The sequence below is a fragment of the Sciurus vulgaris genome, assembly GCF_902686455.1.
Source record: "Sciurus vulgaris genome assembly, chromosome: 8".
In the NCBI taxonomy this organism is placed as follows: domain Eukaryota; kingdom Metazoa; phylum Chordata; class Mammalia; order Rodentia; family Sciuridae; genus Sciurus; species Sciurus vulgaris.
In genome coordinates this window covers 75,952,292-76,096,470 of record NC_136468.1, presented here as the reverse complement: position 1 = coordinate 76,096,470, position 144,179 = coordinate 75,952,292, and the positions used below count along the sequence as shown (strand labels likewise).

Below are 144,179 nucleotides of genomic sequence, written 5' to 3'. Positions count from 1 at the left end.
CACTCTCTCTGATGCAAAGCAAGTTGCCATAGTGTGAGCAACCCTCAGGGGAGGCCGGTGGCAAGAATGAGGAAGGTCTCCATCCAACAGCCAACAGATAACTGGAGCCTGCCAACAAGAGTGTGAACAACACTGGAAGTAGATCTTCTACATGACACTGGAAGTACCAGCAAGAAACCCCGTGAGAGACCCTGGGTCAGAGGAACCAACTCAAGTGCCTTGTGTTAAGTAACTGTGCCTTGTTCTAAACTGCAAAGTTTTGTTATGTTGTTATGCAACCAGAGATGACTAATATGCCATTTAAGGTCATATAGACTGCTGTGATGATTTTTCTTTCATCTCTCTGGGTGAAATTAAAAAAAAAAAAAAAAAAAAAAACATTGGAAGACTCTAGAGAAGGAGTGATGAGTGCATGTTAAAGGATAGCTCTGTCACATCAGGCACAATTAAGGGGAATAAGGCAAAAATATCAAGAAGAGTTAAGAGGCTATTGCCCTAGTTGAAGTGTGAGATGATGGAGGCCTGAACTAGATGTAAGCAGGGGAAGTGATGAGAATTGGTCAGAATCTGATACACTGGAAGGAAAAGCCAAGAGGATTCACCTCTGTAAGGTGTGATAATAAGGGAAAATTCAAGAAGGTCTCGATGTATCTGGCAAGATGAATCTGCCATCTGCAAAGAGGGGGAAAGCTATGAGAGAAGTAGGATCACAAGCGAAGGATATGAGGAGCCCAGTGTAGGGCCCGTTTAATACACATATTTGACATCCAAGTGAAGCTCCAAGTAATCGATGGAATGTATGAGTCAAGTGATCAGGGAAGAGGTTCCAACTGCAAATATAGAGTTTAAGAATATTCAGAATAGAGGTGGTATCTAAAGCCTTCAGTCTGGATAAGACCATTGAGAGTTCAGTAACAACAGAAAAGGGAAGAGCTTTTAAATACTAAACCAGGAATTTGGCTGATGACCCAAGAAGTAGGAACCTGAGAAGCAGCAGACTGTAAGGAAATAAAAAGTCCAGGAAAGTGCATGTCCTGGAAATCAGTAAGTTGAGTTGAGAACATCTATTCTGCCAAGTGCTGCTGGCAGGCCATATGCAATAAGGACTGAGAACAGACCTTTGGTTTTAGCAACATGGAAATCCTTGGTGGTCATGATATGAGGGTTTTGGGGAGGGTTGGAGTGAACTGAATAAGTAGAGAGAAATGTTTGAAAGTATAGCAAAAATTTGATGGAGTCTTGCTGTAAAAGAGGAAGGGAAAAAAGTGATAGCTTGAGGAATAAGTGAGGTTGATAGAAGCTTTTTTAAACTGGGAAAAATAACAGGAGGTTTGCATGCTGATAATTCATTTAAAGAATATAAATAGTTGCCAGAAAATGAAGCAAAAATTGGAAGTAGGAAATCATTTTTAAAAATGCACTAATTTCAAGGAAGAAACTAGTCTGTCATAATTATTTTTTAACCTAAAAGAACAGATTTTTAAAATTCTACCCTGAGTATAGAGTGAAGAAAATAATGCAAGGAGGAATACAACATGAGAAAGCAATAAATCTCTTTATTTCAAGATCTCTCTCTCTCTCCACCCCACCCTCTGTATTTTTAAATTTACTAATGAAATATTCGTGTTTTTTATTATTGAGAAAGAAATAAAATTAGAGTTCCTGATTCATAATTTGTGCAACTTATATTATTTTTCCCTTTCTGTAAACTTTTCCACAATCATGAGGCAGTACATAGCATTTATTTCCTCTATAGCAATAGGGTTATGGAATGAGTAAGAACCACCTGAATAATGGGTGAACAGGGAATGTCTCCCCCTTACAATGTCCAGAAAATGATTTAGTAGGTTGGGATAGTGTCAAGGAATTTGCCTTCTTTATAAGTATTCCTAGATGATTCTGATTAGTCATGAATGAGCCTAATGAAAACTCAATAGAGCTAGAAATATTGATTTAGGTCTTTGAGATTATGAGATGCTGGGTGACTTGCTATAATGCTGGCAAGAATGTGGACTATAGTGAAATTGAAGAAGGCCCCCAGCTTCTCCAGACTTGGGCTATGCTACTGGATTAAAATATAAGCATATTTTATGTGTTAGTTAATTGTTTCTTTGATTCATTCCATATCTGCTATGAATACCAAAAAAAGATTAATTTAAACTAATCTTAAGTAAGATTACAGAATTATTAATGGATCTTCATTTTGGAGTCTATGCCTAAATGACTGGGCAATGTCTTCACCAATAGGAGTTTTAAAACAATTTATAACACTATAAATATTTGCTCTTAGGAAGCAAAGTTTTAGCAGTGCTAAGTAGCCAACTCTCAAATATTTAAAACAACTTATCCATTATACAGATTACCCAAATTCCTTCTTTCCTTTTAATTTTATATTCTATACAGTTTAACAGTCAGTCCACCAGAGAGCAAAATGATTAAAAGGCAAAAAGGTAAACAAAATGCCCATGATCAAAAATCCCTTTTGCTTTATATGTTTTCAGGGCAGCAAATAGTTGGCCTTGAAGAAATAACATACTTTAGTGATGTTTTAGTCAGCTTTTTCACTGCTGCGACTTAAAGACCCTACCAGAACAACTGCAGAGAAGGAAAAGCTTATTTGGGGGCTCACAGTTTCAGAGGTCTCAATCTATAAACAGCCAGCTCCATTCCTCAGGGCTTGAGGTGAGACAGAACATCATGGCAGAAGAGTGTGTTGGAGAGAAGCAGCTCACATCATGATAAGTCAGCAGGGAGAGAGAGAGATCACCACTTGTCAGGTACAGATATATAGCCCAAAGTCATGCCCTCAATGCCACACCTCCTCCAACCACATACCACCTGCCTTCAGTTACCACTCAATTAATCCCGTCAGGTGATTAATTCACTGATTAGGTTAAGACTCTAGTCACCCAGTCATTTCTTCTCTAAACCTTCTTGCATTGTTTCACACATGAGCTTTTGGGAGACACCTTATATCCAAACCATAACAAGTGACAAATATATGGCCATTTGGGTCATACTGACAGGGTAGGTGACCTACGTAAATATGAACACCAGCAAATGAGCCATACTTAAGACTTGTGAAAAATAGACACGCAAGTGTGAATTTGTACATCGTTGCCAGGTACAAAGGAACAAAACAAGGAATTTGTCAACATCCATTTGGGGAGAAGTGTGTTAGAAACAAAATGTTAGACAGTGCTTGTCTTCTAAGAGTTTACAGTTTAGAAAGACAACTGTACAACTACCATATGATTTGCTGAGTGCTATAAGAGAACAATGCACATGACTGAACACTTCGGAAAGTAACACAGTTTATTCTAAGGCAATGGTTAGGAAAACTCCCTGGGGCAGGTGATGCCTGGGCTGTACATGAGAAGAGTTGTTCAGAATGGAGGTAGAGTTGGGGTGGAATTTAGACAGAAGATGTGCAAAGGGTCGAGGTGCGTGTACTGCATAAGAAGAAATGAAACTAGGAAGTTTGAACTAACAGTTGAGGAAAGACAGGACCAGATCAAAGATGGGTCTCTTCTGCAAAGCCCAGTAGTTTAAAGTTTATCCTAAAAGCCTTAAGAGGTCAGGAAACTACGGAACTTTGCACCAGACTTGGCTGCCTACAATCAGACTTACTTTAAACAGTACAGTTTTTACAGAGGAAACTTGAGTTATTATTTAAAGTAATCAGAAAAATAAAAATCATAAAATCCAGTTTCTTCCCTGATAATGAAAAAAACTGATGCACAGAATACTCCAGATGGCATAACACCTTAGGAAGCAAAGAAGGAATTTCACTTTAGACATTCTGGCTGCAGAGTTCCTGTACATGATCATCACTTTATGATCAAGATAATACAGGATTTAGAATGGAAGCGTAGCTCAGAAGTAGAGAATGGCAAGGCCCTGGGTTTGAATCCCAGCCTCATAAAAGGAAGGAAGGAAGGAAGGAAGGAAGGAAGGAAGGAAGGAAGGAAGGAAGGAAGGGAGGGAGGGAGGGAGGGAGGGAGGGAGGGAGGGAGGGAGGGAGGGAGGGAGGGAGGAAAGAAGGAAGGAAGGAAGGAAAGGTAAACTATGATTTGAAGTGCATGGCATGGGATGTCCAAGTGACAGTCTGTCAAAGAGATGTTAATATCTGTGATGGGACAAACACCAGAAAAAATTCCAATTGCCTTTCTGTTGTGTGTGTTGTGAGCAGACACAGTAAAATTTGGAAGAGGTAGAAGAGCATAGTGTATACTGAGGTTTTTAAAGATTTTTGAACATGTCTTCTGTTTGTCTTATTCAAAGCTACTGTCCAATTTTCATCCCAAAATAGATGTCATAAAGGCAATAGACTCTCCTAAGATCCTTCAAGCCAAATGACCCTACGCTGTGTGTTACCCTCAAATACCATATAGTCTTTATAACTTAGTGAATGAATGCTGGTACCAATAACTTGGGAATACACTTCTACAAGGTTTGATGTCGGTGGCAAGTCCATTAGAGTGGAAATAAAACTTTGGCAATGCCTTGGAAAATAATCTATTCCCTTAATTTTCATCTGTGTCATTTTCTAAAATATAGGGAATCATACTTCTTGTTCCCTTTTAATTTTAAAAACATACTATATTTATATTTGAAAATAAAAAAATTCATATACACAAAACTTTTATAAAGGAAAATTTCTACTCTTCTTATAACCAAGGGATAACCACTGTTAAAATTTCTACATATTTCCTTCAAGATATGTGTGTTTGTGAATAGTTTAAAATTATATTCACATACACATGAAAATGTTGGCAAGTTGAATAAACAGAATTGAGTCAACATTGCTAGCATTCTAAATGGTTACAGAATATTCTACAACATAATTTTGATATAATTGATCAAATAAATCCTCAACTCTTGCCAGTTTAGTCAGGTCTAATTTTTCCATGTTCAAAAATATGCTAAATTTCTCTACATACATGTCTGCACATTCGTCCAGTGCTTTTCAAAATATGAATTCTTATAAATTTTATTTTTGTTCCCGCTGTAGTTTAAATCTGGAATGTCCCTCAAAGGCCCATGAGTTAAAGGATTGCTCCCCCAGTGCTATCTTTAAGAAGTAAGTCCTAGTTATGATACCTTTAAGAAGTAAGGCCTAGTTTTTTACATCACTGGAGGCATTTCCTTGAAGACGATAGTGGAATAATGCCGGCCCACCTTCTTCCCTCTCTTTCGACTTCCTGAGGTGAGGAGCTTTGCTCCAGCACATAATCCTGCCATGATGCACTGTGCTGCCACAGGCCATGAGCAACAGAGCTAATTGATCATGAACAGAAACTTCCCAAACTGTGAGCCAAATAAACCTTTCTTATTTTAAAATTGATTTATTTCAGGTTATTTGTGACAATAATGGGAAACTAGCACAACTCTCTTTGTGTGTATTTTCAAAAATTTGATACATACTATGAAATTCTTTTATCAAATTTTTCAACCAGGTGATGATCACTATCGTTATATTTACTCTATTCAAACTTAATTTAAAAAAATAAAGTAGTATAATAATGGGAACTATTGATGTTTGATTTCCTAATACCAAATATTTAATTATGTTCCCTATTAATCAGCTGCTACTTCATCTCTTCTACTTCTAGTTATTATATACATAGTAAATTCTACTTTGATATCTACTTGTTCATTCCAATTAGAATTCTCAATTCTCATTCTCGTTTTACTCATTAATAGTGATATAAAATATATTTCAAATCATACCTCAAATACTCTTGATGGAATTTTGGGATATTGTCTTATTTGCTCAATTGTATAAGAAAAATTTAATTGGGCAAGGTGCAGTGGCCCGCATCTCTAATCTTAGAAACTCAGGAAGCTGAGGTAGGAAGATTACAAGTTTGAATTGAGCCTAGACAATTTAATAAGACTCCATCTCAAAATAAAAAGTAAATGTATCTCAGTGATAAAGTTTCCCTGGATTCAATTTCCAATACAAAAAAGAAAAAAAGAAAAGCTCAAAATTTGATTGGGACATTTATAGAAACTGTAGTAAACTTGTAGATCCAGTTGGAATAACTTGACATCTCTTCAATATTGACATTCTCATGTTATCCTTTCAAAATGCAGTTATTTTATAAAAGATACAAATTTTTGTAGTTTTTTATATATGTTCTATCCATTTGTACTCATATTTTATTGTTGTTATTAGAAATATAGTTCATTTATATTCAAACTATTTTTATTATATGTAAAACTGTTATTGATTTAGATATATTATTGTCCACTTCTTATATTTACACATTCATTTTAATCTGGATTTTTTTCCAATAAATAAACATGTTTAAATAAATAATTTTGGTATTCTGTCCTCAGTCTTCCATTTTTATAAAAATCTACCAAGTTGTCCTCACATTATTAGGCAATCAAAAAGTATGCACTGCTGGCAAGGTGGTGCATGCTTGTAATCCCAACTGCTAAGAAGGCTGAGGCAGGAGGATTGAAAGTCCAAAGCCAGGAGCTGCGGAGATAGCTCAGTTGGTAGAGTGCTTGCCTTGCAAGCACAAGACCCTGGGTTCGACCCCCAGCACCACCTGGAGTCAATTCCTAGTTCAAACAAACTACTGAAATATAAATCAGAGGACATATATGAAGGGTTAAATGTATCTTCTGTAAGGGCAAAACTTTAGCACTGAAATGAGTGATTCTTTGCAAGAATTTAAAGAAATTCTGTAAACCTTGCATGTGAAATATTTTTCAAATATCTATTCTTTATCACATACCAAACTTTCTGCTCATGGTAGCAAGTAGGCTTTTTATTTTTTTCTTTTTACTTTCTGAGTTACTAAGTTCCTTGAAGATATAAGAGGATACACAGCAAGATGAACTAAGTCATCATGTGAAGAAATGATCAGACTCATTGAATCCCTATGTGTTTAAATAAAACAGTGCCTTTTGCTTTGTTCAGATATTAGTTTTTCAGAGAATGGATTTTGGTGGCTTTAGAAATTCTGGTTCAAAGCAACAAAGCTAACTTTGAAGTAATTATGCATGGAGAATACTTTGTAGTAGGTAGCCTATCTACCAGTATGGGAAAAAAAAAAAAAAAATCTGGCCATTGTTTAAGTTAAAGATGGGTGATTTCATGTGAGTTCTTTATACTATCTTTTTATAATTTTATCTTCTTTTTATATGTCTGAACTTATCCATTATATTTTAAATGAGACAACCTTCCATGATACTGATATGACATGATATGCAAAATATATCAAGGTTAAAACCATGGTACAGAATATATGAACAGTGTGCTAATGCTAACCTTTAGCTTAAAACAACTGTATGGGGCACACATAATTTTATATATGTAAGAAAATGATTTGGAATAAAACTTAAGTCTTTGTGAGGTTCAAAAAAAAAAAAAAAAAAAAAAAAAAAAGAGGATACACAGCAAGCAGCAAGCTCCATACATCCATACACATGGAAAGGAAAGCAGAGAAATCAGTGCTCACTGGTCCGCCACATAGAGTTTAAGCATGGTATCTGGGAAGTATTTGATTTTGAACAAACTTCAAACAAAAGTTGAAGTAAACTCCAAAGGCCTGGAAAAAGAATAAGAACTTGAAATTGACTTGGACTACTAACTACAATATTAAAAGGAACTTTTCCAAACACTGTCATCTTACATCTGGGAGCAAAGGGAAAATGTGACTACATGAAAGAACACTGCTTGTAAGAAAGCAAATAAAAACGCAGTTTAATGTAACCACATACTGCCACCACTTTTTAGTCAGTCGTCATACTCAAGAAGAGTTGTTGTATTCGAAACTGGAGAATTATAAGAGATCTCAAATCTTAGTCCAAATCATGGAAATTTTGTGTATTTTTTCCCTAAGATTGGAGTGTGATACCTATTAATTATTCTGCTTTTAAGCCTGTTTCTCAAAGCAGAAAGGATTAATATCTGGAATAGGTTAATTGAACTTTGACTATAACCCATAATATATTTTACCTCATTTTTTTTTCCTGAAGGAAACATAAGCTACTACTGCTTTCAGTATTATAAGAAATGTAGGTAAATGAGTTGCCTTTTAATATTAAAAAAGTGCACTGATTTGGGCCAAGAGACAGTTGAAAAGAATAAAGTAAAATCTGACTTTTATCATGTTTTATTGTGGGCCATTCCTTTAGACAATTAATGCTTAAGCTTCAAGATCACAATTTTATTTTGAGATGTCAATTTTAAGACAGGGAGAAAAAAATGTTCAAGGCAATGATAATGTCCCACTTTAAAGTTCTTATGTTTTTGCTTAAATGGTTATAATAACACATGCTGTAGAAATTTTCTATATTTATTTTGGAATTACTGCTATGTGCATATGTATTATTCTTGGTAGGATGGGCATCTTCATATCTAGGGCATCCCACTATGATGTCTGATTATGTTCCAGCTGGTCTTTCTCTACTTAGGAATGAAATTTTTACTGGAGTAAATTTAATCAGGCAATCTTGTTAAATGTGGCACTGGTCCCAATCAGTTGAAACTTTTGAAAAGAGAAAGAACAAGAGGAGAGACAAAAGTTAGTTTTTAATATCATGAATTTCTCCAATGTGACTTCTGAAGTTGGATAATCTTTGGTTCACATCCTGAATTTATTCTTTACTAGCTCTATGATTTCAAAGTGCTCTTTAATCCATCCAATTCTTGATTTTTGGTAAGTTGGAAAATAATATTAATAGACACATCTTAGGTTTACTATGAAGATAAAATGAGATAATGTGTGCATGCATTCATTTAATCAAGAATCTGGTAAATGAGAAGTGGGCAATAAATGTATTCTTTTATTATTACTGTTATGTTCCCTACCCAGTGTTGGAAGAGTGATTTGCAGACTACCTACTTCTTTTTACTCAAGGTATGTATTAATATATAGATTCATGGATCTCTCAGAATACCTACTGTTTCAAGATTTGTAAGAGCAAATCACAGAAATCTTTATTTCATTAGAAAATTCTTATGCACATAAATATTTCAAGACTATTACTCAACCACCTTTTTTTGTCGTTGTTTGGTACTGGGGATTTAACCCAGGACACTTTACCACTGAGCTACACCCCTGGCCTTTCTAATTTTTTGAGACAGAGCTTCAATAAGTTTCCAAGGCTACCCTCAAACTTGCAATCCTCCTGTTTCAACCTCCTAAATCTCTGGGATTATAGGCCTGCATCATGACACCTGGCTTTAATTTCATTTTGAAAATGCTGGGTTTTTTTAATAATATAGCAATAGTATAAAGCTTCTTTGTGTAAAGGTCTCATATTATCTCATCAAAATGCTGCCTTCCTGAAAGAAAACAAATGTACATTGCTGTGGTTTCTGTTTAAAATGCCCATGACCTGCTAGGGAGATGCTGGGGAGTGATATGGGCCATAATATTGTTATGTCATCTGCATGTACAAATATGTAGCAACAAATCCCATCAGTATGTACAACTATGATACGTGAATTTAAAAAGTGCGGAAAATAAATTAAATGCCCACGGCCACTTCCATGCAAATCTGTTTCTATTCTAGAGTTGTCTTCTCTTGAGTTTCACTCATCTCTTTTTCCCCCCCTGCATACTACCAATTAGAGCTTTTTAAAACACTCATTGGATACTCATCTTTGGAATCATTTTCTGCATGAAAAGTTCTGAGCTCCGGAACATAGAAACCAAAATCCTCAACAAACATGACCCCTACCTCTCTTTTCAGCCTTATCTCTATCCTACCTTGATACAGAACACTCCACTAAAAGAGAAAAATGCAGCATTTTAAGTAATTCATTCTGTCCTATTTCCATGCCCTTCTTCCTATCAATAAATGGCCTTAAGTTTCTTTCTATTGAAATCATGTTCCAAGATCCAGTTCATGAGCCATCTTTTCCTAAGAGTGTTTCCTAATCTCTACAACTGGAGATTATACTCTTTTAAGTTCTTAGTTTATAATACTCTAATGACAATTTTTCTTTCTGTATCAATATACCCCCATTAGGTACTTAATTTCATATAGCAAAGAACACATTACATCTGTCTCTTGTGCTCCCTTACAGTGGCATAATTCTGAACTCAAGATGTCCCAAAATAACCCTTCAATGAATAATGATAGTAACATGTAATTTACCATAATGATTCTCTAAAGACACTCAACTTATAAAAAAAAAATAACTTGTCTTTTTGCACTTTCAGTTACTTTTGGAACAAAAAGATATTCTTGCTTTATTGAATGTACATGGGCTTTAATAGTCACCTTACCCAGTACTATCAATACAATTGAAAACCCGAGAACCACAATGACTTGGCCAGATGATATGATTAAGATTGACACTGGGTTCAGAAGTATGTTGGATTAATTCTCTGGCAAAATGACTTATTTCATCATCAATTAGTGTTCCTTTTTTCTTTTGTGCAGGTTTGCAACAATGCTTTATAATCAACAATCAGTTTTAGTGGTATGCAAGAAGCATCCACCCTCATGCTTGAAACAGGTTGACTGTGGTTCATCTGAACAATGTTGGGTTCTTCTTCAGGTTGCAACCCAGAAGACTTCAGGTTGCAACCCAGAAGACTTAGCCACAGACCAAAAAGAAGTTAGGTTTTATTTACATGTGTTCTGGGGTCCACACGAAAATTGTACAAACTACCTGAGGCCTGCTTTTATCTTAACTTACAATTAGAGCTCAAAGAGTAGATTGAACTGTCACATTATCATCTTTGTCCCATTTCATTGACCAAAGGAAATAATATGCAAAACTACCATAATTGCTTCTAGTGGAAGAAATTCCAAAGCCCCATAACAAAGCACATGGAAGCATCAGAAAGATGTGAAAACTTGAGAACTAGATCTACCTACCTTGTGTGTCTCTAAAGTTACTTTCTACTTTGTATATATCTATATTAATATTTTAAAATGAATGTATTTCAAAATAGTTTATTTCTAAAAATAAAACTGTAAGTATTCCTTTTTATAACAAGTGCAACTTGTTTTCAGAGTAAGTGAAATCAAACATGTAGAAATGTTTATTTTCCATGTGCCCATTATAAAAGTAAAAAATATGTATAGACAATTTGACTTCATATTTGACAAAATGTATCCATAACTGTTTATGCTAACTATTTTTTACTACTCATAGTTGTCCTAGTGTGAGAGCTTACAATAATTTCTTTTCCAGTAGAAACTGAAATCAGTAAAATTATGTTTAAAATATTAATGGTTTGGAGTTTGTTTCCTGCTTGTGTCAAACAGAAGAATGAAAAGGTGTGATTTTTAGTCTAATGAGAGAATTCACAAGTAAATGACTTAAGTTCTGAATTTTTAAGTCACCTTATTTGACTTCAATATATGTTACCAAAAATTGTAGACTCAAATAAATTCTACTTTAAAGAAGACTTCACAGAGCACATTTACATAAATACATTCAGGGATATTTTGCACATTTTCCATGGGGAAAATGACACAGTTAAACAAAATACTCAACATTTAATAATTTTACCAAATCATTGCCTCCTTGCAGGATTGCTTTTAATCTAAATAAAAGTTTATGTAAAACTACATTACTGGGACATATTGTGCAATCTTACTTTAGAAAGCTTGCCACTTTATCATGATACTTAATAAAATCTACAATTATGCAATTAGCCATAATTTTTGTTAAAAATACTGGAATAGTCAAATCCTTAAATTTCTTTTAAGCCCGTTTGATAAAAACATGGAACAGTGTTAAAACAAAGTAATATGGAGAATTTAGAGCTCTAGTAACTATTTTATAAGGTTTTTTTTTTCCTCGTAAATTAACATGAAACTGAACCAGAAACAGTGACACAAACCTGTAATCATAGCAACTCTGAAGGCCGAGACAGGAGGATTGCAAGTTTGAGGCAAACATGAGAAAATTAGAGAGGTCCTCTGCAATTTAGTGAGATCCTACCTCAAAATAAAAAAAAGAAATTAAAAAAAAACGCAGCTGGGGATGTAGCTCAGTGGTAAAACTCCCCTGGGTTTAATTCCCAGTACCAAAAAAAAAAAAAAAGAAAAAAAAAAACAAAAAAAAAAAACCAAGAGATAATTAGCATGAAACTAATTATCATTGTATAATAGTTAAACCTAAAAGCTTGAGAGCGAAAATTCAAATTAAAAAAAAATCTTTCCAAGTGTGTTATTCTAAAAAATATTAAAAGATTAAACACGGAATTTTCTTATTAGTCTGGTTGGATTGGCATCAAAAATCCTTCCTGGAACAGTAATGTACACCTGTAATTCCAGGTACTCAGGAAGCTGAGACAGGAGGATGACCAAGCTTGAGGATAGATTCAGCATCTTAGTGAGACTCTATCTCAAAAGTAAAACAGCACCAGAAACAAACAAGCAGAGAAAAATAAACAAAAATTTTAGCCCAGTGTTATGGTTTAAACATGAGGTGTCCCAATAAAGCTCCCATTAACGTAGGAATAATCAGAGGTGAAAATATCAGATTATGGGAGCTGCAACCTAATGAGTCCATCCTAATTTGAATGGACTGACTGAATGGTAACTGTTGCCAGGGGAGACAGGGCTAGAGGAGGACATGCATCACTGGGATTGTGCCCTGGAAGGGTGCATATTTCCTGTGGGCCCTTTCCCTGCCCCTGCTTCCTAACACTCCCTGCTCCCCATGAGCTGGGCAGCTTTCCTCTGCTGGGCCCATCCCCCATGATGTGCTGCTTCATCTTAGGCCCAAAGCAATGGTGTGAGCAATCTATGAACTGAACCTCTGAAACTATGAACCCCTAATAAACTTTTCCTTCTCCAAATTGTTCTTGTCAGATATTTTGGTCACAGTGATGAAAGAGTTAACTGAAACACCCCATTTTATAATGAATTTCATGTTATAATAGGACTAATAATTTTGAGTTTCACTTATACTACACACAATCTAGTAAATACTGGTTCTTTTTTTTTTTTTTTTTTTCTCCCCAAGAAAATATCCACTAAATCCTCCCAGGTAACTAAGTATATGATGATAGCAAAGAGGATGTCCATTGCTCTATTCTGGTCCTTAATTTAGTTTTCTACAAAATGGAAGAATTAGTACAGAACCACTTCCAGCATCCTTTCTCTGATTCTCTCGTATTAGGATATCGTAGTAGTAGAGACTTGACTTTAGCCATTATTTTTACACATTGATATTCACAATGACGAAAATTCAAGGGGTGCAGTGGTGCATGCCTATAGTCTCAGCTACTGGGAAGGAAGAGGTGAGAGGTTATCTTGAGTCCAGAAGTTCAGCTCAGCCTGGATGACATAACAAGACCCAGTCTCAAAAAAAAAAAAAACAAAAGAAAACAAATATTCATGATGCATATGAAGGGATAATGGATTGAGATATTAATTTATATTTTGTTTTCACTGCTATGAAAGGCTCAGAAAAAAATAAAACTCTTTGTATTTTTATGTTTGTCTTCTCCTCCTTCCACATTCTAAAACGCTTTTGTTTTCAAAAGCCTCAGCTTATTGAGAAGTTATGCTGGAGTTTGAAAAGAGAAGCAGAGAAATAAGGAAAGTGCAGGGGGTGGGAAGCATCAAAGAAGAGAAAGAAGATTAACCAACTGGGAAGGAGATCAAGATCTTCTGGGCCATTTATGCCCCATCCTTACTGAAACACCAGGGTGTGAAAGAATTTGCAGGAGTCCAGTTGACTGCATGGGACTTTTAGGAAAATTAATCTTGAAAAACTTAACAAAGATTTTTTGACTGGCATTTACTTCCTTCTAGAGGAAGTGGATTTGTATATTGAGCATGTCACTATAGTCCCAACTGACTGAGGCACCAAGACCTTCTCCAATTTTCCAACCATCCTATGAAATTACTGAGTTCTTACACTCAAATCCCTAGATAGATGAATGGATGCTGCCAACATGACTTGGCTTTTAATTGTTGTTGTACTTCGCAGGTGAAATAAAATGCTGTCTTTTATCTATTATTATTAATATTATTATTATTAGGTACTGAGGACTGAACCCAGAATTTCTCTACCACTGAGCTGCATTCCCAGCCCCCTCCCCTTTTATTTTTTATTTTGATACTGGGTCTCACTAAATTGACTAGGGTGGTGGCCTCAACTTTCAATTCCTACTGCAGTTTCCTGAATCACTAGGATTACAGGCATAGGCCACTATGCCAGTGATATGGTTTAGATACGAAGTGTCTCCCCAAAGTTCATGTGTGAGATAATGCAAGAATTTTCAGAGATGAAGTGATCAGATTAAGAGAACTGTAACATAATCAGGAGATTGATTAATCTGATACAGATTAACTGAGGGGTAACTGTAGGCAAGTATGGCAAGATTGGAGGAGATAGGTCACCAGGTCCATGCCTTTCGGGTTTATCTTTTGTCCCTGGGAAAGGAAGCTCTGTTTCTGCTTTATGATTGATATGTCCTGAGTTTCTTTCCTCCACCATGATGTTCTGCCTCACTTTGGGCCTAGAACTATGGAGTTGGCCAACAATGGACTAAGATCTCTGAAACCTTGAGCCAAAATAACATTTGCTGCTCTATGTTGTTCTTGTCAGGTATTTTGGTCGTGTGACAAAAAAAAAAAAAAAAAGCTAATGAAAACACCAACCCAGCATTTATTTTATTATTATGTTAGTTCTATATTTTTGAAAAGTTCATGGTTCCCAAACCTGAGTGAACTGATTAACTATTCAAGAACATCAAATCTCTACGAAGAACTCTCCTGAAATTCAAGCGATTTCTCCATTTTCCTGAGTGGGCTTATTGGGACTATAGATACCTAATAGACTGTTAGGGCATTCTAGAAGAAAAACAAAAAAGGAGATGGAGAAAAACAAAACCAAAAACAAGACAGTAAGAAAGAGATGGCCTGCCCACTACCTTTTCAGATAATATTAATTGATACCAACTTACTATCATTTTTATTATAAACTTTTTAAAAAATGGTGATCTTGAATCACAGTTATTAGCAGTCATAGTGTTAAACTCCCTCAAAATTGCTGTTTTCCTTTGTTCTAATATTTACACAAGTATTTCACAAACTATGATCCCCTACAGTCTTAGTCCTACAAGATGCTCTGCCAGAGGGGAAATCTGTTAGATGTGTTTTGAAAGCTTAGTTTACTCTGTCTCCAGCCTCACCCTCCCGCCCTGCCCTCATCTCCTGGAAGCAAACTGTAGGTCACCAAACCACCTACAGTGATTCACAGGGACATTTGCATACTAAAGGCTCTCATAAATGCAAGAAGGCTGCTTTTCTTTTTTTAATTGGTTTAGTTGTTTTAAACCCAGCATTACTTAAACTCAAATTTTTATGACGACTTTTTGTTTTGTTTGTCTTTTCCAGATAAATCCCTTAAAGTCCTTCCCTCAAGACACACTTTGGGAAACTGTTCTGTTTATTGTGTAACCACAGTTGTTCAGACTATACATTGGAGAATGTTTGAAATCAGACCTGAGCAGTTATCCATCAGTGCTTCCCTTGCTGACTCTTCACTTTGAATCCAATTTTTTTTCTTTCTTTCTTTTTTTTTTTTTTTTTAATCATCTCCTCTGCTGCAAAACTAGTGCTGCTGTAGCAGTTTTGTTCAAAAGATCCAGTAAGAAGTTTCATGCGGTGTATGATTTGCCTACTGCACAGCCTACCAGAGACCGGAACTCCGGTAAGTGTCTTTTTCCAGTTTTCCTCTACTCCCCACATTTTACAAATGAACATTTAAAAATCAAAACAGAAAATTCTTTTTTGAAAAAAGAAGCCTCTCCTATCCAAATTTTTATAAATTCCTAGAAATGGTCTAACATTTCTTGGGGTAGTGAGCTTCTTGTTAATACCATAACTATTGAAACATAATTTTACATAAGGCTAATTGCAAAGCAGACCAATTTTTAGAACAAATGTCCTTGAAAATGTCTCTAATTTTCTTTTAATTTGTACAGATTCACTTGTATTTCTTACTTATTCATGCAAAATTCACATTGACATCACTTAATTCTAAACTAAATTAGGTAATGTAAGTTATGAAAGCAGAATCACTGAAGAGTCGTAAGAATATTGTGTTGATATCATCTTTCCACAATCTCAGTGTGAAACTGAGGAGGGACTATAGGTGTGACTGAATGGTAAAATGCTTAGTTTAGCAAACCCCATGACCTAGGTTTCATTCCTAGCACCACTAAATATATAAATAAATAAAACTGAAGGAGATGGAGTGGACTCAGTGTACAGCTAAACATGGATGAAACAGAGGCTGTGACACATGCTTGTAATCCCAGTGGCTGGGGAGGTTGAGGCCGGAGAATTAAGAGTTCAAATCAAGCTTCAGCAATTTATCAAGGCCCTAAGCTACTCAGAGAGACCCTGTCTCTAAATAAAATATTTTTTAAAAGGGGTGGGGATGTGGTTTACTGGTAGCGCCCCTAGGATCAATTCCTGGTACAAAAAAAAAAAAAAAAAAAAAAATTGTTGCCATGAAAACACAAATGAAGCAAAGCAAAATTTTATGTTTTCTCATGGATAGTCTGAAACAGAATTTAGAGGATGAAGTTATAGAGTCCATCTTGCCTTGAACAAGCTAAATCCTATGATGAAAATAAAGCAGATCATGTGACTGAATTAGGGTTGTTAAACGAACAAAATTTCACCAAACTGAATTTAAAAAATCTAACTATTTTTTATTGTTGATTTATGAACTAGGCTGCATCCAGACTACAAAGTAGAAAGGAGTTCCAATGAGCTAAGTGAAATGGGTGAGTTTTACTGGCAGAAGCCATAAAAGAGAGCTGAAGAAAGGAATAAATAGCAGACTGATTATCTTCCTTATGGGAATGTAAGAAATATTTTGTTGAATTATCCCAATATTTTGAAATATCCCAATATTTTGTGGGATTTGGTTATCTTCTCTCCCAGTTTCTCAGAAGGTCAGATCTTATGAGTAAACAACTTGAGTTTTCTTTGCTGATGTGGAACCTTACTGTAAGTGATTCCATTTTGCTTCTATTGTATTTTCTTTTGCAGGGGAACTAAGCCAGGTCATGGAAGAGCCCTCTGAAGAGGTGTTTGCTGTTTTGTGTCTCTACTTTTAGTTTATGATCTTTTCTTGGTGGGGGATATTCTTTACCATGCATTCCTAATTTAACACAATGTCTGCACATGGATAGTGATGAATGCCCAATGGAGAATTTCATATAAGAAAATAAGTTTAAACCTCAGCATAATGGATTTAGTTTAATTTTAACTGAACAAGTCTTCAGCTTAAGATGCCAAATCCCTAAGTGATATTGTACCTTGAAGTTCTGGATTAGCTTAACTTTTAGCAGTTTTAAAAATAAAGTGTATTTATTTATTAGTTCTTTCAACAAATAGTCATTGGATGGCTACTACTAGGCAAACATTCTGTTATGTGATGGGGATACAATTTCCAATAAGATAAAGTTCCTCTGACTGGGAATTTTAGGTCTAATAATATAAATTGTTTTATACAAATAAGGACAGCATATAGATTTATTCAGAGTGTGATGGATTAGACGTATTGAAAAGAAAAAAGGTCTTGCAGTCAGTTCCCAAGATGGCCACCAATGATCCAGCCCCCTGGTGTTCCTCCCTTCTGTTGCCCCCCTCTTACAGTAGAGAAAAGTAGATCTGTGTGATCAATAGCATATGATAGAAGCGATATACATTACTTCCAAGACAAGATGGTGAAAGGTTGTGACCTTGTTCTTGGTCTTTCTCTTTGAACTTTACTGGGGAGGCCATGTGGTCAGCAACATTATGGAGGAACCCACCTGTCAAGAAACTGAGGTATATGGTCAAAGGTCAACAAGAAACGGAGATCTGATGAATACCACAAGTGAGCTTGGAAGCTGATATCCCAGCTCCAGATGACTCAGCCCTTGTCAACAGCTTGACTCTTAGCTCAAGAGAAACAGTATGATGGAAACACCCAACTAAGTTGCTCCAGGATTCTTGAGTCACATAAACTAATCAGTGTAGACTGATTTAAGATGCTAACATTTTGGATACCTTGTAATTCAGTGACAGATGACAAACAAAGGTCTTTTAGTGCAGATATAATCTGGATGTTTTGACCAGATATTAAAGGCTTAAGTAAGATTGGCAAGATCTTCTAAAGTTAAGCTCTGTGTGTTGGAAAATAAAAGTAGTTATATCATTGATAACAAAGTAGATGAGCTATTGATGCCTCTTCCTGTTATAAGGTTGAATTATCTGAATCCAAGCACTCATATAACCCATTATGTCAGTTAGGAGTCAAATGACAAGAGCTATTTATAATAAATGCCATGGCCTTTTCCTCTATTTTAACTGATAACACTTATTATTTTAAGAATTCTGAGTAGATTCCAGTAGGAATGGGTGTGACAACCTGTATGTAAAGCAAAGAATGTCTTTGTTTAGACTCTAAATGAAAGAATATTTTTAGGTCCCATCCATACATATACCTGAAGCAGTGGAATTCTGCTTCTTGGATGCCTTTCTGATAATGCTGCTTTCCTTATTGACTCAAATGATGTCAAAAGTGTCACATACAAACCTTTCCTAAGAAAGTTTAGATCCCCCTTGATAAATAACTTATTTCTGGGTGAATCATATTGCTCCTGAATGTATTTGATAAACCAATGAGCACTGATGTTATTTGACACAATTGAAGCAGGGAATAATTTCAATTTACAATCTAGTGAATCAAGAACAAAATCCTGGGTTTTATTTAGAATGTGTCATACAGATACAAAAGAGATTTGTAGCTTTCTTTGATGTGCTCACTTGAAATGCCTGTAGTCAAACGGCTATTTTTAAACTTGAGAAGAAATCCAGGACAAAAGGAACACTTTAAATATAAAAGGGAATTCAAGAAGATCACAAAGAAGTGAAATCACTATTACAAAGTTCAAAGACACATTGTTCTTCAAATATCAAGAAGCTGACTTAAATATCATTGGTGACCCTTATTCAGAGGAGACTTTCTAGGGTTTAAGGAAGTGATGGACACAAGGCCATTCTTTTTGCCCCCTTTTAGAAACTGCTTGGTTTTGGACTACTATTATGTTTTACTTTCTTGAGATGAAGTCTCCTGTTGTGCTAGACTTTTGAACTCAGTAAGGAGATCTTAACTGCAAGATAATGGGTATGCTGTGACAGGCATCAAGTCAGCTGACCACCAGAGAACAGGGAGAGGACTCTGATGTGTCAATCTCATGTCTGAGCAGCAGACAATAGCTTGTCTGCATTGGCACCTATATGGATGGGAAGCCAGGGAATTCTTTTAATCATGGGCAGGGCATCAGGCCTGTTTCAAGGACAGTCCTAAAAGTTATCTCGAATGTCCCATGGATAGATCTCAATGGCATCAGACAAATGTAGGCTGACCTAGAAAGGACATATCTACTGTCATATGTTATAAAGAAGATCTAAATGCATAGAAATGGTAACTTTTATAGATAATCAACTCTGCTTACATGAATTAGTTCATTTCCTCCTGGCAGCAATTTTGGAAAATAGGCTTTATATCCATTATACAGATGTGAAAACTGACACTCAGATGAAATAATCTGACCTGTATGAGAGCCAGAATTCAAATCCACGATTGTCTTAGGCCATTTCTCATTTCACTACCACAATGGTTTTTAGTTTGTTTTTGCTTTTTCTTATTTTTATTTTACTAAGTTCAATATGGTCATTGATTAAAAATATGAAAATGGGGGGATTTATTTTATAGGCAATTGCAAGAACATCTAGTATAAACACTGCATTTAATAAATAATACAAAAGAAAGGTCACATTAATATAAACAATGATTCTGAATTATATACTTCAGATATTTTGCAGTTGGTCACATAAATATCACAGCCTCAGAAATCACAAAGAATGTGTTTCTGTGCCAAAAAAGAGGAAGAGCAGAAATAAATAAATCTGTACATTAGAGAAATACATTTAGTTCAATGTAACTTTTAAGATTTTTTTTCGGTAATAATTTTAACAGAAAAATATCTTCTTTTTATTTTTCCAGCTTTATTGAGGTGTGAATAACAAATAAAATAGTATTTATTTAATTTATATAATAAGATGTTTTAATATATATGTACATTGTGAAATAATTATCACAATCTACCACCTCACTTAGTTACCGTTTGTGTGTTGGGGTGGGGCAGTGAGAGCACTTACCTACTCTCAGGAACAAGAACAAATTTTTATCTAAAAGTTATTTGAACTCAGATTTTCCTGTATTTTTTAGTTCAGTAACTTCTTGCTTTTGTGTTTATTTTCAGAACAGTCACTGCCACACAGTGCCGAGGTTGATAGTTGAAATTTGTTTATATTTTAAAGGCAGATAGTTTATAAGCTTGCTGCCCATTCATTTATTAATCCATCTGACAACATGCACAAACACCTTCTATGTGCCTGTGACTAAAAACACAGGATTTCATGGAATTTATTAGATGGAAAGAATTAATGAACATCTACATAGAATATAGATCAATGGACAAATACCAGCTTTGAGAGTTTTTCTAAGTCTAATTTGGAGTTGAAAACTAGAAAAACAAGCTTATTCCAGGAAGAACTCACAGGGCAGGTACTTTGGGAAGTCAGTCTAGAAATATTATTTCTCCTACTGTTTAATATACATAAAAGGTTAACTTTATTGTTAGTACTTTAAATCTTTCTAAATCAAATTGTAACTCAGGAGAATAAAATTCTTTTTCTATAATGGACTTTTGCAACCCTTTTTTGTCTTATTACTAACCTGTCTTTTACATTTGAAGAAAGCACAGTAAACTCATTGGCATTTCTCACTGATGTCCAGAAAACAATCACAAGAAGCAGTGATTGGTGAAAGTCTGTTGAGATTTTACTGTTTAAAGTTACCAACTCAGCAACATCGTCTAAAACAAAAAACAAAAAACAAAAAAACTTGCAAATGATTCCTTTTCTAAAGGATTCGTGCTTTGGTTCTTGCTTATTAGTTATTTCAAACTTTATCACCAAAGATAATACCCATGGCTACCTACATGTATTGCTATTCCTTAAGAATTTCTGTTGCAGGCTGGGGTTGTGGCTCAGTGGCAGAGCGCTTGCCTAGCACAAGTGAGGCACTGGGTTTGATTGTCAGTACCACATATTAAAAAAAATAAATGAATAAAATAAAGGTCTATCAACATCTAAAAAAATAAAAAAAAAAAAGAATTTCTGTTGCTTTGCAAAACCAACTCTAATTTAAACTATTGATTTGTTCTTTCCCTTAGTGGGTTTTTTAAAAGTCTGACTATGATAAATGCATGTTTTAACAATCCAGTTCAAATACTAGAGGAAATAATTATCTATTGTTTCCTACCTCCAACCAGACCTACTAGTGGTAACTATAAGATGGAAGATGAATGGATATGTTTCCATGCCATTTTTTTTTTTTTGATAATAAAAAACCCAACATTTACAGGTATGTATAGTATCTATACAACGAAAATCAGTGTAGGTGTAATTATTCTCAGTGGTGATAATATTGTCCCCAAATATTGAATACTGGTTCTTAGAGGGGTGGATCTTAGATATTACAGTGGTCTGTGACTTTCCAAAGAATATAAGACATAAACAGGTGCACATTACAATTGCAGTATTATAATGTAATGGGAAGAAGGCAATTAGAAACAAAAATAAATGTCTAAACAAATTCCTTAGGAGATAGTAATGAAAAAAGTTTAAGAACATGTGTACTGTATATATAAGTTGACACACCCATGTTTATGTGCACAGGTTGTAGAATACTGCTTTCTTTTTCAGTTAACATGATACTTCAAATGTAAGTTGTGGGTGGCACATGTAAACAATTACAGAGGTCAGGTAGTAGCATAAATAAGACAAGCAAGCATTGAGGAAGAGTGAGGACCATGGTAAAATTGAGAGTGCATACCTCTTTAAAATGAATCATCAGCTCTTTTAAATCAACTCCTGCAGATGGTTGCCATGTGGGAATTTGGGCCCATTGTTATATTCCTCTGATTTCCCCAGCAGTACTGGAAGGCTGGATTTTTAAATGTGTAATTTTAATTTTAAATTTTAACAATTAATTCCCCATGAATATCAACAGCATGCGGGTCAAGCAAAATATGCTTGTACTAGCACACATTGTAGGCCTCTCAGGATTCTCCAAGGATTTTCCATTGAGAGATCGATCAATTGCAGCAAAATTTGCATCAGAAATTCAGTGTGACTTGTTGTTTGCACCCCAGCTCAAGCCTGCTGTATTAGAAATTCTCTGAATCCACTAAGGAATCTGATTTTTTTTTTTTTTTTGGGGGGGGGGTACTAGTGATTGAACCCATGGGCACTTTACCACTGACCTGCATTCCCAGCTTTTTTTATTTTTTAATTTGAGGAATCTCATTTTTTGACACAGTGTTTCTTATGTTATCCCAAGTTTGAGAACCATAGAAATAGCATACTTTTAGCAGGTACATAATCATAGTTGAATTCCAAAGATTGAGAAAGTACAAGACTTTTTAAAAATATTTTTTTATTGACAGATATTAAATTGCTTCTAGAATTTTCTTTCTATAAATACTTCATTAAATATCATGTATCACTGTTTTAATATTTGTGCTACAACAAATCAGGATTATTGGCTCTAATTATAGGATCTAATAGATATTATACATTTCAGGGTCTGAAATATTTAAGCTTACTTTTAAAAGATAAAAAAAATAAAATAAAATTACATTTCAACCAGAATATATGTGAGAACCCTTATCCTAATATCCATACTTCTGGATATTTGAAACCCTCCAACTTGATATCATAAAAATGTTCTCTATTTTTCAAATACTTGTTGTCCTGACTTCCAGTGTAGTTAAGAATTTTTTTTATCACATATTCATAAGTTACTTATATTTTCTGTACTTGAGGGAGTTTACAGATAGAGTGAGAGAAGGAATATCTTCTACAATGTCTTTCCTTGATACTTTTACCTTCTTCCTAGGTTCCACTGTCCTCCAAAATTCCTGCTTCCTTTCCCACAGAAAGTCTACTATCTGTCACCATTATGTTAGGGCTCTTTTTCCACTGGAATTATTTTAAATTGTTCATTTCCTTTGCCAATTTTGCTATTTAATAGTCTATATTTTTTCCTTATCTGTTTGCTGTAACCCTGTGCAAAGTAGGCTATCAAATTTTGCATTATATAGTATTGGAATAAAACAAATTATAAAAGTACTATTTACTTAATCTAATTTTGAGAAAATTCCATTTGCTTTAAATCATATTAACTCTTTTAAACAAACAGCACCATTTTAGTTTGCTTCTTAAACTGCTTTAAGAAATTCACTTTACATGTGTTCATTCACTTTCAGTATAATGCCATAAGTTAACTGCAGAAAAGCCACTAATGAATATTACTTTACCTCATGAAATAACAGCAAAGGAACTATAAAGATTTAAATAACTTTATACACAAGCTATTTAAAAGTTTTAAAACTTTCCAAACTAAAAACTGAACTTTTTCTGGGGAGGGGGTACTTTCTCTCAAGAGTTCTTATTTCAAAACCCAAATGGGATTTCAAAATACAAGTAAATAAATGTCAAAGCTTCTTGGCCTCTGCTCTGCCATTCTATGCCTGAAATCCTGCCAAAATGAAATTTTCCATTCAAGAAGGACTGGCATTTACTAAGCTGATTTTTAAAAGACAGTCTGAAATGTAGTGGAAACTTTGTGCAACTTTTGACATTCTTCTCTTGTGGATAGAACAGCTGCCTCTGTGGACATTTTCCACCACTGTAACATTTCCTAAAAAAGTTTCAGCCCTTCCAATGTCTTCAGCCACTAGGGTCTGTTCGCCACCCCACCCACCCGTCCCACACTCCCCTCCCCCACGTGCCCAGCATAGAAGATAAACAGCGCCAGAAGCTAGAGTTTTGCTAAGTATCAAGGCGCAGAAATGCTGAGAGAACATATCTCAAAATGTATCAAAGTAAAATAAATAAATAAATAAGTAAATAAATAAATAACAAAAACGAAGAGAAAGTGGAAGAGAGAACCAGCATGGTTCAACCTTTCGCTCTGAAGAGGAGTACATTTATCTAAATATGCTATGCTGTTTAAAACAGCTGTAGCGAGATGGTTGCTTATTCACATGAGAACATCATTTGCAGTTACTGGAAGGTCAGAGATGAGTCCTTTTAAAAAATTTAAAAGAGAAAATATGGAGTCGCTGCAAAACGTAGTAAAATCAGACTCTCAGCGCGCCGCTCCAGCTGCCACTGCACCCTAGGAAGGAAGGGGCGCCGGAGCTTACCCCGGCCTGTGAAGGGAGTGATGGGCTTTGGAAACGGAAACGAAAACTGTCAGCAAGCGAAAACCTCCAATATGCCTAAAAGAAGCTTTAAAAAATTGTGACTGTGGAATAAATCAAAGGTAGAAATGAAAATTACAGGGCGTTAAGTGAGCAAACGGAAATCTTCCTATAATCGATCTGTTGGCACTTTTATAACAACTTTATGAAGCAGCAAGCCAGTTCTAGTCCTTCCTTAAAGCCGTCTCCCCATTCTCAGTTCTCTTCTTTCTTTTTTGCGCAGCTTTTCGCGCACCCCGGAATTATCTCCGTGTGAGCCTTCCTTTAATTTCGAACTTATTTTTTTCTCCCAGATCCAAAGCTCCCCTTCCTCATCTAGTATTTGTTTCACGGACGGGGACAAAGAGGAGGTAAAGAGACATTAAAAAAAGTTTTGTGGTTTGGGAAACTTGGGCCTTTGTTGTGTCATTTCCCCTGCCCCGCCACGCCCCCAACCACGTGACCCAGAAAGGCCGGAATTTTGTGAATGGAACCGAAAGGTGGCTGAGGGGGCGGGATGGACTCCGCCCCCTTCCATAAGGCGGCCAATCTCCGAGCGGAGCGCTGCGGGGTCAGCAACAAACAACAATGGGATGGGAATTTACGGTTCGTTATTGGCTGCAGGAGAAGCTCGCGGGGGCTCTAAACTGAAGCTCCACCCTCTCCCGGTTACCCTGGATACCCGTCAGGCTCCGGCCTCAGAGGTCTTCAGAAACTTGCTCTGCTTACAGGGTCTTGGTTATCTTGGTAGTGCAGAGTGACGGGAAACCTTCCTTATTGTCCCGTCTACTAGTTGCACCCTAAGAAAGTACCCGAGAACTTCGCTATTCCAGCCTCCCGCCCCAGGCTGTGCCCGGGATCCCTCCTTTGCCGGGGTTAAAATGCAGTTCCCGCTCAAAATGCTTCTACCTGAGCGCGCTGTGAACTCTAGTTTCAGAGAGTGCACGGTGTGTGTCCTTGCTGTTCAATGCTATTAGTTATTTCCCCAGCAATAAGTGTTGGGTTTTGTTTGTTTTGACATAGATATTGTCTCTCCCCAATAGATCCTTAGTTGAGTCTTGTGCGCTCACACTCCACTTTAATGCGTCTCCAAAAGGTTCCATTTAAGGAAGAGAACTTTCAAATAGAAATTGAGAACTGCAGCACGCTTCCCAATAGGCAGAACGGCTGCCGGAAACATCGTTTGCTCACTAGCTCTGGTCACTACCAGGTTCACAAGTGAATTTAAACACCATCAAGTCCTTGGTCTCCCACCCCCTGTAGGACCGTGGCTTCTGAAGTGACGTTTTAGTCCTCCAAGCCCCATAGGAGAGTCAGGGAAAGTGACTTCAGAGATGCAGTTCTCACTTAACGTCCTAGTTATTGTCCTTGTAACTCGAGCTCTCTAACTACTCGCCCTCAACTCCTGGCTCTGTTTAAAAGCTCGAGAGGAAGTGAAAGCGTCAAGTACAGTAAGTGACACCCTTGGCTTTCGTGTATACATAACAAAAGCTCAGGAAACATGCGAGTCCCTAGGATATCCAAACCACCCTATCCGCTTGCAGTTCCTCCCCACCCCCACACTGGACTTGAAGTGTCTTTTCCCAATGTACACGTAGGGACAAATGTTATTTTTATACTTTTCCTCACCTAGATTGCAATGTAGTTCTCCCTCGCAGTATCGGAACCTCTCCTAATAAACAATTCCTCGATTTTATACCCTGATGCTTTCCTCAAAGATTCTTCCTTTTTTCTGTCCAATGAGCTAATTATAGTTATCATGGGTCTTTAAAAAATGGTTCGATAAGCAATGGTGAAGGCTAGTGTTGAAAAATGAGAAAAGAACTTGGGCCAACAAAAGCTTAGTGGGAATGAGGCAGAAAGCAAGGTGGGCTCCTTGTCAGGTCAAGAGTAGAAGGGTTGGAGATCGTGGTGGGGTGCGGGGGCGGGGAGGAGGCAGGGGCTTTGTGGATCGCTCTTCGGAGTATATACGTGAACCGCACAACAATGTTTAAGGAAATCAGCCCAACAGTGGACCAAACACACCAGTAATGAGAACTGGCGACTCGGTACACATGGTTTCAGTATCCCCAGGCGCCTTAACAATAAGCAGCGAGTTAGGAAGGAAGTCGATTTTCTCCGTTGCTTTCCCAGGGTGCGGAACCTGCGCCTGCGGGCAGAGAACTCGTTTGGGCAGAGGGGCGCAGTAGACCCGCGGGAAGGGGCCGCAAGTCTCCTGATTGACAGCCCGAAATCTGATCTTGTGAAAGAGACGCGGAGCCAATGGGAGGCAGCGATCCATCAGTTTGGATTGGAGGCCCCTGGAGGAGAAGTAGAGGAAAAACCACCGAATTGAGCTCTGTCAGAGTCGCTTTCGGCTTGCAAGGGGAAGTGCTGGGCAATAATTAATGTTTTTATTAAATTTGGAGGGAATTTTTTGCAGCCGTTCGCCTAGCGTGGCCTTCAGGTGGGTCTTTCCAACAACTTTTTATGTCTCTCCAGATAATTGCATGGTTGTGGGTTGCAAAAACTATCCTTATGAAAGAGGTGTCTCCGTCTCTTTAGTCCCGTTAGGTGCAAAGCAAGTCTCGCTGATCGCCATTGCTAGTTTTGCACACGTTTGCGAATCAGAGCTGCCCGGGGTACACCGATCGCGCAGGGAAACATCGAGAGTGTAAATAAATACATCGCCTCTTGTTCGGATTTTTGCTACTACCGAAAATATGTAAATTGTGAACTCTCTTGGCTCTCTTTGGATCCAGGTGAAGGAGGCGGTGTAAGGGAGGGTTATTTTTGTGAATGGGACTGTCGGAGGGTAATTAGCTATGCAAATTCAAGAGCTTCATTCATGATTTTTTTTTTAAGCCTAAAAGCCATCTTGTTCCCCTCTAGGTTGATAGAAGTCCAGATCCCGAGGAAATCTCCAGTTAAATGCTCAAAATATAAAATACTGAGCTAATATTTGCGAAGAGCAGCAGAATGGATGGATTTTATGACCAGCAAGTGCCTTACATGGTCACCAATGTGAGTGATCAGTTCGAAAGTTGCTGTTTATAAACTTGACTCCGACGGGGGGTGGGGAGAGGGAGAGAATGAGAAGGGAGGGGGCAGGGGGTTGGGATTGCAGATACTTTATCTGCTTTGTTGCCACTGTAGGGCGACTGTGCTTCTAGAAGCCCAATCTTCAAAATGAGCTTACCTTTCAGTGATTTGGATAAGGCATATTTTTATTTTTAAGACTCATTTTTCTGATTAAAGTGCCCAAGATGAGTGGAAGAGGAGATGGAGGGCAGCAGCAGCTGCTGCACTCAAAGTTTGTGGCTGGGTTTGTCTGCCACATTGAAAAGAATGAAGTTGAGACAAATGCTGACACTTTTTGTTTACATGGGCTGTTTTTGGTTTTTGTTATTATTTTTTTTTCTTCTCATTTTTCTCTCTCTCTTTTCCACTTCTCCACTCTTTTTTTCTTTTTGGGGGGAGGGACTGTGTGAGAGAGGATATAATTCACTGTATTTTAATCTAGTATTGATCCAGCCTAGAAACAATGTTAAGTGTTGTAGTTTAACGTTTCGTTGCTGAGATACCCAAAATATATATGACTGATAAACAGTAGTGTTAGGATCAGCCGTGGGAAGCAACTCTCCTATTGAATCCTCAGCATAAGCTTTCACTGTCAAATGAAGGCAGAAAATGAATATTAGAACTGATCCTGTGAACTTTTATTTTTTTCTATTCAAAGAGAGGATCCAGTAGACTTATGTTATGTATGCATGTATTTTTTGTGTGTGACATTTGAGGTTTACATTCTTTTAAAGGATTTTATCTTTCCCTTTGTAGAGTCAGCGTGGGAGAAATTGTAACGAGAAACCAACAAATGTCAGGAAAAGAAAATTCATAAACAGAGATCTGGCTCATGATTCAGAAGGTGAGGTTTGATTTTGAGCTGAATCCTCCCTCTTTACCTACACTCCACCTTCATAAAGAGGGGGAGCACTTATTCTTATCTTAAAAATAATAAACTTTGATATTACTCAATTATATGATGGTTTGCCCTGGGAGGTATTTTATGGTCCTGTCACAAACTAGTAAAAGAAGGAAATAAAAATTTAACAATGACATTTTTCTTTTAATCATTGTTTTGTGTTTGCTTTTGTCCATATGGCATATAACTAATTACATATTCTAAGATAACAATTTAACATATCCAACACAGTAGGAAAAAGTAAGCAGCTATGTATACTGCTTATGTTTTTCTTTCAACTTTATTATAAGTTCAACAATAAAAAGATTGTTTGATTTCCCATCTACTTTACACTAAACTAATACACTATTATCAAAATTTTCATAGGTGAGTTTGATGACTACATTGTGAAGTCATCAAATCCTGTTAATAGGCCTTAAAGTGCTCACTGAATCATACTTAAGGCCTAATTAATAATTATAATACTATTTGGGAAATTAGGTTGCAGGTTCTTTTTTATGAACTGTTGGTAGGAGATCAGTATATTATATATTATTTCAGCCATATGTATGCATTCATATTAAATTGAAGATACTTAGATTTATTTATCAAAGTACAGGTTGCAACTTAATTGGGTATACTGAATTCTGAAACTTCCTCAAATCTTCATACTTATTGGGTGTCCCTCTCCCCAATATGAGAGAATATACAGTTTTGGACTTGATAATAAACTGGTACCAGGGATTATCTCTCTTTAACTTTTATAAACCTATTAATGTAGAAATTTTACTTTAAAAACTAGTATGTGAAGTTGTAACTTTTAGTTTTGAGGCATTAAACCTGTAAACACAGTACTTTGAGAGTTACAAGTCCTGCTAACATCTTGTATATAAGATTCAGAAGACAGACAAAAAATGCTAGTCTTGCCAATCTTTTCACTACTCCTGTTTTAGCCAGAGTTGAGTATATTTAAGGAAGGTTTCTGTGAATAGAACACCTTCACCTCAGCCTTTTTTGTGAATTCTAACATTATGTGTGATTTTTGGTTTCGCTGAGCTACTTACTTATTAAGCTATTTGTTCAAAAAAAAAAAAAGGTAGGGGAGAGGTGGTTGATTATTATTTAGTAGATTAAAGAATTTCTTAAAGTCTTAATAGGCATCAAAAGTAGCAGGGTGATTGGGATAGTTAAGCTATAAATCCTATTCTATCCACTCTTTTTCCCTAAATTAAATTCATATTTAATGCCAATTTCATGACAAACAGTTTCATTTAATGAAGCCTAAAGATTTGCAAACCTTATTTTTATGTCTGTGACTTGTGTTTTAGAACTCTTTCAAGATCTAAGTCAATTACAGGAAACGTGGCTTGCAGAAGGTAAGGCAAAAAATTGCTTAAAAGTGGGGAAAAGCGGCTCTAGAAGGGGGGGAAAAAGTCCTGAACTTGCTGTCTTAATGTTCAGCCCAATTAATTGAGCTCTAAAAGAGCCACCTCATGTGTCATGCATACATTAGAGCCTCTGATGAGTTTGTCTTTGGGGACTCTGGGGCTGCGCTACCCAGTGTCATCACAAATTACCAGGAGAAATTGCTTCCAGCTCACAATCACATCTGCTTTTGGCAAGAACTAATGCACCAAGACTTCAAGTTCTAAGCCTCTGTTCAGATTTTAATTGCAATTGATCAGGTTTATATTATTGTACCTCGAGAGACCTCCTAGAGCCAGAACCCGGCTGGCTTGCTGTTTCCTTTAGAGCAGCGCATATCATTATTTGGTGTTCTGGTGGAGGACTTTTCTGATGGCAGAAATTAGTTTCTCTGGGTTCATCAGGACGGGATGCTTCAAGATTTAAGTGCAAGTGTCTTCTTTCCACCTTGCTCACAACACAGAACATTAGGTCTGTATCCAATACTTAGGAAATCTTGGGGTTTAAAAGCAACCTTTGGGGGAATTTGAGGATTTTAAATATGTTTTCTGTGTATTACTGTGCATGTGATGTTTATTGGAATTGACCTTTGCTATTTTGTCACTTTTATTAGAATTTACTTAATATGTAACAAGGAGACATTTAAAGGAATTTTGAATTTTTTTGATGAAGTTTAATGGTGCAATCTATTATATCTTTTGTTGTGTGCAACTTTATTTATAGGAACAATGAGGCATTGCTTTAGTAAGCTTTATCTGTCTTCAGAAATATCTGATATTGAGGGATTTTTGTTGGTAACTATGATTAGAAATTTTCTTTTTGGATTTGGTATAATCAATGTGAAATATTAATTTTGTGATTTGTTTTGTGGGTAACAAAATTACAGATATTTAACTTTTGAGTATAAACTGTGTTATGTTTTGATATTCAAAGGGAAATATGTAATTTTTGGAACAGATTTTTAAGATGGTTAACTGGGAAGAGGGTCTCTGAATGGAACCCAAGTGCTCTTGTGGCTATTTTGAGGCAGACTGATGTGTTTCATCCGGTGGTCTTGTATGCAGTTGATCAAGTTGCTGTTAGCATGTAAAATAAGTTTCTTTGTTTTGCTGATATTCTAGTTTTCCAAAGAGCTTTTGCAGTCTTTATGAATCTTTTAAGTTAAATGGCTTTCCTAATAGTCCTTTGAAAGGGTGATTGTATTTGTATGTTAATGAAAGGTAAGTATTAATGAAAGTTTCGGTCATAGTTAAAGGTCATTTTGCTTGTCCCTCTAAATGAAACTTATTGCAATACATTACTTATTATTGCAATGTAAACCATACATTCAAACATTACTTTTTATGAAAAAATTTCTGAGATCCTTGTGTTAACTTTCAGCTATTAGTTTTATGAAGTCGAAGATTTTGAGGACATTATATTTATGAGGGAATTTATTCACTTATCCAAAATATCTTAAAGTATTTATTTTAATTGTTGTGGAAGGTTTATTGGTTTTTAAGATGTTTAAATCTGATTGATTCCAAGTCAGTGCACTTGCTGGCAGATTTTGAATGTGCATAGCAACTCTGTTCCTGGAATTTTAAAATGTGGAACTGACAGACTCTTAACATTTTATAATCAGTTTCAGTACATTTTTTACTTTTGACTTGTTTGTGTCTTGTAACTCAGATAAGTGATTTGAATAATTTGTTTGAGCTTATTTTTTAAAAACTCTCTATGAAATATTCTTATTCACATTTGTTAACATATCTGTAAATCAAACCTGAAGATTTAACTTATATTAAATAAACCTAGAAAATGACTAATGTTTTGGGAGGAACATAGACTTTTTCTTAAAAATAATTCATAGGCTTAATTAAATTCAGGAATTAATCTTGAGTGTTTTATTGAATACCCAGGTGTGCTACTATTTACAAACTGGATAAGATTGCATTTTAGAATAATTTAAACATTTTCAAACAGTTTACATTAATTTATAGAGCAATGGTGTAAGCAAAAACTTTATAATGTAATTTAACAACATCTAATAGTGAAAAAAGTTGTTTTTATTGTTAGTTTCTATTCTTAGCAATTAAGTATGTTATTTTGCATTAATATTTTAACTGGACTCATCCACATCTTGAAAAATATTAGCTAAGAAGAGATGGTAAAATACCCTGGTTTATTTGTAGCTAGATTTGTCCATTTACCTCTTTTTGGACATCCAGAAATTAACATTGCTCCACTGGCATACTGCAAACCATTTATATCTTTCTTTTCATAATGCTCCACAGCCAAGAAAATGACCATGGAATTTTAAGGCATCTTGACCCTTAAAAAAAAAAAAAAATTGGCAAATAACCAAATTTCTCCCATGAGTTAGAATCCCACTGGGAAGTTAAACAGGTCTAAAAATCTTATTAGACATGAGAATCAGGTTAGTTGTACTGTGTCATATGATTATCATGTTTTTAAAAAATTATCAAACTCCCCGAAATATTTGAGAAATAATATATTTTAACATGTTTAATTTTTTTTTCTGGTAAAAAAATTTTATAAATTAGACTAAGTGCTTGCAATACATGGATTAGTCATGAGTAAATTATTATGGATTATAAAATGTGTTTTATGTGTAAGAGGAAATTGGGAAAGGTAAGGCAAGTCTATTGAGGATTTGAATGGAACTAGTATTTTTCAATTCAAAATATTCTTTAATTTGTCCCCCCATATTTGATTCCATAAAGGGATCTAAAATATGTGTGTTAAGAGTATAATGTCACACTAATATCACTTTCTAACACTGCAGTTTAAAGATTTTTAATATATACACCACAAGTTAAAATATTCATCTTATTCTGGAGTGAAAAGCTAGTATTTTCAATGACCATAGCAGCAATTAAAGCAAAAGCAAAACTCAGAGAATGTGCCTATTTTAAATTTTGCTACAGATGTTTCATGTTGTACTTTTACCATGTACAATTCTTTATTGATTCTTTGTCTTTCGAATTAGATTGCTATTGACAGAAAGGCAATTGCAATTATTTGATCCCATGAAATAATGAGTTCAACTATCAATCCTATCAACATCATGGTTAACTTCTTGTACTTAACCTGTTTGAAGTGCTTTAGTGACTAGTGTTCCAAAAAGTGGTACTTAAAGTGGAACCTCTTGTGTGTGGGGACAGAAATAGAAGGACGAAAAAACTGAGTTAAGGAAGGATTGTATTCTTCTTAACTTAAATTTATCACAGCTTACCTACAAACACAATAAAAAAAAAATACATTTCAGTAAATATCTAATGTAAATGCATAGTTACTTTTGACTTATTTTGTGTGAGTCTAGGAGTCTTGAGGTTCCATTTCATCAATAATATTGAGGAAAAAGTCAACAGGGGTTCACCGCCCTCTGGGTAAAGTGTTTTTCAATGGTGTACTAAGTCAAGTTTCATGCAGCTGCCACACTTTCAAAGTTTTATTTCCAAGAGCAACCTTTCTACTCCAAAGTTTATTATTATTTCTCGTAAATAAGCATTTTCCCCTTTTGCCTTGATGTGACCTTACAATAATTGTCAGATTATCTTAAAAGTAGATAATGACTTTTCCTTCAATTGCTTTCCAGACTGATGCTAAATTTATATTCAAAGTCATTTTATGATATTTCTTAATTAAATAATATGTGCTTTTTTTTTTTGTTCAAACATTCTTTTTTTTTGATATGGGCTCATTTGTTTTGTGCCTATGTTGCATAGAAATGAGTAAAACTTTTAAAATGACATTATTTTATGTGGTTTACACAAAACAGGAGTCAAGAACTAAGCATTAAAAAATTCATACAATTTCTTGAAATTCATATGGAGGTGGTGGTAGGGTGGCTATCACACCTTTATTTGTTGTAACAGGATATACTGTAATATATGAAAGACTTCTCAGTAAGACGATTTAAAGATAGCAGGTAAATTCATTTTATTTCTAAATATTCATGGAGATACGTAAATGGTTTTCATTTATGATCTATTACAAAAAGAAAGATTTGTTTTTCTTCTTTTTAAATAGAAAAATTGGATTTGCTGTTAGCAGAGTTTAATTTTTCCAGAGGATCCTGATAAATGTTAATGAAATATTACTGAACTTTTCTAGTTCAGTTACAAGAAATTGGTAATTTCTTGCATTTCAGAGAATAATTTTATTCCCTCTGACTTGTGTACAATCTTGTAATTAAAAATAATAATAATACCATCAGACTTCTGTGGCATTAGAAAAAATATTTAGTTTCAAATAACAACTAGTTGGCTCTTAGCTTCGCTTAAGTTTTCAAGTCAGTGCAGATCAATTTAGTAGGAGTTGAAGCTGATTTGAGACTGAAGAAAAGTAAAACTTACTCTTTTTTTTTTTTTTTTTTTTTTTTTTAAGAACATACACCAATAATGTATCAAGTACTAAAGGTGTTTTGGTCATGTGGAAATGGCCTGCTTTTTTTGTTTGTTGAATATGTTTATACTTCTGCATTAATTAATGTTTTTACATTGAAACAATCATTTTAATGTTAAAACCGGATGTGGTATAAAACTAGGCTTTTGGACTCATGATTATTTTGTTCCATGGCCCGAAGCTTCAATTTAGGATTAAAAGGAATTCACCGTGCAAAGGTCGATGTTCTTGTTGTTTTAGTTTTATTTAAAATAAAATACAATTTCCTTAAAGAAATTTGTTTCTAACCCTTTGATTCAAAGTGAAATGCTACAGAGTTCAGCAATTATCTGGGATAGTTTTACGATAAACAACTTGAATAGTAGGCAAGTGAAATAAGGTATTTCTTGAATGGTTTTTCTTTTCCTTTCTTTCCTTCTTTCCTTCCTACCACCCTTCCTTCTTTTCCTCTTTCTTTCCTTCTTTAGTTTTGTACATTTGCATTTCTGCAAAGAGTTTTCCTGTAAAGCACGATGGGTTAAATATATGGGTGTATGTATAAAGTTGTCATTTAAATGTGTTTCTTAATGGATCTGAGCTCTATTTGAGACAGAGCAATAAAATTGGTGTGTTTATATTTCAAGTTCAAGTTTACTTGCTTTAGCTCTCTGGAAGGGTGTGACATGAAAAGCTTGCGGTTGGGCCACATGGCTCATGCTGGACTGTGTTTTTGTGAATGGAGGCAGAACTCCAGTCCTGCCTGCTTGTCTTGAGGAATTGCTGAGGAGATCAGCTGTCTCATTCACGGGCAGAAAGAATGACTCATACATCTTCCGCCTTGTTTGGCTCCAGGTCATTGTTACAGTGGATAGAACTGGTTTTAATTAAATATTAACCCCTTTTATACTTGACATTTGCTTTATTTGTAATTTTTCTGTTTTTTTCCCCTAGTTTTAAAAGAAAACCCAACAGGCACCTACTTTGTGAGAATAACGGGGGTTTTACTTGCTTGCCTCTAACTTTGGAAAAATTTTAAATGCTCACCTTTTCTTAAGTAATGAATGTTATTTTATATAAGAGTTAAAGATAGGCATAAAATGAAGGCAAGTTACATTTAAAATTGCCCATCCCCAATGTAATATTAGTTAGAGAGGATACTAAAGTTAAAATTAAGCATTGATGATTCTCTGACATTTAGGTCATTATTAATATTTCTATGAAGTTCTCTCCCCCAATCTGTATTGTTATGCAGTAAAAAGAGAGAAAATTAAAGAACAACTTTGGATAATAATCTGAGTAAAGCAAGTAGCTGAGAGTGCAGATACTATCCTTTTAAAGCCCAGATCCTGGACTTGAGGGCAACTTGTCTTAATGTTAATGAACCGGTAGAGCTGCTCCATCTATTACCAATAAAATCTACATGCTTAATCTCCTTGAAAGCCTTTTATTTGTCTTTTGGTATATGTTTTTTCTTTCTCCTTTTTTCCTCTTTCCCTTCCTCTTTAATTACATAGTGCAGAGAAACATTTTCATTCCCCTAAGGTGATTCTTTCAAGTGTAGCTCATAATACTAGACAGTAGTGAAAAAAAAAAAATGTTTTTCACCCTTAGGTTGGTCTGTATTGTTAATTTTCAACTTTTGAGTTGGAATGGCTTGTAGCAAATTTCCAGGCAGCTGTAGTTTGCTCTTTCACAAAATTCTCGCGAATTAAAGAAAAAAGGAAATGTCTGATACCAGTGTGGCAATACTTTGTCATATTTTCCTTGCCCAGATCCAACTTGTGTTTTTAGTTAACTGCTTTCCTTGCACTCCAACTTGAAATTAGAGGTCTACTTAAGCCTTTGTCTATTTAAGTAGCATGCTTCTTCATTTGGTCTATTCAGTTTCTTAAGATTAGCTTCTGTGAAAATGTGAGTCATATGTTTTTTGTTAAAATTCTGTAATATGTTCAAGCATAAGTGTGAAGTATTTATTCAGTATGTAAAGAAGTTAGAACAGAAATAGCAGTTCTTATTCTTACTCTTTTTACGAATTGTTAGTATGCAGCTATTTTCTGTGTATTTGTGAAGTGTAACTTCTAGATTCTTTGGCCCTTGTGTGTTACCTTTTTGCCCCCATACATCCCAATTCACACCACACACCTGTCAGGCACTTTATTGCTGCTGCTGCTGCTGCTGCTGCTGCTGCTGCTGCTGCTGTGCTCACAGTGATTGTGTTATGGAGTTGGGACTTGGTCTTATGATACCAAGAAAAAAAAATTTAGCCTTTAGGACATTCATACCAGCATATTCAATTACAAATATACTTTTGTTACTCACCAGTTATTTTTAACTATTCCTGTAAAGTGATATTACATTTTTATTAGATTCTTATAAATGTGGCTTTTATAAAAAGCACAGTAATTGCTGTGGTTGATAATTTTGCACCTCAGTTGCTCTATCTGTTTAGTTAAGTTTGAAGGAAAAGCAAAATATGTGGACATCAGGGGAAAATGTACAGGATTTGATCCTCTACTTGCTACTATTTGTTGAAATTTATTTAAAACCCTTGTTTATTTATTTATTTATTTTTTAGTGCGAAGGCTTATTTTAAACTGTACTACACTACACTCATAATTTATAAATCTATGAGGAAAGTCACATTTCCTGCAATGTCAAAATTATGTTAATAGCTAACACAATTCTAATCTATGAAATTCAGTTGTTTTAATTTTTTTTAAATGATTTTTTTTTCTCTCTCCACTAGAATTCATTAGAAATAAGAATAGGCATGTAATGATTGTAGTACTTTTTGTTTGTGACTTGAAAGCAGAGGGTACATAGTGGAGGACTGAAAATAAAAAAGTAAGTATCTGAGTAGCTGGTATTGGGTAGAGACTTTTATTAATCCTTACAAAAACCCAGGTTATTGTTCTATACTGATGAGTAAAATGGAGTTTAAAGAGGCTAAATAACTTACCTAAAATTACACAGCTAGCAAGTCATAGACCTTAGAGTTGAAGTTTGCCTGACTTTAAAGCTTGGTTACATAATAATAACAGATATGGGTGGAAAGTGAAGAGAAAAAAATTCCTTTCAACCAGCTAATCAAATAGGTATCAGTGGAAACTTGGAGAGGTTCTTAGTTTGTTTGGTTTCATTTGGTATCAGGGGATGGTATGAATTTAATAAGGTAAAGTATTGGTGTGCAAGCATTTTTGGAAAACAATTGAAATGTCAAACCGCATATACTTCATAAATGGGCAAGACTCATTGGACTGTGATGTTTTTAATAATATAACATAAATTTATTCAGACAAATATTTGTTTTAGAAAAACACTATTAGATAGACTGAGGAAAACAAACCTTAAAAAGAATAACAATAGACAAATTGAGAAAAACAAACTTTAATTCTATGAATGTTAGATTCCTTTTATATAGAATATTTGATATTAAATTCCTCTTTGTATGGATTTTTTCTTAACCCATTCAGTAATTAACCTGAAACATTTTCAGTAGACACTGATTATTTATTTTAATTAGCATTCCCCATCCAGAATAAGCTCATTTTAAAAAAAGTAATTGACATCTGTTTTAATATGACTTGATGGGATAAAAAAGTTTCAATATTATATAATACTATACCAGCTAATCAGGCCATAGTTTAAGTTAATTACTATGATACTTCATTATGTGTTTGCCAAATTAAAAGTAACCTAACTTCCATTCCTGTAGTTGGTGTATGTGAGAGTGTGTATATTTGTGTGGAACTCCTCTTAGTAATATTCTGTCAGTTTGAAATAGGTTATTTCTGTGTCTGAATCAACTTTGATGATAGCAGTTTAGAAGTGAAAAAGTGGACTTTGTTTTGATTGCTGCTGAATATATTAAGTCCTTGCTAGTCAGTATTTTTCCTTTACTTAAAATAGGGAAGTCATCTGACATTTGAACTGATTAAATAGTGATATTCTTTTTATTAATGCTGAATAGTCTCCAGGAAAATATTTAGCATGAAAAGATGGCATTTGTTTTATTATTTTTAATTATTATTATGACTGTAATCACCAAAATGTATTACTTTTGTGTGTGACTCTAATGACAGTTCTTTCATTTTAAAACTTTATAGGAGGCTTTGGACAAATTTGGGTCAATGTTTTGAGGTACTAGAATTTGAACCAGGAGTGTGTTACGGCTGAGCTACATCCCCAGCTCTTTTCTAAACATTTTTATTTATTTTATTTTATTTTATTTTATTTTATTTTTGAGACAGAGTCTCACTAAGTTGGCCAGGTGGGCCTCAAACTTATGTTTCTCCTACCTTGGCCTCCAGAGTTCCTGGGTTTACAGGCATACACCACTGCACCCATATAGGGAAAACATTTTTAATTATGGCAGTCTTATTTGCAAGAAATGGAACATTCCAAAAGCAATAGTTTCGACATGTGCAGAGGGATGTGTGTGATACCTGTATATGACTTAAAAGAATCATGTGACTCATTTTGATGGGCAGCTTAAGCACTGGCAGTGGGTGACTTGAAATGCCTTTTGCTCCACTCTTGCAAAATGAAACCCTGAAGGAAATAGAAATCCTAGAGCTCCTTTTATTTTTTTGTCTCTTTTATTTCCATCTGGCAGGGTGAAATTCCGAGGGACTACACCTGCCACTTTCATATTTCTGACATATTTATGTTTCCTAGTTGACATCAATGAACCCTTCTGTTTCTCCTCCTAAGTAGTACTGTCAATGCCATTTTAAATAGGAGCTTATTGGCAAATAATAATAGATTTGTTCTCAGCCCAAAAAGACCATGTTTGACAGATCTGAGTTGACATTCCTTATGCCTTGGCAGTATTTCTCTTAATTTTTTTTTCTTCTTCTTCAGCTCAGGTACCTGACAATGATGAGCAGTTTGTGCCAGACTATCAGGCTGAAAGTTGTAAGTATAGTATGACTCATCTCTTGTATTTTTCATTGTCTGTCTTGTTTCCTTCTTTCATTCTTTCTCTTGGGTTGGTTTGCACATCTAGTATCTGTACTTGCATTGTGCCAGAGTCTTTTTAGCTTAGAGTCATGAGGTGATTTTATTGGAAAGGTTGTGACATCAGCAGAATCAATGAATGATCTGAGCAGAGCTTCAGTCGGCAAGGACAACTGATTTGTTTAAATAAATGGTTCTGTTCTCCATATTTAGTACTTGTCTTTGGAGAGGAAACAGGGTGTGATTCACGAATGTGCAAGTGTTTACTTCCATTTTGCCAATATGTTCACGAGGAAAAGTCTGGATGCTGACAGGAGGCAGTCAGAATTAAAATACATATGAGATTAGTTATTGTATAGCTTACAAAAGATTCTGGACCCAACGTTCATTGCATTCATAAATTGTCACCTGCTTTGATTTAATTTTTAGCCTGAAATTTCCTGCTTCCTGGTTGCAGGAACACAAATGAAAGAAACCATTGGCTTCTTTCAGGGTCCTTTCCATGTCCCTTTCCTTGAGAAAGCCTGAGGCGTGATTCATGAGGTGCTTGCCCTCCCTTAATTGCAGAGTGAGCATTTTACCTGTACTAACATAGTTGCCTTGAGGTTTATTACTGAAATTTATGCTTTGCCAGTCTACTAACAAACTGTACCTATTGACCTGAGAAGAAAATAGTTAGGAAAAAGTTGTACAATAGTTTCCTCTTGTCTGTGGGGAATACAATCCAAGATATTCTGTGGATTCCTTAAACTACTGACAGTACTGAACCCTGTACTGTGGTGTTTCAGAAATTAGCAAAAATGATAATAAAATAGAATAATTAAAACAATAAACTAGAGAGAAAGTTACTTCTAAATTACACGTTATTTCTGGAATTTTCTATCTAATATTTTTGAACTTTGGTGAATGGCAGATAACTAAAACTGTAGAAAGTGAAACTATATAAGGGGGGTTGACTGTAAATGCCATCTTGGTTTTGAAACTGGCCTAATGCATTTTTATTCTGTTGGTACCATTTATAGCTATGACTTGCTTCATTTTTTTCCCGATCATAGTAACTGACGCAATATCAACAGTAATATTAGAATACCTTTCAATCCAACTCACATTTTTATACCTTGGTATCACAAATACATACATTACTTCAAGTAACAGATGTTTGCTGGAAATGTTTTCAGCTTTAAATTTCCCAGGCATAGAGGGTTGTGAGATGCTTCTTTTAGATTTTCTCCCATGTTGCCTGTTTTAGGTCAGCTTGATTTAAAAAACATATTAAGGCGAAATATGTATAACCTAACAGCAATCATTTTAACCACTTTTAAGTGTACAGTTCAGGAGCATTAAGTACAGTCACATTGTTATGCTACCATCACCAATATTCATCTCCCTGACTTTTCCATCAGCCCAAACAGAAACTTCTACCCATAAAACAATAATCTCCCATTCTTCTACCTCTGCAGCCTCTGGTAACCATTGTTCTATAAGCTTTATTTTTGACATGAGAAGAGAATTTTGCATTCATTTTGATCTGAATGCAGGTATTTGACACATGATTTCAAGAAACATATTCATCAATGATATAGACCTGAATGAGAGACCCTTCAAAACATGTGCAAAAGGCCGATGGCTAGGGACAATAGCCAGGCAAGGTCTCCCCTTACTGATGAAAGCGCGGGAGGCAAACGGTGCTATTTCTAAGATTTCACTTCCTGTGAGGAATTTGCATTCTTCTTTCTAAAAGCTAACCCTGTCATCTGAGTCAAGGAATTAATCTCATTGAATCATTTCACATTTGAAGAAATCGGTAACAATTGCAATACAATACCAAATGTCAGAGTAAAATAAAATACCTAGAGGTGATTTTTTACTCCTTTTCTCATTTGACCTATTTTCAGCTTTTATCATTCTTGAGCATTTTGTTCCCTTGAACTCTCTTCTCTGGGTCAAAGTGATGTGTTTTTTTTTTTTTTTTTTTTCTTTCACTTTTTCCTCCTTTGATCACTTCTCACTCCTTTTATCTTCCTTCGCTCCTATTTGTGCATCTCTTCTTTCCCTGGGGTTCTGACCCCAAACATTTCCTTTTCCACTGTATCACAGTGCTGTCCCATAGAATGTTCCCTATTGATGGAAATTACAACTATGCTGCCCAGTATACAGTAGCCACTAACCACATTGGTCACCGAACACATGAAATGTGGCTAATAGAACCAAAGAAATCAATTTTTAATCTTAGCTAACTTTGATTACTTTAAATTTAGACATGTGTGGCTACTGGTTACTGTCCTGGTCAGCATAACCCCCAAGGGTGATGTCTGCCACATTGTTATTTTCAGCCTGGATCTCCCTTCTGAAGCTACTGGGACATTCTCACCTCATCCACTGCTAGGGTCTCTACAAATTAGAAAAAGGCAACACCTCTGGACTCATCCCTCGCTCTCAGTATGTGTTGGTTTAAAACACTATGTACACACCAACCATGGTCTTCATGTGATGCTCAGCAAGTCCAGTGTTGAAGTCATTATTTTTCCTGAGCAACATTTCTAAGTCTCGTTTACTTTAAGTTAATGGTTTTATTCTCCAAGCTGAAAAATCTGTGATTTCAACTCAGTCACCTCCAGTCCACAATTGCTAACCAAGTCATCAATTCTTCCTTTCAAAAACATCTTAATTCCACAACCTCTCCTCCATCCCTGTTTTGTTGCTTTAATTCACACCCACATTTGACTTTGACTGAAACTTCTGAATCAATCTTTTGATTGGTTTTTTTGCTTTTGCTTTTCTCCCTTCCTACCCTTTGCAGTGGCATTAGCACACAGCTGTCTGGCCTTGTTAATTTTCTCTTTAAACTTCCAGTAGGACAAAGTCCTAATTCTTTGACTACAGAAAATCGTCGTATAACCCAGGCCTCAGCTACCTTTTCTGTTTTGATTCTTGCTACTCCAGCACCCCACCCCTTCCCATTCTCAGCACTTCAATTCCAATTTTTTAAATTCTCCAAGCAGATTATTCCCTTTTCTGCCTCATTTTGCTTTAAAAGTTTTCACTTTTGCTTTGTGAGCTTTACGATTCTCCTGTACTGTACTCCGTGTAGACTTTACCTTGCTGAGTCTGTCTCAGGCTTTTCTTATTCTCCTCACTCTGCAGAGTTAGCTGGATTATACAGAATTTTGTGTCTTGTGATTATTGTGTTAGAATATGTTAGATACACGTCTGCCTTCCGTAAGAGTGAATTCCTTAAGGATTAGGACATGACAGATTCTACGTGCCCTACGTGTTATAGAATCACAGTAAGTAAAATTGTCATTCTTATGATCAACTTCTTAGAGATTATTTTCTCTTAAGTATTTTCAGAGATTTCATTACTCTCTTAAGGTAGAAACACTTGATCTTGTCTAAACAATATATATCATCTCAGTCTGGAAATACTTGTTAGAACAATGAAAGTTTAAGTTTTTTAGATTGATGTTTTATTTTACTTTAATGAATATCAACAGATTAACAAATGTGACTTTGGAACTTGTGAATAAGACAGAACTTTGAACAATATTAGAAGTGTGAAATAGTCTAATAAAATTGAGGCATATTTTATTTCTTGTCTGCTGACATTAAAAAAAAAAAAAACTTTTTCATATGATGCTGACCAACTAATTTGAATCCTACTAAGGAGAAAATAAGAAGAAAATGGTTGAAAAAGAAGAATAGCATTTGGATTAGATTGTAAGGAGGATTTCTGGATGGTGAAGCTTATCAAATATTGCAATTGGGAGTTAGATGGTCTTTCAAATGCCTTTTACAAATGTTTGGTTTATGTCTCTCTGGAGATGCTTAGGGGTCAGAGGGATCCTAAGTCTAGAAATAGGAAGAAACTTCATTCCTGCTGAGTGACCCCTCTATAAAGTGTATGGGGCTACTTTTTCAAATGTAAATAATTGAATTTCCTTACATATCTCAATGAAATAAGATGCTTCTATTTTCATTTATTGCTCTAGTCCTTGAGTAATTGAAGGCTAGCCAGATTAACAGTCTATCAGTAAAGATCATGTGTTTGATTGTAACGTGTTTGAATATATGTGGAAGAGTAGTGAAAAGATTTTTCAAAAATTGTGAAAAGGACATTGAACCATAACACTTAGGAACTTCCTACTAATTTTTTCTGAGCATTCCTTATTTTCTAATCTATCAATTAGAAATTTGGACTGTAATCATGTTATACTATAGCTTGCTAACTGTCAAAGGATGCTAAACTTTGAAAAAAGTATAAAAATTAGAAAAAAATAAACAACTTCCTACAGGTCCATGCCAGAAAACAAATAACATTTATTTGTTTGTGTTTTAGGGATACATTTTTTTTTCATAACTTAGTTAACTCTGCTGGTACACATCGAATTACTTTAAATACACTGGAAAAAAATGGAAGTATATCTCTTCCAAAAGGAGAATTTAGACTTGACATGGTGATGTACACCTACAGTTCCAGTAACTCTGAGGTAGAAGGATCACAAGTTTATGGCCAGTCTGAACAATTTAGGAAAACCTTGTCTCAAAATAAAAAACACAAAGCACTGGGGATGTAGCTCAGTGGTAGAGGAGCCCTGAATTCAATACCCATTACTAAATAAATAAATAAATAAACAGAAAGGACAACTCAGAGTATTGAAAACATAAGGTAGATGCAAATTTGTAAATAAACTGAAACTTTTATAAATCATGCTTTTAAATTTTACCTCAATAATCTTATAATTTAAATTACATGTTTTAAATTTACTTACATACTAATCTTTAAATCTAAACTTCATTTTATTCATTACAGAGTTAGGCGTTGTGTTTATAACTACCTCATTTCTCTTTGGTTACATTAGTTCATTTCAGTCTTCTCTACAGTGATAGCAATGAATGAAAACAGAAGCATCTTATTTCATTGAGGTATGTGAGGAAATTCAGTTATCACATGATAGATGGATATTCACCTTTACATTTCACAGCCTTCCAGAGTACTCCCATGAGGATAGCCAGGGTTATACAAAATTCCCAGCAGGGTAGATCCTTGACCATCTACTCCTTTCTGTTAACACTTGAGAAGATACATTGGAATGCAAGTCAATTGCAGTGATGACACTAAAGGAATAATAACCTTGACTCTTTTTAACTTATTTATAATAGTAAATATTTTCAAATTTTTATACTTAATACTTTTAGTAGAATAGTAACTAGTGTACCTTCCAAAAACAATCAAAACAAACCAATATATGGGAATTCAACTGATTAAAAGCAATTACATGGTGTTTCTTCAAGTAAGTAAAAGTCAGTTATACTTTGTTTTCTTAGGATTTTTTTTTTTTTTTTTTTTTTTTAGAATGGCACTTTGACTACTGAGAAATACCATAATAGATCCCAATTATAAATCTGCTGCTTTCTGTGGTTGATGGCGGTGGCACTGGGAATGGCACACAGAGCCTTGCCCTTGCTAAGCACATGCTCTAACACTGAGCTACACACCCAGCCCTTCAAATCTGCTTCTTAAAAAACTGAAATCCGATAGGTCTATGAAGACCCTGACTGAATAGTTTGTAAAATATCATTTGCTTAGGATTGGAAAGTTCCATCAATGATTTGTGTTCTTAATATTTTGCACACATACTGGGCTTTACCTTCCTGCCTTTTGTTACTTTCTGCACATACAGTGAGGTCTTTGTAAAAGTTTACTTTTCATTATAGTTTTGAAACCTTTCTTGTCTGATTAGATTTTTGGATATGATTAGCTAGGAAGACTTTGTTTTAATTTTTCACTTCTCTTACTACTTTTACCAGAGGAGAGCATCATATTCAAAAGAGTAGTGGTGTTTTCTGAGACTTGTTTATTTTTGTACTTCTTTATTTTCTGGACTGGGGATCAAACCTGGGCCTTGCACATGCTAGAAAAGTGCTCTACCACTGAATTACATCCCCAGTCCTTAAAAAAATTTTCTTTTTTTAAAAGACAAGGTCTCATTAAATTGTCCAGGCTGGATAGAGCTTGTGATCCTTGCTCTTCAGCTTTCTGTGTAGTGGGGTTTATAGGCAGGCACCCTCCCAATGCCCAGCTATATTTCTGAGATTTGAGACTATGAGATTGTTACTGTGTTCAGCTTTTTTCCTTTTCTAATTTCTGAGGGTCAACTAAATATGCCACTGAAGACAGATTTAAACTATCCACTTGAAGAATAAACAGTCCGATCCTTCCTTACTTGAGGTAGTATGCTTGAGATCTAAGTAATAGCTAGCTCTGGAAGAGTCTGTTCCTTTCTGTACTTTTGTTTTGTTGATAGTTTTTTAAAATTTTTCCTTTGTTTTGTTCTTTCTTACAGTTTAAATATTTTATTAGGGCGATATATTCATAGAATAAGAAAAAACACACACACACACACACACACACACACACACACACACACACACACACACACACACGAAGTCAGTCCTTGATTCTACAGGCTACTCTTCTTTGTAGAGACAAACATTTATTTTTTCCCTTTTAGTTGTCCCATGTTCTAAGTAACATGCTGGTACTGTAACTTCTAGATTTATCAACTTTAAATTCTATTTATTGCCCTATTAAACTAGTATTTTGGAAAGGTTTTAATTATTTGACTGACAGTACTCTGCTATGCAGTTCTACTTGCATCCAGTAGTCTTATTCACACCTAGTCATGAGTAAGAATCACTGGGGGAGCTTCTTCAAATGCAGATTGTATTTCCTGTCCTGTGAGAGTTTGATATTGTAGGTCTGGGAACTGGGCCTTGAATCGCTGAGGAGCTGATGATGACTCTGATGCAGGCCTTCTGTGGAACCTGAGGTTAGTCGCTGTGCCTACCCTCTTAGTGACTTAATTGCAGAATAATAAAGATGGCAGTGTCAAAGCTGATGGACCCTGCTTTTCATACAGCTGTACAATTTATTATATAACACATGCAATCAGCGTCTGAAAATTTTATGTAAGAAATACATTGTCATTTTATTGTTACATATGCTAAAGAATCAAAAATGAAATCTACATAAAAATTAAATTTTTAAAGCTTCTTACTTTTTGCCATCTTTGCTGGAGTCATGCATATTTTCTAATTCTGAAGATTATTTTCTAGTTATTTTCTCTTACTTTTAACTTTGAGAATCATCCCTGATTATAACTCTCTGTCATACTATAGCCAATTCTGATTTTCAAGCCTAATTAGTAAATTGTCAACTTCCCCAATGCAGGTTAGAGAGAACCAGGGCACTGGCGGTCCATCCTGCTCAGTATTTCTGGTAGGGATTCTTGTCATTAGATGGTCTATTCCATAGTGCAGGTGTGCCCTGGGTAGCCACTGTTTCCAGTAGGCAGACAGTGTAGTTTGGTATGTGTTTGTTTCATAAGGAATGCATTTTTCAAATTAGCATAGAAATCCAAAGGCAGGTAGGTGTTATCATGCGAGGAGTCTTATTTTAGGTCAACTTCTAGGAATCCATCAAATCCAATAGAAGAAACAAAATCTAAATGGCACACTGGGAACATTCCTTAACCTTTGTTCACTTAACTGAAAGTTGACAGAGAACTAAATCATCTCTTAGACCCAGGCCACATTATGATTCTACCATGCTTCTACATTCAAGTGGAAAAGGTAAAATCTAAATATGATTGTGTGCACACTTGAAATTAAAAGTGGACTTTAGGAAAAAACATAATGGGGGAATAAAGTGCAAGTAGAAACTACTTAGAAAGACTATAGCAGAAAATTGCCTTAATCTTAATTTTAATAAAGTATGCTATAGTTGATACTTCAAGATCTTTCTTTTTTTTGTTTGTTTTACCACTTCTTTTTTTTTTTTTGATACTGGAAATTGAAGAAAGGGATGCTTTATCACTAAACTACATACTCAGCCCTTTTTATTTTTTATTTTTTGAGTCAGGGTCTTGCTAAACTGCCAACGCTGACCTCAAACCTGGATCCTTCTGTCTCAGCCTCATAAGTCTCTGAAATTATAGGTGTGCATCACCATATCCAGTACCAGTTTGTTCTTGTTAAGGTAGATAGGTTAGACATTATTCCAAGGTTTAATCTAAAAAATGAAGCAAAATTAAAAGCTGTAAAACTAAGGCTTGCTGTTTCACCATAGCTAAAAGCTAAAACTTATATCTCAATCCAAGTCTTTAGGAATTTATCCTTAGATTCTTTGTTTTTAGTTTTGCCCTTCATGTAACAACACATCTTTTAAGTTGACTTCCAAAATATGCTCAAAGGAAGTATGTCAACAAATATTTTCCACTCAACCATGCCTATAATTAGTTACAAATTATTTTGAGAAAAGTAATCTGTGCCATCTTTGGTTGAAGTTCACTCAATATTAAGTACTTTCTTCTTCTTTTTTTAAATTTTGGTACAGGGATTGAACCCAGGATTGCTTAACCATTGAGCCACATGCATATGCTCAGTTCCCCCACCCCCTTTTAAAAATATTATTATTTAGAGACAGAGTTTCCATAAGTTGCTTAGGATCTTGCTAAGTAGCTGAGGTTGGCTTGGAACTTGTGATCTTCCTTCCTCAGCCTTCCAAGCGGCTGGGATTATAGGCATGCATGCCCCTCAAATAAATATATTCTTATGCAGTGACTGAACTTCTTAGGGTACAAGCCAAAGAATATTTGTTGGAAAATCTAGGTAAAGAATAGGGTGGAAAATAAATTATAGAATCAGATTTTGTAGTCTTCGTTCTAACATTTTAAATATATAGACATACACATATATAATGTGATGTGTATAAAAGCAAACACAACATTTACTAGTATTTGAAAGTAATATCAGTTATTAAAATAATTGTATTTTGGGGACAATTTCATAGATTACATAAATTTTATGAAATCAGATATAATGAGGAAATAATATGAGCTAAACTAATACATGTGGACCTTTATGCCATAATTGTATATTAAGTGTTTGCTGTGGGTTTTTATTTATAGCATTGTTTTTTTCCATTTTTTCTTTTATAATGATAAACATGTACTTAAAATTCACAATGCATATTTGCTTTTGTCTGTTTATTGAATTTTGTTCTAATGAGAGTTTCTGCTGTGTGTCACTAAGTAAAAATGTTGGTTTGATATTGTTGCTTTTTAAAAATCTAATGAATTATACACCAACAAGCTCTTCTTGCATTTGACTGTAGCTGAGGGTGGTGGTAACTGAAGAGCTCATTTACTGGCAATGTAACAGGAGTGGTTAGATTAAAATTCCTGTTTACACAATGTCTAATTAAGCTTTCAATAAAAAAAGATCTTTCTGTGAAATGATTATATATGTAATTTTTGATTATTTAAATCTAGTATTTAGGAAAGAAAGTTTTTCGCCATAGGTACAACATTAAGCTATCTGTTTCATAGTTAACTCTTAGTTATTGGCTTTATAATTCTGTTATGAGTGGTTTTGATATTCTGTAGAAAGGTTCAGTTGTGATGGTTCCTTTGTTTATCTCTTATATTAGGGATATATTGTATCCTCATTTCTGTTAGCAAAATTGGAATGATCGTATTGTTACAAATGAGACACATATCCATAATCTTCAATTTTATTATTTCAAAATGAATAAAAAATTTATTTAACAGTAAATCGTTGAAATGAAACAATTCTTACATCACCTATGAGATTTTAGCTTAACATTTGTTTATTGAGTACATATGTCTATACAGTTGCATCTTTATAGATGACTGATAGGTTTATAAAACTCTATTCAACAAATATGTTTTGAGTTCCTGTCATGTGTCTGGCTTTGTTCTACGCATCAAATGACACAGTGGTGAACTAACCAAAAAAACACATGAAAACACGAAAACATAAAAAACCTCTGCTATCACAGAGCTTATGTTCTTCTGCACGTGATAATGAAAGTTATATTCATCCCGAGCTAGGTGATATGAACTTGTATGAGAAGCAGTGTCTTTTCATAACCATTATGTATTCAAACTCTGATCCATTAAATTCTGCAGAAAATGTGCTTAGGTTTTGTTTCTTTCATATTAAGTTTACTTTTACAAAATGAACTCTGCCCAAAGGCGTGGCTGCTGTGGCCCAATGAATTGCCATCAGTGTCTAACCTATTTGGCTTATGCCAAATTCCTGTGATGAGTGACTAAAGCAAATTGTCTTGTATCTTTTTAAAAATTACATACTGTAATTTGTTATTATTGTTTTTTGTTTTTGTTTTGTTTTTTGTGGTGCTGGGAATCTAACCTAGGACCTTGCACTTGCTGGGCATGCACTTTATCAGTGTGCCACATTCCCAGCCCCATGTATCTAATGTTAATTATTAGTACATGAGGAATATTGCCCTATTCTACTAAAGATTTGTTCTTTAAGGTTCATTTCTAATGTTACTTATTCTTTGATTATCTTAGTCAAATTTAATGACCTCTGTGTGCCAATAAATGCTTTATATACACTTAATTTTACTCCTGTTTCAATGAGCTTGCAGAGGACAGGTCATGTCCTGCTTATCTTTGCGGGTTCATGTTGTAGGAATTCACTCGATATTGAATTGAACTGAATGAATAGCTTCCTGGGTACTTAGTGTTTTTGTTTTGTTTTGTTTTGTTTTGTTTTCCTGGTTACCGAAGATTGGACTCAGGACACTGGACCACTGAACCACAACCCCAGCCCTATTTTATTTAGAGTCAGGGTCTCACTGAGTTGCTTAGCACCTTACCTTTACTGATGCTGGGTTTGACCTTGAGATCCTCCTGCCTCAGCCTGCTGAGCTGCTGGAATTACAGGCATGTACCTCCGTGCATGGTGGTATTCAGCATTTTAAAAAACATATTAATGTACGGGAGGCTAGAGTTGTTTGAGATCTAATGGAAATATCTGCTTTGATTTTTTTTCCCTGTTTCATTTTTCTTTGAGGGATAAGGGAATCTCTTTGCACTCATGTAACATTAGAGCTAAACCTCAGTTACTAGATTAGGGCTCTCTAATAAATTTTATTTGATACTCCTCTCACAATATATTTCTCAGTACAAATACTGTTTAGCACAAATACTCTGAAATAACTTGGTATTGTTCTTAATTTATATAAAGGGAAATTGTGGGCATAAAATAATCAAATAACAAAGTCACATGGAGATGGAAGTTGCATAGCTCTGTCCCCAACTCGGTTGCTTTGTCCATGGAGATCTTCTTTCCCTGCTGACCAGTACTCAGACCACTGCTTCTGCACTACACTAAAAAAGTCTAAACAAAAACAAAAAGGACACGGTTGGGGCTGGGGGTGTGACTCAGTTGCAGAAGGCTTGTCTAGCATGCATGAGGCACTGGGTTCAATCCCAAGCAGTGTAACAACAAAAAAGATTTATAAAAAGTACACAGTTAACAAAGAATGATGTTCAAGCAGGACATTGATGGTACTTGAAAATCTTCTAATCAAGGCATGATAGATTAAGAGAGACCAAGAGAACCTTGTAGTAGAAAATTTTCCCAAGGAATATGTCCTGTGAACTCATGGGTTATAGCTGTGGGAAAATAAGTTGGGAGGACTTGGTATTTTAGAACTCCTCCATTTGTTATCTGGGCTATGGGGCTTGCATTTCTCTGCCTTATGGATTTTCTCTTGTTTATTCAAAATTTGAGAGATGTTTATGATGATACCATATATTCATATGTTGTCTCCGCACAGGATTTTATTTTTCAAATATTTCAGGCTTGACACATTTTTCTTGCTGGAGGAGAAGAACCATTTGGGCAATGGTGGCAGTTTTAGAAAAGTGGTGCTGGTAGTACTGGTAGCATTCGTGGAATTTCCAATGTAATCGTGAATATTCATGGAAATTCCGAGCTGCAGTTTGAAGAGACATAGTAAATTAATGATATCAACATTTTAAATTTAAAGATGAAATGCAGAAATTCAAAATGGCTGTTGGATTCTATTTGGTTTTAAAAGAAGAAAGATTTTATGCCCGTAGTTGTGTGTTGGGACAATAACAACTAAAACAATGAACAAAGACACTTCACTTTTTAGTGGCATTTTCTTTATCAAATTCTCTATTTGTCTTACTGGAATAAGACCACATTTATCACCTTTTTTTTTTTTTTAAGATACTTTTAAACTCTGCTAGTCACAAGCACAAAAACCTAATTGTTGGATGAAAGGATGAATTCGTTCAGTATATCTTTATGAGGCTTTTGTTTATCCACTTCATCGATTTTAGCATGTCTACACATAATTCTTAGTTGATTGTTAGATTTTTTACATTAATTATGATCAAGACCTATAAGCCCCCACAAAATTCTGAGTGCATTTTGTTTATAAATATATATCCCCCTTTCTCTATTTTTTCCCCTTAACTTTTCAACACTGACATTTAGTCCTAAAGTACCGGACGCCCTTCTTAAAATTCCTTCCCGCTGTAAACTTGCCAGGAAAAGTTCTGTCAAACACTGTCAAGGCCACAGAAGTCCGTTAAGAATGGCTCATTCCTAGCAAGATGTATGGATAGTATTGAAGTAAACCCTTCAGTAGTGTTAGCTTTTCCTTTGAAATGGCGGTCATGCTGTGAAATGAACTTTCACCGCTGTTTGAGGTTGTTTTTCTCTATCCCGATGGACACAACAGCCTTATTATGTTGATTTGATTTGACTCTCCAGTCTTTGGCACTGTGGCCAGAATGTCAGGTGATGCAGTGGTCTCAACTCCGGGTCTGCAGGGATAGTCAAGTAACTGGATGTCAGTGCTCTGTTTTTCTTGACATTTTTTTTTTCCTTCCTGAGAATGTCCCATTCTTATTTCTTTCCAGAATAATCAGACCCTATTTCCTTTTTGGAGAATTCAACTTTCATTCAGGGTTTTATTGCAGATTAAAGGCTGGTACATTAGAAGGTTATCAGCTAATCAATAACTGTCAGTCTTCCCATCTTGTGATAAAGCTATCCCATTGATCAAAGTGGAAATTTAGGTCCTTGGCTTTTAAGTGGCAGTTTCTGAAGGTTCAGATAATGTGCTTATGGGATGTATGGACCTATCTCTTCTGCGTATAGAGGCAGACATATGAATTTATATGTTTATGTAATGTACTCATAAACTGAACTACCTATACAAATGGCTCCATCTGAACTTTATGCAAAATACTGCATTCTCACTGTTCTTAAATTTTTGGTCAAATATATTCATCAGTATCTCCCCCACCCCCATATGTGTATACACACACACACACACACACAACAAAACAAAACAAAACACACACACCACATATGTACGCATACAGCCTTTTTCTGGTTAAGTCTGGTATTAAAATACCTCCTAAACTCATAATGTAAAATTTCAGTAATCATAAACATAGCAAAATTTACATGAATCTTATGATTACAAATTGAAAAAAATGTGCTTTTATTTCATATTATTATGTAGTTAAGTTGAATAAGATTTTTATTAAGATTTAGCATGTTTCTTTTGGCAAAATGCTTCTTGTCCTTTCAGTTGCATTCCTACTATGGCTTTCTCATAATGAAATCAAGTTAAGCCAATATACAGTCACAGTGCCAGGCCTTGTGTTAGGTGCTAGGAAATGAAAGATAAATGTAGTACTAACAGTAATATAAATCTCTGATATTTGTTTAGCATTTTAGAGTTCATAGACCATTTTCACATCCCATATCTCATTTGCTTCTCGAAACAACCCTGGGGTATAGGCAGAATGGACAAGGCTCATACACGTTTGGTGTGGTTCCCTAGTCTCCTAGGTAGTACATGGCAGAACCAGGACTCATCTCGTAACATTGTCTCTCATCTGCTTTTCAGCAAATTGTGCTAACCCTGTCTTCTATTGACTTGCTATGACTGTACAAATGAGTGAAATATGTATGAATATTTTTGCTACAGGCATATATACATTCATTTGTGTGCTTGGATAATGCAGTAAAGAAAACGTGGAAAACTATTTTTTATTACTTATAGGGTTCTTCTAATTTATAAAATAGTGTACAAAATAATACATAAATGAAAGCAAAAGTGAAGTAGGCAGCATCTTAATTTCCTTATTATTCTATGAAAATCTTCATCCTCTTACTTTGAATTATAGACATATAGTTAAGTCCTTTGTATACAGAGGTCTTGAGACTCAGGAATCCTGAATGTTTGCTTAACAAAATAGTCTCCCAAAAAAGAATCTCTGAATTCTGATTTGGACACTGTTTATCTCTGGACAATGTGTAATTAGGCCAGAAACATTTGCTAATATTGTCTAAAATTAATTTAACCTCACATTTGAACATCACATTTTGCCTTATACTACTTTAACAACAAATCCTTTTATGCTATTTATAGTATCAATGCTATAGACATTAAAGGCATGTACTATAAACAGGATGGGCATCATCCAGGGAACTGAGAACAGCACATCACATAAGAGCAGAACATTAGTCATTTGAGTTAAAATCTCTGCTGTTTACTAAGATGTGTGACCTTGTACAAGCATCTTAAAATCACTGGGCCTCAGTTTCCTCCTACATAAAACGGGAATAATATCATCTTCTCCTATTTGACCTGAATACTAAGTGAGGATGTATTTCTGTGTGTGTGTGTTTGTGTAACACTGTGTATGTTTTTATGAAATATATATATATAAATTCCAAGAAGACATATATAACCTTTTATTCTCTATATGCAGTATTTAAAACACACTATTCATATTATATCACAAGTACCTTCATATCTGATCAATTTACCTTTTTGTATTATATGTTAGTTTTGTTTGTTTCCATGCTTAGGAATTATATATGTATCTATCAAGTCTATACATATTATAAAATAGTAGCAAAAATAACTGCACATTTTTTGTTGATTTTGTTATGTATTTCAGGGCATATCTATGATGATATATTGTCAGCAGAACAAACTTAAAGTGTTACTGGTTCTAACTTACTGACACATTGACCATAGGCGTTCACAAACAGAAAGTTCAGGTAAAAACATGATAATACTTGTAATACAGACCCAGTGACAAGATCAGTTAGCATCTTCTATTTAAGATTATGGGTTATGAATTCTGGTTGATCAAGGACACGTTAATTTGTGGGTCTAGCAAAATTGCTTGCATCTTCAATGTTTTTGTTGATTTTGAAGTTGATGTATTCATTGAAAGAAAAAAAGTGTTGATTTTTCAATTAAGATGTAACCTTTTCAATGCAAAGCAATAATAATTATAGTGTTCATTCAGCCTGAAGAAAAAATTTCACTAGTTAAATAGCAATAATCAAGATGAGAACTACATTAGAAGGGTGCTAATTTTATGATCATCTCTATTTAAATAATAAAAATGAATCCACAGGACCCTTGCTGTAACCCTACTTTCAGTGAAGTGGTATTAAGCTTTATATGGGGCTCTCTTGAAGTCCATATTGAAAGAAATTACTGCTTAAATTGTGGATGACCAAAGATCATCCTTAGAAAACAATAAATCATTTATTAAGTAGTAGCAAGCTCCTACAGGACTAGATGTGTTTGACTCAAAGTATGTCCTAAGTATTAGTGCAGTCATTTTTTTTTTTTTTTAGTTGTCGATGGACCTTTATTTTATTTATTTATCTATATGCAGTGCTGAGGATTGAACTCAGCTTTTCCCACATGCCAGGCAAGCGCTCTACCACTGAACCACAACCCCAGTCCAGTGCAGTCATTCTTAACAGATTCTTATATTTTCCAGTTTCAAGGAAAATCAAAAACAATAAGAAAATAATATAGAATTGAAGTTTCACCAACTGGATTCTGCCTGCTAAATATATGAAAAAAAGATTCCAGTTTTCTCCTCCCCCTCCCTGCAGAGGGAAATATTAGCATCACAGAATTATTTAGCATTTCAGTAAAAAGTAGCTGTAAGCTTTGAAGACAACGTGTGACCTTTGGAGTTCAGCATGACTTGGTTCAAATCTTGGTTCTGTGATTTACCATTTTTGTGATTTTGAACTCATTACTTCTTTGAGCTTTGTGAGTAAAAGGTAAAAGTAAACAGGTTGATATGATGAGTAAAAGATAATTTTTCTCAAAATTTTAGCACATAGGTTGGTATTGAATAACTCAGTAGCTCTGTAGAAGTAAGGCAATATCAATATGTATTTAATATAGGTATCTTTTTGAGGTCAGAGAATTTTATAAGCTACATTAATAGTAATGAAGATTCAGAACAGTAATGTCAATACTATGGTTGAAAAGAATTTGAGACAATTGTATTTGATCGACCCAGCAATAAAAGAGTTTGACTTGTGATGTCATTCTTGCTACCACACACTGGTAGCATATCTGGCCTAGGTAGATGTAATTGCTCATTACAGATCTGCTTCGTTTCCACTGTGTTCCCCTACCCACTCAAAAGAGGAAGCACAGCAGACACAGCAACATATACATTGCACATTTGGAGCAGACCCTGCTAATTCTTCAGTTTGTCTGTTCAGTTGTCTGTGCACGGAACTCCAAGTATTTCCTTTAAATATTGTATCTGTTTCCCAATTGAATAACAACAAAAATGGTTCTAGAGAACCATTTATTCTAGAGAACAAATTGTATTTTAAAAATATGGTTTTAATTGGAGAGTCATCCTATTGTAAAATTTATATGGATGACTTCCATAGTTATAATGTCTAGATAAAGAGAAGTAATTATTTAAGTATTTATTTATCTGGAGTATAATTCTTCAACATTAAAATATGTAAAAACAACAACATGATTCCTACCTTCAGAAAGCATAATGACAAGTTTGGGGGCAGAAGGGAGACATAGGTTGGGAGCAGTTAAGACACAATAGAGTGGGGAGTTAACACAGCAGCTGGAGCTTGGCTCCAGTCCCCTGATTCCTACTTTTCAGCTGAGGGACGTTGGTGAGTCCCTTAATCTCTCAGTATTTCAGTTCTTCATTTTCCAAAAGGAATTGGAATAGTAAGGATACCGTATACGTGTAATAAAGATAAAGAAAGTCAGAGCATTCATAATTATTAGCACAATTGCTATTATATTAACAAATAAGCAGTACTACCTGACTGCAGATTAATGCTGTAGTCACTAAACTCTGTAGTTTCCCAATTGAACAGTTTGTAGTTGAACTGTTGATTCTTTTTTTAAGAGATCAATATAAATTGGGATAGTTGAGAAAGGCCTCATGGGAAAAAGAAACATGACCTGGAACTAGAAACTCAGTCTTATGAAATATTAGCAATGACATGGACCTAGAGCTTCCCCACCTGTTATCTCTATATTTGATGGGTAATGATTGCTGGTACTTGGATATTGCATATTGTGCATTAGGTCCTCCTCTAAGACATGATTGGAATTCACTGGAAGAACAAATAGGCCAACCTGGAAATTTCTCAGGATTAATTTAGATGTCACATTATTGGGGAAAATATAGTAGACAAAAAAGATTAAAGGAAACCCCAAGTAGTCTCATAGAGTTTTTTGTAAAAGTATTTTAGCATCCAGGTGCGATGATTCACATCTATAATTCTAGTGGCTCTGGAGGCTGAGGAAGGAGGATCTCAAATTCAAAGCCAGCCTCAACAACTTAGTGAGGCCCTAAGCAACTCTGCAAGACTTTGTCTCTAAATGAAGTATAAAAAAGGGCCGAGGATGTGGCTTAATGGTTAAGCTCCCTGGGTTCAATCCACGGTAACAAAGGGGGAAAAATATTTCAGCTTGTAGGTGCACTTGCATTTAACCATTTTTAAAACAAATACTAACTAAGTAATGAGCATACATTGTAAATTTTATAATTATGTCAGTGGAATCTAATGTGATAATTCAGTGAAATAGGCACTGGCTAAGAATTTATGCACTCATCATAAGGGAAGAAGAGAATACGGCTTTATCTGACTTAACTTTTATCCCTGTGCACGCCCTCAATTTACAAAGCGCCTATTTACTTCAAAGGGGTGAGGAGGAAAATGCAAACCGGGACTATTATGTTTGTGATCATACGATTGTTTTGCAGGTGGTACCCATGTGTTTTTCTAAAGCTCATCTTTTCTATTTGCACACTTGGAAGGAGAGCAGAGCGCTCTTTCATCTTCATATTTTTCTAGTTTCTTGGAACTATCAATTACAAAGAGGGCTGTATAAATCTTCTTTGTCTGTTTAAGAGCTAATATAAGCTGTTGAATCTATCAGGCGGCCACAGTATTTGACGCACCTAATAGCCACCTTACACCTGGAGTTACAGGAGATTCATTGGCAGAACTCTGCTCTAAAGAATTAGATTATGATTCAGAAAATAAAAGAGGAATATAAAAAAATCCATTTAACATGCAAGTCTCCTACATCATGCTCTGTTGCTAGATAACAGGGCTGTTTGTGGTCATTATCTGTCATCATCTTTGATCAGTAAATTACAGAAAAATGACTGTCCCTCTAATTAATCTGTGATCTGTAACAGGCATTATAACATCTATTCATTCAAATGAACTGATACCTGAGAGTCTCAAAAGATTAAATTTTAGTAGATGCTTTAGGTTGACATTGCAGTAAATGTAATTTTGACAATTAAAAAAGTGTAGTTGAATATTAGAATGCTTCAGTGTTTAGATATACCCCTGAAGCTTTTAAGTGAGGAGAGAGATTTAAGAAGAGAGATTCATTTATATTGGCCTTACCTAATTATCATATCTTAAAATTTAAAATCTCTCAAGGACTAGTACCTAATAAGTGAAATTCATGAAAATAAAATCAAATGCAAAAGTTATTTTTCAGCTAGTCTTCTGTACACTACAAATAACACAAAAACTTGCATTATGCAAGGATTAATATGATTTGATATGTACTTTGATGTTACCACAAAACACTCTGCCCAAGATAGAAAACAATTTGTAAAGTTGAAATATTATTGCCTCTGTGCTGTGATTTTCTGTTTCCAATACCACCTGTACATCACTGCTACCTAGTTATGCATTACATTTTATGTTTAATGTGGTAATCTAATTTCTTCTTATTTGCAGTTAGCAAGTCAAAGTAAAAAAATATACATTGGAATGTTGCTATGACACTATTGCTGTGGAGCCAAATTTAGTAGCAGGTGAGATGTGTTGGTTCCCATCAGATAGGACTTGGTTTCTGAAGGATCAGAATGATCTTTTATGGAGTTGTCCTGTGTGCAACATCAAGGGGTGGCTTGTGGGTAATAGGGAGGTTCTAGAGTTGATTTAAAAAAAAACAAAAACAAAAACAAAAACAGTAGGAATCCTATGAACTATCATCTGGGAAGTTACATCATCAACTCTATAACGTGAAATAAAATGTTAGGAATAATTTTCTACACATTTAAGAAGCCCTTCTGAGTTACTATAAATAGTGTTAAAATTAGGACATTTCTTAGGTTCCAAGTATATGCTTTAATGAATAGCTATGCTTTATTCTATTATGTATTCTCAGCTATTCTAATGATTGTATATCACTAGATCTCATCAACTAAGTCAAATCTTATTGTAACTGTATAAATGTGTCATAAATTGCCTGCAGGGTATTGAACTCAGATATAACAAGTTATATCTCCAGGTTTACTTTTCAATAACTGCTCTTTCTAAAGACTGTGAAAGCAGACAAAATAATATCTTAAACTCCTTGTGAAATAGTATAATAAGGTCCTGTTCATTTGTGATTTGTTAACTCCCTAGTGGGTAACAATGAAAATTAGAGGTGTGTTCTTGTAGAAAAAAGAAGTGAATGTGTAAGACACCAGAAATATTAGTTCCAAAAATGTTAATATAATTCTAAAATTCTTCATCCCTATCTTAGTTTTCTTGGAGTTATATCCTTTAGCCATTGAAATGTGATCTGTGTCATCACTGATTATTTACATCTCGTCCCTACAATACTTACAAAGTAAAATTAGGTCCTTACATAGGTATCTTATATGTTGTCTCGTTTATGTCATGGTCATGGTTGTGTGGTTGTGTCTTGCTGGTATTCTTTGTCAGTATTGGGCTTATTTGCTTCCTGTTTTGTGTGTGGAGGCTGGGCTTGTCAATGGAGATTTAAGGTTTATTTTTGTGGTACCACTCATGCCATAGGTGTTAACATTTATCATTAAGAAATAGCAAAATGGTTGGGAGCGGAGGCATACGCCTGTAATCCCAGACACTGAGGCAGGAGGATTGCAAGTTCAAAGCCAGCTTGAGCAACTTCGTGAGGTCCTAAGCAACTCAGTGAGACTGTGTCCCCCCCCAAAAAAAAAAAAAAAAAAAATTGAAAGGGCTAAGGATGTGGCTCAGTGGTTAAGTGCCCCTGAGTTCAATCCCTTCCCCCTTCTCCCACCAAAGGATAAAAAGTCTTGATTGACAGGGAAAAAGTACCTTCTCCATCACTCTGTGCTTTTATATTTCATACATCTCCCTTTCCCCTTGGGCAATTCTTAATATAGTAGAGTTAAATGAAAAGTATTCAAAATGGGTAAAATACTTTGGGTAAACATTGTTCTCTAAAGTGGTGATTCCTCATGGAAACTGCTCTAAGATACATTGAATTAAATATTACACAGCAGTTTAAAAGGACATTCCCAAATTTATTTTGGGATATAAATTATTTTAAAAAGTGCCAAATGAGTAGTTGGTTTAAATAAAATCTGTTTGCAGGATTTGCCCCAGCTAGCATTAACAGCTGTAACAATTGAGGCCAGGTGACAAATCATTTCTTTTTAAGAAGGTGTTTATTGTCAGGAAAATTGCAAAGTTTCCTTTGTAATTACTCTATCTTTGTTATTTTGGCAGCCTGTAAAATTTTATTGGCATTTACTGAAAGGTACTTTTTTTGGCCCTAGCCAGCTGGCTTTCTTTTTCAGGCAAACTTTCCTAGCTCTGGTATTGAGAATATATTTTCAGCTTTGATTGTCTACTGATGGGGTCTTTTTGAACAAGGAGCCAAGTGGCCAATGTCTGGATTGATCTCATTCTTATCTTCAGGATAGTGACATCAAATGCTATAGATGTCCTTCAACCATTTGAGGGTTGCTTCATACTTACCAGCATGTCGTTTTTGTGCTAAAATGGTCAATTTAAGATCATGCAAATTATAGACTCTTTTCACATCCAGGCTAAAAGAAAAGTATATGAAATTATGAATCAAAAGTGAGGTTTTGATAACTCCAAGGAAAATCAATTTTTCCAGCAGCAAAGGGTCAGCAAATTTAAATCAAAAGATCATTTCTAGGGGTTAAATATTAAAACAAGTAATATATAAACATTCAAGGAAATGGAACAATAGTAGAATTTTGCTAGACTTATGAGTGTGGTGTGTAGATTTGGAGTTTAAGGTGGTCTTCTCTCTACCTGGGCCATATACCTTATACCTTACTTCTGGATTTATGGAATCCTTGTCCAGATCATACTAATACATGTAGATGAATTCTAAAATCAGAATTGCACTGCTCTTGTTCTCAAGACCACAGCAATTGGGCTGGGGATATAGCTCAGTTGGTAGAATGCTTGCCTTGCAAGCGTGAGACCCTGGGTTCAATCCCCTGCCCCCCGCCCCCCCCCAAAAAAAAAAAAACACCACAGTAATGAATTATTTAAGCAAGTTTTGCATTACTAATTACTTACTTCATTGCTATTAAAATACTGCTGGAGAAAATGGTTATATTTTATTTTGTAAAAAATTTTTACTTGTCTACTTGTTCTTAGTAAAATTTACAAATCTTAGAAATTGCTTTTTGTACTCGTTATTCCAAGTGTTGACAGGCATATTAGTATTTGGCAGTGTTCTGTGGCAATGCAACATTATCTTGTTTTGCATATTAGTATGGCCTATAGTTAAATAATTAATGTAAAATTTTTGGTTGAACATTCTGTGTTTGTGATTTAATTAAAAGGAAACTTGAAGATCACATTCATTATTTATTACTTTTAGGTGAGGTATCTTTAGATGCAACTACCTGCGTCAATTATGATCTATTTATGTACTGCTTACTTTTTTGGAACATTGAATTTCATAGAACATATTTACCACATTTTTCTGAATTGTTGGTTAGAGAATTGTATAGATCATCTACAGAAGGTAGCACTCTGGAATTTGTTCTGGAATGCTGGGGGAGGCGGGGGATGCAGGATTGAAGGAAGCCCACCTTTCATGTGTTCTTCTGTGGGAAGAACCCATTTTCACGGCCACTCAGAAGCCAGGACAGAGCCCTGTTGGTGTCTGGATATTCTGCAGGCCCATCTGTCATAGCATTCCTCCGAACCTCTTCATGCTGGACTTAGAAACACTGGGAAGTGTTGGGATTGTCCAGCCCCAACCCAGCTAGGAATAATAGCAGATACTGCATAACTCTTTTCCAAATGCCTGTTATTCATTATTTGAAAGAAATTACCAGGCAGAGCAGTAATCTCTTTTTGGAACTTTGCAGGGTTTAAACAAGTATCCATATGAAGACAAAGATAATTTCAGTAGAAGAGGTCTTTTCCATATTCAAAAAGGTCCTAAACAGGAAGTTTATTAAACAGAACAGTTTTTGAAAGGTATAGATTTGGATGGGTATCTTGATTCAGGGACTTCATTTCAGTTTATTAGATCTGTTTCTCAAATAGCTGCAGCTTGTTCAGTTTTGTCACTGCCAGTTGGATATGAAGTACTGTATGTTTGGGCTCACTGTACAGAATTTGTTTCCAAAAAAAATGTGTCGTGCTGCTTTCCATCTACTGGACCAGTAGGGGTAGGAAGATCTGATCTGAAGCCAATGCAAAATGCAAAACTGATCGGATTTGGATTGTTTGTACATTAGGCCTTCCTTTGCCTGTTCTTACCCTTTTCCAGATGGAAGAACCAGTTTCCTCCCAGGGCACTTTTTCCTGGCAATTAGACTGAGAAGATGAGGATCATTTAGTACACTACTCTGAAGTGCCATTATATTAAGTTTGGACTTTAAAATTTAGAGGGATGGAATCAACACATTGTGTATTTGGTCTCTTTATTTTTCAATTAATGATGCTTTTAAAATTAGGAATGTAACTTTCTGGCTTTTGATTCTGCCTTTTGTTTTATTAATATAATAACATCTTACTTTCCAACATCAACTGAAAAGTAGGTGGTCCATGTAATCGAGTTTAAAGGAGACTCGAAACACCTTTTAGAGCATTGAGTGTTTTAAAATGTCAACCAGATTGCTTGCATATCTTTCTAATGTGCATTATGTACTTTTCCCTTTTAAATAGGGCATTTATACTTGAATTTATTCTTTCATGGTGATTGAGGGTCATTATCAAGTTGGTTGCTTCATAGGATACAGTGGGTACCCCTTCAGCTCTGTGCCTATTTTACCAAACAGCCTCAGGATTTTGTGCCCTTGGAATTCTTGTATCAGGTCATTGCCATTTTTCCTTACTGTTTTATATCAATAAGCAGGGACTTATACCCAGGCAGTACATTTTATTTTATTTAAAATGAATTTTAATTGTACAACATAATTATACATACTAGTGTGATTCATTGTTACACATTCATACATGCACACAATATGAAAATATAATTTGGTCAGTTTCCTTCCCCAATCTTCCCCCTTTCCTCCTAGGCAAGACAGTTTAGAATTACAAGGAAAGTTTACATAAGTCTTAATACCCTCATTCTGAAGATTAGGAACTGAAGTTCAGAGAGATTGTACAATTTTTCTTATGGTCACACAGCTAGTTGCATTTTGGGTAGGAACTAGGTAGAGATTATATGGCTCCCAATGGAGTGCTTATTTTATCATATCAGGCCATACTGTTTACCTTTTTCTTTTGTCAGGATATTCTTCCTTAACATATTTCTTCCTCGTATTTAATTTGTTTTTAAACTAATAATGTGTAGTGGACAGACTTGAAAGAAATTGAGAACAAGATGAAAAAGAAGAACAAGTGAAGTAACAACCTGAGGGTCCAGAAGCCTTATTTCTGTCATAAGTCGGTTTACTTTCTTGAGTCTCAATTTAGCTTCTGTTTGAGGAAGTACTTAGACTGACAATAGTAGTAAAGAGGTATGTTCTGAGGATGGACTACTTCTTGTGAGGTACTATTCTTTATGCTCATGTGTGTTACCTTATTAAATTCTCCCAGAAAACCCGTGAGGAAGGTCTGCAACCTAATATCACAGAGGAGGAAACTGTCGCATAGAAATTACTTAGTTTCCCAGAGGCTTTTGAGCTAGCAAGTAGTAAAGACAAGAATTGGTCTCCTTGTCTTGGCCACTCTGCCATCTGCTTCTAGGAAACCTACGTGTTCTTACTCAGCAATAGTGCCTGATGGTTCTGGATTTGAATAATGACACATCTCACATTATGAAGGACTCACTACAGGACTTTCATGTCGTGCTCATGTGATCCTGCCAGTAACTCCATGAGGCAGGTGCTCTCTCATCACATTTGAAAGATAAGGAAACAAGCACAGAGAGGTTCAGGGACTTGCCCTTGCCCAGTGCTCAGCTACTGAATCAAGTGGTAAGACTTGAAACCAGGCAGATATTAGTGTGTGCCAGCTTTGACATTATTTGTTATTACCTGAGAATATAAGCCACAAGTGTAACGTGAATTTCGTGATATTTATGATTACGGGCGATGAGTGCGTGAGAAAAAGAGGAGAGACTGTGTGTGTGAGTGCACGTTAATGACTTCTTAGCTCTGTGCTAGGTAAGGGGTAAGATACTCAGATGCCAAGAAGACAAGGGAGTTCTGTGAGTTTAGTGCAACTGGGAGAGGAGCTGTGGGGACAGTGGAGAATGCGGCAAGTAGGAAAACCCAGGTCCTGGCCAGAGGGACAGCTGATAATCGTCTCATTCAACTGCTGATCTCTTTTTCCAGCTGGAAAGTGGATTAGTGTTGCGGAATATTGTTTTTTGTTTGTTTGTTTTTCTCTGTAGAAGCTATTAGTTTGATTTTTAATCCAGAAGGTGATTTTGAAGTAGAGTTTAAATGATCACAACCTACTGAAATTATTAGGAACCACTCTGTGAATCCAAAAAAAAAAAAAAAAATTACAAATTACGACCTCTGATTTAGATCATTAGGATCTCAATGGTGGAAAAGTGACTTTTAGATGAGAGAGCTGAGCAAATCCTGACGTCTCCACTATTCTTTGAAGAGATGAAGGACTGACACAAACTCAGAACACATCCATTTTATTCTTTTAAGGTGTTAGAATGGTACTCTGCAATGGAGAGTTGAATTCGAAGTCTGCTCTTGAGAAATAGCTGCATCATGAGGCTGTGAGATCATCAGTGGGCTGTATTCTGCAGGCTGCAAAGAATCCTGGCTTCTTGTTCTGTTCCAAGTCCTTAGACACCTCATGCCAGATGGGGGCATGAGGTCCAGGGTCACCTTCATGACTTTATCTCTATCTCCTTTGCTATTTTTTATCTGCATTTTGTATATTGTCAAAATAACATCAGCAGGTGAACTAAGTGTGCAGTCTCTGTGGACTGATAGTACTCCTTTGAAAACTTTGTGTCGTCTTTCTTTAACTGTGCTGCTTAAAGAATCTTATTTAAGAAAAAATAAATATCAACTTGCTGTGCTAGGGTCTAAATTCCTGTCTCAGAAATATTATAAGTGAATATATTCCCAGATGCTGCGAATAATGGAAAATCATGAAAACTTGAATCAGGGTCCCTGTCCTTAAATGTGTTTCAGTTTGCATTTTGATAGCAGTTTAGAAATGTTATTGCTTGTTTTGTCACAGACATAATTCACATCTTTCTTCAGGCACTGTAAACAAGAGAAATGGTTTAATGGCCCCATAAAGGCACTCTGCTGATAGCTGAGATTAGACTCTTTAGTAATGGATGTCGGTGTGCCTGTGAGTGGTGTGTGTACATGGTGGAGAAGGGCGGGCTTGGAAGAGGTGAATGTACCGAGAACGAATCTTTGAGAGGCTCGGATGCAGCTCAAGTGCCCTCTGCTTTTCTGTATGTCTTGGAAGATGGATTTATAGAGCATGTGACACCATTGTCTTTATTTGTACACAAGCCTTCCCCTTTGCTTCTGGAATTTAACTGAGCACTAATTGAGGTCATTGCCATCCATTTATCACCTGAAATGGAAGTGATATTAACTTAAAGTGAATGCTTTTCATCTACTGAGTGTATTCCTAACTACATATATTTGTATAAAAGGCTGCATGCATTTTTCATGCCATATTTGTATCTGGTCTTAAATAATCTAATTTATGTACACCATTTACTTTTTTTGCTTTTACAGTTTTTTTTTTTTTTTTTCAATCACTGTTATAGCCAAGTGATTTTTTCCCCCAAGCACTTTAGCATCCATAGCATGATTTGTTTTGACTTTTTCAGTTATATTTTCTAGACAGGTGTAAAAAATTCTCCATGTTATAAGTCACCCTGGTCTAAGTACATGCTTTGAAATTTCTCAAAACTCATAAATTTGTAGTGTTTTAGAGCCTCAATTTTGTGTCATTTTTCATTAGCTAGTTTGTGTATGTCCCTGTAAATTGACGATGCTTTGGGTGTTGAGAGTTAGAGTAAACAAAGTATTAGTAGATTAAAATTAAGCATCCTTTGTTGACTGTCTTAACACTAGCAGTTTCCTTGGTTCCACTCATCCTCCTTTATTATTTTTTTCTCCTTTTTCATTATAGACCATATTCTGAAACAAGTGTTAACAAATGGTTCTCTATAGAAGGTCAGATTGTAAATATTTTAGGCTCTGTAGGTTATATGGTCACTGTCACGACTATTCTTTTCAGCCACTGTAGCGCAAAGGAGCCCTGGACTACACCCTGATGAATGGTTGGGAGAGTGTCCTTCTATAAGTTCACTTGCAAAAAATGCAGAGAAGCTGCAGGTAGCCCATGGGCCGAAATTTGCCAACCCCTTTTTCAGAACACGATCATATAGCACACTGTGCTAAATCAGTATTTTTTAACAGACCAGAAATATCAGCAGCGGGATAAGAAGCCTCCCATCAAGGTTCTATATTCTCAGCTAGGTTTCCTTCAAAAAGGGATTCAAAGACAGGGTTCTTTCTGTTTAGAGAATAATTAAAAATGTCACGCATTTCTTAAAAACCCAGAGTAATTGTTTTATATGCACAGAAATTGGTACTCTGTTTTCCTCTTAGGATAAGACTTAAGGAGGAAAGCAGAGTGAAAGGTCAACCAAGACAACTTGCTACCATATTTTCCTTAGCTGTCCATATATAGAAGGAGACCTTTTCTTCCCTTGTGACATTTCGGTTATCAGGGTGTAGGGGAAGCTTTAGATGTTGGATAGCAACATTTTTTCTTCAGTGGAATACAAGTAGTGTGAATTTTTAAATGTCTTTGGTCACAGTAATAAATTGAAAAAGGCAGAATGCCTAAAAGCAAGCATGAATGCTCCGAAAAGAGTTTTTGTTTAGATATGAGTGCCAAGAATATGTTAGTAAGGTCATGTATACAGATGTCTATATCACACACATGCATTAATCAGACTTAAAGAGCTCAGGTGAAGACAAATATGGTACTGGCTAGTATATTTATTAGGGAATTTTTTTAAAACCTAAATCGAGTTCGAAATGGACCCCATGGACTCTTATTGGTAAGGACTGTGTATTACTCTTCATCTTCATTCCATCTCTGGGACATAGTAGATGAATTGATTAGTGAATTAATTAAGGAGTGAATGAATAAAGAAACATCTAAAACAATGTTAAAGTGGGGCTCATGCATGAAAGAAGTTCTAAATGTGTATGTAAATACATTTGAATTATATGTTTGAAGTTTAAGAGTTGTAGCCAAAAGCCCAGAGCTCTAATTCTTTCCCTGTTATAATTTAGGTTTAAGGTCTTTAGTTAGACATTTTACTTAACTTCATTATGCTTGTGTTAGTCAGCTTTCTGAGTCTATGACAAAATACCTGAAAAAATCAACTTAAAAGGAAGAAAATTTATTTTAGCTAATGCTTTCAGAGTTTTCAGTTTGGGTTGTTTGACTTGTGACTTTGAACCTAAGGTGTTCAGTTTGACATGGTGGTGGATGACACCTCATTGTGGCCAAGAAGCAAAAGAGGGAAAGGAGAGATGTCAGATCTCATTATCCCCTTCAAGGGCACACCCCTGATGACCTAACTGTCTTCCAGGAGGCCCCACTTCCTAAAGGTTTCACCACCTCTCAGTGTTGCCATAGGCTGGCAACCACAACTTCATTTTCTGGGCATTTGGGGGACATTCCAGATCCAAACTATAGTAATGTCTGTTTAAACAATTTGCAAAGTGGGAACGATAATAAATGTTCTTGACTCAGATGACAGAATAAATATTTGACAATTCTTTGAAAACTGTAAAACATATAAACTTGTTTTTTAAAAAGTATTATAGCATTATTCTATTAGGAATCTAAACCACAGTTTGTTGTCAACACTTGAAGTTAAATGTATTATCTTTCTTAACATAACAAGTTATCAACACCTTTACCATAGAAGTATAAACAGAAACTTGGTTCATATATTTTTGCTATTCATTTTCTGGACAAACATTTGCTGGGAAGTTATAATAAACATGATCTGCTTTCAATTTAAGGATACAAATAATGCCTCAATGTCATGAATGTTCAGGAGATTATTTTCCTGGAGCAAATTTTAAATGCACTCTCTCCATCTATAGTTCAAGTATTCAAATGTGATTTTATATTATATCTACACTCAACCAATATACTAGCATTGTTGGTCTTGGAAAGCTAAGGGCAACTCTGCTCCAGTGGAATCATGACAAGATTGTGTCCCCTTTCTAAAATGTAGGTGGAAAAAAATGGAAGTGAGATGATGTCTCATAGTTCATAGTTCAAAAATGAAAGCAATTTACTAATTTAACAAACATTTAATGATGCATACCATAACCTCAAGTAAACTTATGAATTAAGAAGTGGTTACATTTATTTTGGAAGTGCATATTTTTAAGTCCTGGTATTTTCGAGCTCTTAAATTTAACCATTAGAAGAATTCAGTCATCATTAGTCAGCCTTAAGATGTGGTTTTAAAGGTCAAGCTTCCATCAAAGCAAAAAATGCAAGAAACATCTCTTGAGTGTTCTTTCTGCCTCTTCTCCCAAAGATCTGATTGTCTGGAGGAGTTGTGGATCATAAAAACTTGCATGAGAAATGTGTCTTCGGAATGCCTGAGAAACACTGTAAATTTCATAGATAAATTATAAAATATCTGAAGTCAGGGATAAAGATAATATCATTTTGAACTATCATCTCTTTGTAAATGAAATGAAGGAGTTAACTCACTTGATTTGATAGACTTGAAGAAGGAAAGATTCACTTTAATTAAAACTACAAACAATACAGATGCCTGTAGCTCTCTGTTCCAGACCCAGTAAGGACGGTACTGTAAGTGAAATGAAATGTACCTCGCAGCCTCAGCAGCAGGCTGGAGCCGTGTTCAGCACAAGTAATTTAATTAGTGTTGATCATGACTCCAGATGATGGTGATTTGATAAGGAATAATTTAGTACTTAACAGCCTTTTACATGCACCAACTCCATGTGGGAAGGTAAAGCAAATTGCACAAAATGAATGTGCTGCTTTCACTTGTGCCTGTGCCAATGAGCTGGAAAACCGCCTGTTAGCAGACGCTCAGGCTCTCAGCCCTGTGATGAAATACCCAACATGTTTCCAACCCAGCCCTCTCGGTGGGACTCTATAGACTACCCTTATTTCAGGATAAATATGAGGAATCATTTTTGTGTCCTAGGATCTCCAGGAAGCAGGAAAGTTAAGGTGAGGAAAATAAAGTAGCCCAAGATTCTTATGCAGAAAGTTGAAGATCCTTTTTCCCTCACATGCAGCAACTAAAAATAAAACAAACAAACAAAAAAACCCAAAAAACAATAATATCCTCACCATTCAGATTCACGGGATTACTTAATTGGCTTATGATTACAAAAAACAAAATCAGTTTTCAGGGCCAATAACGATTAAGAGGCCCACATACATCAAAGGTGCTATGAGGAGGAGGAGCCCTCAATTTCTAGAGTTGAAGAACTTATAAGGATCCTTGAGTGTTGGCATCTAAGAAAAAAAGACATTTTTAAAACTCTTTCCAAGTACCAGACCTATTTGAATGCAGTGTATACTGGATCCAGATGTTGCCAAGCATCAGGGCAGATTCAGGATCTGTCTAATTATGAGAATCACCTAGAAATTTTTATAACATGCAAAATCCGATACATTCAGCCTTAGTGAATCAGAATTTCTTGAGGATGGTGTATTAGTCTGCTGGGGCTACCATAACAAATTACCACATGCTTGGTGGTTTAAAAAGAAAAAAAAAATTGTCTCAGAGTTCTGGAGGCTAGTCAGAAATTAAAGTGTCAAGCAGGGTTCTGAATACTGGGAGGGAATTTGTTCCGTGCCTCTCCACTATCTTCTGGTGGTTGGCTGGCAATCTGGCCTTCCTTGGCTTATAGAAGCATTACCTTGACCTCTGCCTTCATCTTTGTTTGATGTTCTTTCTGTGTGCATGTCTCTATCCAAATTTGCCCCCCCCTTTTTTGTCATATTGAATTAGAGCACATCTTTGTGACTTCATCTTAATTTAACTAGTTTTCCAAATAAGGTCACATTGTAATCAACAGAAGGAATTTCTTTCTTTCTCAGTTTCATTTGCTTTTGAAATTTATATACTCTTGTGCTTGGTTTCTTCTACTTAGCTTCATGCCTGGGAGACCATATGTTTTGGATGCATTTGTAGTTAGTTTGTCCCTTGTTTTATCTGTATAATATTAATTACTTTGTATGGTTATGGCATGGTTGATTTATCATTCTCTCACTAATGGATATTTGAATTTTTTCAACTTTTGCTCTCATGAGTAAAGCTTCAAAACTTTCTTACTCATGTCTTTTGGTGAACATATGCACTCTGGTTTTTCAATATATACCCAAAGGTGTGATTTCTGGATCACAGGGTAGATTTATGCGGAGCTTTAGTAGATACTGCCAAAGTTTTCTAGAGTGGTTATATCAATTCATATTTTCAGCAGCATGTATAAACTTTTCCTTTACTTTATGTCATTACCCAAATTTGCTAATGTCAATCATTTATAGCTTAGCCATTTGAATGGGTCTGTAGTGATACCTTAATGTGGCTTTATTTGCAATTTACTGATGAGTCAAGATTTTGAATACATTTTCATTTTTCTTGTTTTTGTGGGCTTTCGTTTGGTTGTTCATTTTTCTGTTTTGCCATTTTTTTTTTCTTTTATGAACTGCTTGTTCAAGTCCTTTATCTATCTTAATGAGTAAATTGATTTGTAGCCATTATGTTAAATATGAATTCTTTGTCAGATCTTTCTATTGAAAACAACTTTTAGTTTGTGACTTACTTTGCATCGTTCTCATGGTGTCTTTTGATGGAAGAGAAATTCATAATTTTAGTGATGCCCTATTTGTTGATAGTCTTCTTTTATGGCTGGCGTTTTTTGAGTCCCGTTCACTAATTCTCTGTACTTCATGGCTCCGGACATTTTTAAATATATTAAATGTAATAGTCTCTGATGTATCTGGTATTTCGATAAAGATGATGAGTCTTGCATCATGCTATAGCTATCAACTCCTGAGTTCTTATCAATTTTTATCCATATAAATTAGATTTGAGATCTTGGGTGTATGCTTTTTTACTTCTCTGAATGCAAATTGAGTTCCTTATTTGTTACTACTGTTTTTTCTTAGGAAAATATAAAATGCAATAATTAGAATACAGAGAGCTAAAATTTGAATATATATATTTTGCAGTATATGTTCAAAGAAGTAATAAATAGTTGAAAAATATTTGTCAAAAAAGCAACACATTATGGCTTAATGTGTTACAAATGTTATATCATACAGCATTTATTATCCTAAGAAGTAGCATGCACACATACACATGTCTTACCTACATACACAGTAGACAGAATTTTCTTATAGAACACTACAAATATTCAGCATTTTTTTCATAAATTGAAAACTTTTTATAGTGGAAATTTAGGACTTAAATAAAGAGAACACAGTGAACCCCCATGTACTCATCATTCAGCTTTTCACATTTATCAACCTTTTTCTAATTTTATTAATTTAATTTGATTTATCTATTATATAATTTTTTATATTTTAAAGAAGATTTCAGGTATCTTTAATATCAAACTTTTTTGGTACAAGTATTACACCATTATCTCAACCAGCAAAACCAAAAATAGTATCTTGAACATCTAATACCCAATCTTTATTCAATTGTCCTATTTCAGAGTTGTTATTTTTTAATCAGCATACAAACAAGTGTTCATTGATTCTTGAGATTTTTAATTCTCTTCTATCTGAAGTTCAATAAATTTTAATGTTTTTCAACTGCTGAAGATTAAACCCTAGGCCTTATGAATGAAAGCATGCACTCAATCACTGAGCTATATTTCAGCCCCCAAATTATAACCTTCTGATTTGGTGAAACTAATGCATACGAACACCTTGGCAAATGGAGATATGTATATCTCCATATTATATATTATATATTATATATATTATATATGTACATTATATATATAATTTCTTTTTTTCTATTTCTTCTCTCTCTACCTTGAATAGTCATATTTAGCATGTGTCTGCACAGACATTACATTAAGAAAATATGTTGAAGCAGAATACCCAGTAAATTAGACAATGAATTTGTGTAAAATTTTCTTAGTTGTCAAATTTGTTTCCTACAGTGTTTTGGATGTCTTAAGTACAATTGAACACTCATCAAAACTACGTGCATATAAATACACAGTATTCATATTCCTGAAGCTTGATAGTGTTTGAAATCCAATTCTTATATATTGAAAATTACTTTTAAAATTGAAGTTAATTATTATAATGAAATAGTCAGGACTGAACCATGAACCACACCATTTCTGTTGACATTATCTTCCTTTAAAAAATTCATACTTAACATTTTTTGTTTAAATTCTAGTTTTTATAGACATTAAAGTAAATTTCTAGAAAGTTTCTCCTTAGTGTTGGTTAGTCAGATGAATGAGTATTGAACATTTTAAAAAAATTGCATTCTCTAGTCTGTTTTCACTTTTTAAAACCAGTTCCCATTTATACTAAAACTAATATTCTAATAAAATCTGTAATATGTATTTTTAAGTTTTATTTTGAAAAAAAATAATATGGCATTATTAATCATTGGTTTTAAAGTTATTAAATATATGTATTTCAAATATGCCATTTTTAAGTGTTCATGTTTTATTATTTCATATTTTTGTATTATGTTAAGTGAAGTGAATATTCATTAACCCTATATATACATTAAGTCATATGAAAAAGGAGGAAACATCAACTGATATATAATTATTTTATGGTAGATTACATGTGGCAAACAACTTTCACATATTTCTCAGATTTTATCTTCACAGTTCTGGTAAGTAGGTAGGCAGGTATTTTAATCTCTATCTTATAGATTACCAGTAGTCTTAAAGACGTTGAGTTTTTTACTTCAAGTATGATGAGTTGTCGCTGGACCTAAACCTGATTTTTTTTTGTCATAGTGTAGTTGCCATCTCATTAAACCATTACTTTTGATGAGTTAGAGATATTTTCTCTTCAATAATGCTCAAACTTTTATTTCAGTCTTCATTCTTGGTCAGTCAGTTATATTTTTGTCTGCTTTAGTCATTGGAATCATTCTGAAATGTTTTCAAAACCTTATTTCTGAGAAATGAGCTTTTGGCATTATTAATAAAGCTAAGCAAATTACAAGTGATTTGATTTACTATAAAGCGAGAAAATTCAGGCTTATATTTTGTTACACTATAACCACATAAAAGGAGTATACAGAGATTCTCCCGAATCTTTCCTGCTACTGAAATTCATTAAGTATAATTTTTCTAATATGTGTAAGTTATTAGGAATTGTTAATGACATTTTAAATGAGAGAAGCCAAAATATATTGATAACTTAATTCATAACTTCATTTAATTTTTGTGGATTGTTTTGTTTTGTTTTGTTTTCTTAGTGGCTTTTCATGGCCTACCATTGAAAATCAAGAAAGAACCCCACAGTCCATGTTCAGAACTCGGCTCTGCCTGCAGTCAAGAACAGCCCTTTAAATTCAGCTATGGAGAAAAGTGCCTGTACAATGTCAGGTAAATCAACCAAATTTATGCATATAGGATAGTGGTTCTTATTGAAACAAAAAGTCCAGAATAATATAAAATCTCAAGTCACATTTTATATCTTAAGTATGGAACACGCTAATTAGGTGGTACATTTAGCAGAACTCTAAAGAACCGTTTACCATACAATCACACACTTTCAAGAATCATTTTAAAGCAATCATTTTCATCCAAATCGTTAGTTGCTTTTCTCTGTAGTGATGCATCTTGGGTTTGAAAAGAGGGTCTTATTTGGCACAAGCAGCTTTTGAAAGTTCCCATTAGAAAGAGTGCATTATGCACTTTAGATGGGGAGTTTGTAGAAAAAAATGAATCATTTGGCAAGTCAGAGCAGTACATTAGTTATCTGACAGGCTTTGCAGATGATCTATACAGTGCGTTCATGGACAATTGCAATAAAACTAGAATTTTATAAGGCTTAGTAGAGGCTATTATCTATTAAAAAGCCAGTTGTTCTTCTGATGATAATAAAGGGTGGTGCAGTAAAAGTACATTGTTCATTTGTTAGAAAATTCGATAACATATATGTTCATTAAAAACTCTTCACAGTAAATTGCATGCTTTTATTTTCATATTGGCCTCTAATTGCATAAAGAAAAAAGTTGGCTCTGTCTATTGAATATTACTTTCAATTACATTAGAAAGTTAGTTCTTAAAATAAGTTGGTTTGGAAACATAAAAATCTTTTCAAATGTTTGCACTGTTTTGTAAGTACATCATTTCAACCTCATAATTCATTATGATACAAGGAATCTTCTGTTTCTTAATACATTTAAGACATATGTTCTTTGTATCCAAGATATATAATACTTGGATACTTAGATTTGTACTATGTCACAGCAACTGACTAGCAGCAGGTCTGATATTTTATTATTATTTGTTCTTACAAACATCTTTTATATCTGCTTTTCTAAGAGGTTTGCCAGACCCTAAATTATGGGTCAGTTCAGTTGAAACTTCAAAGCTTTTATAAAAAGATCTCTTGGAATGGCTATGAAAACATACTGAATTCAGATAAGATAATATTGATCAATCAGATTTTTATAGTTTAGTATTTTTTTTTTTGTTTACTCCATAAGGTGCTGTGTTTCCACAGCATAGCTATTTAAAATATTGAAGAATTTCCAATCAATGAAGCAGTTAGATGTAGAGTTGTCATTGCATTTCAGCATTGATCAGAATTGTGACTGAAATCACTACTGTTCTGTATGACATATCTTGTAGCCATAAACAGTAGAGAAATTGTCTGCGTATTTTGAGGCTTTTGGGGAGACTGGCAATTCTCCAGTGATATAAGGGATATACAATAAATTCTGTGTTCATGGGGAGGGGGTAATATCTCAAAACATAAAAGGTGTCATTTGTTTCTTTTTTCATGGAAATGAATTAGGTGAGCCATTTTATAAAAGTGGTTTTCATTCATAAATATTAGAAAAGAACAAGTAGAACCAATCCCAAGCTTCTTTGAGTACAGTAGACTTTGCTTGAAAGTTAGAGTAGCACACAATACTTCTGTAAAGCATTTTTGCACGCAGATATAATTCTGTTATATTGACGGAGGTGCAATAAATTATTATATGTCAGCTATTTTATAGAGTAGGAAAATTAGTTATATTATATTCCTGAAAGCCACACATAGGAAAGCAATTTAAATTCATAATACAAAATCAAGCTTACTCATTTTATTCTTCTGTAATTGTGAATAGAAGTTAGACTGATAGTGTGATTACTATTATTAACATTATTGTTCTTAATTATATTATTTTATACTCACTTATATTCCAAGAAATTTTAAAATTTTCAGAGATATTTTAATTTATCTTATTAATTTTTATTTCATATGTGAGGAAGTTAATATCATGGATCATTTATTTAATGTAAAAAAATTTAAAAGGCAAAAGCATTGTCTTAAACTTTCACCACAAATAAAGGCATAGCAAACAGTCTCCATCATATTAAGCTGATATTAGTTCTTTTTTGAAAATATAACATATGAAGAATTATAATTCAGAACTATTTAATGATTTAGAAAAGATCTATCAAACTTACTTGGAGGGATGGGCATGGGGGTGCATGGCTGTAAGCACAGGCATGAGAAGGATCATGCCTGTGGCTGTGGATCAGCCTGTAGGCTAAGGAGGATCATGAGTTCAAAGCCAGCCTCCACAACTTCGTGAGGCCTAAGCAACTGAGAGAGGTCTTGGCTCTAAATAAAATTTAAAAAGAGCTGGGGACATGGCTTAGTGGTTAAGAGCCCCTGGGTTTAATCCCTGGTACTAACAAACAAACAAAAATAGGTGGAAATAGTACCACTGCTCTTATTGATAGTGATATTTCTTATACTAAATTGTCTATATGTGTATTAAAATATACACATTACATGTATTTATGCCATGATAAGATTTTGTATTAATTATTCTATTTTCTCTTTAAAGGTGCGATGATTTTGAAGTTTACATGGTCTGGCATTAAAAACAAAAACAAAAACACCTAAAATTTTAACTTCATTATGACTAATGTATAAAGTATTTTTTCTTCCCTTGGATTGGAACTTTTTTTAAAAATTGCTCCAAAGAAACAAATGTTCTGTTTTCTTTTGTTCTCTGGGTAGTGCCTATGATCAGAAGCCACAAGTGGGAATGAGGCCCTCCAACCCCCCCACACCATCCAGTACTCCAGTGTCCCCACTACATCATGCATCTCCAAACTCAACTCACACTCCGAAACCTGACCGGGCCTTCCCAGCTCACCTCCCTCCATCGCAGTCCATACCAGATAGCAGCTACCCCATGGACCACAGGTAAACTGCAGATACCATTTTTCAAAAAAACGTTCTTAGCATTCCTGGAGGAAATTCCTGTTACCAATTCTGAAGCCCTATAGTAGTTCTAAGGTGAGCATATTAATTTTGCACATCTGTGCAAAATATATTTAGAAAGAGCTGCTCTATCTATACTTACAAATAATTTTTAAAGAAGGTCATTTATAAACATTCCTTTTATAAACATTTAAATTGGTTGCTAAAATGGAAAATTAATCTATATACTGACATTTGAACATTTTCCTTTTGCTTTGCTTGAATTAAATTGCTTCACTTAAACTTTAAATCAGATCATCCCATTTCTATGAGCATATGTGTGTACTTGTTCTGTAAAGTTAGGAGACTAATTTTAGTAGGTGGCTTATGGAATTAGGTTCTTTACCTTAGAGTGAATAGTTTAGCTATACATAGTTTTGCATAATATAGCTTACTTAGTTAAAAGCCTTTACCTTCCTTCCCAAGCGATGAATATTTAATGTCAGTAGACCCATGACCCTGCACACTGAGAATATACACTTAAAGAGACAGAGACTTACAAAGGAGCAAGGCAAGAACCAGAGCATGGAACTAGGGAGAATGCCTGAAGTCATATATTTCTTGACTTCTAGAGATGAAAAAATTCATATTTAAATAAAACATTGAAAGACTTTTGAGGTTCTGAGATACTGCCTTAATATGCTTAAAATAAAGGTTAATTATATGTAGCAAACCTCCTTCTTCCTTCGCTCTTGTACTTATATATAAACACTGGTGTCCTGGAGAATGTTCAATGATAGACTGTATGGGAGAAGAACAAAGACCTTATCTGTAGCATTTGCTGAGTAGATGATGTGGTGACTGCTTCATGGCTGACTATGAGCTAACACTGAGAGTCCTGAATGCTGAGGTGGAAAGAGATGTGAAGCAGCATATCATTTTATAGTAACTTTATTGTACACATACAGTAGCTGTAACTTCAGAGCATAGTTTATACTGAAATGTTGTAAAATGATTAGGAAGTAATGAGTTTTGAGTTTCTCTTGCCTTTGTTTGAATATGTGTTTTAATCGTGATGTTACATAATCTAATTCTTAATAATGACTGTGTTTAACAATTAGCTCAAAAAATTCCTGAACATTTAACCATAAGCCAGAGTCATAACTGGCTCTGACACACCACTATAAAAATAACTCAGCCTGAGGAATCCCCTAGATCAGCAGAGAACAGAAGATGTGCCACAGGCAACTTTCTGTGTATTTAAGAACAGCAGAATCTATTCTTTATAGCTTATTCTTTTTGATATAAAGGAATAAGGTGATAAACATTATTTCCAGTGTGAAGATAAGCCATATATTCTATACCATTGTTTCCATCACTAAGTCCCTTGTGCGTTAGTTACTGAACACTTCCTATCATCTTCTCACTCTGTGGACTTGAGACTTTGTAAGAGCAAAACGGCCTGTGCATCTGTGTAAACAGTTTTGTAAATACAGATGAAAGAATGCTTATTGCAGGGTGGGCCATTAAACAGATGCACATTGTGCAGGGCTAAAAGGAAAAAGGGTATGAACCACAAAAAAGCAACTTTTTTCCACTTCTGGTGACTTCCCAGAGTTCTCAATAACTGAGTCCCGCACACTTCAAACGGGAGTGCCAGAATTATAGACTATCACGGTCGCCCTTAGCGAAGACTAGTTATTTCTTCGGAAGATGACTGCTGAATAAGCAGTGTGGCTGTTTTTAGGTGACCTAACTTGAAATGCTTTCGCCAAATCCATTTTAATATCTCAACCCGAAGTCATATATTTGAGACTGAGAACAGCCGGCCGGAACTACAGAGGGAAGCTCAGGGTCTTTTCCCGCTGCCCCCAGCTGAGTTTTGAGGACAGGACCAGCTGGCCAATCCCAGGAAAATCTCTGAAGCCTTATGTTTCTGAGGAGGATTTCTTAGAGGGCTCTGGCCAACATATGACAGTCCCTTGGTTATAAATGGCAAATTTGCTCTGGGAACAGATCCTTTCCCCAGATAGCCCCCTCCAGCCAGGCACCCCACCTCACTCTGGAGTTGCTTTATGGCCAACTGGCCAGCACTCTGCTTCCTTTCCTCAGCCTCTCTCCACTCCTCGGGCCAGCCCTTTGGCACTTTTTCCTGAACCCACTGTGCAAGAGCCCTCTCTCTGTTTCTCAGTACTTTCCACCACTTACACCCTGCTCTTCTTTATCCAGGAGTTCATCAGCATGCTCTCCTTACCCATTAGCTTTCTTCCAGAAACTTCTTCATTCACTTTTCCTTTACCATTGGTCAGTGGCTCATGAGAAATGCACCGAAAGCACACAGCCGCCTAAGGAACATGAGTGTTTGATACATGTATGGTCCCAGCAAGGACCCACTGGAATCAGGTCAACTTGTAGGAGCAAATGACTTGATTCCCCACAAAGCTTTCAGCACAAGCATTATTAACTTCCTTTTAAGGCTTCACAAGCGAGCAAGTTTCCTATTTTATCTTCAAGTTACAATTTTCTGATTCACTCCTTGACAGTTCCTAATGATAATTTCTGTTTCTTTTTTTGGCTAATGAAATAAGCAAGAGAAGGGAAATGAATGCAGTGCCAGTCAGCCTAACTGTTTTGCAGTATCTGAGTTTCTAAGTTTATTTTCTGCAGGTGTAGGTGGAATTTCAGTGCTTTCCGTGGCAGCTAGCGAGCCTAGAGTTAAATCACAGGATGAAGTGTTCTTAGAAATGCTAAAGCAATTGCTTTGCCATTCTTAAGCTTTTACCTTATTTTCATTTAACATTACTGAAATTAAATGCTAACTTTCCAAATTAAAGTCTCAGGAATGCTTTTAGTTGTGGGGGGAGGTTAATGGGCTTATATTTGCTCATAGATATGTTTTATAGGTTATTTTTAAGCACTCCTGGGGCATTTTTAGAGCACTTTTAAATCTTTAATTAATCCACATCTTTGTGGTGGGTCAATGATATTATGGATGAGAAACACGGAACAGAACGATTATGTGATCAGCCAATTGTTACACAGCGTAACCAAGAATGAAGGAGCCCAGGACTCCCTTCCAGCCTCTGCCAAGGCCTCGGGACTTCCACATGACACACCAGTCCAACTTGCTCCAAATTGATGCACTACATGTTATCTGCATCTTTGGTGGTTAGCTTGTATATTTATGCTTATTTTTAATCAAACTGACGGCTTATTCAAAGCAAATTGAAAGCTGGTATATTCTGTGTTGCTATTTGATAGGAAAGAAATGGTCTTTTAAAAAAATGGGTTGGATTTAACTCCTCATACTACCAAGTTTAATATTAGTTAGCACATTGTTGAAGAATTAAAAATCCTGCCAATTTAAGAAGGAAATCATTGTTCTCTTGCTTCCTTAAAAACTAATGATCACAGGAGGAGAATGAATAAGTAGGTTTTTGTTTAGTTTGGTAATAGTTAAAAGACTGAAGATGCAGTCTGAGAACATATTCTCTTTTTCCTGTTTTCTTATATGTAGATAAGTGAAACCCTTTTCCTGTGGAAGGTATGTAAATGATCCATTTACATACATTTTAGCAGTTAGGGTCCAGATTTACTCAAAATAGTTCACTGTTCTCTACTCAAAATATACCTTTAACTTGATAATATACCAAAATCGTGCTACAAGGGATAGATTAGAAGGTGAACATAACTCATCGTATAATTAAAAGTCATAGTGCTCCTGACCTAGGAAGAGAAATCTAGTGTGCATTAAATGTTTACACTTCCAGTTGGTGGGTAATAGGTTCATTTGCTAAGCAATAAAAAATTGTACCAGTATTTCAAGGAATAGATTGTGTTACTACTTCATCCCTTCATCCAAAATACTCTTTTATTCCCCAGATTTCGCCGCCAGCTTTCTGAACCCTGTAATTCCTTTCCTCCTTTGCCGACGATGCCAAGGGAAGGACGTCCTATGTACCAACGCCAGATGTCTGAGCCAAACATCCCCTTCCCACCACAAGGCTTTAAGCAGGAGTACCACGACCCAGTATATGAACATAACACCATGGTTGGAGGTGCTGCCAGCCAAAGCTTTCCCCCTCCTCTGATGATTAAACAGGAACCCAGAGACTTTGCATATGATTCAGGTAGGCCAGTACTCTGATGGAATTACATGTAAAGTATCTTTTAACCTCCTTTGTCGATTTGGTTAGTGTTGTTGTCAAACTGGGTGGCTCCTGATCATTTTTAAGTGGGTTCTTTATGGTTTTATCCCTTATTTGAAACTTCCTCTTCATGTGCAGGGTTGGACTATCAAACCATTTTGACGTGAGCAGATGGTCAAAATAGTGTCCGGAAATGAAACCAGTTGAAAGAAAAGTGCAATTTATAAAATTATGCATATTCTGATTCCAAGAGAGTAATATTGTAATTTTTATTGATTCTATTTTTTTTTTCTCCTATTTTGTTACTGCCGTGCTATTTAAAAACAGTGTTCCCATAAAGTAATACTCTTCTGTACTGGACATTTATTGTTTATGACTTAAAAAATTATTGGTGTTGAAGATTCCAAGGGTCCATAAGTAAGAATTCTTACAGATTAGGACAGGAATAGAAAAACACAGATTTGTGTTACATTCATGGAATTTAGTTTTGTCTTAGTGAGCTAGAAAGTACTAAAAGTGTAGTCTATCAAGTAGGGAGAGGGTCTTTCTGAAACTGGAAAGGCTGAGATCAAAGAGGTCTTTATGGTTAGTGAATCAATACATACCTACCTTGCACTGGTCTGGGATGGAGGTGAACACAGTGAAAGATGTATGACAGGACCCTTAAGATCTATTTCAAATGTTAATACCAGTTTGCCAACATTTACTGGAGAGACTTTAGAAGAATTACTAAACTTATCTCTGCTGAATTTTTCCTGCTATAATCTGGGAAATCAGGACATCTGCTTTCTACACATCTCAGGTATTTTGAAATGATGCATGAAATATATGCTAGTGTTTATAAGAGTGGCACCACACACCTCTAAAATACTATTACTAATATTATTATAACCACAGTCAATAGATGGTTGTGGACATGGACATATTTCAGAACAGTGTAATTTTCTGGATTCAAAGATATGGACAGTCTTTTTGAAGGAATTATTGCTTCCTGAGTAATAATTCTGCTCAACTTTAATATCAGCTCTGTTCGAGGGGGGAAAAGAAAACTGTCTCTAGGTCTTGAGTTTCCAGCTTTCATAATGGTAACCTGCTTTCTTATGAACTGCCCTTAAATCTTGGCAAGAGGGAGACATGACTGAGAGGCTTTCTCCCCCAAGATCCTTTGATTTCATCCTTCCTCTGTGGCCAGCATGTTGGACAGACTGAAGGAGTTGGCCTCTCTGAAGCATGTCTGAACTAGAGGGCACATCAGCTCCTCAAGACCCACGAATATCCCTCCCAATCAACCCTGAGTCCTGTTCCAGGGCCTGAGCAGGTTCATTCAGATCTTGTTTCCTGAAGACAGGGCCCACTGCTCCTGTTTATCCCCTGAGGACCAAGAGGGTGGCCAAGGGTAGCTGCGTGTGAGGGGTTGAGGGTGGAGCTTAGATAACCGTAAGCTTGTGTATGAGTCTCCCACAGTGTGGTATAAGTAGGTGAAGGCATAGGAAGAGAAGCAAGATGGTGGTTGGGTCACTGTCTGAAACCTGGGCACGGGTGCTCTCTGTACCATCCTATGGCAGAGCTAATCTTAAGACATTTCTTTAAAATACTAAATTTGACCTGATCTTTCCATATTAATATTATTTTATATCTTCAAAGGTGGGGAGAAGAGGATGTATTTATCAGTTTGACTGGCTGATTTATAATTTTAAAAATTTAAATGTGGTATGAGGGCCTTTATTTGAATTTTTACCAGAGACTGTAATTTGGAATTTATCTTGAAATATCTCATAGTAATTTCAATTGGGATCCTTTTTATATCTATCCATGGATCTTCTTAATGAAATTCAGTGGATTTTATTATAGATAAAGTGTATTTCTATAAATTCCAATCCTGTTAACTGATTTATCCTTACTTCACAAACCGTATTTTAATTTGAAATATTTTTTTCATTTATCAATGCTTCAAGAAACTGCATGGAAATTACATGAATTAGCCTGAATAATCATTCTAAAGGAATTGTTTATCATAGCATTTAAAAGGCTTTTTGTGTGTTCTAGAAGTGTTTTTAATATGTATAATGCCAAAAAAATAATGCTGGAACGCCTTTCTTAATTGTGACTTGCTCAATATAAATCTTCTTGTTTTTATTTTACATACACAATTATGAGTTTTCAACTTTCATAAAGGTACCTGCTTTCTTATAAACTGCCCTTAGAACTTGGCAAGAGGGAGACATGACTGAGAGTCTCTCTCCCCTTAGTAGTATTGATCAGGTATTACTTTTTTTTAAAGAGATACAAATGAAATGGGAAAGAGATTTAAGGATTCTAATGAGGAAAAAATATAAGAGCTGGTGCTGAAGTAGTTTATTACATTATTTGTGGACCATACATCTTGTGAACTTCAGAGCTAGGCACTGTGTGATCTTCAGAAACACAGATTCTGTCACTCAAACTTTAAAAGCATGACCCATCCTCCCATTTCAAAGGTACATAGGGCATTTCTTCTAAGTGTGCCATATGCCATATATTACAAATAACTTGTAAACTTCTTTAATTTGGGAAACTATTCATGCTACTTTCTCCCCTTTTAGTTATATTTAAATTGCTGAAGTTTTATACCACCTTTGAATTTCAATGTTGAAAATAGAATTCAGTTTTTGTTTTATTTGAAAGGTTAAATGGTAAAGATGGAATTTTTGGATATGATTTAAAAGAAATGTAGTAACATTACGACCAGAGCCTATGAAAAATTTAATCTTTAAATATCACATGTATTTTCACTGTCCACCAAATTGCTGTCTCAGGTTGATACCTCTGTATTATATATTGCAATCAAAAAGTATGACCTCTAGATAATTTATTTTATTGTCATTGTTTTTTCATCCTTGCTGAGAGCATATATTTATAACTTTTTAGGACATCTACTGTATGTGTCACTGAATACCGCTTACTTTCTTTAACTATTGGTGTTGAACAGACAGCACATTAGGGAATATTTTACATTTAGTTTAGAAATGATGTGAAAAACATTTTCTAAGTCAGTAAACTCAGCATCTATGATCCAAAGGTTATCCTTTGAGAAGGCCTCTCAGATCCTTTATTGCCTAATTCAGTATATTATAAATGTAGTAACAATAAAAGATGCCTTGTAAGGGCAAAGGCAGCATGATTGTGCTTTAATAAAGCCTGACATTAATTATGACATGGGAAATGGAAGGTCTATTAGTTATAATTATAATTACAGGAATACAATTTCAAGTACTGAATATTTAAGATAAAAATTCAAAATATTATGTTACTAGAGTAGAAAATTTTCCTCAGGAGATGAGAAAAACACTTGGATCAGAAGACAGAGAGGATATAAAAATCGATATTTAAGAAGCCAGTTTGGTGAGCTAGTACAGTGTGATCATGATTGTATCTTGATATTGTATTAAAAATTCCTGTACAATTTATCTACTAATGTTGCTTTCCTTCCCTCCTCTAGCTTAATAGTGCTAAAGCAGTGCATAGGTTTTTTTGTTTGTCATTGATTGGACTTTTTCAAATCCAATATGATCTTTGTTTTCCTTTTTTGCTCTATGACCAAGTGACTGCCTAAAGAGTTGTACATGTCAGGTGATTCATTTGGAGTGGTTTATGCAGAGCCACATGCACAGTGTCTCATTTTCATAGTGTCTTGGGTATTCACCCATTTTCATACCCATGTCTGTGGTCTTGCAGGATCAAAATGCCCAATTAGGCAGATATATTTAATTAGAATTGTATGTGCCGATTGGTTGTGTTAACTTTTTGATAGCTTAGGGTAGTGTTTGAGGTGGTTGTGAGAACATGAAATACAATTTTAAGAAAATACCAGCATATAATATTCATATACTTTGATCAGGTAATTTACTCAGGAATTTTTATCTTAGAAGTAGTGAGGGATGCCCATCCAGTGAATGTTTGAGAGATACAGGAAAAAAAAAAAGAGTGAAATATTAATATTATAAGTATATAGTAGGCGAATGGTGAAACAAGTTAAGGCTACAACCGAAGATACATTACACAGCCATTAGAAGTCAGTTTTTAAAAATATTTAATAAAAGAGAACTATTGAATTAATTAAAAACAAAAACAAAAACAAAGTAAAGCACAGCTCATGAAAAATAAGACCTGATACAGAAGTACTGGGTGATGATGACAGTTGATTCTTATCTTTTGATTATTTACGAAATTCTTTCTGCTTCACTGCTCTCTTAATCAAACACAATAAGCCTTGGTTATTATTATTTTTTTTAATCATTGCACTTAGAGTTGGAAAAGTAGTCAAATTAATCACATTATTCCTATAAGTGAAAAGATGGCATTATATCGCCTTATATGTTGCAAGTCTAAATGAGTTTTCTATTAGTCTGGCTCCAGGACTGTCTTAGAGGAGGAAAGGAAAATTAATATGCTGCTTGGTGGGTATCATGATCAGCTGCCCACAGTGCTTGCTATCCCCCATTAGTACTGTGCTGTTGTACTTTTGAGGTGCATTGGGAATCTTACCCTCTAGGAGTTGGTTGGAGGGTAATACAGTAATATGATGTTTTTAGCCTTGAGGTCTATTCTGTTGCTCCCATTTGTTTAAAAGATGCTTCCCAGCCATGTAGTTGGAACGGTTTAATCAAAAAGTTGGAAATGAAGAGGGTGAAAAAAGAAATTTAGAGGCAAGAGGAAGGTTGCTGAAATAAGAAGATGGGGAACGTTGAGCTTGTGTAGAAGAAGAAATAGAAGTAGAATACAGGGGTGAACCTGACATATTTACTGCCGAAAATGTTTTTACATTTTTAATTGATTTTGTAGGGTCACTCCTGCTGCTACTAATTAGGCGTTTCGATTTGTAGGCGCAATGCTTATCAGTGGCAAATGTTAGCCCTGTTTTAATTGGAAAAATTGATGCAAATAGATGTTTGATAGAATTAGAAATAACTTTATATTCATGAAAGCCCTTGGAGATCACCTACTTCAAATTTCCTTTCCACACTCAAGTTTTACAGAAAAATAGCAGAGGCTCATCCAAGTGAAGTAGCTTACTGTCAGTCACACAGATTTTCTAATTCTTAGTTTAGTGCACAATTTGTGGTTTGTCTTTCAATGCAAGTTTTCAGAATAAGGGGGAATATTTTAGTTTGTTGCATACATTATTGATCATTTATCTGGATTAAATATTATTATTTTTTTTTACAATTCTTCAAGGCTCTCTATGTGAAGCAGGGATAAAGACATCTGCTTTAACTTCATAAAGTCAGGCTTTTCCCACTTTGGGGTGTTATATTTCATATTAGATGGTTCTCAAATTTTACTATTATTGTTAGGTGTTTATTGCTGTGTGGTAGGCAAATCCATGGTCTCAAATTACATAAATGGTTAAGATGCCTACTACTTTTATTTTTAAAATGTACCACAAGCATTGTTGAGAATTGAGAGTATCAAACAAGTGGCCTTTTATAAAAATTCTTCTGTTAAAGGGCAAATAATAATTATTTAAAAGATGACAAATTGGTGGTAAACCTAGCTATAATTCTTTGTATGAACATTGGTTTATATGGGTTTTCTTTCTGAAATTGACTCTTTCTTAAGATACTTGATAGCTTGATGGCTTTCAATTTAATTAGAACAGTGGGTTTCAAACTTTTGTCACCTGGATCCACTTTTGACAAGTAAGCTTATGAGGTACTCCTGTATTTAAAACAGATGTAAGGAAAGTTGGGAAGAATAGCATGTGCCTTTTTCATCCTTCATTTTAGTTCCATCCATTCTTCACCCCCATCAAGTATTCCATATACAAGTTTATCACTTTAGGACTTTGACAGTCAAAGGCCAGTAGAAATACTTTTAAATTTAAAGAATTATTATCTATCCTAAGCTTGTAGAAAAATTCTGTTTAGGCAGAGAAATGGTGAAATAAATACAAAAAAGAAAAGAAAAGAAAAAACTTATCCTATGTTAAATATGTTAAAACTGGAATATGTTTAACTTTCATCTGTCAAAACTGACAAATATATCTGGCGTTCATATGGGCATGAACCCGCACGATAATGAAAAGACTTAAATGCTCCTGGATTTCCAGCAAAACAGCAAAAAAGGAAGATTTTTATGTTGTAAATGTTATTCTGTTTTGCTGTGTTGGTGGATACTCATCCTAATCAAATAGTGGAAGAAGTAGTGAAGTCGTTCCTAACGCTGCCTCTAGTAAACACTGCTTGGGCTTCCCCTTGCCCAGTTTATAATGTGGTCATACCGTGAGAGTTACAAGATGGAATCGTTAATGGGAAGAACAGTGTGTTCATTTTCTGCATTTGTATACAAATATATTTGTGCTTCATATCTTTGGAGATGATTTGCCAGAACATCAATTCCCTGTCTAAACTTGCAAAAAGCTTTTTAAAAATAACAATTCAGAGGTCAAAATTACTTGGCACTTTATCTCTAAATTGTTACTATTATATTTGTTACCTCTAATAGGGTAGTGATATCTCAGAAATAAGTGTGACTTTAAAAAACAATTTCTTATTATTTATGTATATATATTTTAGGGAAATTGCCTTTCTACATATTTGTTACTAAATTTACTTATATCCTTTCTGAACAATTGGGACACATATAAGTAACCTAAAATATTGTCCCAGAAACACAAGGGATACAGTGATTATAATGGAAGCTGTTGAAAACTGCAGGTAAAGTTAGATGGGACACAGGAAGTAGGAAATAAGGTAACAGATATTTCCCCTGAACAACCCAGGCATCACAAACTAACAGTCTTCATTATTTACAAAATGGAAGGCCCACATCCATACTTCCCCCTTCTTGAACATGCACATGTCACTTGCACTTACAAGTCAGTGATTTCATATTGAAGAAATTATTTTTAATTTTATTTTTTTGAGGATACCAGGGATTGAACTCAAACACTGAGCCACATCCCCAACCCTATTTTGTATTTTATTTAGAGACAGGTCTCACTGAATTGCTTAGCACCTCGCCATTGCTGAGGCTGGCTTTGAACTTGTAATCCTCCTGTCAGCCTCCTGAGCCACTGGGATTACAGTTGTGCATCACCCCCCCACACACACACTGTTTTAGTTATTTAAAAAACCAAATCATGGTTGCATTCTTTTTAGATAAAGCAAGGGAGTAAGTGGGACAGTGTTTTCTGCTCATATTCCCTAAGAAGGATGGGGAAGTCCCAGGTTCTTTCCAATGCTTTTCTTCTCTTCTGAGCAAAGACAGGTGTACTTGGGCAAATTAATGGTCCACCTAACTGTAATTCTTGGTATGAACATTGGTTTATCTCCGTCTTCTTTCTCAAATTGACTCTTTTCTTTCTTAAAATACTTGATAGCTTGATGGCTTGGAATTTAATTAGAACAGTAACCTGCCTCGTCACAAAACCTGCATTGTTCTTACTGGTAAAAGGAAAGGCCTAAAATTATAAAAACCACAGTATCTAGAACTCTTAACACCTTGAACTATTCCAGATATTGCTCCTTGACCTTTGATGGGATTACATCCTGTTAAACTCATCCTAGTTTGAAAATATTTTAAGTCGCTAATGCATTGAGTGTACCTAACTTACCAAACATCATAGCCAAATAATGGTACACTGTAGCGTATAGGCTGTTTACCCTTGTGATTATGTGACTGATTGGAAGCTGTGACTTGATGCCATTGTCCAGCATCATGAGAGAGTATTATACAACCTGTCTCTAATCTGGGAAATGATCAAAATTATAAAGTTGAACCAATATAAGTTGGGGACAATCTGTAGTTTAGTATAAATACTGCTCCCGCTACTCCAACCAATCTATTACAAATATTATGTCAAGCCCCTAATAATTACAAGATTGTATTCCTTGTATTATGATCATCCGATTTTAAACATATTGAACAATGGAACTTACATAGCATAATCAAATGTTTTAAAATATGAAATATTGCATTTGAAAGTATTCAGATTTGTTTTGTTATTTTTATTTACATATCTTGGATCCATCTTAAAAAGTAATTCCTAAAAGAATACTGAATATTTCTTAAAGCCTTAAGGAAAATATGTTAATTAGGATTTAATAATTTAGTTTAGAGTATGTCTACTCTTCAATAGTTGTCTGTTCTATATTTTTTTTCTGGGAGGTGGGTTATAAACTATCTCCCCACATTCTTGTATCAAGTATTTCAGTTTGAGCTCCAAGATATGACCATAACATTATTCTCTATTGTTTTACTTGCCAGATGATTGAAATTCAGAGTAAAATATTAAATTATCATAATACCATATTAGACAAATCTTTATGGGCTTAAAACAAAAGACAGGGCCACTTCCATTTTTTTCCTTTTTCTTTCTGCAAGCATGGAAATGCACCGTTGTTTGTAACTATTTTCCTGTATGACTTCAGGTCACTAGAAGAGAGAAATATTTTCTTCCCTCCAGAGACAAGGCCCAACTTAAGAATGGCTGATAAGAACCTTTATATATTTAATTAACACTGTTCAGTTTATGACTGACTTTTCATAAATCATTCCCATAATTGCTCCTACATAACTTTTACTCCCTAAAAACTTTAGATATTTTTAAGCATTAGCATCTTTAGTAATTTCCAGTACAGGGAAGGTTATGGTTCCATGAGCTTTGACTTTTTGTACCTGGTATGTAACACTCCCAAAGGCTGAGCCTTGGACCTATTCCATTACAAAGCATCATTCGCTTAAGGCCACATTTTCTCCTGAAACACACCAGCTTATTTTTTTTACCTCCTAACTCTGAAACTATTGCTTAGAGAAATTCAAGTGGGGACTCACTTGGGAATTTTAAAGAATGAGCTATTGATCCTTTGGAAAATGTTAACATCCTATCTGTTTCTCTAACATCCAAAGATAATTTTCTTTTACTCTGCCTGTGATTTGTGGACTAGTAGATCACTTAATCTCTGATATTTTTAGGTGCTTCAATTGTGAAAAGTGACAGTGAGTCTTTCTAATTGATTTTGTTATTATAATAGGGGTCATGGGTTGACCCTACAATTTGACTTGGCTTTTTATTGCATGTCTTACGGATAGAAGTTTTTCTCATTCATTTGTGAGTTAAAATTGAAAACCTCCCAAACCAGTACTCTGGTCCACTACATCAGTTTTTCTAAGAAATACTTAAATATGCTCTAAATCTACAGTTACAGTAAGTGGCATTGGCTAGTGATTTGATTTGAGAATTGAGAGTACGGTCTGGATTTACTCTTTATGCATTAACACAGGTCAAATGGACAGGGACTGCATTTTAAGTCAGTAATGGAAGGCTGCAGGCTGTCCTAAACCAATCATATCAGTTTTACCCATGACTGATTGATCCCTAGGGGCAGAGCCCTGTAAGCATTCCTCCTACATGAATGGACTCTATAGAGCCTGGAGTTTCATTCATAAAATGGAGACTGAAAGGAAACACACACATGCACACACGCAGGCGCACACACACAGTCTCACTCCCTGGAATGTCCATTTATACAGAGCTGAGGATATAGTGTTCCATCAGCTGCTGCTTTTGCTAGTTGACTGGAAGTGAAGATTAATGCTCATTGGTCCTGCTTGCTTGTAACCCAACGCCATTATGGCCTTGCAGTGTTCCTAATGTATAGTGAATGAGAAGACAACATTCTCAAATCAGAAACATAAACAGGAACTGGTGGGTCTGAATTCCATTCAAATATGTCATTTCAGCCCCACTGTGTTTGTCTAACTTGGATTTTTCAGGCAGGAAAGGGGGAAGGGAGGGATAATCTGCTTGTTAGTTGTACTGGCTTGAAAAAAGGGAATTAGAAGGGGGTGGAGTATACTTTTATAGCACGTAATTTATAGTTTCTTTTTAAACAAAACAACCGGGACACTTAGGCCTAGAATTGCTTACTGTCAGTGGTGAAATGAGCACACAACAGTTTTTATAAGCAGGAGTGAGGTTTGAAATTAAATGAGACAGTTTAAGGATGCATGCTTGGATATTTCTATTTTTGTGAGTTTCATGGATATGAGCAAAAAAGGGAAGAAAATGTAACTTTTTAAAAAAAGTGTACGTTTGATATGTGTTTTTAGGTTATAATATTTTTATAAAATGTTTTATGCTTCAATATTTAAGTGAGTTAACTGTCTCATAGGTAAAAGGATGAGGGGGTTATTTTATTTCACAAGATATTTCCATCTAGAATTTGAATAGCTTGAAATAATTTTTAAGGACTCTTTCTCAGTTTTGATAGATACTTACTGTTTTCTCCCTCTGTGCATGTGGCTTGTGTGAGATTTCCTCTTAATTGTTTCTAATGCAGTCTGGAAATTTTTACAAGGATGGGTAATTCAAAGAGTAATATGAAAAGAATCAAAAAGCAAAACAAAATTGAAAGAATGACAAGCATGTGTCATTGTGATTTATTTATCTGTTCTCTGTGACTTAGGGAAAGTATGTTTGAACTCCTCGTTCTGGTGACTTCTTTTTAATGTATGGGTCTCTACAGTTATTGCATCATCTGCATGATCTGTTTTTTATTTATTCTTTGCATTGAAAAGTAAAACCACCCACTTTGTATGACATGGAAAATGTTCTAAATCCTGGGCCTGACATCTATTTCCTATTCCCATCATATGGAGCATGTCCTCAGTTTCCTTATTTATAAAAGGGAGTTAATAATTCACATCTCTTCATGTTTTTGGAGGATTAAATGTGGTTATGTTTGTAAAGTATCTGGCACATATTAAGGGCTCAAGAAACAATAAAGATTTTTTGTTGGCTGGGTTTATCTTGACTTATACAGATTTTTTAGAAGAGTACTGGTCCTTTAATAAGATGCCATTATAATCTCTAATAATTAAAAATGCACATTCATGTGGCTGGGGATATAGCTCAGTTGGTACAGTGCTTGCCTCGCATGCACAAGGCCCTGAATTCAATCCTCAGCACCACCAAAAAAGAAAAAAAAAAAAAAAAAAAAAAAAAGTTCATGGCTTGAGGATAAAACAAAGCAAGAGAATTTTCTTACACTGAAGCAATCATATTGTGTTAAGTTCAGACAGAAATTGTAGTGTTATACAATTTTGGAAAACAGCCATCCTGAACTTACTGGTAGTATTCATGTTCAAAGCAAACAGTGTAAATTATCTGAATGTTGTAGGGTGTCAAGGAGAGATGAAACCCAGAGGACAAAGCTGTCCATGATGTGTTTGTTCCTAATTGTATAGATTCTAACAGGGAACAACTGGGAATTGAAACTCAACATTAAATTCTCCGTGTCTTCAGAATTTTTGTGGTCCGTTGTTGCCACTAATGGCATCCTTCCTTATGCTTTCTTTTAAACCTTTGTTAATGGTCAGAGTATGATAATACATAATAAATACTAAATCACCATATACTTGTGTTTCCTATCACTTCAATGTCATTTTTAACTCCATCTTATTCAGACCATCACAGGCTTGTAAAACCTGTAAAATTCTGAGGCTAGTAAATCATGTAAATCAATCCTGTTTGAATTTGCACATTATTTTTGTGGGATACTGTCCAAAAAATTTACAGATGCTCACAAGGGAAAGTTGTGATTTTGTAGGTAAAATTCTATACTATTATTTGATGCTACTCAGCCTTTATGTTTCAAAAATATTTGAATTTGTTTAGCTACATTATGTACTTCTCCTTCCTTCATTTTACAGACACTATGATGGGCAAGTAAAGACTAACATAGTTCTCTGCCTTCAAAGTTCATTGCAAATAAATTTAATACATCTAAGTGATAGTGGAGAAATATCTCTGCAGATTTTATATTTTCTGTATTCACAGTTCACTGAAAACTCTAAAGAGAAAGTTCTCATTTAGGTGTGAATGAGGTCATACCAAATTCATCACTTCCTTCTTAAAACCATGTATCTTCCCTGTCCCCTTCAAGATGGACACATTGTATTCACAGAGTTTTGTGACTGACCACAAATAGGTCTCAGAAAACTTGAGTATTTGAACTGGAACTTATTTTGGAGTTAGTTACTTTTAGGTTTGTTCTACAACAGAGTGATATTATGGGCATAAAAAAGTCTTTGCCATTAGTGTCCTTTTTAGGAAAATTTATAAAATAATAGCTTTCTTGATTGATTATACCAAATCAATTTACGTGGCACATGTAAAAACAGAGGGAACTTGTAATGAGAATATTTCTGCATTTGCATTTAAATATATCTTCATAAGGCTTGTGTTACTTACGCAGAAAACTTTAAGGTTTTATATATGATCTGTGAGATTACCAGGAAATGAGAAGAAAATAAGAAACCAGTAAAGTACAAACTTGAAGAGAGAGAAAAATTGACAAGATAATGTCATGATATACATCTTTGTTAAATGAGATTGGTGTAATTTTTTCAAAACAAACTTTAATATTTCTTGAGGTAATAGATATATTTTTGGAAATTTGTTAAACAATAAAAATATAAAAAAACTTGTTGTCTCTTGTAGGTATGTATTGAACACACACAAAACCGTGAATACACTTTTTAAAATCAAGTACATGATAATTTCAAATGTACATTTTACGTAACACATTTTTTTTTTTTTTTTTTTTTTTTTTTTTGGCGTGCTGGGGATTGAACCCAGAGCCTTGTGCTTGTGAGGCAAGCACTCTACCAACGGAGCTATATCCCCAGCTCACACATTTTGGTTCTTGATATTTAATATGTCAAGTTTTCTCCCATCATTGGCACACAGTGAAGCAGTTTATGTGGACTTAATTTTGTCACATAATTACATAAGGAGTCAGTCCAGTATATAATCTAGCCATCTTTGCAACACACACTTACACAAAAGTAGAACCATATTAAAATACAACATCAAACTTTACTCCTATTTTCTGGAATTTCTCATTTACTTTAGGATATTTGAAAGCTTAAGTAAGTTATATACCGAATATTGCTACCGGAATTTAATAAGAAGCATCACATGAAAGAAAGTTGTTTCTTTCCCCTGTTTAGAGTTTATGATATGAAATAATCTCCCTTTTGCACACTGTTTGATAACAAAGAGATCAGTAACCTCTATAGAGAGATCTCAGACAATTGTGGCAAATCTTTTCTTTCTGCTCTGGCCTCATGTAGCTTTTAGAAACTTTAGGCAAATGATGCCCTAAAGGGGACTTTTCATTTTGTACACTGGGCAGCAAATATGCAAATCAGAGGAGTGCCCAGCAGTATAACATGTGCAAATTCAAAACTGTAAGTTGTGGTCAAAGCTTTGGTGAGGCTTCCCAGATCAGTATTATGTTTCCCAGCATAGCTTTAAAATGCAAGAGACAGAGAAAGCAACTTTTTTTTTTTTTTAAGTTTCTCGCCTGCATGTCTTAATTTGAAAATGACTTTAATAATATTACCGAAAGTGAAGTCTAACCAAATCTGGTAGTTTTGAGTGTGAATTTATTTTAATTCTTTTTAACCTGTACCTACATTAACTAATACATTAAAATGATGGCAGCCTTTGCTGCTTTGAATTTTTGGAGCATATTAGATCAGCTTTCATCATCATGAACCCATCTGTAACAAATTATAGGCAGTTTAATTTCTGTAAGCTGATTTGGTCAGTACTAATGGCATGTTATAGAGTTCTTTGATCCACCAGTTTCTAAATAACTAAAAAGCCTTGGTCCTGCATTTATTTTTCATAATTTAATTTATAAAAGGAATGTAAAACTTTTGAACCAATATTATTTGGAAACAAACATTAAGGGCTAATATTGTAAAAAAGAAGCTTGAAAGGTGTATCCTCAGATGTTTTAAAAAGTCTAATGACAGATTCTGGGTTAAACTTTATAAATCATAAATTTATTGTGAATGCCAAATCAGCATATTTTATTGTCATAGATTGATAGATTTGTGCAGAATATTTAGGAGTAACTGTTAATAAAAACCAAATCAGCCAGTTCATGTGCTTTAAGAACGTCAGTCAGGCTTGTGCTGCATGCTAATCCCAGTTACTCAGGAGGCTGAGGCAGGAGGATCACAAGTTTGGGGCTAACCCAAGCAACTTAGTGAGACCCTGCCTCAAAATAGTCAATAGAAAAGGCTGGGATTTACTTCAGTGGTAGAGCACCCCTGGGTTCAAATACTGTAAAAACCAACAAATGCACATCAAATTTAGATACAAAGGCAACTCATTTAGATATAAAATTATTCCTAGTTTGAAGTACTCCATGTACTTCACTCCATGTAGCTTCTTGTGAGGATCACATAAAACAGATTCTGTCATTAATAATAAGTACCATATGTTAAATTCTTACTGTGTACAGATACTGTGGGAAATGTTACACCTGATTTACCCCACATGGTCTTCTGAAGAACTACTATCAATATTAATATCCTCATTTTACAGTTGAGGAGATTAGGAATTGATGATGTCAAATAACTAACAAAATACCATGTACTACCCTGAAATGTCAGATGTGAGTTTCGGAATCAGATGTGTTAGATGACAAAGTGCTTCTTCGTAATCACTGTGTTACACTAGTGATCCTAAAATTATAATCCAGGGAACTAGGCATGGTGGCACACACCTGTAATCCCAGCAGTTTCCACTGAATTCAATCCCGGTACCCGCCCCCCCCCCCCCAAAAAAAAAAATTACAATTCAGGAATGCATAATAGGATGTGCAAATATGCTGTCATCTTATGCAAATATGCTGTCATCTTAACATTTTGTATAGGCTAGACTACAGCTTATTATTGTTGTTAAATTTTTGAAGTTTTACTCCATGAAAAAACAGAAGTGAATATATATGCAGTGCCTCCGTTCCTTACCACAAAACATTTGCCTTTGAAATGGCCACTTAGCCAGTTTGGATCTTAGTTGAGCATTTAGCAAAAGTTAAAAAATAATGCCAAACTTCGTCAGTTGGATTTTTTATTAGATAAGGTAGAAATGAAAGCAGCAGGCAATTTAATTAGCAGTAATTTTTCTGGGCAAGTCATTACTTTGATGAACTTCAGAGCAATGTTTATGGCTCCTAATTAACCATGTTAGTCATTTGATTGAATAATCACTTTGGAAATGTTTCTACAATTTGATTAGAGTCTGACCCACTCTGATAGTCATAAATTAACTGATATCACTTTAGGATAACATGACTTTAGTTACTTTATGGGAATAAGCCTCTTAGCCATATTTTTTCAGGCTTCCCTGGACCATAAAAAGGATACCGATTTAAGGATAGACTGGATTTAAACAACACTGGCCAAGTGTCTCAATTTTAAGAGCTAGATGTTAATTTCATTTACCCTAGGGTATAATAGCTAGTAGTAGGAATTGGCAAAAACACAATTATATTCTCATACATGAATTTTTTTTTCCCTAAATTGTTATTCATTTTTTTTTCTTTAGAATTTAGATCATAAAATAAGCCTTTGGAAATATAATGATTCTGATATAAGCCTTTTTATGTGGTCATCAGTTTATTATGAATTTTAGATCAGTATATTTTAAAAGTCATTGATGAATAGTTAGAATTTTTGAAGAATCTTACAGAATAAATAGAGAACAAATCAGCTATTTCAATAGATACATGAGTGTTACAGTGAAATTTTGCATCTTATCTTTGATGTCAAACGTCTACTTTTCTAGGATTATGTTAGTTTTGTATTATATTAGAACACTTCTGTAAGGTGTCCATCAGCTTTGAATAGCGGATTTCTCAGTAATGTTGCATTTCCTTTCTTCCTTCTTTTCTCCGCCTGTGGGAACTCAAGACTGCATTTAGTCACACTTACTGTAATAGAGTTTAGCCTATTCGTTTTCCTCTAGCCACCTCCAGAGTCAGCCAGCTGTTTTTACAGCCGTTTTCCAGGTGTGAGGCACTCAGTAAAAGTATTTTGTGGCAGGGTGTCAACATTGGTACAACAAAATGCTTGCCTCGGAGCAGCTGCAGAGCTGATGGCTGCCATTAACACTGTCCCTTCCAGCCCAACTGCTGCCAGCGACCTTATGCCCAGTAATATATCAGAATAACATGAAAAATTAATTTGAAGTGTTATTGGTTACAAAGTTGGGATAAAATGGATTGCTAAACTAGTTATCAACACAAAAGATCAACTATATTACTAACCTGTTATACATGCTGATGTCAGGACACAGGGTTAACACTGCCTGTGTAGAGTGAGAATTGTACACTATATAACACTTTATATAAAGAAGGTATATCATAATAAAATATTTGATAATGAGTTTTATAGTATCTTCAACTTGAAAGATATTAATTCCTTCATTATTTAAATGTTAATATGAATTGCCATTGTGATGTTTTTTACTAAAACCATATTACATAAACTTTTTTTCATGAGCAAAATCCCTCATCATGGTTGACATTCATCAGTAGACACCTCCCCCACGTCATCCATCACTAGACAAAATTTTTTTGAATATATTGAATTCAAAAATGGAACATTCCAGACAGAGGAAGAACTCCTCTGGGGTCAGAAAACCAGTATATATTATAACAACATGGTGTATAGCTGGATGGTTAGGAATAGATAAGGGTCTTTAGGTCCCAATTCCTTTAAACGTTTGTAATTAATTTTTCAGGGGTCATGTGTTTATCACAAGTGATGACAAGGAAGACTTTCTGTGTTAAGTAGTGCATTTTTCATATGCATTTTAATAATTGTATTTATATACATGTTGTTAAAAGAAAATTTTAGTAATGGATACAAATGATAGAAACGACCTGATCACATTTATACTTTCCTGCAGAACGTATAGTTGCTAAACACAGGTTTGTTGGAACTGAAACCTTTAAAAATTTGGTGAATTCCTGTTTAAGAAGAAGAAAATAAAACTGCAAACACAAATTAGGTACAAGGCCTCAAAAGGGACTCTTATTACTACTTCACCATTGGTCTACCTCTCTTTATGTGAGTGAACATCTATATTCAGAATCAAGGAACTTGGGGGAAACTAACTGATTTCAGGAATCACCGTACCCAATTCTTTGCTTAATAAAAATGTAGACACAAGCCAGGCACAGTGGCACACGCCTGTAACCCCAGAGGATCAGAAGGCTGAGGCGGAAGGATCGTGAGTTCAACGTCAGCCTCAGCAACTTATCGAAGCCCTAAGCAATTCAGCAAGACCCTATCTCTAAATAAAATATAAAATAAGGGTTAGGAATGTAGCTCAGTGGTTAAGCGCCCCTGGGTTCAATCCCCAATACCACCCCCCTAAAAAGAGAAAGTAACGTAGATACAAAATGGTTTGTGAAAATTTGTGTAGCTTAACTAATAATAAGAAAAATACTTGAATTTTAATCCTTTGTCTCTAATCTATAGTTATTTCTTTTTTCCCATATCTAAACTATTACACACTTTAAATTTGGAACCATCATTATGACCCAGGCTTAGTCATTAATCAAGTTTATTTTCTCAGAAATGCCCTGGTCATGTAGGCAAGGCTTCACACTTTCAGGGTAATACACATTTGCTATGAAGTTGCTTATTTCTGTTTTAGATTCTTAGTGACTTTTAACATGATCTATATTCTTAAGATGAAAGTTAGTCACCCTTTTCTATGGGGGGAAAATAGCAATCACCTTAAAAGTTTTAAGACATTTAACTTTTATTTTTTTCATAATTATTTCTTCCTGGTGTTCATGAAATAAACTTTGGGGGAATCATTTGTTGATTTTTGCTTTGCACACAGGCAGCCAGGTGATACATAAATGTATTTCCTAAGTGTCCTCAAAACATAACTCAGGACACTATTTGAAGAATATTATCCTCTTCATGTGGGGAAGCTGTTAGAACTGAACTCGAGCAAGACTGATTTTAGTAAATCTTGGAATTCATGAGCCCGTTCAAGTAAATCAGTGTTTACCATGATACATTCATTCTTCCATTTTGTGTGTGTGCCCCATTGGAAATGCTGACCACAAGTTGACACATTCTCCTCATGGGCACTTGTGCTAGTTTCTGTAACTTTCTGTTTGTCTGCACCCTGTCCATTGACAGCAGTGTCCTTGCAGCTCCAGACCCAGCTTTGACCAGTGTTTTTTCCTCTTTCAGAAGTGCCTAGCTGCCACTCCATTTACATGAGGCAAGAAGGCTTCCTGGCTCATCCCAGCAGAACAGAAGGTAAACCCTTACATCCTTGAAATTCTGTGTTAATATCATCAAAAATAATTGGACATTCCAAATATGGGATCATTTAATGAACCATTATATGCTTTGGAAAACTCATTTATGCTCCCTAAACCATTGTTTTAAAACGTTATCTTTTTAAAGTAAAAGGAAGATTTTTCCAGTCATGATAGCTTATGTTTGGTTGTTAACATGAATCATGTACATAGAAACAGCTGAAAAGTGGATTTCTATGTTTGTCTTTTTTGCCAGCAATCACATTCTTTTGAGCTAGAATGTGTGCTTTATAGATCAGCCCACCTTACTGCAATCTACTGAAATGTATCTTGGTGTAATATTCAGGTTTGCTTTTACAGACTTAAGTCATGCATCCGTTCCTGGAGTAAAACACAGTAGTTTTAAAGATCCTGGATTTTACAGTTAGACAAGTAATTGTTAAGAATGGGATTTCACATAAGAGGCCTAGAGGAGTTTTTATTAAAGATGTATTTTGTGGTAACCATGGTGGGAAAGCTTTACTCTAACAGACTTTGACATCTGCAAAGTAGTAGATAAAAGTGATTCCATCTGGCTATTATCCCCACTGAAGGATTTCTGAAAATATGTTCTTGACCTAAACAGTTTTTTCAGTAAAATGTCAATGCATTCTTTTAGATTAAATCTAATATTGGTTATTTTATTTAGATGATAGTAATGGAGGTTTAAAGGATAGAATAAAGTGGTAAATCCAAAATACTTGAGACCCAGAGTTTTTCAGAAATGAAATGTCATTATCATTGCTGATGTTACTATTACATAACCCCACAGAGGAATAAAACTGTAAACTATATGAAATTTCTTTTCTTCTTTTTTTATTTCTAATTGTGTGTATGTGTGTGTGTGTACTGGGATTGAACCCAGGGACACTTTACCACAGAGCCACATTTCCAGTCCTTTTTACTTTTAATCTTGAGACACAGTCTTACTAAATTGCTGAGACTGACCTGGAACTTGTGATCTTCCTGCCTCAGTCTCCTCAGTTGCTGGGATTACAGGCCTGCGCCTCCATGCACCACCATGCCCAGCTGAAATTTGTTCCTGGTAACTAAGGATAATGACAATTAGATTAAGGTCCACAGTCAAGAATATTTGGAAGAGAAAAATGATTATGGAAAGCTGCAATTTATTTTGCAATTTCTCTGTGGACTTAGTTATGTTACAGAAAAAATAAGTCCTTACCCAACTATCTTGGCTATTAAAGATGAGATAACCTACCTATATTTCTATGAGGAAGTAAAAGTGTGAAATAAATCTGTTCCAGGACAACAGGGTAATAATGTAAAGTAAATTCCTGTAATTCACTTTGATTTCCCTCTCTTCTCATTGAATAAGGAAACTAAAAAGAAACTGAAAAATGACATGATACATTATAAATCCTAGGTTTGCCAATATTTGTGTGACAATTAACTTATAAGTCACTGTGCTAGGCACCATTCTAAACTTGTATACCTTAAATCATTTAATCCTCACAACAACCTTGTAAGGTGGTAGATAGATGGTATTACTTTATTTCCGTTTTATAGCTGTGGAATCTGAGGTAAAGAAGCGAAATAAGATTGTCCAGGGTCAAAGAGCTGAAAAGTCATAGGATCATTTTCTACCACAATTTTTGTGTTAATGGTTATATTTCAAAGTGCTGATTAGCTCAATTTGTATTATGAATAAACGTATCCATTTCCCCCCACAGGGTGTATGTTTGAAAAGGGCCCCAGGCAGTTTTATGATGACACCTGTGTTGTGCCAGAGAAATTCGATGGTAGGTTTTTCACTGTGCTTCAAATTTTGACTTTTGTGAGAGGGAGTGGAGAGATCACCTTTCCCTCTTCTGAAAATAGTTGACATTGCTACTTAAAGATTTCTGTGCACTTCATTTGTCATACACTCAGTTCTAGTTAAACATGACTTATTACTAATTCTCTCTTCTACCCATTAAGAACCTTTTTTCTTTCTTCTATAAGGGAGTCCATTTTTGGAGAGATAGCCAAAGAGCATCATGCTTGCTGAGCTTTGTGTATGTGTAGATGAAGAGGGGTCTTTCCACTGCCCTGCTGAGCACATCCAGCTTGTTATTTGAGATTTATTGAAAGCTGATCCTGTAATTAACAAAGCAGGGCAGAAAGCATGCTACTGTGTATGCACTGAGGACTTAATGCAAGCCCTCCTCTCTTTTATTGTTCATGAAAAGATGCATTATGGAACACAGAAACAACATAACTGCCCATTTAGTTAGTGATTGTTAGCTCCTTTTTTTTTTCCCCCAAGGAAGATGCACATTACTAATGTAGCTTTGCTTTGTAATTGTTTAAAAGGGAGTTAGGAAAGCATCTTTTTAAATATCACTTGCTGTTGCAAAGGAAAGGTCTCATATTATGAGAGTGTCAGTTTAGATAGAATCTTCTTTTCTTGAAAAGGGAGGCAAAAGTCGGCATTTATGAGGAAGCTTGGGTAAATAGTGAACAGTTAATTCATTTAGTGGTTCTTCAGAGTGGTCTCCATATTTCCTGCTTTGATTGTTAAACAGGAAATGAGCAGGGGCCCTCTGATTAGCTGATTGCACAAACTTTGGGGATCATGGCTGTAATGACTTGGGAGCTCTCAGAGTTTTTAATTGTCATTATTTAAACAGCAAAGTACATGCTCAGATTGCTTTTCAATTCTAATTAGTTACTTGAAGACTATGTTCCCAAGCTTTTGCTCTTCATACTTTTATACTGTTGAGAAGGGACGTTAAGCCTTGGGAAAGTATGCTTCCTTTGCCTCCTTTAAAATTGCTAGATTTATTGAAAAGTCACAGAATTGAAATCCTAATGGGGGTCACTTTTTTGGCACTGAGGACTTAATGCAAGTACTCCTCACTTTTATTGTTCATGAAAAGATGCATTATGGAACACAGAAACAAACACTATTATAGATACTTTAAGCTTCATTTCATATGTGTGAACTGGTTATTTAGCTCCATTAGGAGAACATCACAATTCTTAAAATATAGCCAGCCTTTCTCTTCAGGCAAAGCTTAAAACCTTTACTTGTAGGAATGACCTTTGTCAGTTTCTATTGTTTATGGTGAGCTTCATAGTTTAAATAATGTTAAAATTAGTAAGAAGATGTGAGGAAGAAAAATATCTGAAAGCTATGGACAAGATTATGTTATAATTTTGCAGGCCAAAGTTACACTGATGTTTAGGGAACTGGCTGTCTTGATTATTTATTTCCTTTAAATACTCTTTATTCCTTTTAAACACTCTTCAGTTTTATACTAAGAAAACATTTTTGAAAGATAGTATGTGCCATGTAATGGAGAACAAGAAGAAAGAAAAACAAGGGATTATTTTTTTACTGTACATGGTCAGAGCAGTCAGTCACATTTATAGGCAGAAGTGCTATAGGAACTATAAAAATTTAACAGTGTTTCACTCTATCTGCATAGTTGTTTAGTTACCCCCATGAAAAAATTTATAAATCTCAGAAGGAAAAAACTAAGATAAATAAAACTGTCTTTGAAACCAATATGAAGATACATTCCTGTATTATCTAGTTAAGAACAAAACAACATAATGATTTTTAGCAACTAGGGAACTGAGTAAGTTTGTATTTTGGTTTCACTTTGTAAAGTGTTCTTTTTTGCAATTCTTTTAAGAGGTTTATTTCTTTCTACTGACCAAAGAAAAATTTTAGAAAGCTTGTTATTTGGTCTGTTTTAAAATTCACGCTAGTGTCAATAGATCCACTTGAATGTATTCTATCTGAATGTTTCTTTAGTGGAGAAGAAAACTTCATGCATTAACAATGATATACTCATTTGACCCTTACACACTCAGTCCCCAATGTGACCAATTCCACATATTTTGAGACAATTGACTGGAGATAGGAGTAAATAATCAATCAGTGGTTATGGCACTGTTTTCTTTTGCTAAACCAAGATAACTGGCCAGATTTATAGCAGAAGCATTATAGTGCTAACACCTTTATTGTTATTTACTAGATCTTTTTATACCATATCTGAATGCCAAATAAATATAACATAAAAAATTTTTCTTGCTTAAAAATAATTTTTTTCTACAGAAGTGGCTTATGCACATATTTTTAAATTGGTAAATTCGAATGAATGAAACACAAACGAGATTAACAAAAATGAGAGAGAATTTTTATTTGTTGCCAGGTGAGAAAGTGATAGCTCCTGTATGAAGGTATATGAAGGTGTGGAAGAAAGATGGTATGATGATAATCTAGTATGCTCTGAATTACTCAGGAGATTTTTCTAATTTATATAAAGTGCACATTACTTAACTGAAGAGTTTATGATTACATTTGCTTTGAAATATATGCATTAAAATTTTCAGTAGTTTGTCATGTGAAGGTCAATAAGGTATTTGCAAATTATAGTTTGCACAATTTAATTTGTACAAATAAAATGCCCTGAGCTTAAAATTGATTACTCCCTCCTCAATGCTGCTTAGAGAAGTAAGTAATAACATTAACAATAAAAGTGAATAAGTATGATTAGGTACTATGGTAATTATTATTGTTGTTGTTTTATTTTTGCTTATAGTGCTGGGGAATGAACCCAGGACTGCACACATGCTAGGCAAGCTCTCTACCCTGAAATTCATCCCAATCCCCGATACCATGGTTTTTAAAGAAATCAATCAAAAAAAAAAAAAAAAAGTCATACAAAACTTTTGTAAGCAAAGACATCCATGGATTTTTTTATGTAACTATTTATGTTAATCTTGAATATATTACATATGATTCTCTGTAAGTTTAGTACAGTTTGCTGGTTTAGTCAGCCACTTAACTATTTTAAATCTCTATATAATGGTAACATATTTCATAACTATGTTTAGACATTTTCTTCATTTATTTAATAAAAAGTTTATATAAATAGCATATTATTGATGCTAATGATAAACACTTAAATTTTTTTGATTTAGGGGATATCAAACAAGAGCCAGGAATGTATCGGGAAGGACCCACGTACCAACGGCGAGGATCACTTCAGCTCTGGCAGTTTTTGGTAGCTCTTCTGGATGACCCTTCAAATTCTCATTTCATTGCCTGGACTGGTAGAGGCATGGAATTTAAGCTAATTGAACCTGAAGAGGTTGGTTCAGAAAATTTTATTTAGGAAAATAAGATATGCTATAATGTAAAGGAGCTGATACATTTACATTTGATTAATATGCTAAACATGTACTTTTAAAACTCTGGCTTCTTTTTGAATTAGAAAGTGGGACAAAAAAGAATAATGTCAACTCTTAAAACTACTAATTTATTGCATGGTCTTTCCATTTGAATACTATCCTACAGAAAGTTGAAGAAAATAAAAAAGAACATAATTAGCATAGTTCTTTATTCTGGAAGGCAAGACTGGAGAAATCTCTAAAAGAGCATTTAATTTGGGGAAGGATGCAGGAGGTTTTATGGTCCTTAGGAAGGAGAGGAGATGTCTGCTGAGGCTCAACTAATTTTGGAGATGGAGGAATTGTTCTTTTGAATTAGCAGTCATTATTTGGACAGTCTGGATTTTGTCAAGAGGTTTGGAGAGGAACAGTTAAGGACCAAAGTCATGAGTAAGAGGAGGTGGGGGAAGAACAGCTGTGGGGGATGAAGACATGCAAGGGCCACAGTGGAAAATTCACGGACTTAAGACACAGACTTGATAGAGGTATTGTTTCCTTTTGAATATTAGTGTCATCTGTTTCAAGTCATCTGGACTGTGTGGACTCCATTGGAAGGTAGGGATAAAGTTTAAAATATTGCCACAGTATATAAGGGATTATTAAGATGAGACACTCTGGATAGAGATAATACACATATATGGAACACACTTTCAGCCAAGTGTTCAACTGTCCCTCAGCCCTGCCTCCTCACCCCACAATGCACGTACAAATCAAGTATTTCCGTAAAGAGTTACAAAGGGAGTAATTCCATGAAGAATTCCTCAAGTTAAAATTTTATTCCCCCAGGACTAGGTTTAGATACAAGGCTACCGTGGTTATCATAGCATAATCCATCAATAATATTTTGGACCTCCGTGGAAAGATGACTATTCAATGAAATTTTTGTCTCATTAAAAATATTTTCTGTGTTATTTTACAAATTGACTTTAGTTAATATCAGCCAAGAAAACCATGGAAGATTTTTGGCTGACATGCCTGTGACTGATTATATTGGCTACTGAATCTAAACACCTCAGCAAGTTGAAAAATTCAGTAAGAGTTAAAAATTTTTAGAACTCAAAGTGATTTGTTTCATAGACACTGTATATTCACAACCTGGCTGCTGGGTCCATACATCTTAAATGTTCTGTGTTCATTAACTGATATTTTGAGCATAATCAAATAATATGCCCTCTTTTGATGTTCAGAAGACAAAGTTACATAACTTAACAAGAGATGATTTATTGCAAGAATATTTTTAAAAGTAGGAAATAAGAGGAGCTCATTAGTACAATTGTATCCTACAATTTACATCAAAACACTAGTTACACTAGAGATTCAATTTGTAAGTATCTCCCTTCCCCCCCACCCCACACCTCAATAGCAGAAATGAAAATGTCCCTTTTTAGTGTGGGCTGTTTGGGTGTTTAAATTTTGTAATGTGTGTAAAGCTCAATTTGGCTGTCAAAGGAAATTAGCTGTTCTGTAGATGTACTTAAATGATGTAAGTGAAAGAACCACAAAAATGTGAAGTACGAACAAATTGAGACTAGAAATGCTTAACAAAGTAATTTGAAAGCCCTTTAACATGATAGGACTTTGTACTCTTCACTTCATGGAAGATGCTAATAATTGCTGTAAGACTTGATTCATGCTGCAACTGAGCCATCCAACAGGGATTTGTAGTAGTTAAACAGTTATTTCCCTCCACCTGTGATTAAAATAAACTGAGCAAAAATAGGGCTTTTTATTTTTGTCACATATTTGTTAAGATAAGGAACATTACTGAATTATGTCGGTAATTCTTGATACACTCAAAAGCATAAACATTCTGCAAGTGATTAAGTTCTTTATACAACAACTATTGACTTTTCTGATATTTGAGTTTGAATAGTAGAAGATTTGACCAGATGACCATTAAGTTCCATCAAATTCTGAGGTTCTGTGATTTTTTTTAAACACAGAGAAGAAATATAGTTACATCTGTTATGTACTATAAACCGACATTTGAACAACTTTTCTGTAGCAGACTCATGAAGTTAAAAAAAGAACTAGGTAATTCAGAGCCAGTAGACCATTTCCAAATGGTAACTATCTCAATAGGAATTGGGCAATAAGTACTGAATATTTCCTAAGGCTTTTGTTCAAAATGAAGTATTCTATTTCTGATTGCTGCATTGCTCACTGTTAGAATTGCTTCCATCAGGCAATGACTGTGAAGTCTTGTTGAAATTTCTTCTTTGTAACAGGTTTCTGAAACTTTTTTAGCCTGTGTGACCCATGGTTCCCCTCTACCCTTACATGGCAGCTCTCTCTGCATGTCTGCACAACTCAGGAAAGGTGTCTCCAAAACCATTATTGGAATGACTCGTGGCTTCTATTTCTTTCGTATTTCATCTAGACCTGTGCTGATTATCTGGTCAGTGTGTTTGGATAACTTTAACAAACACATAGTCTTTAATATCTCTTTTTGAGATATTTGGGATAATATGATATTATTTTCAAGTTAATCAGCAATCCTAGGTAATTGTTCCAGGAAAAAGTGTTATAATAATTAGTAAGGCATCTATAGGACTCAGTGTCATTATCAGTGTCTTTGGATAATATTCAAGGTTGTTGAGGACCAGGATGTCTAAGAACTGGGACCCAATTGTGATTTCCAGGTTTGCCGTTACATATTCAAGCAGGTCTTTTAAAAACAGTTGACTAATACTTGTTCTATTACTATTCTGTTTAATTCATGGAACAATAAGGGTGAATGCCACTACCATGTTTTGTTCTCCCCACTAATACCCTAAGTTTCTATTTGAATGAGTTTTATAAGGAAGTCCCTGGAAGTGTTGTGGCCACTTTCCCTCTCCATGTTGAAAATTATGCCTTAGCTCCAGGTGGTGCTGGATACAGTGGCAGTGGCTGGTCATATGTAGAGACTGAGTGGACTTCCTTAGTTGGTGGGTGGTCTGCCTGTCTTAGGAATTTTCTCTGTTCCCTGTTAATTTTAAGCTCCTTTCTTGTCGGCATCTGTAGGCCTATGTTTATGAATCATTGCTCTCAGCTTTGTAAAGATGTCACTAAAACAAGTCTAAGAATACATTGTATTGTTTTCTAAAATGTGGACTAGTACCCACAGTGCTGATAATTACCTGGCTTAAGAATCAAACTCTGTAAGACGAATAGTCTTTTGTGGTATTTAGAAAATCATGTTTATCTTGCCAGAGAGCTCTACAATGTCATCTTAAAGTTTGTTGTGAAATTTTATTTTCTGGGTGAATCCTGGTGAGGTTTTAGAAAAGAATCATTTATAAATGAATAAGTGTTCAGAAATTGTTCTTTAGTTTAAAGGGATAAGCATTTATTTTCATATCCCCTCAAGGTGTGCATTCTGTTCAGCTGCCATGTCTATTAAACATTCACTGGTGTTCATTGTTAAGTTTTTAAAAGATATTTTATTTAGAAAATGCTTTCATTACTTATCACCACTTCTCCCCACACCATTTCAGTATTGCTCAAAACCTTAACATTTAAATAAAGTTTATTTCTGGAAAACTAAGATGTATCTGCCACTGTGATTGTCAGCTTGGGTATGTAATCTTGTCCCTGTGATATCATCTCTCTCTACCCTGAAAAAGTATACTGATTCATGTGGCTAAAGTACATCTTCATTCAGAACATTCAAATCAGTGAGGGAGAAAAATAGGAAGGATAGGTATTTTTAAAAGAAAAGAAAAACAAACCCTGGAAAAAGGTTGTTGCTAGTGAAGTGGAGAGAGACAGAATGATCTCTTAGAAAAGCTATTTGAATATATGTGACCTAGCAACAACTTGAAATTTCATGGAAATGAAGGAATGCACTAACCCTGTTAGATAATGCTCTCTTGGGGTTGCTGAGGTTTGCATGGAAGCTGCAGTTTTTGCTCAGACTAATAAAAGTGGAAATGAATGAGAAAAGTTTACCTGGGGCAGTGGAGGCAGGCTACACAGTACTCTGTATAAGGTCTCAGCTCGCCCAGCCTGGTGGTGAGGGAGGGAGATGTGTACGTTGAGGAAGTAGGTGTGTTTTTAAAGCTCTATTGAAGGATTATGTTTTAGTCAGATACTTTACTCTGCCAAAGTCACATGTTCAAAAACTCTTAGAATTTTTACCAAATAACAAAGTGAACACTCTGCTTTAGAGATTTTTGTTCGTGAACTCATGCATAATGACCTTTTCCACTTCCTTCTTATTTTTAGCATCCAGCTATCAATGAATGCTTGATTCTCCTGTTTGGTGTTGGATGCAGTTTTATTATGATGCTGCTTCAGGCAATAAAAATTATTTGTAATTCAGTTTATTAATTTGTATACTATTCCTTCTGCTATATACACTGCCCACTTGTTTATTCTTTTACACAGTATTAAGCAGGATATTTCTTTCCCTTTGGTTTATCATAATTTCAGTAAAACACCTTTACAAAGAGATCATTAAGCAGCTCTTAATCTATAGTTTGGTTTGAAAAACTAAGAAAGAAAAAAATAGTGTATCTCAGAATGGAAAACTTGCCTCATTTTGGTGAATTGCAGTCTGTTCATTCCTGTTGTAAACACATTCCCTTATTTCCATTTAATTTTGTATCCAAAACAATAGTGACAAAGAATTCTATTGTGATGTTTCAGAGTGATCACTGCACGCCTGGTTTAAAAAGCAAACCAGGGCACAGGAAATTCAGATCACGATAGCTTTTGCTACTTTACTTGTGTCTTTGATTTGAACAAGTTTTGGTGGGGTTAGAAGTATTCAGTTACCTACTTTTTGTGAACCTTTGCTAATCCTTAACACTCTCATGTAATTTTGTTCTGGTGGCAGGTGGCCCGGCGTTGGGGTATTCAGAAAAACAGGCCAGCTATGAACTATGATAAACTTAGCCGCTCACTTCGCTATTATTATGAGAAGGGAATCATGCAAAAGGTGAGCAGCTAATACAGCATTAAAATTCATTGAAATGTTGCACATTAATCTGCATGTCATACTTTAAAAGCCACATATCATTGCATTGCTGAAGCAAGGTTTTCACTCATTCTAACAAATGCTTAGCTCTTGGTTTTGGTATTCCAAGTCTTTGTATTTATAAATTCATGGACATTATAGACAAATGTGTAATAATATTTTATATAAAGTAGTAGGCTTTCTGGAAGTTTCCACTTTGATGCACAGGGTAAAAAACAAAAAACAAAAAAGTTGTGTCAGTATTGATGCTGCATCTGTGCATGTCCAGAAGAATTTGCTATTCTGCTGTTTTCTCCACAATTGTGTGTTTTTGAAATGTTTTTTATAAATTCCAATGCAAATAAAGATTCTTAGGCTAATTGAATTCTTTACTTTTCTTTCTGCCTTTTTTGTTTTTCAATGTTCTGATTCTTAAGCATTCAGAGATTTCTTGTACTCATTAGGAAAAAAACTTTTTTTTTTTTTTTTCTTGGCTGATATCTTGCCTGGCGTTGTCACCTAATAGCTTATTATGCTAGACTACTTATTCAAAATAAGCACTTGATCTTCTTTGGTTGGTAGAACAAAGTTCAGTGTATGTTATTTTATCCCAAATGAGCTCCCTTTAATACTTGAAAGTAACTTAAAAAAATAGTAGAGATAAAATAAGTGAATCACTATAAAATTTAAAGAAGCAATGAATAAAGATTAAACATTCAGATATTACTTATGATGTCCTTCTGCCTTCTATGTGTATTCAAATCTAATTACCTTGTTTATGATTTATTCATTGTGGACAGTACAGTTTTACAATTTATTCTTTATTTGGGAGACAAACATAGTTACATGTTATAGATCGTGGCATATTTTTATGGCATCATAGCTAAGCCAAGAAAAACTGGACCAGCTGCTGCATGAAACTTAATAGAGGGCAGTAGGACTATTGAGTTTTCTAGAACATGGGGAATTGGTGCTCTGGAATTTGCCAGCTCAGAAGTTAGAACGTCTAAGATCCTTACAAGATTAAAGTTGAATTAGGTTTTCAATTGTTCCCTATTGAGCAGTTTGTCATCATTTCTCATCCACCCTTCTCAGTTTGTAGCCATATCCTTTCATATACATCCTATTCTTCGTTTCCACTCTCCTCTTTTTCACGCAAGGCACAGTACCAGTCTGTCACAGTAGGTGCTCATATGTTTCTGGGCAGCACTGCCTAGCAGGGAAGGATAGTTACAGACACAATTTAAGTTTCAATGCCAGCTTCATTGCTAGGGTCACCTTCTTGAACAGATCCTTCTAAGTGGTGACATTCTTAACATCATTCAAGTTGCTGTGATTATTAAATGAACAGTACTTGATATTTTGCATGGCTCTTGGCATAATAAAAGACTCTGAAAAATAGTAAATCCTAGCATAGCGTACATCCTGAAGTCAGTATAAGCCAAGGCATATGTGGCTTGTTTGTCTAGACCATTACGAACATTTTCAGCTGAAATTCATAAGATCCATATTTATACTGCAGGTTTTAGACCCAGTAGTTGTGTTAGCTTTCTGTGCCTATGACAAGTACCAGAGGTAATTCACCCTATAAACCAAAAGTTTTATTTTGGCTCACAGTTTTGGAGGCTTCAATCTATGATCAGTTAGTACTGTTGCTTTGGGTCTGTGGCAAGGCAGCACATCATGGTAGAGGAAACCTGCTCACCTCTTGACCAGGAAGCAAAAGAGAAGAGAAGAGACTAGGGTCCCACTATCCCTTTGAAGCAGGTTCCTAGGGGTCTAAGGAACTTTCACTGGGCTCCACCTCTTAAAGTTGCCACCACCTCCAGTAGCACCATGCTTGGGACCAAAGACCATTGGGGAACACTGGAGATTGTAATGTTGACAGAGATCTACAGGACCTTGTGCCCCATCTAAAATATCCTCAAATATGAACTTATTGCTTATAGGACCACTACTGCTTCCCATTTATTTATTGTCTTAGTTCATGTCCTCTTATTTTAATAATGCTATCACATAATGCTATCACATAATGATATAGATCCTGAATTATATAGGTAAAAACGTCATTGCTTCTCATTATTTGACCCTGCTAGTCTGTAACTGCCAAAGAAAACTATTTACCATTAATTTATCAGTTAATGTAGAAAAGCAAAATGCTAAGACAGACATTTTGCAGTGTTTCTATATGACATTAACGAATGCCAGGATCCTCAGTAGTCAACATGAAAAAATCCATCGTATTTATGGGTCCATTGCAATAGGGACCATTGCAAATTTAATAGTAGAACTCATGCTTCCTCCTCATGCCTGTGCAGCCATTCTCCTGACCATTCCTGGACATGTGTACTCCACCAGTGCATCACTCACATTCTTTCTAGAATGCTCTGCCCTCCCCCTTTTTAACTTCACTTATGCACCATTGTGATGGTTAAGTTAATTTTAGTATAGTCATTCAGAGGAAAACTGTACTATCCTTTTTATTTAAAAAATGATGTAAGATTACATGTTTCAGCATGTAGGGGAAATATTTACATGACCATATTTATTCATTGACAAAACTACATATGGGCATTAAGTAGAGTACACACACACACACACACACACACACACACACACAAGACTAGAAAGTAAAATAAAAATAACCAATGGTCTAAACATAAAAAAATTAAAAACATAATTATTTTCAGTAATTATGACAGGAGAAATGGTGTAGTAATGCTTATTGTACCTTATAGACAACATGTATACCCTATTTCAACATTTAGAAATGCCTACAAAAATATATATCAACATTTTAAACAGTGGTTATGTTCTGGATGATATAATCATGCAGCCTTTGGGGTTTTTGTTTGTTTATTTGTTGCTTGATCTGTCATTTCTAATTCAGTAACCAATAACCCTGAATTACTTTTGAAATTTCAGGAGCTAAAACATAACTCAATATTTAACCTTTGAAAGTATAGCTTACAAAGATATCTCCTTGTTTGTTTATGATCCATCTGTCCACAAAATCCCTTTTTTTCCATATCTTAATGTTGTGATTTGAGGACTCCTAATGTACAGCGTTTTTCACATTGTGATTGTATTACTAATAATGGAAACATCACTTTCTTTGTTTGGATGTCAGCTCTCGTTCTAAACTCAGCAGCATTCACATAGTTCAATAGATACAGTTGTAGACCTAAAAATGTTTATTAAAAAAAAAAAAAAAAAAAGAAAGAAACAAAGAAAGAAAAGAAAAGAAGCAGGAGGAAGCAGTGAGTAAAGACAGTTCTTAAGAGATTTTATGGTCTTGATTGCATGTTATCCATTTAAATTCCCCATGGTGAAACATTTTTCATTTACCACATCACTTCTAAGTATAACCAATATCAACATGTGGGACAAAAAAAACAAATATACCTAAAGCAAATGTCTCCTTCTCTGAAGCCCCAAACAAAATAATGATGGTTATAAAACACTCAGAGGTATGCAGCCCATATACTGTTTTTTGTTTGTTTGTTTGTTTTTGTGTTTTTTTGTTTTTTGTTTTTTTTTTTCCTGAAAATGCTTTGTACAAGTGAGGGGGAGGAACTCAGATTTAATATCTCAGGTTGCTTCTGATATTTTCTACTTTTATTTTCATGATCATTTTGCCAATTCACCTTTAAGAACTTAATTTTCTTTGTATAAAGCAGGAAAGTAAATAACTATGTGAGGCTTTTCTGTTGGCAGTGTACTTGCAAGAGACTTTCCTCTCAGCCCCACAATAGGCTTTCCAAGGAGCCATTCCTGTCTCTATTTTACAAGGCAGAGAACAGAGGAGGGAATTTAAGAAACATGTCCATATTCATAAACACTACTAAATACTGGCTCTTTCAAACTCAGGAATATTCAGATTATTTGAATTTGATAAAATGGTTCCTCTTACTTAAATTCAGGGCAAAAAAAAAGAGAAATGTTTTGAAACTGAGTTCAGAGAAACAAGTCTGGCAGTTGTTCTTTTCCCCAAAAACTGATACATATAGTCGAGAAACCATGAGCTTACTGTTCCCCCAAATCACAAATCAGTTAGCAATGTCTTTTCAACACATGGGAACACAAAGACATTGAAAAATTTTCAGCTTTCTGAAATTAGGAACTGCCTACACATACACACACAACCAAAGTGAATAGAAAGAACTGCATCAGTGCCTCCCTGCCCTGGGTCTTGAACAGGTCAGCACTGTTTTTTAATGGGGGCCATATTTGTCTCATTTGATTGTTTATAATTTTCTATAGAAGCATTAGTCTTCAAAATTTAAGTTTGAGGTATGTCATTCCCTACACATTACAGTATGTCTCTTTTATTTCAGGCAGATGTCACATTTCTTTTTCTCATTTCCTCTGTATGCATTGTGTACTTTAGATTCCTTTCACTTTTTCACACCTCTTGCTTCAATTTGACACTTTACACACATCCTTAAGTTCCATCTAATGTATCTTCTCTTCATTTTTTAAAATGTGATGTACCCAAGATAATGCTGTCCTCTTGAATCATCTTTCATTTAAATAAGGCTATGTATCTTTGCTTTTTTAGAGGAGAATACACAGTGCAAAGCCGGGGAGAGGGGGAGAAGAAATATTAGTAATAAAACACATTTTTCTTTTAAACTTCCAATGCTTAGCTTTTCTTTTGTTTTCGAAATGTAATATTGACAGGGAGACACCATACCTTAAAGATACAGATGTTTATGAATTTAAATACTACCTTCAAAATAGACAAAAATTTTCCAATGTGAAATGCTTGCATGAAGTCATTGCTTTTAAAAAATAACAATGTAGCTTCACCTTTATATTAAAACAGGAAAACTGCTGAATTTTGTAGCTATATCTGAAAGGAATTAACTATTACTCAAATTATCATTTTGTATTTTATTTGATTGAATCATAATTTATTCTAAAAACTAAGAATTTCTATTTTTCATTTTGTACGTGTAGCTACCGTGTATTGGTTGCTTTTGTCTTTTGTTCATACATCCTTTCTCATAGTAAACCATGCTTTTTACCCCCTTCCTTTTCCCTCCCCATCTGGGGATGGTGAGGATGGGCTTTTCTCCCCATGTTATCCTCAGGTGGCTGGAGAGAGATATGTCTACAAGTTTGTGTGCGATCCAGAAGCCCTTTTCTCCATGGCCTTTCCAGATAATCAGCGCCCACTGCTGAAGACAGACATGGAGCGGCACATCAATGAGGAGGATACAGTGCCTCTGTCTCACTTTGATGAGAGCATGGCCTACATGCCTGAAGGGGGCTGCTGCAACCCCCACCCCTACAACGAAGGCTACGTGTACTAACATGAGTGACAGTTGAGAGGGCATCCTTGTGCTTTCTCTCTTTCTGCGAGATACAGAGAATCACTGAATTCTCTTTGGTCTTTGTTTTATTTTTGTTGTTTGTATTTTATTTTTAAATAATAATACAAAAAGGGGCTTTTCCTGTTGCATTATTCTATGGTCTGCCATGGACTGCGCACTTTATTTGAGGGTGGGTGGGAGCAATCTAAACATTTATTCTGTGTAACAGGAAGGTAATGGGAGAATGGGCAGAGGGATTTGGGGATTACTTTTTACTTAGGCTTGGGATGGGGTCCTACAGGTTTTAAGTATGAAGCTATATCGTGTCTGTTGATTTCATAATAACATAAGATAATGTTCATTTTCTCTCGATACCTATGGTACAGTTAATTTCACATTGTGTAAATATCCACTTGGAGACTATTTGCCTTGAGCATTTCCCCCCATCATTTCTGAGACTCTGCAGGTGTACAAAAAAAACCCTACTGTAAATGGCAGTTTAATTGTTAGGAATGACTGTTTTTGCACCACTTGTAAAAAGGTATTTAGTGATTGCATTTGCCTTTTGTTTTGTTTTGTTTTGTTTGCTTTATATATATGACTTGTAGAGGATAACCACACAAGTGGGCAGTTCTCTCTGAAGCTGAGTAATCACCATGACTGTAAATGAGGGGCACGGTTTTGGACTCTGGCTCCAATCTGAGCCATAGGCCAGTAGCATTACACATTATCTGGTGCCACCTTGCTCTTTAGTTACAAATCATACTGTCTTTTAAATATTTTGAAGCCTATTTCAGTTAAATAGTGACATGTCATGGTCCTTTGGAATCTTCATTTAAATGTTATATCTGGGATCACAATGAAGCAAAAAATATCTGTCTCCTTCCACTTCCTCCAGTACATAAATACATTATTTAATCAATAAGAATTAACTGTACTAAATCACATATTATGCTGTTCTAGTTACAGCAAGCACTCTTTAAGAAAAATATCCACTACACTAAATAGGTACTATAGTAATTTTTAGACATGGTACCCGTTGATATGCATTTAAACGTTTTACTGCTGTGTTATGTTGATAACATATATAAATATTAGATAATGCTAATGCTTCTGCTGCTGTCTTTTCTGTAATATTCTCTTTCATGCTGAATTTACTATGACCATTTATAAGCAATGCGTTAACTACAGATAGCATTTCAGGACAAAATAGATGACTCAAACCATTTATTGCTTAAAAAATAGCTTATGCCATGCTATGCTCTGAGCAGCTTTTATGCACATTGACAAATGAAGAGTAAGCTTCAGCTTGCTAAGGGGAACTGTGGAAACTTTTGTAACTTTTGGTGAAATGGAAAATTACAAACTGTCAAAGAATTTGAGGAAGTTTGCTGTATGACGTAGTGCTGGCACTGATATTATCTATCATCTCGTTTTGGACACTCCTGTAAATGTGACTGGATTGTTTGAGAGAAGATTTAAAGATTTGAAGTTTCAAAGATTTTGTTTTGTATTTTGTTTCACATTTGGAGAAAATAATCGAAGGCAGGACTCGTTCCATTCACTCTGAAAGAACCATAAGTAAATGGTATCACTGAATAGCTTGTTAAGAATCAAGCAAGTGACATGAATTTTGTTCAATCCATTAATATCGTAGAAGCAGCTTTTTTAGAGTCTATAACAAGATGTCAAAAAAAAGAAAATCCTATACATGAAGTCAAACTAGGTCAATGAAAGCATTTCATGATGAACATAGGAAAGACTGCTTAAAGATAGTCTCTTGCAACCCATTTTCCAACACTGCACAGATCACAGCTATTTCTCTAAACAGTTATTGGGGAACCCACATGCCAAAATCAATACTACTCACATTAATTCCTACAAAAATATTCTAATTCAACATATGTATGTAACCTGTGATCTCAACAATCGTTCTTTATACTCGTCATCTATCATTTGGCCCTTTATGGGCTAATAAGTATGCCTTAAAAATATGAAGGTTTTTTTTTGTTGTTGTTTTTTGTTTTTGTTTTAAACCCCACTATGCTCTTGTGACCATTTACAGCACTTAGAATAAAAACAGATTTAAAAATATTCAAAAATTTTATTGGAAAGAAAACTGTGTTATATAAGATATTTGGTGAACCTGAAGAGAAAACCTGAAGAGAAAAAGTGGGTCATTAAAATATGTTCTAAATGAAAATCATATTGAGGATTTTTTTCTCTTCCTTTTTTTTTTTTTTTTCTTTTTTTTCTTTTTATATTCTAGGTCTAGTCAGTCAGTGAGGAAGAATTAGGCCATGAGTTATCTTAAGGGATCAAAGAAAGAAATGGTATTAATTATATAACATTTAAGGACAGATTACATATTGCTGTTTATGGTAGTGCTCACTGAACTGAATAAGTAATTGGCCAACATCAAACATATTTCCAATACAGAGGGTTCAAAATATTGCATTATAAACTCTTTTTGGAAATGTATCAAATTTTTTTTGGTTTTTATATTTTAATTTCTGTTTTTATTCTACTTTTTGTTTGGTTGTATTTTTATGTTTTTTAATTTTCAGGTAGATTAATAAATCTGGCAGCTGATTTCTGCAAGATTCTCGTGTTTTGAATTTCTAATTGAATTGGCTCTTCAAATATAGAAATTTGAAATAATGTCTTCTTTCAACTTGGTAGGAGAAACTAAATGAAATATCTCCCCTAGTATTCACTGCCTCTTGTTGATGACATGCTAATATCCAACGGATTAACTACAAAGACAATGTCATATCTCAAATAACTAATGAAAAATGCTTTTTCTCAATTTATAACAATTTAAAAATACTTCAAAATGAAAAAAATGCACAAAGCAGACAAAGCAGAACATTTTTCACAAATCACAGAAAAATCTTCGAGGTCCAATTTTCTGTAGATATTGGATAAATTTTGATAACTTTAGTAATTGAAGACAAGACTGTTCTAGTTTGGAAGTCAGAAGTCCAACATTAGCCTATGGAGCTAAAACCAAGGTGTCTTAGGGCCAGTTCTTAAACCAAGATGACTGTAGGACTAGCTCCTTTTGGAGGCAGATCCTTGCTGCTTCTGCTTCTGGAGGCTTCCAGTATCCCTTGGCTCCTACCTACATCACTTCAATATCTATTTCACTAGTCATGTCCCCTTCTCCTATAGTCAAATCTCCTTCTGAAATCTTAAGGATCCCTGTGATTACACTTAGACCTTACCAGATAACCCAAGTTAATCTCCCCATCTCAAGATCCTTATGCACATGTGCCAAGTTCCTTTTGCCAGATAAATTATTCACAAGTTTCGGGATTAGCATGTATGTATGTGGGGGGGGGGGGCAAGGAAAGCTGTTATCCAGCCTAACATAGATGAAGACCCCATGTAGCAAAAATGCTAACTGATTTACTCATGGACAAAAACGTTTTATTGAGGAATCTAAGTTTAGACAATACTATAAAATGTTTTTATTTACCACTGAGATACTCTGACCCTTATTCTGCATAGTTTTGAAAACTTGCCATATTAAATTTCACTATTCCATTAGTCCATCTGGTAATCATTTCAATGTATTAGATTATTCAGTTTCCCCCTTCGCCCCAGGTAAACATTGTGAAATGAGAAAAAAACGGAAGATATGATAACAACAGTAATAGCACAGTTTATCTTTTACAAGCCAGATTATATTTTAAAAATAAATTTCTTTTACTGTAATTATGAGTAGTTACTCTATGACCTTAACATTTGCAAATAAGTACTTCTTATGTGGTAAGAACCATACATAGACTATGTCTCTTGTTAATTAAAGGAACAATTGTAAAACTGAGCCAACTTGCCTATACAACAAGGAAAGAAATTTATTGCCTGATGTTATATAGCATTTGGACAGATCATGGGAGTTTCAAAGTAAGCCACTCTGTCTATCACGCAATGCAGTTCAGAGCTGATAGCGACAAAACATTACCGAGAAAGAAGTTCATTTGAATTTTTATTACTTGCAATCTTAAAATAAAAGCGTTAAAATTAAAAAAAAAGAAACAAGTAAGCTATTTTCCCATTCCAGTTTGTTATGAGATAGGGGAAATTAGTGTTATTAAAAACCATACAACTGGAGTAAAAATAATGTTAGGACGAAATTTAAAGAAGACAAATGTACATATTGTGTAATTGTGATAAGAACTGCATATAAGCCAAGTTTCAGAAAGGTATTTGTGTTGGACAAAACATAAGAATTTGACCAGGGGGCCCCATAGGAGGATGTGAGGGGCTACCTGGCTGCTTCCTGGGGACGTTGGAGAACTGAGCTAATTTATTGAGAACTCAACTCGTAATTTTAGGACTTGATTTTCTTTTGAAAAGACATATTTAAAGTTTATGGAAAAGTATAGTTTAAGAAGAAAATTTGATTAGTCTAGTGAATGGCTTTATAGAAATACTGATGATTTTAGAATGTTCAATTAAAAGTGTATATACAATAGTTAAGACATAAAATCATATGTAAGGTAAGTTTTCTTTTTGCATATACATAGACTCCAATATTCTTATTTAGTCCCATTCTAAAATTATATTTATGTTTCTATGGGAAAAAATTTTTAATTCACTTGGTTGTATTAAAATTATATTAACAGTTTGAGAAAATATGCTATGAAATCCATGTAATTACAGCAAGTTAAACATGCTCAAAATTTAAATCTAAAATAAAAGCCCAGAAAAGGAAAATATGGAACTGTCTTGATCACTCTGAATAGTGGCACATCTAAAACTGGCAAATGTCACATAAAGTTTAAACTGCCTTCTAATCATGTTAGATCATTTCAATAATTTATAACCATATCATTTGAGTGATATCTTTGCACTACTATTATTTCTTTTTTGCATTCACTTTCTGGATTACCTAGATAGTAGGACATTTGATAAATTTGTTTTTCAACTTCTGTGTTCCAGTTTCTTTAAATATTCTTTCATTGAATCCCTTCAATAAATTTATCAGGAAGAGCTTTTAGGAAGAGAATTATCTAAATCATTTCAGTGAGTCCCTTAGGCCAAACACCATGGAAACATGACTTTTGTGACTGCTTCCATCCTTCCTGGCTTTGTCCAATGAGAAGCTGAAGCTAATGACAAAAATGAAATGTCATTTATGTTAAGATACCAAGGGATCAAAGGGAAATTCATAACTCATACCCAGATACTTCACGATGTATCTTCCAATAATTAAAATGTCTATTATGACTTACATTTTGCTGAAGCACAGTGTTATTTAAAAAAACCTTTTTTATCCGTTTTTGAATATTCTTTGTGGAAAAACTTAAAAAGGAAATCAAGCACTATTTATTTAAATAACAGAATAAAGGAGTCATGAGTATATAAAATTTATTAAATTTCTTAAGCATTTAGAGAAAATGATTAAAGTACCACTTTTTTTTCCCATTAGAGAAGGAAGCAGCTTAATAATTCCCTACAAAAACAGATATATTTTTCAGAAAATCAAACACACTGCCTCCATGATTTGCATTATTTATTAAGCATGACTTCTGAAAACAAGAATTCTCAGAAAACTTATGATGCATAGATCATTCAAAGTCATATGACTCAAAAGAAGCAAAAACTGACTTTTAAAGTAGAAAATAGAACTAAAATAATAGAAATTATCATATAAATGCATATTAGTTTTTTAATGTCATATTTCTGCAAAGGGGGCTATTACATATAAATCGTAAAGTTCCAGTTGCTACTAAATATATTTGTCCTATGGAATTTAACTAGCAGATTTGGTGGAAATTAAAAAGTAAAATAATGCATGTGACATTACTTCTTAAAATACAAAATATTATATTTTTAATTAACCACAGAAATTTTTTTTACTCTTAAAAATATTGTTAATTTTTTAAAAATTCTCATTCTTTTTTTAAAATGTGGTAAAATATACTTAACATAACATTTGCTACTTTAATCATTAAGTATACAATTCAGTGACATTATTTTCATGCACAGTATTGTGCAGTCATCATCACCTCGTCCCAAAATGTTTAGTTTCTTTTTATTCTTAAAACATTATTTAAAATACTACAGGAGATACTTAGCTATACATTAGGATCAGAAATATAAAAAATACAACTTTGTGTTTTTAATAATTTAATTGTGGCTCACCTAATAATAGGTTGGCTTTGATTTTATACTGTAGATTGATAGCTTTCCTAAGAAAAAAAAAGATCAGCACTATGTATAAACACTATTTCTACATAGCCCAATAATTGTGGCAGAAAAAAAAAGTACATCCAAATAATTAACTTATCAGATATTTCAAAACAACTCAGCTTTTTAAATTTATGTTAATAAATACAAAAAGTCCCTTAAAACAAGTCACTGAAGAAACATATTTTGTACTCATGCTTCTTTAGTTTGAATTGACATATTTGATTAACATATCATACAGACATGAACATATTGAAGCTATAGACTGCTTAAACTCTTTAAGACTGATAATTTCAGACAACATTTTTAAAGAGAAAATCCTCAAACTGAAACATATGCTGTATTCATGCTAATATTTAATTAACGTGAAATTAAGCTAACAAGATAAATGGAACCTCTCCCTACCACCTCTTCACCATATTGTTTAGCCTGAGCCCTAAATTAACATAGAAATTGAATATTTTTCTAACTTTCCAAGTGTCTTTAAGATTCCTTTCAAAACCTGTTCCTTAAAATATGGTACTTAATAACATAGATTAAGGTATCTTGGTTTGAATCATTTACTATGAATTAAACCTTTGTTTCTTTATTGAAACATTCATTCATCTGAGAAGATCAAATTCTCATATTTTGTGTAATTATTCCTCAAATATGTAACACCAGGCCAAAGTAAGATATATTCCAAATTGATAGTTTTTTGTCTTGTTGTGCAGGAGGAAATAATTAATACTACAAATAACCTAAAGATTGTCATTCAAATAAATTTGTATACTTAGCTCTGAAATTTTGTGTCAAGAAAATTATGAAATAGAATGAACTAAAAAGACTTCTTCCTCAGAATTTATTGTTTACTTATTTTCACAAGAATCTGTGATTATGTACAACCCCTGAGGCATGATTCTACAATGAAAACAGAGAAATATGAAAACAAATATTTAGATAACTTAAGATTCTATAAGAGGAAAAAATATATTGTGTTCTGATTCATTCACTCATATTAGAACAGAGTGGATTAGTCATGTCAATGTATTCTATGTTGAAAAACGCATTTATTCAATCCCTCAAAAACCCCAAATGCAAATATTCTATAAATTCGTATTAAACATTGCTATAAAATCTGTTGATTATACATTTTTGGGGTCCAAATTAAATGCATAAGTGCACTCTGGAAGATACAGTGATATGTAAAAAGTGATTTCTGTCTTCAAACTAAAAAAAGGCAACCCACAGAGACCCAAACACACTTAATGATGTAATGGGGTTTATCATTTAGTGCCAAATCATGTGGTTTAGACCCTGCACAAAAGAAGTACAACAAAGAAGTAGACTTCAAACTGCTTGTGAAAATGAAAAGCAAGGATACATTAAAACAAATATATGAGCGTTGAAGTTCATTCACCCCTATTGCTATGAAATGAAGAATTTAATTAATCACTAAGTGTAAGTATATACATTATCTAATACAGCAGAGTGTGAAAATTTAAAAATGAGGCAGGGCCCTTTACTTACTCATTAACGTCTTGACCTGAGTCTCTTGATTAAAATCATTGATCAAATGCCTGCTTGCTGTGTACATGTACACTGGGATTCCTCACTTTTTTTTTTTTTTTGTTTGTTTGTTTGTTTTGTTTTGTTTTGTTTTTTTGCCCGGGGGGTCACTGGGTTTGTGGTTTCTAAGTGACAAGAACCACTATTTTTGGTACACCCCCAACAACTGGACCTACCACTGATGCTCACAAAAAGCTATGATTCACATGATCTAACAATGGATGATGCCAGCCCTCCATCTGCTTGTTCACTGTAATGGCCATTTTATAGTATGAAGCTCGTAAGTTGGTACCTGTCTTAGTACCCCAAGTTAGTTGGGATAGTTTTGGTTTGCCAAATGGGATGGTCTCCATTTACACCTATTATCCCAGAATATTATTAGCAGTGCTCACTTCTATTCTCAAAGTATGAAAAATAAATTCACTCTTTACTTGAATTCTAAATCAGGAAGCTTGGTAAAATGCTCACTTTGGGTTGCTTTGTGGAAGAACCTGTTGTCATCAAATCATCACACCATCCCTCCTAGATAAAACTGACCTGTAATTTTTTTTTTTTTCTGTTCTCTATGTATGGTGACCCACAACAGTTTTTATGAATTCTATTTTTATATTAAGACAGATTATATTTTATCAGTCAAGGAATGGCAGAAATTTATAGGAATTAAAGACATACATCTGGGCTTGTGTGAGGTTAAACTGAATAGATTTTAAGGTTTATGAACTGTAGATATGTCCTCATGAAAATGAATACAGCACTACTCTGGCCATTTTAAGTAGAAAATGAGCTTAGCAGAATGACCATGACTTGGGGTACAACTGATGGAAATGATGGACTATAGTTTAAAAAATACCAAGTCCCAGGACCAGAAAATAATCAGTTGTCTATTCAGTTCACTGTTGCTGAAGTCAGTAATTGCCAACCTTCTTCCCATTCTTTTATCATTTCACTTAAAATTCAGAACCCAAGAGAAGAGAACACAAGGATTTTCCCCTGTCTAGAAGTTGCATGCATGTAGGCAGTTTTTCTTTATTAATCTTCACATTCCTCTATAATACAGGCAACTGTTCATTATATTCTGCAGGTGAAGGAACCAAGGTCCAAAAATTTCAACCATTTAGGTAAATTTGCAAACTAAGTTTAGAACTAGACTGTGATCTCAGATCTGCTTGACTTCAAGTAAATGTTCTTAAATATTATGCTGTTATGAACAGAGAGAAAAGGTGTTTAATAGTGTGAAAACATAAAGAACACATGAGGTAAAAGAGTGCCAATGTTATTCTAGCATTTGTCCTACTCAAGGGACAAAAATGTGTATGTCCTAAAAGGTAGAAGGGTAAACTTTGTCTTTGAAAGATGAAACTGAATGAGAGGTTTGGTATGATTTTACATTTGTGCCTAAACTTGAAGGCACAATGGACTATTTACAGTGATAATAAACATGTTTTCAAATGGCGTAGGTCTATCTCAAGTAAACAGTTATGCGTCTACAGCTCAAATTCCTATATAAAGTAGTAGATATTATAGTTATCTTCACAGCATGCACTATACTGCCATACTTCCCCAAAGTTTTACAACTAAATGATTTGCTTAGAACTAATCTTCCCAAGTTTTAAGAATGGATGATAACTGGAATTAGTAAGAGTAATTCCATTACCCTTGCCTCTGTGATTCACTCATAGCAGATCATGTCACCAAAGTTGGTCTATTCAAGATAAAGCCACAAGTTTTTATTTGAAGAATTAGATGAAATAAAGATTTATTTCTCTCTGGATAGTCTGGTGCATGACTTTGAGACCTTGAACACCAAGAACCATTTCATAACCATGAGGAAGTCAATTCAAGGATGCAGCTGATATACAGAGAACAGCTGGGAGAACTGCAGAACCAGTAGTCACAACGTAACAACAAACTGACTGTTAAATTTTGTTTAAATCGGTTGATTTCGTTAAGTCAGTCCAGTGCATCAATATATAGTGTTATAAAATCAAGCTTAACACCATTTGACCTATTAAGAAATCAAGTTTATCTTCCATGAAACCAACTCCTCCCCCTTAGTGCTAATATTCCCAAAGGAACTGTTCCTTAGGAAATAATGAGGCACTTCCCAAATTGTTTTTGCATTCACCTATAAATGTTAGACATTCCAGTCAACAATCTGTTGTACTCCACTGGATGTCTGGTGGATGCCTCAAATTAACATATCTAAAATTAAAGTCCTGATCTTCCCCACTCAACATCTGTATTACTAGCAACTATATTCTTCCAGTTGTTAATGTCCTACTACTGTTTCCAAACCTCATTCCAGTCATGCTGACCTTCTTAATGACCTTGAATAGGGCAGGCACTCACCATTTTGGCATTTTTTTCATAAACTATTTTCTTTGCCTGGAAAATCTTCAATCTCCCTATCTGCCTATTTAATTCACTTGCTTGTTTCCAGTATTTTCTTAGATGTCACTTTCTCCATGAGGCCTTTTCTATTCCCACTATTTAGGATTCTCTCTCTTTCTTTCAAGCATACACACACACACACACACACACACACACACACACACACACACTCCAAAGCCCCTTTTCCCTGTTCTTACTTTTTCCATAGAACCTAACACTTTCTAATATACTATTTATTTTGTCTGTGATCTTTATTGTATATTTTTCATCTTTTTCCATTAGAAAGTAATATCCATGAGGTATACAGTTTTGTCTTTTTTCCACTAACACTCTACAAATCTTAGAACATTTCTAGCACATGAATAAATTTTTGTTGAATGAAGAAGTGAATCACTCTACCCTCACAGTCTGGCACAGTTATTCACCCCAAAGAAATGTTGAGCACAAGAAGTTTCCAATTAAAGTCTTTATACTCACACTTATTTGTAATGACTTCCTTTAGAAATTGAGCTGGATGTAAAAAGAATCAACTTTGGTTTAGAAATTCTAAAGTCCTGTGAGCAGATATACTGATATTTGGATGATTGAGTAACTCTCATTGGTTAGTCCCTGATGTCAGGTTAACTCAGAGGAACATTATCTCTAATTCTGTTACTACTATGCAACAAATATTGAGTAATATAAGGGATTATCCTGGAAAAAGAAGCTATTCATCATGTCAGATTGTTTCCAAGTCCATTTGCTATGGTCTGAAATAAACAATCTTTTCACTTGCATATGTCCAGTTAAGAAAAATTCAGAATTTCCTGTACATTAAGGATAATGTTCAATTATATAATGAATAAGACAAAATATTGGCCTCATGATTATAATAGTGCTACAAACTTTTATAATACTAACACATAGTAACTATCTTGTAACTATCTTGTGGCTATAGTCAGATAAAAATCAAAAGTGTGTGAGAAAAGATGAGAAGCAATAGACAGATGAATTCAAAAGAATTACAAACAGAGGAATGTCATGAACAAAGGATAGATGCATTAGGGAGAATAGTGGATATTCAGGAAAACATAACATGTTCTAGAGGGAAAAGGGAATGTGTGTATGAGCGTGTGATAAAGTAGCTGTCTCTAGAAGGGTAGCATATTACGGATACAAAGGACTCTGAATAATATCCTAAAGAATTTGGTCTGGCTTTTGACCATGACAGCCATTGAAAGTTGTTTTTGTTTGTTTGTTTGTTTGTTTGTTTGTTTGTTTTTGTTGTTGTTTTTAAGCAGTGAAATAAAAGGACTAAGTGTCCATTTTAGAAAAATCTCTGAATGCAATTCTGGTGAACAGATGAGAAGGGAACAAAACTGCAGATAAGGAGATCAGGGTGAAGGTACTGCAAGACAGCAAGATATGATACGAACCTAAAGTAGATCAACAACAGTAGGAAGGGTAATGAAAAGATGAACTACAGAAAATGTTGCAAATTGGATCTCAGTGACTAAAAAAATGATAGGACAAAAAGTGTTCTAAAATGCCCCCCATATTTCTGTGTGTGGGAAGAGCAGGTTGCTACAGCAAGAGTAAGAGGTGACTATAGACTGTGGTGGTGCACCATCACTGTAGAACAAAAGATGTGTTAGAAGACAGTTGCTGATTCCGTTTTGGACATATTAAAATTTGAGGGACTTGTGGAATATCCAGGTTGAGATGTATAGCAGTATCTTTGAGAGCAGGATTTGGAACTGGATTTGTAATTTAGAATTTTAAAACACAGCAGAATAAGTGGTGATCATCTGTTAGTAGAATTGTGTGGGATTCTGATTCCTGAACCTCACTCAGGGACTGAAACTGAAACTCAGGAATATCTATATCAGAACAAAATTTCAAGTGATTCTAATGTTAAAGGGCCCAGCCCTAGTTGTTTAAATGCACAATAGCAATGGTGTTCATACAGCTTAAGGTACATTAGCATCATTGTGGAAACTGGAACAGAATGAGCATGCCTCTAGTTTTTCTGTTGTACCACTGGAATTGGGAGATTGGATGCACAGACTAAAAAAAATTCCCAGAAATTTCAGATGATCCCAGATGCCCCACCCCCACCTCCTCTCACCTGCCAGTCCCCATTATCTATCTGAAATTGTCCATCAAATTCATATGCTTAGGTCATATATCAACTCAACTATAAAGATGTCTCCATATTCACATTCAAGCAAGACTAAGTGCTTTCATAACTGTACTCAAATATTTATTAGATATTTATACTACAAAATTCCCCCCTTTGAATTATAGTCAGTGGTCTCCATGTCTTCCTTGCCTACTATTCTGTGAGCTCCTCAGAAAAAGGTGCTTTGTCTTCTTTATATTTGTTATATCCATAGCATATTCAATGTTGTTGAAGTAATTAAGAATTGTGCATTTTTATAAACATGATAGAACAAATTCCTCAGTGAGCGTAATAGGAAATGACATGTTCAAGTGTGATTTTGACCCTCTTGTCTCTAGAAAGTTCTGTGTGGCCAGATGTGAAGCAGTTCAATTCATACTTTCCTAAATTTCTTAGTCTGAATTTTACTGTAATGACCATCATCTCATTTAAAGGTGTTGTCTCTACTAGGGAAACTTCCAGATGAACACCAGTATTACTTGCCTTGAAATTCCAAAGCAGTATTAAGGGTCAGGTGTAATTTGTTTACACTTACTACATTTTACCTAGACAAAATTACATACTGCCACTCACTGAACTCAAACACAGCTGTGTGATATTCTATGGCCTGTCACTGTGAAGTGTTGAGTGTGACTTCAGAGAAGAAACTCTAAGGGCCAGCGTATGAGTTACAAGTTCCTTTATCCTAGGCTATCACAACTGTCTGTATTCTGGCTTTCGACTACAATATCGGAATGGAGATAAAACAGAAAGCAGCTGACCTATGATGGCCATGTATGAAGAGGACAAAACAAACTTTTTTTTTGTAAGCCACATAGCTTTGTTTGGTATATTCTGACTGATAGAAGGCTCTTGAGACATTGGACCCTTGAACAACCATAAACAGAGTTTCCCAAGTAGGTGCAATGATAAACCCGAACATGGAAACCTTAACTAGTTGGCTTGCTTTGATGAATGTGTTTAAAAATTTTTGAGCTTCTCTGGGAGAAGGAGGTGACCTAAGGGACAATTAAAAATGTGTGTGTGTGTACAAAAATTTGACTGCTAAAGTTAATTAGAGATCTACTGGCAGGTAGTACATAGGGCTGCAGATATTATACATCCTACAATGCAACAGAGTCCTGCTGGGGAAGAACTGTCCAACCCAAATGCCCATTACTCTGGCAGAGGTTCACTGGCCCTCAAATATCAGTAAAAAATAAGTAGATTCAACATTTATGTTTATAGTGAATTGATGAAAAGTTTGCACTGGAATTTGAATTTTTATTCAAATAACTTACTCAATCTATTAGTTTGTCAAGAATGTTCTCATGTTCTTGCCAAACCCCTGCTTAGAAAATCATTGCATTTCTAATTTTATGGTACATTCTCAAGCTAATTCTTTAATCGAAGGGTGATTTTTGAAAACTCTACTGCAGACATACTGTCCTCCATACCCTAAACAAGATTTTGATGGTTACTAATGTAGGTGTAAGGTTATTTATTCCCAATTTTCCCAATTGTATGTTTTCTTGCCCTTTAGAAAATATTCTCTTTTGGTACTTACCCAAACAGATGTTACACATCTGCAGACTGACTTTACAGCTCTTTCCCCTTTGTCTAATGATACTGTACATATTTTGATCTTTCATCATAAGCTGATCCTGCCACTTCATAATCATCCTTGTCGCTATGCTCTGATTTTCCTTTGTATCTTTTTGGTATGCCAGAAGGAGATGTTTCTAAAGAAAATAAATTCTGTCTTCCAGAAAGGACTTTATTAATATATTCAAAAGTGATGAATCTTTTCCAACATCATCTAATAGATCAAGCATCATGTCACATCTCTTGGGTGATACCTGACATTGTAAACTCGTAAGTAAGTTGCTGCTTTCTGTCAACTCATTGCATCCTCTGGCGTTATTTCTCCTCCCAAGTTACTCTTGTGATTTGCATTAATACACACATTTCTCACTTACACCTGGGTGCAGTTATGATGTTACTGGCCTTTTGTGCTTTTAGTAGCACCTCCTAATTTATAACGAATTGTGCTTTCATTGGAATATTTCTGTTCCCTCCTGTTTATTTAATTAGGTGTCATGTTTAACTTGCACCTTGAGCGTGGAATCTAACGGGAAGTAGCCACATGTTTTGGTGGAATCCAAGTATCCTGAATAATCCTGAACACTAAAAAGTCAGACCAATCAGCAGAACTTGTCTTATCTTCTTCCTTATGGTTTTTTTCAGGAAGTGGGCAGGACCTGGGATTGAAGCCAGCAGTGTTTTACCACTGAGCTGCAGCCCCAGTTCTTTTAACTTTTCATCTTGTATTTTGAGACAGGGTCTCACAAGATTGCCTAGACTTGCTTTACACTTGCGATCCTCCTGTCTCAGCTTCTCGAGTAGCTGGGATTGTAGGCTTGTGCCTGCTCACCAGCATCTCTATGGATCTTTACTATTAGGCCAGGCCAATGTGATGACTTAAAAAATTGGTTTGTCCCGAGATACTGAAAAAGATCAGATAAAGAAATCCACAGGAGAATTTTGAGTATGAAGTGACTTAAATGACCCAGTGATAAAAGTAAACACTTTCAAAAACAACGAAAATCTATGAGGCTAAATCTATTTTCTTCTTTTCTAAATCTGAATTGATTGTGTACTTTGTCTGAAGTCATGGGGTGTGTTCCTAGTCTTTCATTCCATTTCTTTTCATCAAACCCAGCAAAGCAGTGTCAATGTTAATACAGACTGAATAAATTCTGTGATCACTGTAGCACCTTATAATGATGTGTTCCCAAGCTGCATATCATGGTTGATTATTACTTCTTTTTCTTTGCAATCTTTCATTTAATATCCATTCCTTACCCTGGTGTTAATATTCCTGACTATTTGAATTCATTTTAGAGTTCACGAAATGCTGCATCAAATGTTTTGCTAAAATTCAAATGTATTACATCTCCCACATTGCATTCATCCACTAATCTTGTAATTCAATAAAAAAAAAAGCAATCAGATTTGTTTGGCATGATTTGTTCTGTGTAAACCCATGCTGCTTATTGCTCAATGGTGCTTAAATGATAAGTAGTGCTCAACACAAATTTCCTCATCTAACTTCTCATTTTAGCTCAGTAAACTCTATAGTGTTTTTATTCATGGATTTTTTTTTTTCTCCTGACACATAACTAGTTTCTAGGCCCTAAAATGCAGAGATGAGAAAGGGCAAACTGGCTTTATAATAGTACTATTTTTGTGCTTTTATGTCCCTGCTTTGTCCATTTATTATTCCTACATTTTCTTATTAGCTTTTTGCCAAATTTATTATATGAATACTTCCTTTATTCTCATTTTCCTACCACATACTTTTAGGACAAGAGTTAATTAGTGAAGGGACAACAGGACTGTGAAAATAAATTTTCTTTCAAGGATCTCCATTAAGAATAAAGAGCAATGCCTTGGTTATATTTATACTATTTCTTTCTCTGTATTACTTATGTAAGAAACATCCAGTTGCAATTTTTCCTGTAAACTTGAAACTTGTATATAATGGAGGGTAATGATTTTATTCTTGTGGATTCTTTCACTTTTGCTTTCACATAACTATAATTTAAGTACTTGTTAGAGGTTGAAGTGTGTCTCCCTAAAAAAGAAATGTTGGAGTCCCACCTGCAGTACCTCAGGATGGGACCTTATTTGGAAATAGGGTCTTTACAGAGGGGAAGTTAAAATGAAGTTATTACAGTGGACCCAAATACCAATATGACTGATTCCTTGTGAAAGTGGGAAATTTGGACAGAAACAGACATATGTAAAGGGAAGACCATGGGAAAGAGTGATAGGGAGAAGATGGCCAACCAGAAAAGAGGCCTGGAATAGATCCATCCCTCAGAAAGTAACAACTCTGCCAACACCTTGATTTTGAACTTATACTTTCTAGAATTCTAAGACAATAAATTTCTATTACTTAAGCCACCATTTGTGCTTTGTTGCCACCCTAGAAAATTAATGCCATACCTAACCTTTATGTACATTGTTTGTTCTCATTATTCTTCTTCTATAATCTGGTAAATATTTCTGGTTCTTACTAATTACTGCTTTTATGCACTTGTACCACATTAGCAGGCTGTAAGATCGCAGAGAGATCAAAATACTCTTCATGAAAATAAAAGGACAAAAAGGATATTCTACTTCCTTTCTAGTTCTAATGATGGATTATAATATTATTTCTAATGGCTTTGAGAAATACTGGACACCCAGCAGATAGTTCTAGTCCTTTTTAAGTTGACATTTGGTCTTCGATTTTATGGGGGATTGGCTTATTTATGATAGTCTTTGGTTCCATCCATTTACCAACAAATGCCATAATTTCATTCTTCTTTATTACTGAGTAATGTTCCATTGTGTATGTATACCACAATTTCTTTATCCATTCATCTGTTTAAGAGCACCTAGGTTGATTCCGTAGTTTAGCTATTGTGAATTGAGCTGTTATAAACATTGATGTGGCTATGTTACTATAGTATGCTGATTTTATGTCCTTTGGGTATATACCAAGGAGTGGGATAACTGGGTCAAATGGTGGTTCCATGCCAAGTTTTCTGAGGAATCTCCATACTGCTTTCCAATTTACAGCCCCACCAGCAATGTATGAGTGTACCCTTTTCCCTACATCCTTGCCAACATTCCTTCTTACTTGTAGTCTTCATAATTACCATTCTGACTGGAGTGAAATGGAATCTAATTGTAGTTTCAATATACATGTCTCTAACTGCTAGAGATTTTGAACATTTTTCATATATTTTAGACCAATAGTATTTCTTTGAAGAAGATTTTAGTTTTATACCATCCTAATCATTGATTCTTGATTTTACTTCTTGTGCTTTAGGAGTCTTGTAGAGGAAGTCAGTTCCTAAGCCTACATAATGGACCTACATGTTCTTCTAGTAGGCATAGGGTCTCTGGTCTAATGCCTAGGTCCTTGATTCCCTTTTGTGCAAGGTGAGAGATTGTGATTAAATTTCATTCTACTACATATGGATTTCCAGGTTTTCCAGCACCATTTGTTAAAGAGGCTATCTTTTCTCCAAAGTACGTTTAGGGATGAGATAACTGTATTAATGTGGATTTGTCTCTGCAATTTCTATTTTGCTCCATTGGTCTACATGTTTGTTTTTGTGCCAAAACCATGCCATTTTTGTTACGATGACCCCCCTGTAGTACAATTTAAGGTTGGGTATTGTGATATCTCCTGCTTCACTTTTCTCACTAAGGATTCATTTGGCTATTCTAGACCTCTTGTTTTACCAAATGAATTTCATGACTAGCAGATGTTTTAGTTGTTTTTCATCACTGTGACCAAAATACACAGACAAATTGGAGGAGGAAAAGTTCATTTGGGACTCATGATTTTTAGAAGTCCCAATACACAGTCAGCCAATTCTGTGGCTTTTGGCCCAAGGTGAGCTAGCACATTATGGTTGGTGAGCCCAGAGGAGTAAATCTGCTTACCCATGGTGAGGTCAGGATGCAGAGACAAGAAATGAAGACAGTTACTACTCAGTCACTCAAACTAGGATGAACTGGTAAGATTACAGTTCTTACAATCCATTACTTTATCTCTGAAAATTCCTGCATTAATAGCTTTTGGGGGACACTTCATATCCAAACTATAGCATTCTACCCTTGGTGCCCAAAAGTTCATGCCCATTTTACAGTGCAAAACACATTTAATTCATCTCCAAGAGTCCCACATCTTAGCATTAGCATCACCCCAAAGTCTAGTCCAAGTCTAAAAGTCTCCTCTGATACTCAAGGCAAACTCTTGGATGTGAACCCTATAAAATTCAAAGTAAGTTTCTTATATCCAGTATACAGTGACTTGAAGTAAATATTCCCATTCCAAAAAGGAGGAATGGGAGCACAGAGATAAGGGATAGGGCCAAAACAAGACTGAAACTCAAACAGGTTCTGTAACTCTGTGTATAGCATCTAGGACACATGACTGTGAGAATTTATTTCCAAAGGGCTTGGGCAGTCCTGCCCCTTTGGCCTTGCCAGGTGTATTGCACATGGACTCTCTTTTAGCCTGGCTCTTTTCTCTGGCAGTTTTTCTTGGCAGACAGTTCAGGTTGCTATCATCTCTTAATTCTTGAGGTCTCCATTCCAGCTTTAGTTTCACATTTATAGCTGTGTGTATTGCCTTCTCAGGGACAACCTGCAGGGACTCTGACCCTGCTATACTTTACTGGGCCTCCCAGGTATTCCTTTGAAATCTTGGTGGAAGCCTCCATGAAACCTTATCTTTAGCATCCTATATTTCTCTGGAACCAGCACCACATAGATGATGCCAAGGTCTGCTGCCAGGTAGACCCCCTAGAATCATGGCAGCAGTGGCCTCTTAGTGCCTGGGTGGCTCAGCATGGTGAAACAACTTCTTAGGTCCCCTGTGCAATCATGGTGTCCCCATGATTTCTTCTCAAAGAATTGTCCCTTCTACCTCCTGAAGCCTGCAGTGGGTGTGGTTCTGCAAATTCCTGAGATTCCCTGAAGGCATCTTTCTCTGAGTTAGCAAGCATCTCTTTAGGTGTTTCAGTATCTTCAACAAGCACATCTTCCTTGGCCCAAGCTTTACATGCACTACTCTGGCAAAATGGCAAGTTTTTAAAATCCTCTATCTGTTTTCTTCTTCGGTTTCTCACAGAAAACCTCACTAAAAGCTGCCAGAAATATCCACATCACTGCCTGAATGCTGTGCTGTCTTGAAATTCTTTCCATTAGATTAATTAGTTCATCACTTTAAATTCAGCATCATATGAAGTCTCTGGACAAGTGCAAAACCTTTAAATTCAGCCTCATACAAAATCTCTGAACATGAGCAAAATGTTGTCAAGTTCTTTGCCAGAATATAATAGAAGTGACCTCTAGTCCAATTCCCAACCGAGTCCTTCTTTCTCTCTGAAACCTCATGAGCACAGTCCGCATTCCCATAACTATTCTGATCTTCTGAGCTCCCACCAGAATCACCCAATAAGCTCCACTTACAACATTCTAAAGCTTTTCTGACTTGCATCTCTAAACTTTTCAAAAATTTGTCGTGCAAACCTATTTCAAAGGTTTCCGAACCATATGGTCAAGTTAGTCACAGCAATGACTCCACTTGCTGGTACCAATTTCTGTTTCAGTTAACTTTTTGTCATTGTGACTAAAATACCAACAAAAACAACTTAGCGGAGGAAAAGCTATGTGGGTCTTATGGTTTCAGAGGTCTCAGCCCATAGACATCTGCCTTTATGACTCTAGGCCCAAGGTGAGGAAGTGCACCATAGGGGAGGGGACCAGGGGAAGAAAGCTATTCAGTTCATGACAGGGTTAGGAAGCAGAGTGAGAGTGAGGGAAAGGGACTGCAGGGAAGATGTACCCTTCTGGGGCACATTCCTTGGGACCCATCTGTTAGCCCAATCATACTAGATGGATTCATTAGATTATAGCCCTCACAATCTAATAACTTTACCTCTGAACATTCCTGCATTAACAGGAGCCTTGTGGGGGACACCTCACATCAACTATAACAGCAGATGATTCACAGTGGTTGCTTTACTTATAAAGCTTATTGAAGTTTCACCATCCGTGTTATAGCTTTGCTATTTTGGTAGGATCATGGTATGTGATTGACCCTCGTGATTATCTTTCTGGAGAGTCTGTGGTACACTGTAGCAGCTATGGCAGCAGCAACCCCATTTACCCTTTTGTCCTTCCCAACACTTTCCTTGGGCCTTTTCCTTTACTTCTCTGGATAACCACACATATTCCAGATCTACTGATTTTGACAAAAAGCATATTTAATTGCTACATTCCAAGTAAACATACAAAGTACCATGGATATATGTGAAGTACAATTAACTATGTTGATATTTAAACTAGTTTACTTACAATTAATATTTTGTATTTTTAAATTGTTAACTGAAACTGTAAGTATTGTTCTTTCTTTCCTCTTCATTCATCTCCTGAAAATTACCTTACAGTTCTCTTTTATTTTTGCTCTTCTAAATGCTTCCCATACATCAAGGACTGTTAGACGTTTTGATATTCCCATGGGAATATAATTAAATTGTTAAATATTTATTCAGAACTCACTCTGTGCCAGATCCTGGCAAGAAATTAGGGTCTCTGTATTTGACTGATTTACTCTCTTCCACAAACCTGTAGGATTGAGTCCCACAAGGATAAGGAAATCCTAAAGTGTAGGGCTTGGACAAGAGGCCAGCAGAATAGGTTAATGTAGGATGAATATGCACATTATCATTAAGTTCAGCATAAACCATGGGAGATTTAGTTGTGATCTTTCAAGCTACCCCTCCATGAACTGGTAACACAAAGTCTCCAAAGGAGGTATTATTATGGTTTAGATATGGTGTCCTGCAAAACTCACACGTGAGGCAATGCCAAGTTTTGAACAGAAATGATTGGGTTATAGTCTTAACCTAATCAGTGCCTTAATCCCCTGATTGGGATTAACTGAGTGGTAACAAAGGGGTAGAGTGAGGCTGAAGGAGGTGGGAAGTGGGACATGGCTTTGGGGTACATACTTATATCTGGTGAGTGGAATCTCTCTGGCTTTCCTAATGATCCAGGAGGTGAGTGACTTTCCTCTGCCACACTCTTCCTCCCTGATGTCCTGCTTCACCTTGAGCCCTAAAGAATGGAACCTGCTGTCTATGGATTGAGACCTCTGAAACTCTGAGCTATTAAATAAACTATTCCTCTTCTACAGTTGTTCTGGTGTGTTTTTTAAGTCACAGTAGTGAGAAAACTGACTAAAACAGGTGTTTTTCTAGGTTGAGCATTAGCTGGTCCTTGAATGTCTCCAGGATTCAGCATACATTCATTTTTAAGAAACATTTATGGATTTTTTTTTTTTTTTTGTGGTACTGAGGATTAATTCCAGGGCCTTGCACACGTGAGGCAAGCACCTACCAACTGAGCTATATCCCCAGCCCCATTTATAGATCTTTAGATCTGTATCATGCACTGTGCTAGATGACCAAAATACAGAGCTGAATAGGACTGATTCTTTGTTTTCAGAGTTTATAATATGTTAGGAGAGACACCTTACTCATTATATAAATAAATGACTATAAATAACTGATATAGAGATAAAAGTCTAAAAGTTGAGTGAATAACTTTGCTATGGGAGTTAGGAAGAAAATACATGAATTAATTATGGAGTAATAAGTAGAACTCATCTGCCAGAAAGAAAAGAGCATGATCAAAAACGTGGACATTTGAAACAAATGAAAATCGACTCATTTGCTAAGCTTTATGATTCAAGAAAGTAACTGAGTTTGGCTTTGCAGAGTTATTGCGCTCAAATCTAAAATTTTAGAAGGTGGAATGTATGACCAATGCATTCTAAGATATATGGTAAAAATTCAGATGTCGGGGTATTTTGGAGTATAATACTGGGGAATGTCACAGTTTTAATCACTAATAGAATTTGCCAGATGGGCTACTGATGCTGATTTTATTCAGAATCATAGGAGTCTGTAATATGAATTATAAATATCACCAGGAGAGAAATTAACAAGATCAAAAGTGAATCTACTACTTTCACAAATAAGTAAATCAAATTAATCAAAATTGCTGGACAATTCTCTGGGTGGCCTTGGGTGAATCCAGTTCTCTCTGCTTTTTCACCTGTAGTTCTCTAACTGTAGAATATGCGGAAGTGCCTCATCTTGAGATAGGGAGGAACTGGTTGAACAGCCACACTCTGTTCCAGTTTCCTTCCCCACCCTCCTCAAGGGGAATGTCCTCCTAGCCTCCTAGTCCTGCTTTAGCCTAGCAGTACTGCAACCTGAAGTGTAAAACTTAGTGTGGGCTACTTCCTGGGACTCCTCATCTGCAGTGCAATTGGAGCATGTGCAGATGAGACTCCATCATTCTTGGGCAGCTTTTCTAGGCATCTAGGAACTGGTTCACAAGGAATGCTAGGCTTCTGTTGTCCCTTGCTGACTATCTGTAAGTAATAAACTCTCTTCTTGTCAATTGTTGGTGGGGCATTCTGAATCTGGTCTTAGACAAACTAATACCCAGTGCACAGTTGACCCTACTTGACAGAGGTGTTTGGAGCTTGAAAGGTGGAATGTGATTGAAGAGACAGCAAGTCCATGGATCTTGAAAATGATCTGTCCAACTGGAGAAAATCATGGATGCCTATGTCATTTAGTTCTACAAAATTTCATGAGAGCTCCATTGATAAGATATGAGAAGATGGACAATATAAGATGAATTTTCTAATGCTCTTTAAGATAATTATCAGATGCCAAGAGGTAGAGGCACAAAGTGAGTTGGTGATTATAATTTGTTGGTTACCATTTTGTGGTCAGCTAATGAAAATTCCTTGCTACAGAGTGGATTCAATATTAAATTATGCAAAATTATATAAGATATGAACTTTGAGAGGATCTTTCACCAGGAATTTGAATTGAGAATCGGTGGATAGGGACTGGTAGAAATTAGCTCCTTGGAAAACACAGCAAAAGAATATGAGTAGACTAAACAGCAGAGTTAGCACAGTTAAACTTAGAGTGAATTTTTTCTTGAACTTGTTTACTACGTTCACCTTAAGGTGGTCAGCACATGTGTCCAATGTCAGATAATGGGACACATTAAAATATATAGAGTCATCTACAGTGGCAATGGTATAAGGTAAAATGTCAAAATTTTGCCTACAGGTTGGAGGAAGTGGAAAGAAGAATTGTGTTCTCTGTTTCACCTCTGTATTTAAACTGGATAGCAAGAGTGTTTAAGAGAAGCTGACTGATAGAAATGGGTTAGAAAAGAGAAATATAAACTGTACTGCAAAAAAGGGCCTAGCCTTCCCGCTGAACATGAGTGGAATCCTTGGTGACAAGCAGGGAGTCTGAATGTGATGAAGATCTAAACCTGTCAATTGTCCATGAGAAAGTTTTTCTTAAAAAATTCTATTATTTTTTGAAGGTTATTAATATATACAATATGTCTGTGCTAATTTTGATCCCAAAAGATGAAGAAGAGAAAAACCTTTGGATTTCATGTACTTTGCCTGCAGTTTCACTCAAGAACTCTTCTGGTTTTTGCATTTGGCTTTGTTTTCCTTTTGAGTCCAGAAAAAAGCAACCCTAGCTAGTCTCAACTTTTGCTTCCTAACCTGGGAGTAATTCTGCAGTGGCCAACTCATAACTGAACTTATTGACCTGGACGAACTTGTGTATTTTTGTGTTATTAAGTATTGTTGCATAGAATGATTTTAAAAGTTATGTAATAATGAATTGTATAGATGTTCTACAATTTATTATACCAATTTTCCAATGCTGCAGATTTTTGCTTCTGGGTTTGGATTTGCTTTTGCATTTTTTCCCTCTGTGATATCACAAATTTAGGATTGATTAATCTATGTACTTTTGTCTCATATTTTCTTTGGTTAAACTCATGGAAGTGCAAGTGCTAGGTCACAGGATGAACTGCTGCGCCATTATTTTAACTTTTGCTGAAGTTTAATCAAGAAGTAGGTGAATCATGTCAAGGTCATTTTAGAGAACATAACAAAGCTATATCCCTGCATAAAAGGTAACCATGCAAAAACAAATCAATGAAATCTTTTCAGTTAAGGTAAGTGACTGGGGAAGTTCAGGGAGGTTATTGAATATTAGAGTAATTGACTTATTTCTAGCTACAGGGAGATGTAAATATACCCTGGGCTTAGTAGAAACATTGCTAAAGTCCTGGGAACCTTGTCTTTTTTCTACATCTGAAGGAAAAGTAATTATTCTTAGTCTGAATAACCTCTCATATTCAAGAATCATAGAATCCCAAAGTATACGCAGACCCAAGCATAACTGTTAGCATCAGAAGGATAGAAACACTGGTATGGCAATGACAAGAGAAAAGAGAAGGGACACCATCAACTGTTTAGATCAGATGGCAGCTGTAGAGAAGGAAAGAGGAAATATTAGAGGGCAACAAAAGGATAGACTATCCATCAAAGACACAAAAATTAGTCTACTCGGCTATGTAGAGGTGCAGAAAGTGTAGCACCAAAGTGAGTATGGAAAGAAAAAAGTAAGTTGCATATTCCACACTGGTAGCTTGATTAGATACATTGTAGAGTATCTCCTGCTCTGTCCCCCAGTCTTCCTCAGGGAGACCTGGTGAAGAACCAAGGCAAAGAGCTTCCAAGTGAGTGCAAACTTCTTTGGATCTGAGCTTAATGGGGTTATAAACTGTCACTTAAAGAATTAACATATTACTCTTTGAGTTACCTTTTGGATGTTTGCCACTTCTTCCTCTTCTCTGCCTTAAACATATGCTCTGTCTCTCCTGGAAAGGACTTGTCATCCTCTGGAATTCAGTTTGTCTGATTGCCTTTATATCTTAACTTGCTAATAAGCTAAAACAAACAAAAACAAAACAGACAAAAAATCCTACAGTTTTTTTTTAATTATTATATGGATTTTTCTCTTCTTTGTGTTGTGTTGGGAATAACACACATAGAAAGATGTAGTTTTCTATATCCTTAATGAAAACAGACTTGTGGTTGAGTTTGAAAAGTTTTAAATATATCACATAATTATTTAAAAATCAAACACTCTAAAACTCTAACTAAAATTTTCAAAGTGAAACAAAGGAGCTGAATTATGTCTCCAATTGATAGCATAATCAAACAGAAGAAATGTAACTCCTCTTTGGTGTGCATGTGTTGCTGGGGATTAAACCTGGGGTATTGCACTACTATTGAGTATTCTAACACAGAGTTACACTGTAGCCCCTGAAATGAGACTTTTAAAATAGCTATCTGACTCTGAATCTCTAGTACACTAGACCCAAACTCAAAAAAATAATATTTTAAAATATATTTAAGTATATTGTTGGTGATAGTAGTAATATTGTTATTTTGACACTATCTTACATGTAAAGAAAATGAGTAATTATATGATCTTCTGTTAACCTCAATATCCTTGAAAACTAAGAGTCTTGTCATGTGCCAAAGTAGATACAGATGAAGACAGAAGAGTTTAAATAAAACTCCTGTGGTCCTCATGTACAATGTGTCCTTCACTTTAAAAACAAACCAAACAGCTTAATTTTGTCTGCTAAAAATGCATAATAGCAACAACATCCCCAGTAAATGACTGTGATCATTTCCAATTGAAAGGTACCATGGCTATTTGGAGATACATTGAGTCAGTTATTTGTGGGATGCAAATTAAGAGTTTAGAACATCGTTTTGTATAAATATCAAGAAAACTATCAAAGACAAGATATACGAATCAGACTCAAGAACTAATTCAAGGAGTTTCCCACAGCTCAAGGTTGAGAATTTGAGCATCACAAATGGTAATGACAATGAATTGAATGTATGTGAAATGTTTAATTCAACTACATCTCCAGTCTTATGAGCTCATTTTTAAACAGGCTTATTGAGATGCATCCACATATTGTGATTCACTCATTTGAAGTGTACTTTTAAATAGCTTTTTTCATTTTCGCTTAATATTTATTTTGAAAATGTTCAGTCTTACAAAAGAAGGAAGACTTTTCAATGAATGTGTACATGCCCTTCATTTAGATACACCATTTCCACATTTAATATTTTCTCTTTCTCCAAGTCCTTTCCTGTATATATATATACATATATATATGTACATATATATATGTATATATATATATATGATTTGTTCTAATTATTCATACATAACAGCAGAATGTATTTCAACTCATTGCACACAAATGGAGCACAACTTCTCTATTCTCTGGCTGTACATAATGAAGAGTCACATCATTCATGCAGTCATACATGTACATAGGGTAATAATGTTCCTCCTATTCCACCATCATTCCCAACCCCCATATCCCCTCACCTCCCAGCAATGGACCATTCGAAATAAGTTTCAGATACTCTGATATGTCAAATAGTTTTTAATAAATTCACAGATTGCAACTATCATAACAGTTAATTTTACATTTTTATCACCTCAAAAAGAAACCTTATCTCTATCACCTCCAGCCTTAAATAATTGCTACTTTCTGTCTCAATAGATTTCCCTCTTCTGGACATTTTCTACGCAAAGAATCATATAATACATGGTCCCTTGTGATGGATTTCTTTCACTTAACACAAATGTGTTCAAGTTTCATTCATGTTGTATCATGTATCTGTACTCATTCCTATGTATAGTCAAATAATATTTCATTGTATGGATATGCCACATATATTTATACATTCACTATTAGATGGCTATTGGGTTGTTTTTACATTTCGACTATTATGAATAATACTACTATAAACATTTATGTACAAGGCTTTGTGGAAATCTGTTTCATTTGATTTAGATATATAATCAGGAATACATTTGCTGGGTCATATGGTAGCCCCAATTTTAATAAAGTGATTATTAATATAGACAATTTTTGAAATCTGTACCATTTTACATTACCATCAACCGTGTGCAATGGTTTCAATTTCTCCACATAATTGCCGGTGCTTGTTATTATCTGACTTTTATTCAAGTCATTCCGGTATAACTAGAATAAAGTATGAAGTATTATTTAGTTATAGTTTGCATTACTCTAATCTCTAATGATGTCAAATATATTTTTACTCATTGATCAATTGTACTTATTTCTTTTGTAAAAAAATATTTGTTCAGATTTTTAGCCCATTTTTAAATTGGCTTTTTGTCTCTTATTGAGTTGTAAGAGCTCTTTATATATTAAGGATAAAATTTCTTTATCAGATCTAAAATTTACAAATATATTCTCCCATTCTTTGGATTATCTTTTATTTTCTTAGTGACATTTTTTCAAACTCAAAGGTCTTGGATTTTAATAAAGTCCAATTTATCTATATTTTCTTTCAGTGTTTGTGCTTTTTAATAATACCTAGGAATTCTTTATCAAATCCAAAGTCACAAAGGTTTATCCCAATGTTTTCTTATGAGTTTCATCATTTTAATGATTGTATCTTTAGGGCTTTAATCCACCTAGAGTTAATTTGTGTATATAGTGTGAAGTAGATTTTTTTTTTAATATGGATACCAGTTTTCCTTGTTCTATTTTTTTAAAAGACTTTCTCTATTAGATGGTTTGGCAACTTTGTTGTAAATCAGCAGACCACAGATGTATCCATGAATACTTAAGAATATAAACACACACAAATGAAAAAATTAAAAAAGGAAGAAACAAAATATAAAAATGTTAACTTGCCACCAGTAAAAAATACTGTAATAACAACATATAGCTTGAAAAAATATTTAATAATGCAAAAGAATCACTCATTCATTTTGACTTTTCTGTATTGACCAACTAAAGAGAAGACTACTCATAAACTAATAAATAATAAAAGTGTAATAGAATATCAGAATTTTTCAATCCATAATTATTTTAGTCAGATTTTTTGATGCAGTGACCAAAAGACCTGACAAAAACAATTTTAGAGGAAGAAAAATTTATTTGGGTCTCATGGTTTCAGAGGTCTCAGTTCACAGACAGCCAGCTCCATTGCTTTGGGGTCAAGGTAAGGCAAAACATCATAGTGGAAGAGTGTGGTGAAAGAAAGCTCTTGCTCATAAGGGACAAAATATAAACCCTGCAACCACGCCCCCAGAGCCCACAACCTACCTGCCACAGTTACCACCCAGTTAATTCTTTTGAGTTGGTTAAAGCATTGATTAGGTTAAAGCTTTCAGCACAATCATTTCATCTCTAAAATTTCTTGCGTTGTCTCACACAAGAGCTTTTGGGGGACACCTCATATCTGAACTATAACAATAATAGATTTTGGGCTAAGGATGTATTATCAAGAGAATATGTATTTCTACCACTTTCTTGCTTATAATATGCCATCCAATTGAGGGTCATCTGATAAAGGGAAAAGAGGCTATAAAGCAGAGTTTTTATGACATAATATTGAAGTTAAGGTCAGAATCCTCAGATAGAGTTATGGTAGCTTAAAACTGCAACACCAGAATTCTTTATCATTCCTCCCGTTAAAAGTTGAGGGGTCAATGTTTCCTTCTCCTTTATGAGTTGTATTGAACTTTGACTGCTTCGATCAATAATGCATTAAAGAAGTGTTGCTATGTGACTTCTGAGGCACAATTATGGAAGAAAAGGCAGCACTTAGCTGTATTCTTGGGATATTTACCATTGTACTGTGAGGAGTTCATTGCTGCATAGAGAGGCCATGTTCTGGCTGATAACAACTTCTAGATGTAAGGACACCTATGGAAGCCTGGCCTGAGCCAGTTACTGTCACAATATGAAAGACCCTAAGTGAGAACTTCCTGACAAGGTCAAGAAATGTAAACATAAAATATTTTTGCTTTAAACCCTTAAGTTTGGGAAGGATTCTTTTCCAGACATAGGTAACTGAAACAAGAGGAATATCATGAGAAAGTCTTATTGGACTTCACACAACTCTAGCTGAAGTAGGCTATATATGACCCTTTCTGAAATAGGGTTTTAAGTGCTATAGAATCATCCTCTTGGTCATCAGATAAGTATTAGAAATAAGTTGTGGGTTTGATTTCCTTGATTTTTAAGACTCTTGTGATTGATTCTTAAACTTTAGTTAATGGTATGTTTTTGGCCAGAGAGTCAGTGAGGTAGCCAACTGTGGGCTGTGGCAACAGTGACATGTCTGACTAATGCTCTCTCCCTTTCTCTTTATTCTGTGCAATATCCCATTTCTTTGGGGGCACATCTCTTCCAATCTATATAGTATGAGTGTGACTATCATTTGCTATGTTACGTCAATTCTTAAACCTATGTCAAATGAGAACACCTCAAATTTTGCAGCTTTCATAATAATAGATTTTTCAGGTAAGATACATCAATGCTGTTGAAACTAGGGAATGAAATTTGAATGACGAACGAGGTACTTATATCATTCCAAAGCGTCTCCCTATGAATTATTTAGCAATATGGTAGCAAAAATAGCAACTCTATAGGGGAAAAAATCGTGCTGATTGTATCTTATCACAGTGACAAAATTTACACAAGCCACAATGGAACAAATTGTCACTCTGTGTCTCCTAATGGAATGCCCTGAAAAGGACATAGTCTCATTTGTGTAGTACTCCTGCCAAGAATGCAGAATCTGTATTAAATAATGACATTCACTAGGAGGATAAAAAAAAAAAAAAAAAAAAAAAAAAGCCAGGGTCCTGAAAGATAAAGAAAGGCTGAGAGGTTGTTTCAAATTCAAGTAATATAAAATATCATAACAACTAATGCAACACATAGTCCAGGATCAGATCCTAGAGCAGAAACAAAATTCCAAAAAGAATACTACTAGGAAAATGGACAAAATTTAAATACTACTGTACTTTATATAATAGTATTATATTCTCATTAAATTTCACAACTTTAGCAACTGTACCAATTATAGAATTATGGGGAAAGGTGCCATTGTATTAAGAAATAATTCCGAGTTGAGTAAAGGGCCATGATATTTACAACATCCACACTTTGAGATGGTTAGAAACACACACATCCAAATACACATATGAATTATAAAAATGTCAAAATGTTGCTAGTGAATTTGGGGGAGCAAAATAAGGGAGTTTCTTGTAAGATCACTGAAATTTTTATGAAGTTTTAGAATTATTTTCAAATAAAAAGTTATAGGAGAGGTTTGTCCCCAGTTTTTAAAAAATACTATAAATAATTGGAAGGAAGATCAATAGAGAAGAGGAAAGAGAATATGGGGAGGCAGGAGGAGCGGGAAAAGGAAGTACTAGGGATTGAAGTGGAAGAAATTATATTCCATGAATGTGTGATGATGTCCAAATGAACCTCAATATTATGCATAGTTATAACACACTAATAAAAACATTAAAAAAGGGAAAGCTTTATTTTTTACTCTTTTGACTAAAGTAATTCAGGGATGAATTTGTGACCCCAAATGGACCAATGAATGCTTCTTATAAAATTTCTAGCACTATTCAGCATCCACGACTGCCTCTGAGTTCCAACACTGGAATATGTAACTTTAGAACTTCTTATGCAGTCCTACAAAATATCTTTCTTTGGCAAATTCCTCTCTGGTTCCACTGGATTTTAACAGGCTTGCCATGGGATTAGGTCCTTGACTGATCTCGTGTCCTTAGTGCTTAATTTAGGGATTAGAGTGAAATGAAA

At 35.0% G+C, this 144,179-nt stretch overlaps 1 protein-coding gene across 8 annotated transcripts; it reads left to right on the top strand.

The window, feature by feature from the left end:
- The first annotated feature begins 26,403 nt into the window (after positions 1–26,403).
- ETV1 (ETS variant transcription factor 1) lies at positions 26,404–116,325 on the top strand. Of its 8 annotated transcripts, XM_079150270.1 has the most exons (14): positions 26,404–26,775; positions 26,874–27,070; positions 27,201–27,332; positions 28,146–28,233; positions 29,598–29,645; positions 38,947–39,000; positions 73,001–73,130; positions 75,772–75,960; positions 79,840–80,087; positions 98,169–98,237; positions 99,970–100,038; positions 103,214–103,383; positions 108,285–108,386; positions 113,501–116,325. In XM_079150270.1, the coding sequence occupies exons 3-14, from the start codon at positions 27,288–27,290 to the stop codon at positions 113,720–113,722; spliced, it is 1,434 nt and encodes a 477-aa protein (XP_079006396.1). In that variant the 5' UTR covers positions 26,404–26,775; positions 26,874–27,070; positions 27,201–27,287; the 3' UTR covers positions 113,723–116,325. The 8 variants fall into 8 exon arrangements, with proteins under 8 accessions (XP_079006396.1, XP_079006397.1, XP_079006400.1 ...); XM_079150271.1 differs by lacking the exon at positions 26,874–27,070; XM_079150269.1 differs by lacking the exons at positions 26,404–26,775; positions 26,874–27,070; positions 27,201–27,332 and adding an exon at positions 27,504–27,661.
- The last annotated feature ends 27,854 nt before the right edge of the window (positions 116,326–144,179 follow it).

Bases quoted from the DNA above. Each gene is read 5' to 3' on its own strand.
- ETV1 (XM_079150269.1), top strand. From the start codon at position 27,575: ATGAGTGGAAGAGGAGATGGAGGGCAGCAGCAGCTGCTGCACTCAAAG. The intron at 39,001-73,000 runs GTAAGTATAGTA...TTGTTTTCTTAG, and splicing joins AGACTATCAGGCTGAAAGTT to TGGCTTTTCATGGCCTACCA. The intron at 108,387-113,500 runs GTGAGCAGCTAA...TGTTATCCTCAG, and splicing joins AGAAGGGAATCATGCAAAAG to GTGGCTGGAGAGAGATATGT.